Source organism: Petromyzon marinus, chromosome 17 (genome assembly GCF_048934315.1).
Source record: "Petromyzon marinus isolate PM22_M1 ecotype Great Lakes invasive population chromosome 17, UKy_Petmar_22M1.pri1.0, whole genome shotgun sequence".
Classification (NCBI taxonomy): Eukaryota; Metazoa; Chordata; class Hyperoartia; order Petromyzontiformes; family Petromyzontidae; genus Petromyzon; species Petromyzon marinus.
This window is the reverse complement of record NC_133683.1, coordinates 10,423,048-10,543,739: the sequence shown is the minus strand read 5'-3', so window position 1 is coordinate 10,543,739 and position 120,692 is coordinate 10,423,048. Positions and strand designations below refer to the sequence as shown.

The 120,692-nt window shown below is 48.6% G+C and overlaps 3 protein-coding genes across 4 annotated transcripts; 2 read left to right on the top strand and 1 right to left on the bottom strand.

Moving 5' to 3' along the window:
• Positions 1-25,920: 25,920 nt before the first annotated feature.
• On the top strand, positions 25,921-53,517 carry EI24 (EI24 autophagy associated transmembrane protein). 2 transcript variants are annotated; one of them, XM_032956197.2, is made up of 11 exons: positions 25,921-26,057; positions 28,485-28,570; positions 29,665-29,780; positions 33,287-33,347; positions 35,012-35,093; positions 35,890-36,017; positions 38,752-38,874; positions 39,486-39,597; positions 41,857-41,968; positions 43,909-43,983; positions 48,120-53,517. In XM_032956197.2, exons 2-11 carry the CDS (start codon positions 28,529-28,531, stop codon positions 48,223-48,225), a joined length of 957 nt encoding a protein of 318 aa, XP_032812088.1. In that variant the 5' UTR covers positions 25,921-26,057; positions 28,485-28,528; the 3' UTR covers positions 48,226-53,517. The 2 variants fall into 2 exon arrangements, with proteins under 2 accessions (XP_032812088.1, XP_032812087.1); XM_032956196.2 differs by having other exon boundaries at positions 25,934-26,073.
• A 5,395-nt stretch (positions 53,518-58,912) lies between these two features.
• LOC116943363 (uncharacterized) lies at positions 58,913-99,475 on the top strand. The gene is made up of 9 exons (XM_076067598.1): positions 58,913-59,020; positions 75,667-75,824; positions 83,922-84,220; positions 86,026-86,194; positions 90,446-90,765; positions 96,202-96,328; positions 97,485-97,699; positions 98,730-98,835; positions 99,070-99,475. The coding sequence occupies exons 2-9, from the start codon at positions 75,719-75,721 to the stop codon at positions 99,135-99,137; spliced, it is 1,410 nt and encodes a 469-aa protein (XP_075923713.1). The 5' UTR covers positions 58,913-59,020; positions 75,667-75,718; the 3' UTR covers positions 99,138-99,475.
• A 13,303-nt stretch (positions 99,476-112,778) lies between these two features.
• PIGH (phosphatidylinositol glycan anchor biosynthesis class H) lies at positions 112,779-119,379 on the bottom strand. Its single transcript, XM_032956201.2, has 4 exons — positions 118,886-119,379; positions 115,906-116,115; positions 115,328-115,411; positions 112,779-113,824 (listed from the first exon to the last, which is right to left on the bottom strand). The coding sequence occupies exons 1-4, from the start codon at positions 119,042-119,044 to the stop codon at positions 113,693-113,695; spliced, it is 585 nt and encodes a 194-aa protein (XP_032812092.1). The 5' UTR covers positions 119,045-119,379; the 3' UTR covers positions 112,779-113,692.
• Positions 119,380-120,692: the final 1,313 nt, after the last annotated feature.

Here is a 120,692-nt window from a genome sequence, read left to right as displayed (position 1 = left end):
ACTAACACATGGGATGGACTTATTTTTTACAATAATGTCTAAGAGTGTATTGTACTACATTGCTCTGTTTTTACTTTTTTACATTTTCTTGTTTCATTGTATGTAATGGCAGAGATTAAGGATTAATAAAGTACAACCATCACCACAATCATATAAACATAAATATATGCGTTGTTATATGAAGACAAGTCCAGATATTGTGGCCAAGGTTTAGCAAATTGTTGTTTTTATTTACATAGCATAGCAATTTTTCTAGCAATATATTGGGGGGGGACATTTTGAGCATACTTTAATATTGGGGGGGACATCCCCCCCCCCCCAAATATATAATTACGGCCTTGAATTAATATTCTTTGGGTCTTTCGGTAAAGCAACGTAGATAGGTTCAAATAAAATAACAAAGACATTTCGATCGCAACACAAGCAGTCGTCATCAGCTGACCAGCTGCCAATGCGTTACTGGTACAGCACGCCGGTGTGTTGGAGAGTAAACCCACAAATGTTTGTCAATTGTAAATGTTGTAGTGGGTTTACTCTCCAACACACCGGTGTGCTGTACTAGTAACGAATTGGCACGCTTTGTTTACGTGACAAACCTTACTCATGGACTGTGTCGGGTGGTGGCGGGTTTAACGACACAGTGATATTTACGCGATCTAACCCAATAAAACCTCTTGTGGACAGATATTGCGCGTGAAAGCCTCCTGCTAGACTACCACGACTACGGGTTAAATCTCTGTGATTTTGGGGGTAAACCGCAGAGCTCGGGCAAGTTTATTTGAAGGGGAGTCCCGGGATAATACATAGTGCTTCATGAACATGTGAACACTTACTCGTTGGTTCTTTCGGTGAAGTCACGTAGTAAGAAAATATAAATAAATAATAGAATACGACGTTTCGATTACAAGCAACAGGTGTGAATGAATGCAGAACCAGTGGCATCTACATCTACAGAACACGAAGCACCAGTGGCATCTACATCTGCAGAACACGAAGAACCAGTGGCATCTACATCTACAGAACATGAAGAACCAGTGGCATCTACATCTGCAGAACACGAAGAACCAGTGGCATCTACAGAACACGAAGAACCAGTGGCATCTACATCTACAGAACATGAAGAACCAGTGGCATCTACATCTGCAGAACACGAAGAACCAGTGGCATCTACATCTGCAGAACACGAAGAACCAGTGGCATCTACATCTGCAGAACGTGAAGAACCAGTGACATCTACAGAACACGAAGAACCAGTGGCATCTACATCTGCAGAACACGAAGAACCAGTGGCATCTACATCTGCAGAACACGAAGAACCAGTGGCATGTACATCTGCAGAACACGAAGAACCAATGGCATTTACATCTGCAGAACGTGAAGAACCAGTGGTATCTACATCTACAGAACGTGAAGAACCAGTTACATCTACAGAACGTGAAGAACCAGTGGCATCTACATCTGCAGAACACGAAGAACCAGTGGCATCTACATCTGCAGAACACGAAGAACCAGTGGCATCTAAATCTGCAGAACACGAAGAACCAGTGGCATCTACATCTGCAGAACACGAAGAACCAGAGGCATTTACATCTGCAGAACGTGAAGAACCAGTGGCATTTACATCTGCAGAACGTGAAGAACCAGTGGCATCTATATCTGCAGAACGCGAAGAACCAGTGGCATCTATATCTGCAGAACATGAAGAACCAGTGGTATCTACATCTACAGAACGTGAAGAACCAGCTGCATCTACATCTAGAGAACGTGAAGAACCAGTAGCATCTACATCTGCAGAATGTGAAGAAGCAGTGGCATCTTCATCTGCAGATCACGAAGAAGCAGTAGCATCTACATCTGCAGAACATGTAGACCTAGTGGCATCTACATCTGCAGAACGTGAAGAACCAGTGGCATCTGCAGAACACGAAGAACCAGTGGCATCTACATCTGCAGAACGTGAAGAACCAGTGGCATCTACATCTGCAGAATATTAAGAACCAGTGGCATCTTCATCTGCAGAACATGTAGACCCAGTGGCATCTTCATCTGCAGGACATGTAGACCCAGTGGCATCTTCATCTGCAGAACATGAAGAACCAGTGGCATCTATATCTGCAGAACGTGAAGAACCAGTGGCATCTACATCTGCAAAGCATTAAGAACCTGTGGCATCTACAGAACATGAAGAACCAGTGGCATCTTCATCTACAGAACGTGAAGAACCAGTGGCATCTTCATCTGCAAAACACGAAGAACCAATGGCATCTACATCTGCAGAACGTGAAGAACCAGTGACATCTACATCTGCAGAACATTAAGAACCAGTGGCATCTACATCTGCAGAACATGAAGAACCAGTGGCATCTTCATCTGCAAAACACGAAGAACCAATGGCATCTACATCTGCAGAACGTGAAGAACCAGTGACATCTACATCTGCAGAACGTGAAGAACCAGTGGCATCTACACCTGCAGAACATGAAAAAACAGTGGCATCTACATCTGCAAAACGTGAAGAACCAGTGGCATCTTCATCTGCAGAACGTGAAGAACCAGTGGCATCTACACCTGCAGAACATGAAAAAACAGTGGCATCTACATCTGCAAAACGTGAAGAACCAGTGGCATCTTCATCTGCAGAACGTGAAGAACCAGTGGCATCTACATCTGCAGAACATGAAGAACCAGTGACATCTATATCTGCAGAACATTAAGAACCAGTGGCATCTACATCTGCAGAACATGAAAAACCAGTGGCATCTTCATCTGCAGAACGTGAAGAACCAGTGGCATCTACACCTGCATAACATGAAGAACCAGTGGCATCTACATCTGCAGAACACGAAGAACCAGTGGCATCTACATCTGCAGAACACGAAGAACCAGTGGCATCTACATCTGCAGAACACGAAGAACCAGTGGCATCTACATCTGCAGAACACGAAGAACCAGAGGCATTTACATCTGCAGAACGTGAAGAACCAGTGGCATTTACATCTGCAGAACGTGAAGAACCAGTGGCATCTATATCTGCAGAACGCGAAGAACCAGTGGCATCTATATCTGCAGAACATGAAGAACCAGTGGTATCTACATCTACAGAACGTGAAGAACCAGTTGCATCTACATCTAGAGAACGTGAAGAACCAGTGGCATCTTCATCTGCAGATCACGAAGAAGCAGTAGCATCTACATCTGCAGAACGTGAAGAAGCAGTGGCATCTTCATCTGCAGATCACGAAGAAGCAGTAGCATCTACATCTGCAGAACATGTAGACCTAGTGGCATCTACATCTGCAGAACGTGAAGAACCAGTGGCATCTACATCTGCAGAACACGAAGAACCAGTGGCATCTACATCTGCAGAACGTGAAGAACCAGTGGCATCTACATCTGCAGAATATTAAGAACCAGTGGCATCTTCATCTGCAGAACATGTAGACCCAGTGGCATCTTCATCTGCAGGACATGTAGACCAAGTGGCATCTTCATCTGCAGAACATGAAGAACCAGTGGCATCTATATCTGCAGAACACGATGAACCAGTGGCATCTACATCTGCAGAACGTGAAGAACCAGTGGCATCTACACCTGCATAACATGAAGAACCAGTGGCATCTACATCTGCAGAACACGAAGAACCAGTGGCATCTACATCTGCAGAACACGAAGAACCAGTGGCATCTACATCTGCAGAACACGAAGAACCAGTGGCATCTACATCTGCAGAACACGAAGAACCAGAGGCATTTACATCTGCAGAACGTGAAGAACCAGTGGCATTTACATCTGCAGAACGTGAAGAACCAGTGGCATCTATATCTGCAGAACGCGAAGAACCAGTGGCATCTATATCTGCAGAACATGAAGAACCAGTGGTATCTACATCTACAGAACGTGAAGAACCAGTTGCATCTACATCTAGAGAACGTGAAGAACCAGTGGCATCTTCATCTGCAGATCACGAAGAAGCAGTAGCATCTACATCTGCAGAACGTGAAGAAGCAGTGGCATCTTCATCTGCAGATCACGAAGAAGCAGTAGCATCTACATCTGCAGAACATGTAGACCTAGTGGCATCTACATCTGCAGAACGTGAAGAACCAGTGGCATCTACATCTGCAGAACACGAAGAACCAGTGGCATCTACATCTGCAGAACGTGAAGAACCAGTGGCATCTACATCTGCAGAATATTAAGAACCAGTGGCATCTTCATCTGCAGAACATGTAGACCCAGTGGCATCTTCATCTGCAGGACATGTAGACCAAGTGGCATCTTCATCTGCAGAACATGAAGAACCAGTGGCATCTATATCTGCAGAACACGATGAACCAGTGGCATCTACATCTGCAGAACGTGAAGAACCAGTGGCATCTACATCTGCAAAGCATTAAGAACCAGTGGCATCTACATCTACAGAACATGAAGAACCAGTGGCATCTTCATCTGCAGAACGTGAAGAACCAGTGGCATCTACACCTGCAGAACACGATGAACCAGTGGCATCTACATCTGCAGAACACGAAGAACCAGTGGCATCTTCATCTGCAAATCACGAAGAACCAATGGCATCTACATCTGCAGAACGTGAAGAACCAGTGACATCTACATCTGCAGAACATTAAGAACCAGTGGCATCTACATCTGCAGAACATGAAGAACCAGTGGCATCTTCATCTGCAGAACGTGAAAAACCAGTGGCATCTACACCTGCAGAACATGAAAAAACAGTGGCATCTACATCTGCAAAACGTGAAGAACCAGTGGCATCTTCATCTGCAGAACGTGAAAAACCAGTGGCATCTACATCTGCAGAACATGAAGAACCAGTGACATCTACATCTGCAGAACATTAAGAACCAGTGGCATCTACATCTGCAGAACATGAAGAACCAGTGGCATCTTCATCTGCAGAACGTGAAGAACCAGTGGCATCTACACCTGCAGAACATGAAAAACCAGTGGCATCTACATCTGCAGAACATGAAGAACCAGTGGCATCTTCATCTGCAGAACGTGAAGAACCAATGGCATCTACACCTGCAGAACACGAAGAACCAGTGGCATCTACATCTGCAAAACGTGAAGAACCAGTGGCATCTTCATCTGCAGAACACGAAGAACCAGTGGCATCTACATCTGAAGCACGTGAAGAACCAGTGGCATATACATCTGAAGAACGTGAAGAACCAGTGGCATCTTCATCTGCAGAACGTGAAGAACCAATGGCATCTACACCTGCAGAACACGAAGAACCAGTGGCATCTACATCTGCAAAACGTGAAGAACCAGTGGCATCTTCATCTGCAGAACATGAAGAACCAGTGGCATCTACATCTGAAGAACGTGAAGAACCAGTGGCATCTTCATCTGCAGAACGTGAAAAACCAGTGGCATCTACACCTGCAGAACATGAAAAAACAGTGGCATCTACATCTGCAGGACATGAAGAACCAGTGGCATCTACATCTGCAGAAAGTAAAGAACCAGTGGTATCTACATCTGCAGAACATTAAGAACCAGTGGCATCTACATCTACAGAACATTAAGAACCAGTGGCATCTACATCTGCAGAACATGAAGAACCAGTGGCATCTTCATCTGCAGGACACGAAGAACCAGTAGCATCTACATCTGCAGAACGTGAAGAACCAGTGGCATCTTCATCTGCATATTACGAAGAAGCAGTAGCATCTGCATCTGCAGAACATGAAGAACCAGTGGCATCTACATCTGCAGAACGTGAAGAACCAGTGGCATCTACATCTGCAGAACGTGAAGAACCAGTGGCATCTACATCTGCAGAACATCAAGAACCAATGGCATCTTCATCTGCAGAACACAAAGAACCAGTGACATCTACATCTGCAGAACACGAAGAACCAGTGACATCTACAGAACATGAAGAACCAGTGACATCTACATCTGCAGAACATGAAGAACCAGTGGCATCTACATATGCAGAACGTGAAGAACCAGTGGCATCTACATCTGCAGAACGTGAAGAACCAGTGGCATCTACATCTGCAGAACGTGAAGAACCAGTGACATCTTCATCTGCAGAACACAAAGAACCAGTGGCATCTACATCTACAGAACACGAAGAACCAGTGACATCTACAGAACATGAAGAACCAGTGACATCTACATCTGCAGAACGTGAAGAACCAGTGGCATCTACATCTACAGAACACGAAGAACCAGTGACATCTACAGAACATGAAGAACCAGTGACATCTACATCTGCAGAACGTGAAGAACCAGTGGCATCTACATCTGCAGAACGTGAAGAACCAGTGGCATCTACATCTGCAGGAGATTGTACAACTTACTTGTAAAGCCCCGTGTGTAGTGTACACGCCGTACAACACGTGTGGAATCGACAGTAGTAAAGTTGGACTTACGAACAAATCGACTTATGACCAGGCCTCTGGAATCTAACTCGTCCGTAAGTAGAGGGAGTCCCTGTCCAATGGGCGGCAGCCGGACTCCCCGATCTAGAGCGGTCGCCGTTTAAATTCTAAGCAAAGGTGCAAGGTTTCTTTCGCTGTTTCCTCCGCCTCCTCCTCCCCAAGTCAAAACCTTTCGAGAAGTAGTGTCCAACTTCCTTACCAACGTCTTTCGTGGAAAATAGGACTCTGGCTTTCGATGGTCACACACCGGCAGCGGCAGCAGGGCTGCACCGCACCGCCGGGCATCTGTCGCTGGGCAGTGGCACGTGGGAGGTTGTGAACGGAACACAGAGCGAATGGGTTGAGCGACATAACTCAGTAATCATAATGATGACATTAATAACGCGCCAGATGCTGCAGAGAAGTCCACAAGTCGGAGGCGCGGAGCCAAGCTCAGCGCTGAGACCCAACACAGATAGAGAGATGCCTTTAGATGTGTCTTGAAGGTCAGAGGCCATTCCATGTTGTGGATGTGCAAGGGATAGAGAAAGAGTTCCACACCGAGGGGCGACAGCAGAGAACCGACGTGAGTCTGTAACGGTGCAGTGTATAGTGCAGTGTATAGTAGTGTAGTATATAGTGTAGTGTATAGTGTAGTGTAGTGTATAGTGCAGTGTATAGTAGTGTAGTATATAGTGTAGTGTATAGTGTAGTGTATAGTGCAGTGTATAGTAGTGTAGTGTATAGTGTAGTGTATAGTGTAGTGTATAGTGTGGTGTATAGTAGTGTATAGTGTAGTGTATAGTAGTGTATAGTGTAGTGTATAGTGTGGTGTATAGTAGTGTATAGTGCAGTGTATAGTAGTGCAGTGTATAGTGTAGTGTATAGTGTAGTGTATAGTGTATAGTTGTGTATAGTGCAGTGTATAGTAGTGTAGTGTATAGTGTAGTGTATAGTGTGGTGTATAGTAGTGTATAGTGCAGTGTATAGTAGTGGAGTATATAGTGTAGTGTATAGTAATGTAGTGTATAGTATAGTGTATAGTAGTGTATACGTAGTAGTGGAGTATATAGTGTAGTGTATAGCAATGTAGTGTATAGTGTAGTGTAGAGTGACGTGAGGCTGTAACAGTTCGACGCCTTTGGTATCCGAAGCAGATTTTGAATGACGCTGCTGGTGCCGCGTCGGATTCTACCATGAGCCTTCAGTGCAAGGCGAGAGAGTAGTGAGCCGAGGTGTGGTGGAGATCTGGTGGCTCAAGGCGCGATGTCGAAGGCAGGCGGGGTTTTGTCATTTGTCCCGCTATCGGGACAAATGAGTCGAGTTGTAGATGATGAACGCCAAGGCACGAGGCCTTGCAAAGAGAGGCGTGCACTGGGCGACGTTCCGGCAAACGCGCGGTGAGTTTCACCCGGGAGTTTCCAGTGTCCTTACCCCCCACATGAAGGAAGCCAGTCACTCGGCAATTGAAGTTGCCAAACATCCCAATTGAGAAGGTTCAACGTGCGGCTATTATTCATTTATCTTTCGTTTAAGGACACGCAGCGTGTGTCGACACGGCACGTGTTGGGTGACTTCATTGTTGTGTGCCCTTCTGCATCACTGACAAAGCAGCAGCAGACCTCATCGTAAAATCATTCTTCGAATTTACCGAGGTTCTCCGTGGTTGCCGGATTGGGCGATTTCGAAACGCAGACTATCCCCCCCCCCATCATGGGGCCTCCCTTGCCAGTATCAAAATACAAGAATAGGTTTTGACCCTTTCTGGCAGGAGAAAGTGTTACCCTTAACACGCCGGCTGTTTTATTGCCAGAAAGGGTCAAAACTATTCTTATCCCCCCCAACGCGCCGAATTGCTGTCCCAGAATGATGCATCCACCGGCGACCAACAACTTTAATCAACGCGCGCGCACACACACAAACATCACAGCGCGTTGTTTACGATTTTAACAAACAAAACAAAAGGACAAGATGGGAAAACATGAACTCGCAAAAAATAACAATAATAATAATTACAATAAAATCAATCGGTCTCGCACACACGCGCGTCACTCCAGACGTGGACGGACGGCACGGAGAGGAAGCTGACACGAAGCGGCGCGCGAGGCGCCTCCCGTGCACCCACCGTGGATGGCGTGTGCCAGAAGGCCCAGGACACAGCCGCGTCTTCCTGTCACGCCGCGCCAGTTGCACAAGGCGGCGTGCTGCTGGATGCTTCCAGATGCTTCCCACGCGCCTCTCGGTCTTTTGTCGGCCTGCGTACGCTTCTCACGCGTCATCGCGCGCTGTGCTTTACCCTACATTATATATGATTCATTATAACGCGATTATTACACAACACGGTGGTGCTTTTCAGGGACGCAACAACCATCGCATTATACAACAGACGGCACGTAGTGTCTGCTTCATATGCCACACTTCTTTCATAACCTCATATTCCATGAACGAGTTTGATGTCGCGTATTTTACTTCTGAAATTATAATTCTCTGTCACACATATACTAAAGGTCCCGTCTGTAATGGGCGCCATGGTGGCTAGGAGATGTTAATTCCCTCACCTGGTACACAGGAGGCCGTGGGTTCGATCTCGACCCTGATGCCTGCTGCTATATATGTGGAGTCTGTGTGTCTCTCTCCCCGTGGTCACGTGGATTTTTCTCCGGGTCCTCTGGTTTAGAGTATTTGGCTGCAATACATTTCCGCAAAATGATAAGCCGCTTCGTTGAGATATCATTTGTGGCCAGGTCGCTTCTGAAAAAGTGCTGCACAACTCAGGGGGCCTTACGCGACAACTGCCCAAGATCTGCAGTCCTTTTCGGATGAAATGCGACTTACAAATGTCAATTATTATTGTTGTATTAAGGTGTTATTGGCCAATCTCATGAGTGTTTATATGTGGGAGGACATCGGAGCACACGGAGAAAGACTACGCATGCGAGGGGGAAACACGCTATCCCATCCATAATAGAGGGGTTTTTTTGGGTTAGATCGCGTAAATATATAAATGTGTCGTTAAACCTGTCACCACCCGACACAGCCAATTAGTAAGGGTTGTCACGTAAACAAAACGTGCCTATTCATTACTAGTTCGGCACACCGGTGTGTTGGAGAGTAAACCCACAAACATTTACAATTCGAGTACAGACGTTTCGCCGGTAATCCCCTTACAGACGGAACAGGTGGAGTCCACATATTTGCCGTCTCCTGGCGAGTCAGGGTATGGCACTTCCTTGATAGGGAGTTTCACAACATCTGTGCGATCCACCAACCCCCCCCCCCACCTCCCCACTGCCTCCACAGCGCTGGATGACAGCCCTGTGTAACTACCACCGCCGCCGCTGCCGCCCGGCTAAATGTCAACATTGGCATGGACATGCCAACATGAAGAACCAGAGGCACAATTGGATCGTTCGGAGCTGCGCGCAATGTGATGCGTGCGTCCTCAGTTGATTTACCGACCCAGAGACCGCCTACCGCACGAGGTTCCTTTTACGCTGTCCACCCGAAACGAAACTGTAGAATGTTGGGAGGCAACAAAAGTAAAATTCAACAACCTCGAAATTCAAATGAGGTGCTGCCCCTTAGCAGGTGGCAGCAAATGGGTCCAAATTGCATCCCACCGGGGCACTCCACAGAAGCCGAGATTGAGTTTCTCTCCCTCCCCGCTATATTTCTCGGGCGAACTACTGCACGGCGCGCGGTTATCGCGTCTATTTTCTAAACGTCACGGCGGTAAGTGTGGGAGGCCGGATGAGCCGAATGAAATAGCTCGGGAGGTGGCGGGCGCCGTCCCTTTGTGACAAATGCCGCGGCAGAGACGGGGAGCCGCCGGCTGTGGGCGGGAGAGAACGAGCCACGGTTACCGCCGCCGCCACCACCACCACCATCATCATGCATCGATTGTTTGGACATTCACTCGACGAATAGACATTCTAGGGGCTACGCACACAGCGGGCTCGCTAGCCTAGACACCATCTCTAAATACTGCATGGGCAAGTGTCCCGTCCGCTAGATCGCCCGGCCTCAGCCAGCGTAGGCGCCTACTCCTTTTACCCTTTCTCCCCCTTCTCTCCCTTCTCCCCCTTCTCTCCCTTCATCTGCTTCTGTTTGCTCGGGCTGGGCTTGTGCGAATCCTTGTTCTCCTTAGCACGAGGCGTCGTCTTCTTCTTCTCCTCCTTCTCCTGCTCCCCCCACCGGCGACTTCTTATTATTCTTCTTGTTGGAGCTCGCCACCGCCGCCGCCGTGACATCGCCCTCCCCGGCGGACGCCTTGGCCGCCACTTTCTTTGCCGTTGTCCTCGGGCGTCTTGCGGCGGAGGAGCAGCAGCGGCGGCGAGTAGGAGCCGGGGAACGTCGAGCGGCTCGAGGAGAAGGAGGCGGCGGAGGTGCGTTCCGCCACGCTGCCGCCGCCGCCGCCACCTCCGAAGCGAGTCTCCTCACCCTCCAGGAGTTTTCTGTCCGGGACGAGAGGAGGAGGAGGAGGAGGTGGCGGCGGTGGTGGCACCGTTTTTGTTGGGTGGGGGGGGGGACACACGAGGCAACTGCGGCGCAGCCAGCGCGTTTTTGCCGATTGTTGCGGAGGTTCACGGTTTTGAGGCCCAGTGGCCGCCCTGGTTAATACTGGTTCAACACGCAGCACTGTCGTAGGGCTTTTTGCGATCCATATTTTCCATAATAGAGGGGGGGGGTTTTTCTGGGTTAGATCGCGTAAATATAAATGTGTCGTTAAACCCACCACCACCCGACACAGCCAATTAGTAAGGTTCGTCACGTCGACATGAACCTGTCAATTCTTGACGAGTCCAGCACACCCGGTTGTGTGTTGGAGAGAACAAAAAATAACCCACGACATTAAATTTTGATTTAAAGCTTTCGTGACTGCAGTAATTCATATTCTTAGTTCTTTCGGTAAAGTCACGTTTTTATTGTTTTATATATATTTTATTATTTTGTTGTTTCCCTTCAACGTGACTTTACCGAAAGAACTAAGAATATGAACCCACGACATTCACAATTTGACGTTTCGCCGGTAATTATAATACCGCGGGTTATATTCACCGCGGAGAGACTTACGTGCGCAGTGTACACCACGGGGGGCAGGCGGGGGGGGAGGGATGTTAAATATCCCCACGAGGTTTGTCAAAGGGAAGAAAAAGTGGAGGCGGCCACGTGGTTCAAATTAGCCACGTTTGAAAAATAATTGAATGGCAAAGATCACTCTCATTGGTTGGCTCAAAGCCACGTGGGCAGCACATTCGCCCCTCCCCCTACTGGCAGACGAGTGCTGCCCACCCAATTGGCAGGCCCCCTGCTGCGTGCACCTTTGTGACGCGTAGGGACAGCTGACAGCTGCCACCGGGGGGCGGAGGTCCCCTTGGTGAAGACTGCAGCAGCAGGGCACTGGAAAAGGTGGAGACGATGTGAAGCCAAAGAGCGCTTTGAGCTGTCGAGGCATTTAGGCGAGCGACAATCTCAAATCCCAACACGAGTCAATCTCTAAAACGTTTATGCAGAATCAGAATTATGCATTTATACTGCTGGAATCCGATGGGATTATTATGCTATTTTTTTTAAACGGATGATTTTTGTGTTTGGCCGTGCGGAACGAGGAGGAGGGACGCACCACCGACACTGAGATGTGCGCTTTCCAGAACGCGAGTTGACGCGGGGAGGGATGGCGGTGGTCGTGCACGGCCCGACTGGGGGAGCGCGCCAACAACAAAAAAACGCGACGCCACCTCGACGCCACCTTCGAAACGTCGAATGGATTCCGCAAGGGAGCGCGCAAACTGAGCGCGCGTTTGGGCACGGCGAACAAAGTGACGAGTGAGAGAGAGAGACGAGAGGGAGTGAGAAAGAGACGAGAGGGAGAGACAGAGACGAGTGAGAGACTTTGACTTTTGAAATCCTTTATTACCCAGCAGCAAATGCTCTGGGCGGTTTCGGTGTTCACACGGCGAGAGTCACCAATAAACAAAATCCAATAAACAAGGTCCGTGCGCTGCGCGTCATCGCGCGCAAGCCCACCGCCACCGATCACCACCAAGGCCCCGTCGACACGGGCGTACCCATCATTGCAAACCGCACGGCAAACGAAACTGATAAACGGAAGGAAAAAAACCCAGCCCGAGGTGCGCGCACGCACCGCTCTAGAACCTGCTTCACAACGAGGACCATGGAGACAGAGCCCCAGCGCCACAACACGACACACGCGCTGCACGGGGGGGGGTCCCCTGCCAGCTCGGGCGAGTGCGCACAAGTGAAACACACAAACCCGCTCCGGGGTTCCGCGCTCGAACATCGCGCGCGTGACCCACTCGCAAGATGGAGCGGGAGCAGAAACAGGCCGGTCCACGCGCGGTCAGCGCCACCAAGATCACAACAACAACGCGTCGCATGCCGCGTCAACCACGCGAAAACAAACCCAACAGGTCCACGTCATCCTGGCTAGCTACAAGAAGGTCATCTCTGTCCTTAATGTAGCTTGGCCCCTTCAGAAGTGTACGAGTCCAAAGCGCGAAACCGGCGCTGCGGAGACGCGAGTCCACCACCAGCAGCAGCAGCAGCAGCACACAGGTGAGTCCATCTCTATACCTGCGTACCCACACGTAGGCCCCCCGAGACCTGCCTGCCCCGACCACCAGGGCCGCGGCTCTAGGTGTCAGTCGGAGCGGCGGCCCCCGGGGGGAGGCGTAAAATCCCGGGATACTTCTTCTTCTTCAACTTCAGCGCGAGAGCTTTCAGCCTGTAACACTCCTGCTCAGTACAGCCGTAGTCGTCACGGCCACGGCAGATCTTCCGCACGACTGCCAGAAGACCCGGCGCGTCGGGGAAGGTGGCCTCGGCGTCTACCCCGCGCTTCCCAAAGTTGGCGCGTAGGAAACGAAGGATAGAGCTCGGATCGTAGTCCACCTCTCCCGGGGCTTTGCCGTCGTCCGCGTCGTCTTCGGAGTCGAAGGACGTCGGCGTCGACGCCCACGAGATCGTGTCCTCCCTCCCTTCCGTTCGCTCCTCGTCCACGTGAAACTCTCGCCCGCCCTCACGGGGCTTGGGGACCGCCGTCTCAGCCGACCCCACCCCCCCGAGCCGGGATCCCCGCCGGTTCGGGGGGGGGGGTCCCCGACCCCGCGGCCCCATCGGGTGCGCCGGACGCCGCCCGTCGCGTCCCGCGGCTCCGGCTCGCCGTCGCTCCCCGTCTCCACGTCCGCGTGGTCCTCCGGCTCGCTGCCACCACCGGCGACCGCCGTCCGCTTCGCGGTTGGGGGGGGGTCCCGACGCGTCCCGCCGCTGCCGCGGGGTCGCTCCTGGCCCTCCGCTTTCTCTGCCGGGGGGGGCGGACGGGCGGACGAACAACAACGTCTCGAACACGTCTCGCTCGTCCTCAGCCTCCCGCTCCTCGCAGTCTGCTGCCGGGACGGCGAGGTTTCCCTGCTGCCCCCGCTGCTGTTGCTGTGGTGGTTGTTGTTGCTGCAGCTGTTGCTGCTGCTGCAGCTCCTTGTGTGTCTCTCTCTCTCTGTGTCTCTCTGTGTGTCTCTCCCTGTGTCTCTCTCTGTGTCTCTCCCTGTGTCTCTCTGTGTGTCTCTCTGTGTCTCTCTCTATGTGTGTCTCTATCTGTGTCCCTTTCCCTGTGTGTCTCTCTCCCTGTGTGTCTCTCTGTGTGTCTCTCTCTCTGTGTCTCTTTCTCTGTGCGTCTCTCTCTGTGCGTCTCTCTCTCTGTGCGATTGTCTCTGTCTATCTATCTGTGTCCGTTCGTCTGTCTCCGCGACCCACGGCAGCCGCGCCCGACCTCGGCGTGCGACTGCGCGCGTGGTGGTGGCGGTGGCGATGATTTTGCCGATCCTGAGCGCGCGTCCGCGTGTCCGTGCGCGCGTGCGTGCGTGCGCTATGAGAATGGCACGTTCCGATTTGTGTTTTTGCCGCAGAGAAATGGCGTGCCGCGTGGAATGAGAATGGCACCAAGCGGCTCTGCCCGTCGAAGATTTACGGCCTGCAGGGGAGACGCCTCCGAGTAGCACGGTTGGCTACGTGCGGCGCGAAAGAAGTCCAGCGTACAGCATGCAGCACATACACGCGGAGTTGGTCCACGGATCACCTCCGTGTGGCAGATGTTGGCGTAGGGAGCCCACGGCAGTGCCTCGCGTGTATCCATCTGTGTGAGTGTCAGGGTCTCGATGCAAATATATGGCGGCTCTTCCGCGTGCATCTTTAGATCTCTGTGTGAGTCTCAGGGTTTCTATGTGAGTTTATGGTTCTGTGTGTCAATCTATAGATATATGCGAATCTATTGCTGTGTGAAGCTATACATCTATCGTGTGAGTCTGTGGGTGCCGGTGTGAATCTTAGATCTCTGCAAGTCCATGGGTCTGTATGCGAGTCTGTGGATCTCAGTCTGAATCTTAGACCTCTGCGAGTCTGTGGGTCTCGATGCGAGTCTGTGGGTCTCGGTGTGAATCTAAGTTATCTGTGTCAGTCTATGGGTTTATATGTGAGTCTATGGATGTCTGTGATTCTGTGGGTCTCATTGTGAATATTTAAATCTCTGTGTGATCATTAGACCTCCTTTGCCAGTACCAAAATATAATAATAGGGGTTTTCCCCTTTTTTCTGGCATTTTGTTGCCAGAAAAAAGGGGAAAACCCCTATTATTATCTCTGTGTGAGTCTATGAGTCTATATGTGAGTCTATATGGGTGTCTGTGAGTCTGTGGGTCTCAGTGTGAATATTAAAATCTCTGTGTGAGTTTATGGGTCTCTATGTGAGTCTATGGATGTCTGTGAGTCTGTGGGTCTCAGTGTGAATCTAAGATCTCTGTGTTAGTCTATGGGTCTATATGTGAGTCTATGGGTGTCTGTGAGTCTGTGGGTCTTAGTGTGAATCTTTAAATCTCTGTGTGAGTCTATGGGTCTATATGTGAGTCTATATGGGTGTCTGTCAGTCTGTGGGTCAGTGTGAATCTTTAAATCTCTGTGTGAGTCTATGAGTCTATATGTGAGTCTATGGGTGTCTGTGACTCTGTGGGTCTCAGTGTGAATATTTAAATAGCTGTGTGAGTCTATGGGTCTATATGTGAGTATATTGGTGTCTGTGAGTCTGTGGGTCTCAGTGTGAATGTTTAAATCTCTGTGTGAGTCTATGGGTCTATATGTGAGTATGTGGGTGTCTGTGAGTCTGTGGGTCTCAGTGTCAATATATAGATCTCCGTCTTCTTCCCCGTGTGGCTCGTGTTGATGTCGGGAGCAACCGCTGTAATTTTACATTGAAGAGCCAGGGATGATTGCGTCCGGGGTAGCGGAGTGGTGTATGGTGGCAGTGCTAATGCCTCCTCCTGCGTCTTTGTGAATCGGGCATCGGAGTTGTCGTACTATGATCCACGGTTCCGTTCTTGGCTGGTGACCACAATTCTCCGCACACTGCCCGGAGGCGATTTCACATTTCCAGTTGCGCATCGTGCGTTAATTTACAAACACAAACTCGTGTGTGGGGGTGGCGTGTCAAATGTGTCCAGACATAACGCGTTATCAAAGGGCCCCTGCTGTATATTCAAACGGAACATTGCTTGGCGATGCTGCTGCTTGCTGTTGGCACAAGCAAAAGCAATAAAAGAATCCAACATCTCCGTCACCGTGTGTGTGGGGGGGATGGGCCTTAAAAAGGAAATGTATATAATAGGCGACGTTTCGGGCAATGGCCCATCTTCATAGCACATACAGTGTACATCGAGAGGACAGAGTGAATACTCAGAGTTGGAGACTGCACTCTTTTATATTTCAGTCGGTTAAATAGGTTATTTAAATACTGTAAATGTTATCCATAAAATAGGTGTTTGTGTTAGATCACGTGAATGTAAATGTGTCGTTAAACCCGCCACCACCCGACACAGCCAATGAGTAAGGTTTGTCACGTAAACAGGACGTGTACATTAGTTACAAGTTCAGCACACCGGTGTGTTGGAGAGCAAATCCGGTGTGCTGTACTGTACTCGTAACGAATTGGCATCTTCTACTTTACAATCATTAACTGATAAGACCACCTCAGCTGTACTTAGCTCAGCTCACTTGGTATCTCTAATTAAGGACATATCACTATCTCCAGGTGATTTGCTCGTTCGTTTCGATGTGGTTTCTTTGTTTACCAAAGTTTATGTGCTTAACACCATTGAAATCATTGAAGATTTGGTCCAACAACGACTGAATGCTGATGTACCGGCCCTGGTGATACACTGCCTCACCAACACTTACTTCACCTGGAATGGAACATTGTACAAACAAGTTGAAGGCACCCCAATGGGTTCTCCCTTATCTCCAATTGTAGCCAATGTTTTCATGGAAAAACATTTTTTGAGACAGATGCCATCCAGGCATCCACTCTACGTTTGTCCTTGTGGAAGAGGTACGGAGATGACACGTTCGTCATCTGGCCACATGGCCGACCAGCCCTGACCCAATTCCTCAACCACATCAATTCCATACACTCAGCCATCAAATTCACCATGGAGGTGGAAAAGTATAGCAAGCTACCATTCTTGGATGTTTTAATCTAAAAGAGACCAGATGGCTCAATGGGACACTCGGTCTACAGGAAAGCTACCCATACTGATGCCTGCCTAAAACCTGACTCCCACCAGCATCCATCCAAGAAAAATTCCCTCATAAAAACTTTACACCATAGAGCTCGATGTATTTCCGACCATCATCACCTGACCAGTGAACTGGAACACGTACACCAAGCTATCAAGATGATATTCAGACTACACAATCTGTAAATCTATCACCCCAACCGTTGGGAAAGAACCATCTGAGGACCCAATCAAAACCATCACCTTGCCATACATAGGGATCACCAAAAATATTTCCCAAATCATGAGCAAACAACATTCAGGTTCGATTTAACACAGTACATAAAATTCGTGATCTGATCTGTGAAGGATGTGATCCCTGACATGCAATACTCCGGCGTCTACAAACTCAGCTGTGCCTGTGGCAGTCGTTACATTGGGGAAACTAAGCGACATGTCTCGCACCGTGTTCGTGAACATTAGGCAGATCTGAAACACGGTAGGACCAATACCTCGGCCGTGGCTGATCATTGTGTAGTGTGATGTACGGAGGCACACACACTAGAGTTGGAGGCAACACGTTTATTTACACTTCCCAAGAGGGAACTCTAACGTACATTGGTTCACTGTCTAGGTGATAACTACATGGCGAACTCTGTGAGTAGCGAGTTAACTATACTGGCGGGTCAGTCAGCCTCTACGCTGCCTGACCCACGATGCCAAGCGAAGACCGCGGGACCCAGAGATGACGAGACGCAGGACCCAGCGTTGATCCCACAGACGAGCCCCGATCCCTGGTGGGGCCTCCCCTTTATCTCCCCGGCCGCGGCCTCGCCCTGCCCTCGGCCACGCCTCCTTCTGTATCATGTCAGGAGATCTTGGCTCCCAGTCACGTGTCCCTCGAGCCTCATAGGGAGGTTCCAGGCGCCCAGCAGCACTCCTGTGATAGTAGCTGGCTCTAACACTATAGTGACAACATTACCATCACTACAATTGTTACTTTGGTTCTATTCGGTAAAGTCACGTAGGTAAAAAATAAAACAACAAAAATCACGACGTTTCGGCCACAACACAAGCGGCCTTCATCAGGTGAAGGGACCAACCTGTCCAGTGGACAGCATTGGAGTGAAGCAAGCCAAGCGCTGGTCGCCTCCTTTTAAGCTGTGAGGGGGTAAACGGCAAACGCCTTGAAAAGGAAATTAGCATAACACACACCACTAACAACGCTTGGAATTAGCACAAGATGACAATACACCACCCTGGAAGTTTGGAGTGCCACTACTAGAATAAATATACTGTACCATTGAAAATTAGTTTAATGTTTGGTTCGATTTAGAACATATTTCCAATGATAAACTATTAAAGCTTTCGTGACTGCATAAAATTACTCATTGGTCTTTTCGGTAAAGTCACGTATGTAGAAATACAATAAAATTATATTAAAACAAAAAACAATCACGACGTTTCGATCACAACGCAAGCGATCTTCATCAGGTGTCAAGAACAAATCACGAATTCAACAAACCTAAAAAAACATTATGTGAAGCACATCCAGTCAGGCAAACAACACAGACACTTCCTGGCGGACCACGAATTTCAGAAGAGTGTTAAATTTCGTGTTCAACCTTTGGATTGCACATACCAGCATATATAGAATTAAAAATACGAAGTACACGGTCAGTAGAAATATATATACAAGTCCACCAAGAGGTAAGGAGGGAGGAAAGACGGACAGGGAGGCAGATAGAGAGGGGGGGGGGGGCAGAGGGATGAACAGAAGCTTAAATAGGAAATACGGTTGGAGGGGGGGGAGAATTGTAAATGTTGTGGGTTTTACTCTCCAACACAGTGGTGTGCTGTGCTGGTGTAGTGTGTGTTGTAAATGTTGTGGGTTTTACTCTCCAACACAGTGGTGTGCTGTGCTGGTGTAGTGTGTGTTGTAAATGTTGTGGGTTTTACTCTCCAACACAGTGGTGTGCTGTGCTGGTGTAGTGTGTGTTGTAAATGTTGTGGGTTTTACTCTCCAACACAGTGGTGTGCTGTGCTGGTGTAGTGTGTGTTGTAAATGTTGTGGGTTTTACTCTCCAACACAGTGGTGTGCTGTGCTGGTGTAGTGTGTGTTGTAAATGTTGTGGGTTTTACTCTCCAACACAGTGGTGTGCTGTGCTGGTGTAGTGTGTGTTGTAAATGTTGTGGGTTTTACTCTCCAACACAGTGGTGTGCTGTGCTGGTGTAGTGTGTGTTGTAAATGTTGTGGGTTTTACTCTCCAACACAGTGGTGTGCTGTGCTGGTGTAGTGTGTGTTGTAAATGTTGTGGGTTTTACTCTCCAACACAGTGGTGTGCTGTACTGGTGTAGTGTGTGTTAACTTAGGCGCACACTTGTACTTGGAGGCAACACGTTTATTTAACACAACGGGTAACTCTAACAGGATAACAGCACAGGCTGGTGATCACCACGGCTAACTGAACTGACACTCGGGGATACGATTCTATAGTCGGGCCATGACACCTAACGGGCTGCCTGGTCCACGCGTGAAGACCGGAGACCGAGGACCGCTTATAACTCCCACGCCCCCCTTCCAGAACCCTCGGGGCGACTCTGGGTCCCCGTCACGTGATCCCCCCTCGTCCGGTCACGTGCCCTCCCGGGTTCACCTGGCTGCCACGTTCTAACGCGACCCCCTTCTCAGCGACACCCAGGGTCTGCCCTTACAGCACCCCCCCCCCCACGCACGCGGCACTGCCGCTACACCGCCACACCGGTAACGGATTGGCACGTTGTGTTCACGTGACACACCTTACTCATTGGCCGTGTCGGGTGGTGGCGGGTTTAAACGACGCATTCATATTCACGCGACCTAACCCCCACAAAAAAAAACTAAGAAAACCTCCTCTATAATTAATAGATTGACAATATTCTGAAGTCTTAATATACAGCAGTGGCCGTTTTATATCGCGTTATCTTTGGACACATTTTACACGGGGGCCGTCCATAAATGACGTCACGCACCGGGGGGGGGGGGGGGTCAGACATTTGTGACGATGTGTGACGATGGGGGGGGGGGGGGGGTTTGAGAAATGTGACGTCACATCAAAATGCGCAACTTTAAATAAAGACAACACGTTCTACTTAATTAAATAGACTTTTTAATACATGCGTGCAGCGGCACATTAAATACGCACTACAATGAGAATATCTTCTTTGGTTCTTTCGGTAAAGTCACGTAGAATGAGAATAAAATAATAAATTGATAGAATAAAATAACACAATAATATTCTCACGACGTTTCAGCCACAACACAAGCGGCCTTCATCAGGTGAAGGGACGAGACTGTCTGGAGGACAGCGCTGGAGTGAAAAAGCCACGCTCAGATCGCGACCTTTAAGCTGTGTGAGAAGAAACAAAGCGCCTTGACAAAGGAATTAGCATAGAATTTAGCATTGAAATGGCTGAGTGATTAGCTTGTGACTGGTTACAGAAATGGCTATGTTAAAGTTAAAGCATACACATCCGCAGAGGCACCCCTTGACAAAGGAATTAGCATAGAATTTAGCATTGAAATAGCTAAGTTAAAGTATACACATCCGCAGAGGCACCCCTTGACAAAGGAATTAGCATAGAATTTAGCATTGAAATAGCTGAGTGATTAGCTTGTAACTGGTCACAGAAATAGCTATGTTAAAGTCAGAGCATATACATTCACCGAGGCACCTAGTACAAATCAAACAGGAGAATTTAGCATTGAAATAACTAGGCGAATTTAGCATTGAAATAACTTTGTGACTGGTCACAGAAATGGCTATGTTGAAGTCAAGGCCTACACATCTGAGCTATTCACAGTAACTGGGTATACAATACAATATATATAATGAATACTATATAGTGAACCAATAAAAAAACTAAAATATAAATTACTTCAATGTTATCAATAAACTCGAAATATTCTGCAATCAGCTAAGCTACCAACAATAAGTCGTTATATATCACAATGCTATATGGCGAAAAAATGGGTGGATTCTTACCCTCAACTTTAGCAACACGGATAGCTACGGGCCCCGTTCAGACGGACGAGTTCATCCATGGTCGGAACAGAGGAGGGGGAGAGAGACAGCTGCGAGGCGCTGTTATACTCCATGTTGTAAACCATACCATTAACCGTGGTGTGAGAGGTATTAAGAGTCAATGCCAGCGAAAGAGCTGCGGTCTGAAGGCCATCGTTAAATACAATTAATTAAGAACGGAAATGGTTTAAAACATCTTTCCAATGGTTATTAAGCCAGAATCCATCTTCTCGGTTGAAATTGTCTCTGTGCTTGTATATGTGAATGGCCTCATGAACGAATTTCTCATGGTAGCCGGTTGGTTTGCAAAGAACCTCCGTCTTGGAGAAGTCAATGTCATGTGAGCCCACTGAATTATAACAGTGATCTGCCACGGCAGAGGAGTTCGTTCTACCGTGTTTCAAGTCTGCTTTATGTTCGCGGATGCGGTCCGAGATATGTTGTTTGGTTTCTCCAATGTACCTACTACCACAGAGGCACTTTAGTTTGTAAATGCCCGGGTACTGTATGTCTGGAACAGCATCTTTTACAGATGGAACTAGATCACGGATTTTATGTACTGTGTTGAATCGGACCTGGATCTTGTGTTTAATCAGGATTTTGGAGATCTTTTTAGTGACCCCTGCAATGTAGGGTAAGGTGATGGTTTTGAGTGGCTCCACAAGAGGATCCTTCTTCATGACTGGAGTGACAGAGTGGCTCATTGAACCATCATGTCTCCTTTTAATTAAGACATCCAAAAAGGGTAGTTTGCCATTTTTTTCGACCTCCATGGTAAATCTGATGGCTGGGTGTATGGAATTGATGTGGTCGCGGAATTGGTCTAGAGCAGGCTGGCCATGTGGCCAGATGACAAAGGTGTCATCCACGTACCTCTTCCATAAGGTCGGGCATAGAGTGGCAGTCTGGATGGCGTCAGTTTCAAATGTTTCCATGAATACGTTGGCTACAACCGGAGATAGGGGGGGGCCCATTGGGGTGCCCTCAGTTTGTTTGTAGAAATAACCAGGTGAAGTATGTGTTGGTTAAGCAATGTCTCACCAGGGGAGGTACATCAGTATGCAGTCCTTGATGAACCAGGTCTTCAATGATAGCAATGGTGTGAGGTACCGGGACTTTGGTGAACAAGGACACCACATCAAAACTGACAAGCAGGTCGTCTGGGGACAGGGAAATGCCTTTGATTGTCAATACCAGGTGAGTAGAATTTAGTACCGCAGAGGTGTTTTTTTCCAGTGAAAGGTCGCAGTATATCAGCAAGAAAACGTGCCAGTTTATAGGTGGGGGAGTTGATAGTAGAGACGATGGGACGAAGGGGTGTATTTTCTTTGTGTATCTTTGGAAGGCGATATAATCTTGGTGGTCTGGCAGCAGATGGTTTCAACGATAACTGTTTGGTCTCATCAATTAATGCTGTTGAATCAGAGATGATTTTGTTCGTTTTGGTAACCAGGCTGTTGGTGGGATCTCTTTTTATTTTTGTATAGCTGCCATCGTTGAGTAGTTCTTGAATTTTGTTGTTATATTCTGTTTTGTCCATGATGACAGTGGCATTGCCCTTGTCGGCTGAGAGGACGACAATATCATCTCTCTTTTTTAATTGAGATAATTCAAAACGTCCGTCTTTGCTGATGTTGCTGGGTGGCAACTTAGCGTTTTGAGGGTTGCAGCGATTTCGGATCTTGCTACGTCTGCAGAGATGTGACTCAAGCCCTTGAGTGCAACGTCGACATGGGCAATGATATCATTAACCGGTAAGTGTCTCGGTGTGACAGCAAAGTTTAGACCTTTAGCTAAAACGGATTTCAGACTATCAGAAATGGGACTGTTACTGCGATTAATTATGACTTTGTTGACGTCTATCTTTTCGGTGTGTGGATCCGATTTTTTGTTGGAGAGGTGATTGAATTTGGAAATCAAATTGTCCCTACATTTGGTCGACATAGTGGCAGTCGAAGAGGTAGTCATATTGTCTACATGTTCCCAATCCAATGTAGACATTGTTGCTGTCAATGTTAAGTGTGATTTGTAGAGTGTCTTGTCTAACTGATCCAGTTCGGTGCGTGTAAGTCTGATTTTTTCTGAGATAAGAGCGAAGCTAGTTCTAGCTAGAATTCGTTTTGCATTGAGAGAAGTTGCAACAGCAGAGGTTAGTGTAAATGCGGTTGGTATTACCTTAGAGTCGCGGCATCTCTTCAGAAAGGTGAGAGACTCGATTAGTTGAGCCTTCTTATCCCGGAGTTTGTTGAATGATCTTAAGGTTGTGTGGAATCCCTCTCCGTAGAGGCGGTTAAATTTCGATTTAAAACTTTAAATCGAAATACAATGAGAATAGTTTAAAGCGATTTGAAGCATGTTTTATATTTTTTTCGGGGGGGGGGGGGGGGAGCTTTGTGACGTCATATTTGAGGGGGGGGGTCAAAAATCGCATGACGTCATTTATGGACGACCCCTAAGACTCTGGCCGGCCACGTGGCTCGGCGTTATGAGCGGACGGCTCATGCTAGCAATCTTCCGAGTTAATATTCCTGCTCGGTGGGGGTTGACTCGGCCCATCATCCCATCCGGGGTCGATAAAGCGAGCACCACTAATCGTCAGTAGGCGTAGAATGTTGATCCTGCGGTTCCAAGCCACGTGTTTGCTGTGTACAGGGGGAGGTAGCAAGAGGCGTTCTCTTGGAAGACTCGCGCCCGTCACAGGAACGTGGAGTTTCGTATACCGCATCTGGATTTATTGCAACGTTTCAATCCGTGGTGAGGCTTTGGGAATCGTGAAAAATGTGTCGCTTTACAGGTGTGAATTTAATCCGTGGTGAGGCTTTGGGAACCATTTCAGGTCTTAATTGATTGTTCACGCTTACGGTGGCTTTCAGACAGCATACATTAATTTTTCGTGTCCCCCCTCCTCTTTTCCGAACATAGATGGACTCGTCCATCTAAACAAACTGTCAAATCGCTCTCCGTGGTGCTAACGTGAAAAAATAAATAAATACAAACCGCCACTTCTTTCAAATGTTCTTGCCGTTGGTTTTTTCACACCTGATGATGACTGTGTTACAGTCGAAACGAGAGAATTTTTTATATATATTTTATTATTTTATTGTTTCCCTTCAACGTGACTTTACCGAAAGAACCAAGAATATGCTTTGGGAATCGTGAAAAATTTGGCGATTTCCACATGTGAATTTAATCCGTGGTGAGGCTTTGGGAATCGTGAAAAATTTGGCGATTTCCACATGTGAATTTAATCCGTGGTGAGGCTTTGGGAATCGTGAAAAATTTGTCGATTTCCACTTGTGAATTTAATCCGTGGTGAGGCTTTGGGAATCGTGAAAAATGTGTCGATTTCCACATGTGAATGTGATACGGAAGCCGATGCGGTGGCAATGTCAACGAGTCGGTGCCACTTTGACGCGCTCCCTAAGCCCGCCCACGTCACTCGTGGGCTGAGACGGCAAAAATCGCCGCGGTCCCCAAGTGTGGAATCTGCAACGAGCCGCGAGAGAGACAACTCCAGTGGCGAGCGTGAGAGGGGACACGGGGAGAGCGTGAGAGAGAGATAAGGAGAGCGTGAGAGAGATAAGGAGAGCGTGAGAGAGATAAGGAGAGCGTGAGAGAGATCAGGAGAGCGTGAGAGAGATCAGGAGAGCGTGAGAGAGATCAGGAGAGCGTGAGAGAGAGCTAAGGAGAACGTGAGAGAGATGAGAGAGATAAGGAGAGCGTGAGAGAGATAAGGAGAGCGTGAGAGAGATGAGAGCGTGAGAGAGATAAGGAGAGCGTGAGAGAGATAAGGAGAGCGTGAGAGATATAAGGAGAGCGTGAGAGAGATCAGGAGAGCGTGAGAGAGAGCTAAGGAGGTGAGAGAGATAAGGAGAGCGTGAGAGAGATAAGGAGAGCGTGAGAGAGATGAGAGCGTGAGAGAGATAAGGAGAGCGTGAGAGAGCGTGAGAGAGCTAAGGAGAGCGTGAGAGAGATAAGGAGAGCGTGAGAGAGCTAAGGAGAGCGTGAGAGAGATGAGAGAGATAAGGAGAGCGTGAGAGAGATAAGGGAGAGAGCTAAGGAGAGCGTGAGAGAGATAAGGAGAGCGTGAGAGAGATAAGGAGAGTGTGGGAGAGTGATAGTGTGAATGAGAGAGTGTGAGTGAGTGTGTAAATGAGTGTGAATGAGAGAGTGTGAGTGTGTAAATGAGAGAGTGTGAGTGAGTGATAGTAAGAGTGAGTGAGTGATAGTGTGTAAATGACAGAGTGAGTGATAGTAAGAGTGTGAGTGTGTGATAGTAAGAGTGTGAGTGATAGTGATAGTAAGAGTGTGAGTGATAGTGATAGTAAGAGTGTGAGTGATAGTAAGAGTGATAGTAAGTGTGAGTGAGTGTGAGTGTGTAAATGAGAGTGAGTGATAGTAAGAGTGATAGTAAGAGTAAGTGAGTGTGTAAATGAGTGTGAGTGAGTGATAGTAAGAGTGTGAATGAGTGTGTGATAGTAAGAGTGAGTGTGAGTGTGTGATAGTAAGAGTGTGAGTGAGTGATAGTGTGAGTGATAGTGATAGTAAGAGTGAGTGATAGTGAGAGTGAGTGAGTGTGAGTGAGTGATAGTAAGAGTGAGTGTGAGTGATAGTGATAGTAAGAGTGATAGTAAGAGTGAGTGAGTGATAGTAAGAGTGTGAGTGAGTGTGTGATAGTAAGAGTGAGTGATAGTAAGAGTGTGAGTGTGTGATAGTAAGAGTGTGAGTGATAGTGATAGTAAGAGTGTGAGTGTGTGATAGTAAGAGTGTGAGTGTGTGATAGTAAGAGTGAGTGTGAGTGATAGTAAGAGTGTGAGTGTGTGATAGTAAGAGTGAGTGTGAGTGATAGTAAGAGTGTGAGTGAGTGATAGTAAGAGTGAGTGTGAGTGATAGTGATAGTAAGAGTAAGAGTGAGTGATAGTAAGAGTGTGAGTGATAGTAAGAGTGTGAGTGAGTGATAGTAAGAGTGAGTGAGCGCCTTCGTCCTGCTGCCGATGTCCGCGGTGCCGTGAGGACGACGCAGAAACTTCCTCCAACCTCGTGGTGAGGTCCTGGCCAGGTGAGGTGCCTCACACGGTGTGGTAGTGAGGTCCTGGTCAGGTGAGTACCCTCACACGGTGTGGTAGTGAGGTCCTGGTCAGGTGAGTACCCTCACACGGTGTGGTAGTGAGGTCCTGGTCAGGCGAGTACCCTCACACGGTGTGGTAGTGAGGTCCTGGTCAGGTGAGTACCCTCACACGGTGTGGTAGTGAGGTGCTGGTCAGCTGAGGACCTTCACACGGTGTGGTAGTGAGGTACTGGTCAGGTAAGTACCTTCACACGGTGTGGTAGTGAGGTCCTGGTCAGGTGAGGACCTTCACAGGGTGTGGTAGTGAGGTATTGGTCAGGTGAGTACCTTCACACGGTGTGGTAGTGAGGTACTGGTCAGGTGAGTACCCTCACACGGTGTGGTAGTGAGGTCCTGGTCAGGTGAGTACCCTCACACGGTTTGGTAGTGAGGGCCTGGTCAGGTGAGGTGCCTCACATGGTGTGGTAGTGAGGTCCTGGTCAGGTGAGTACCCTCACACGGTGTGGTAGTGAGGTCCTGGTCAGGCGAGTACCTTCACACGGTGTGGTAGTGAGGTACTGGTCAGGTGAGTACCTTAACACGGTGTGGTAGTGAGGTCCTGGTCAGGTGAGTACCCTCACACGGTGTGGTAGTGAGGTCCTGGTCAGGTGAGTACCCTCACACGGTGTGGTAGTGAGGTGCTGGTCAGCTGAGGACCTTCACACGGTGTGGTAGTGAGGTACTGGTCAGGTGAGTACCTTCACACGGTGTGGTAGTGAGGTCCTGGTCAGGTGAGGACCTTCACAGGGTGTGGTAGTGAGGTATTGGTCAGGTGAGTACCTTCACACGGTGTGGTAGTGAGGTACTGGTCAGGTGAGTACCCTCACACGGTGTGGTAGTGAGGTCCTGGTCAGGTGAGTACCCTCACACGGTGTGGTAGTGAGGTACTGGTCAGGTGAGTACCCTCACACGGTGTGGTAGTGAGGTCCTGGTCAGGTGAGGACCTTCACACGGTGTGGTAGTGAGGTCCTGGTCAGGTGAGTACCTTCACACGGTGTGGTAGTGAGGTACTGGTCAGGTGAGTACCCTCACACGGTGTGGTAGTGAGGTACTGGTCAGGTGAGTACCCTCACATGGTGTGGTAGTGAGGTACTGGTCAGCTGAGGACCCTCACAACAACAAAGGGAGATATTCAAGCCTGGACTTGAACAGGTTTCAGGCACTTTTTATTCGGATACACAGATGTCTATGTTTGTATGTACTGTACGTAGCCAACCGTGCTAATCGGAGGTACGTGGGAAAGACAGTAAACATCTTCCAACATGTTTAGCCCCAGCGTGTTGGGCCAGAAGAAGATGAGTCTACGTGAGAGACGTAATGGAAGTACGACGTACTGAAAAAAAAAACGTGCAGCTGTGTGAATCTCTAAAGTAAGCAGGATCCTTGGTGCATTTTGGAAACTTTGGTTCGCCACCCAATGCGAATCACCATGTCTCTATGCGTGCTCGAATAATGTGAGCAAATTCCTTGGCGTGTAAAGAAAGCACTTGACTCAAAATGTTTGTCGAATAACACGTTCTGTTCGTTTGTAGACGCACACAGGTCACTTGCTTTGATCATTTCAGTGGAAACACAGCCATTGCGTTCGACAAAAAGTCTGTCACCTCGATAATGACATTGAGGTTCTGTGGGAAAGAGCGAATTGAGTTTCCATTTTCACCGACAGTAGCCAGGTCACTCGGCCAATCCTGCCGATCATTGTCCAAGTTTTTACTATCCTTGTCGTTGGTGCTTAATGATACCTCGCTTGCCACAAATGAACCACAATACCTTCCTGATCTCGTCTGCTGCCCACAACACTGCAACAATGTAAGACAAACCTTGGAGCCCGATGGAAACCTGTTTTCCCATGCATGGTCTTCACCCATCCAAGTACCATCCAGACTCAACCCCGCTGAGTTTGTGAGATCTAATGAGATTAATCATAATAGAGGTTTTTTGTGGTTAGGGCGCGTAAATATAAATGTGTCATTAAACCCGCTACCACCCGGCACAACCAATTAATAAGGTTTGTCACGTAAACACAACGTGCCAATTCGCCATTCAAGCCATTTATATTAACGCGGACTAACCGAGAAACCTCTATTTTGGTTAATATTGGTTGGTGCATTCCGCCTCATTTTACCAGTTTCCAAAATGTCCTTTCGGTGCCGGTGCATTGCAGAGGTTTACGCAACAGAACAACTCACGCGAATTATGTCTCGTTTTTCAAATCCTGCGGCCACGCATTTCATTGCATGTAAATTATATCAGGTGCACGCGTTACATACGGCTCGTCAGTGGCGGTGAGCGCTGTCGTGGCCGAGTGCACTGCCCCCCGTCACTCTCTCTCTCCGTGTTCTCTGTGTGCGCGCACTCATCAGTTGCGGGCTGCCGTGCGATCCGCGGGTGCCGCTGCAGCGCTCCCATGGCCGACACGGCAAAGTGTGCCGTGCTCAACGTGCTGAAGGTGGGACGCGCAGCGCACCCTCCACGCGGTTGTCGTGGCCCCAGGGTTTGCGGGGTGACATTGATGATGATGAAGATGATGACGTGATACAATGCCGATGATAAATAAACCTGAGTCTGAAACAAGAAGAATAGGTTTTACCCCTTTCTGGCAATAAAACAGGTGGTAAGATATTCTTGGTTCTTTCGGTAAAGTCACGTAGAATGAGAATAAATTAATAAATTATTAAAATAAAATAACAATACAATTCTCACGACGTTTCGGCCACAACACAAATGGCCTTCAGGTGAAAGGAACAGACCTGTCAGGATGACAGAGCTTCAATGAACGTTAAGATTCCTAGCGTCTTTTAAGCTGGTTTAGAGAGGTGAGGCACCTTGACAAAGGGGTTTACATATAAAACAGGATAATTTAGCATTGAAATAGCTGAGTGATTAGCTTGTGACTGGTCACAGAAATGGCTATGTTAAAGTCAAAGCCTACACATCCACAGAGGCACCTAGTACAAATCAAACAGGAGAATTTAGCATTGAAATAGCTGAGTGGTTAGCTTGTGACTGGTCACAGAAATGGCTATGTTAAAGTCGTGACAATTTTATTTTATTAATTTATTATTTTATTCTCATTCTACGTGATTTTACCGAAAGAACCAAAGAAGATGAATCCTTGCAGTCACGAAAGCTTCAAATCTAGAATTCATCTTGCTCTATTTAAGACCGGAACCAAGTGGATTTCTTCACTGTTCTGGCAAATTGCCCGACGATGCTGTGGATTTACTCTCCAGTACACTAGTGGGCTGAAGCAGTAACTAATTGGCACGTTTTGTTTACGTGACAAACCTTAGTGGCTGTGTCGGGTGGTAGAGGGTTACGACACATGTATACTTCCGCGATGTAACCCAAAAACCTCTATTATTAATGTCTAGTGACGATGCGATTGAGATGCCCCACACCACAGCTTACCTGCTCTGGTTGTGATGCTCACGTGACGTGGTGGTTGAGACGCCACGCCTGATGATGTCACCTGACGAGGGCGGCGATGTCAACGTTGATAGTCGCACCCTCAAGTCCTCCGGTGTGGTGTCGCGTGAGCAGGGCGTGCGGGACTCCATCTGGGGCATGAGCGCTGTCCTGCGCCTGGACAAGCGCGTGGAGCGAGAGCGCGAGAAGCAGCGGGAGAGGAGACGCAAGGGCCCCGACTGGAAGGAGGAGTGAGCGATCCCGCATGCGCCACACTAAACTAAAACTTTTTATTTGAGCAGGTAAGGGCCCACTGAGCTGCGTGGCTCTCTTTCAGAAGCGACCCGGCTACAAATGATAGCTCAGCTAAGTGGCTTATCGCGTGGAAATGTATACTGGCCAAATGCTCTAAACGTGTGATGTTGATTCTAAATGTGAAGGGAAAATCCGGAGGACCCGGAGAATAATCCATGTGACCATGGGGAGAACACGCAAATTCCAAATATAGAGCAGGCGTCGGGGTCGGGATCCAACCCACGACCTCCTGTATACCAGGCGAGGTAGTTAACATCTCGCATCCATGGCGACCCAAACTAATTACGCATCACACTTTAACAATTAAATAACGATGGCATCATAGGTATATAATTAACGACGCGTCTCAGATATGCAATTACACAATACAGGTGCGCGCCTGTAATCCAGCACTGTGCCGATGAGGATTGGTGGATCACAAAAATTTGTGAAACTTCCTCCCTACCCCATGGGTGTTGATGTTGAAGACTCCAGGCTTGCCAGGCTATGGTGGCGGTACAGCGAATGGGTTAACCTACACGTGGATTCTATCTGTCCGGAGATCGAGCGTTACTCCTCCTGCACGTGTGGGTTTTCTCCGGGCACTCCGGATTACTCGCATGTGTATGAACACTCATTAAATGGAGTTGGCCAAACATCCCGATACAGGACCGCAGATCTTGGGCAAATCGTTGGCGCAGGTTGTGGCTGCCATCCCGCTTTTCACTGGTTCCTTGCCAATAATGGTAGAGCTCAAGTTGCAGTGGCGAGTGCAAAATAGTTGTTATGAGAAGTGCCTCTGATGTCCTGAACTGAGGTATGTACTTCATGTATGTATGTTTGTTGAACTTCTTTCACACCGTACGTAGCCAACCGTGTGAATCGGAGTTATAGGGGGAAGAACAACAAACTAACACACAAAAAGCAGTTCTCAAGAAATTAGTTTTTATCCTAGACTAGCTTTACTACCCGGCTTCGCCCGAGACTTGGATTCTTGTCTTGAATTAATACACGGCCTACGCGGAGGGTGGGGGGGGGGGATGTGTGACGTCAGCGGGCACACTGTGTGTGACGTCAGCGGGCACACTGTGTGTGACGTCAGCGGGCACACTGTGTGTGACGTCAGCAGACACTGTGACGTCAGCGGACACTGTGACGTCAGCGGACACACTGTGTGTGACGTCAGCGGGCACACTGTGTGACGTCAGCGGGCACACTGTGTGTGACGTCAGCGGGCACACTGTGTGACGTCAGCGGGCACACTATGTGTGACGTCAGCGGGCACACTGTGTGTGACGTCAGCAGACACTGACGTAAGCGGACACACTGTGTGACATCAGCGGACACACTCTGTGTGACGTCAGCGGACACACTGTGTGTGACGTCAGCGGGCACACTGTGTGACGTCAGCGGGCACACTGTGTGTGACGTCAGCGGGCACACTGTGTGACGTCAGCAGACACACTGTGTGTGACGTCAGCGGGCACACTGTGTCACGTCAGCGGGCACACTGTGACGTCAGCAGACACTGTGTGTGACGTCAGCGGGCACACTGTGTGTGACATCAGCGGGCACACTGCGTGTGACGTCAGCAGGCACACTGTGTGTGACGTCAGCGGGCACACTGTGTGTGACGTCAGCGGGCACACTGTGTGACGTCAGCGGGCACACTGTGTGTGACGTCAGCGGGCACACTGTGTGTGACGTCAGCAGACACACTGCGTGACATCAGCGGACACACTGTGTGTGACGTCAGCGGACACACTGTGTGTGACGTCAGCGGGCACACTGTGTGACGTCAGCGGGCACACTGTGTGTGACGTCAGCGGGCACACTGTGTGACGTCAGCAGACACACTGTGTGACGTCAGCAGACACACCGTGACGTCAGCGGGCACACTGTGTCACGTCAGCGGGCACACTGTGACGTCAGCAGACACACTGTGTGTGACGTCAGCAGGCACACTGTGTGTGACATCAGCGGGCACACTGTGTGTGACGTCAGCAGGCACACTGTGTGTGACATCAGCGGGCACACTGTGATGTCAGCAGACACACTGTGTGACGTCACCGGGCACACTGTGTGACGTCAGCAGACACACTGTGTGACGTCAGCAGACACTGTGTGTGACGTCAGTGGGCACACTGCGTGTGACGTCAGCAGACACTGACGTCAGCAGGCACACTGTGTGTGACATCAGCGGGCACACTGTGTGTGACGTCAGCAGGCACACTGTGTGACGTCAGCAGGCACACTGTGTGTGACGTCAGCGGGCACACTGCGTGACGTCAGCGGGCACACTGTGTGACGTCAGCAGACACTGTGACGTCAGCGTGTACACTGTGTGACGTCAGCGGGCACACTGTGTGTGACGTCAGCAGACACTGTGACGTTAGCAGGCACACTGTGACGTCAGTGGGCACACTGTGTGACGTCAGCAGGCACACTGTGTGACGTCAGCGGGCACACTGTGTGACGTCAGCGGGCACACTGTGTAACGCCAACAGGCACACTGTGTGACGTCAGCGGGCACACTGTGACGTCAGCAGACACACTGTGTGACGCTGCCGCATGCGGGTGACATCACAGATGTGACGTCACCGCTCACTTGCCGTGCTAAATATATATCCATTATTGCGCCCCACCCCCCCCCCCCCAAAAGACAAAAGTCTATTTTTATACTTTTTGCATTGTGTACAGTCTGGAAGCTACCCACATGCCAAATTTCAAATTTGTTGCATGTTGGGAAGTATGCTAAACATTTCGAACAGACACACATTCACAAATTTCCCTTTTATATATTTAATGATTTAAAAGTGCTTAGCTCCAGTGGCTTCCTATTATTGGAAGGAAGAGCGTCCCAGACGCCCACAGAAGCGCACCTGCAGGCGCGCGATGCAGTGACCCTCTTTGTTCGATGGCCAGCCTAAAGCAAAAGGTGCTCGAACAACCGAACTGGGTGGGTGGATGAGTGTCACGGGATTGTTGATCCCAGTCTAGAATATCGCGTAGAATATCCCGTACATTCCAGAGAGCAACGTGACACTAAATTGTGCGTGGAACAATAATAACAAGCCAAGTATCAACGGAATCCAGCTGGTCTCTGTCATCACCGGTGCAGCCTGATCTCTGGCGTTGCCTTCACAGCAATTTGCCCGTGGGATTTCCTCTCTCACTGTGATGTCACCATTGCCGAAGCTGAGGCCACGAGCAACTTCGTTCACTTTCATGAACTGTTGCGCAGAACAAAAAATCTAGCGTGGAACGCCAAGGACCCAATTCTCGTGTTGCTGTGAATGTTCATTTTCGTATAGTGGTTGTAAAACATCACCATTGTCCACTTAACCAACCCAATTGGTGTTTTTTTCAGCAAGGTATTGGTTAGGCCCTAAATGTTTATGTAGGTGCAGCGTCGCCTTCATACTAACACGCCCCCAATAACGTCCTTACTCTTTTTTTTTAGTGAGCCAAAGATCGTGATACGTATTCTGCAGTGCTGCGCATGGAACGGAGGCATCTTCTGGGTGAGTACTTGAATTTAACTCGCGCTGGGGGCAATCTCATTTGAGTTCCTTAAAAATATCTTTTTTTTTGCCTTTTTCTCCCCAATCTTCTCCCAACTGTGCACCATGGGCCACGGAATCCGTTCGCGACCGAGCGGTGCAACTGCTTCATGTTGGGCAAGGGCCCGCTGTAACGGAAATCGCAGTGCTACCTTTTGGATCCCTTCAAGTGATTTTTGGTCCACACAGCAGGGGGCAACGCTTTACCGTCTGATACTTTCACGCAGTGAAACGCTTGGCAACAGCATGATGATGAGGAGTTCTGTTGCGTCAACCTCCGCAATGCACGGGCACCTTAAGGGTATTTTGGAAACTTACATTTGCCGCAGGATACAAAATCAGCTCCTGACCAAATCAGGCGAAATGCACCCAATCTCGTTAAAGCTCACAAGCTAAGCGAATTTGAGTCTGGATCGTGCTTGGAAGGGTGAATTCCATGGACAAGCAGGTTTCCATAGGCCTCGAAGGTTTTTGTCTTCCATTGTTGCACTGCTGTGGGCAGCAGTTCGGCAAACAGCCATTGTTCTACTGTACTTCTAAACTCCCACGTCTGTGCTGCCCGCATTAGGTACGGTCAACTTTTTTCTTTGGAACTGCTTTTTGTGTTTAGTTTGTTGTCCTTCCCCTGTACCTCCGATTATCACGGTTGGCTACGTACGGTGCAACAGAAGTTCTACATACATGCAGAGTAACCTTCGTCGCATCACAGTCGAACAGATCATTCTCAGGGCTGGAATTTCGCCACTTTATTGTGTAACCAAATTGAATGCGATCTTTTTTTGTTGTTGTGCAGTAATCGGTGGCCAGGCTAAGAGCGATCGAATTAACTTCGCTTGAGAACCCAGTTTAATCAGAGGCAGCTACAAAGCCGTGATGCAAACCCAGGATCTCTGTGCTCTGCGCGGTTGACTACGTAGGGTGCGAAAGAAGTTCAACGTACGTACTCATACCGAACAGCCCAGCAGGTGGGGAGTTTCGCCGCACGTGATGATATCCGTGTGATCCACAAACCCCCGCCTCCGGGGTGCAGCCCAGCAACGCAGCACATCTTGTCCGAAAAATTATCCCCGTGGTTTTAGTATTTTTTGTTCTAATTGTTGACCGCAATTCAGAGGTCACTGGTTGGATCTCCGGGTATTCCCCCCCCCTTCCCCCCCCCCGACCCGACCCGACCCGGCCTCTGTCCGCCCAGCAGTATTAACGGCTAACATCACAGTCGGTCGATCGGTGTGGTGGGGGTAAAGTTTTGGGTTCTCCGACCTCTTCCAGGGTGTCTGGCCGACGTGGAAGAGTAGGCCAAAGTACCCTCGAGAGGATGCTCTCTGGAGCTGCCTCTAGCGGGGGCCCTACCGCCGGCAGTGGCGTGAGCCAGCGATTGCAGGGCTGCGCTTTTGCCGCTTACCTTTAACATGGCATCGGTGCTTCACGTAGTTTTGTCAACACAGATCGGCACGGTCGGCTACGTACGGTGCGAAAGAAGTTCAACATACATTCAGCAAGAATGACAGCCACCGTCGGCTATTTTAGGAACTTTGAAATTCCAGTATCGGGCAGGAGCTGTTAAATGATCCAAATTTATTAATTTGCTAAATGTTTGTTTTCTCTCTCTCTCTCTCTTTTTGCAGCTCTCAATCCAGCTGTTTTACAGCATTTTCATCCCCGCGCTGCAAGCGCTCACGGCGCTGGTGTTCTCGCGGTTCATTCAGGGTGAGCGCGCGCCGCCGCGTGAACGGCACTGCCGCGGTCGCTCCATCGCGAGCCCACAACGTTCCCCTGCCAACACTCTTGCCGGCGAGCTGCGCACCGCGTCACCCCGCGTCGGGGATCGGCCCCGGGAGGGTGGCGCGCGTGACGGAACCGCTTCTGAATATTACACCCCAACGAGCCTCTTGGCCACGTAGATTAAAAATACTAAATAGTTTACGTTCTTTTGTCAATCCACCGCTGGATGGAGGCTTTACATAAACCGTTAGGGTGGTGCGTGGGTGTCGTTGAACTGTACCTCACGTTTTGTCAGCGCGGGTTGGTAAAGGGTCGGCGTCGATGTCGCTCGGCACGGATGTCGGCCGTGGCCGACAGTCAAACTCAGGTTGCCGGACATCTGTGATGAACGGCTTCGTAGCTCATCGGGTTTCCCCGGGATAAAATAAAGTTCCGATGCAGTGCAGCGCTGCAGCCACTGCACCGCTGCTCCATTTCCGCGCGCACGAGATTCCACCCCCTTGCTCGGAGCGTTCACCACGTGGACGATCCGCGTCGTGGAGCCGTCGCAGCTTGGCCGGCCACGTCACGTAAACCGACGAACCCGCACCATCGTTGGCGAATCGGCCGAGGCCATCGGCCCGCTGACGCTGCAGAAATGCGGTTCAATCGCGGGGCGGCCGAAGCCCCGCGATTTCAACGTTCGTGGGGTGACGCTGTGGCTGCGCCGGCGAGCGCGGTCGGGATGAACGAACTGAGACGCGGGGACGGCGCCGTGCGTCTGCCGCGGTGCGCGAGGCAGGAGGGGCGGAGAGCCTGCACCTCGGGGTGTGGCGCTGGCTCGAATTCATCCTCTCCTCCATCTTCGGAGCGCTCTGGGTCCTGCCGCTGTTCCTGCTCAGCAAGATCGTCAACGCCATCTGGTTCCAGGCGGGTGCCGCACCCCGAGACACCGCGCCGGCGCCAGGGGGGGGGGGGAGGGAGCGGGCGAGGGAAGAGTGTTCTGCTCTCTCTCATTGAGAGAGAGAGAGAGCGAGCACATGCGTTGGCTCGCTCGCTCGCTCGCTCTCTCTCTCTCATTGAAAGAGAGAGAGAGAGCGAGCACATGCGTTGGCTCGCTCTCTCTCTCTCATTGAGATAGAGAGAGAGAGCGAGCGAGCACATGCGTTGGCTCGCTCGCTCTCTCAATGAGAGAGAGAGAGAGCGAGCGAGCACATGCGTTGGCTCGCTCGCTCTCTCAATGAGAGAGAGAGAGAGCGAGCGAGCACATGCGTTGGCTCGCTCGCTCTCTCTCAATGAGAGAGAGAGCGAGCGAGCACATGCGTTGGCTCGCTCTCTCTCTCAATGAGAGAGAGAGCGAGCGAGCACATGCGTTGGCTCGCTCGCTCGCTCGCTCTCTCTCATTGAAAGAGAGAGCGAGCGAGCACATGCGTTGGCTCGCTCTCTCTCATTGAAAGAGAGAGAGAGAGAGAGAGCGAGCGAGCACATGCGTTGGCTCGCTCTCAATGAGAGAGAGAGAGCGAGCGAGCACATGCGTTGGCTCGCTCTCTCTCTCTCAATGAGAGAGAGAGCGAGCGAGCACATGCGTTGGCTCGCTCGCTCGCTCGCTCGCTCGCTCTCTCTCATTGAAAGAGAGAGAGCGAGCGAGCACATGCGTTGGCTCGCTCGCTCTCTCAATGAGAGAGAGAGCGAGCACATGCGTTGGCTCGCTCGCTCGCTCGCTCTCTCTCATTGAAAGAGAGAGAGAGAGCGAGCACATGCGTTGGCTCGCTCTCTCTCTCTCATTGAGATAGAGAGAGAGAGCGAGCGAGCACATGCGTTGGCTCGCGCTCGCTCTCAATGAGAGAGAGAGCGAGCGAGCACATGCGTTGGCTCGCTCTCTCTCTCTCTCAATGAGAGAGAGAGCGAGCGAGCACATGCGTTGGCTCGCTCGCTCGCTCGCTCGCTCTCTCTCATTGAAAGAGAGAGCGAGCGAGCACATGCGTTGGCTCGCTCTCTCTCATTGAAAGAGAGAGAGCGAGCGAGCACATGCGTTGGCTCGCTCGCTCTCTCAATGAGAGAGAGAGAGAGAGCGAGCGAGCACATGCGTTGGCTCGCTCTCAATGAGAGAGAGAGAGCGAGCGAGCACATGCGTTGGCTCGCTCTCTCTCTCTCAATGAGAGAGAGAGCGAGCGAGCACATGCGTTGGCTCGCTCGCTCGCTCGCTCGCTCTCTCTCATTGAAAGAGAGAGAGCGAGCGAGCACATGCGTTGGCTCGCTCGCTCTCTCAATGAGAGAGAGAGCGAGCGAGCACATGCGTTGGCTCGCTCGCTCGCTCGCTCTCTCTCTCTTTGAAAGAGAGAGCGAGCGAGCACATGCGTTGGCTCGCTCTCTCTCATTGAAAGAGAGAGAGCGAGCGACCACATGCGTTGGCTCGCTCGCTCTCTCAATGAGAGAGAGAGAGCGAGCGAGCACATGCGTTGGCTCGCTCTCAATGAGAGAGAGCGAGCGAGCACATGCGTTGGCTCGCTCTCTCTCTCAATGAGAGAGAGAGAGCGAGCGAGCACATGCGTTGGCTCGCGCTCTCTCTCAATGAGAGAGAGAGCGAGCGAGCACATGCGTTGGCTCGCTCTCTCTCTCTCAATGAGAGAGAGAGCGAGCGAGCACATGCGTTGGCTCGCTCGCTCGCTCGCTCGCTCTCTCTCATTGAAAGAGAGAGCGAGCGAGCACATGCGTTGGCTCGCTCTCTCTCATTGAAAGAGAGAGAGCGAGCGAGCACATGCGTTGGCTCGCTCGCTCTCTCAATGAGAGAGAGAGAGAGAGCGAGCGAGCACATGCGTTGGCTCGCTCTCAATGAGAGAGAGAGAGCGAGCGAGCACATGCGTTGGCTCGCTCTCTCTCTCTCAATGAGAGAGAGAGCGAGCGAGCACATGCGTTGGCTCGCTCGCTCGCTCGCTCTCTCTCTCTTTGAAAGAGAGAGCGAGCGAGCACATGCGTTGGCTCGCTCTCTCTCATTGAAAGAGAGAGAGCGAGCGACCACATGCGTTGGCTCGCTCGCTCTCTCAATGAGAGAGAGAGAGCGAGCGAGCACATGCGTTGGCTCGCTCTCAATGTGAGAGAGAGAGCGAGCGAGCACATGCGTTGGCTCGCTCTCTCTCTCAATGAGAGAGAGAGAGCGAGCGAGCACATGCGTTGGCTCGCTCTCTCTCAATGAGAGAGAGAGCGAGCGAGCACATGCGTTGGCTCGCTCTCTCTCTCTCAATGAGAGAGAGAGCGAGCGAGCACATGCGTTGGTTCGCTCGCTCGCTCTCTCTCTCTCATTGAAAGAGAGAGAGAGCGAGCACATGCGTTGGCTCGCTCTCTCTCATTGAAAGAGAGAGAGAGCGAGCGAGCACATGCGTTGGCTCGCTCTCTCTCATTGAAAGAGAGAGAGAGCGAGCGAGTGAGCACATGCTTTGGCTCGCTCGCTCTCATTGAGAGAGAGCGAGCGAGCGAGCGAGCACATGCGTTGGCTCGCTCTCTCTCATTGAAAGAGAGAGAGAGCGAGCGAGTGAGCACATGCTTTGGCTCGCTCGCTCTCATTGAGAGAGAGCGAGCGAGCGAGCACATGCGTTGGCTCGCTCGCTCGCCGTTAAACGACGCTGCCGCTGCCCCCCCCCCACCCCGGCGCTGTTTGTCTGCGCAGGACATCGCCGACCTGGCCCACTTGGGCTCGAGGGGAGGAAAGTCTCACTCCTTCCCTAGCCTCAGCAAGTTCGTCGCCGATCTGCTGTTCAGCTTGTTGCTGCAGGCACTCTTCCTCATACAGGTGAACTAGACCGTGACTAATGGCCTCACGCTGACAAACGCGTTTACCCTGAATCTCTGGTATTTACACTGAACTGTGGGCTTTTACCCTGAATGTTGCACACTTACACTGATTTGGAATTCACACTTAACCTTTGGCATTTTGCCCTGGATGTTGGGCAGCAACCCTGAGCCATGTAGCTCTTCAGAAGAAACCTGGCCGCAGATGATTGCTCAACAAAGTGGCTTGTCACGTGGTAATTTATAGCAGCCAAACACTCTCAATGCGTGATGTTGATTCTCAACGTGGCGGGCGAAGATTCTCAGCGTGGCGGGCGAAACATCCCAAGCTGTTGCAGGCAGCTGCCTCGTTTATCTCTGCACACTACGGACCATTTGTGATCGCACGCTTGCACTCCTGCGTTCATTTCACGGCCAACACCAGTGACGATTATAATCTGAACCTGTCTTGGGCCTCCCCTATGTCGACTCACCCACCCACCCCCATGTGTACCGTGCCAGCCTTCGTAGGTGCTCGCTAACGGCACTTGCCCCAAAAGTCTATTGAGGCTATACGGGGGATCTTGTCTTGTCTTTGCCTTGTGTGTGTGCGTGCGTGCGTGCCTTGCGCAGGGCCTCTGTGTAAGCTGGATTCCCATCCCAGGCGTGGGACAGATCGTGGGGACTGTGCACATGTCTCTGCTCTACTCACTCTACTGCTTCGAGTACAAGTGGTTTAACATGGGTACGCGCCGCGTCCGTCGTGTGTCAGCCGTCCGCCGTGTGGCTGTCCCGTAGCAAGTCATCTCCAGAGCGGGGCTCTCCGCCTGGCGGCCTGCGGGCCACGTCCGGCCCGTGAAGGCTAAACTAAAACAAGTGCGTGGAGCGAGAGCGCCAGAGGAGATGCAAGGCTCCCAACTGGAAGGAGGAGTGAGCGATCCCACACGCGCCATGCTAAACTAAACTGAAACTGCTGCTAAAAACCAGTGGTGGTGCTCTGTAGAAACTGACCCATGTGCCATAGGAATGTGGAGTTTCCACAACTGGTTCAGTGGCTGCAAACTATTCAACTAAACAATGTGTTTATGTCACCAGGTAAGGCCCGCTGAGCTATGTAGCTCTTTTTCAGAAGCGACCTGGCAATCACAAATGATAGCTCAACGAATTTGCTTATCATGGACATTTACACCCAGCCAAAAGCTCTTAAGTGCACGTTGATCTTAAATGTGGAGGGAAAACCCGAAGGACCCGGAGAAAAATCCACATGACCACGGGGTGAGAGACCTGCGAACTCCAAATATACAGGCGTCGTCAGGGTTGGGATCAAACCCACGACCTGCATACCAGGCGAGGTAGTTAACATCTCGTCACAACAGCTCTTGGAGTGGCCTACTGGGCCATGGCCTGCAGAGAAGTGAATCTCGTCGAGAGAGAGAGCTATAGATTAGTGAGGTGAACACTGAATAAGAGACGTGTGTTATGAGAAAGGGCCATTGCCCCGATACGTCTGGCAATTATATGTTTTTAAAAGGCAGGGTTGTTGACGATTGTGTTGAGTTTTAGGAATCAAAATATTTATACTGGAGGAATCCAATGAGCTATAAAGCTCTTTTTCACAGATGTCCGGTAGGGTCACAGGGTAAGAACGTTAGAATAATAAACAATACAAATACGTGACAGTAGTGCAGAGTTCAAGAAAGGTAAACAAATCACCCAAACGCATATAAATATTAATAAAACTAAACCATCCAAATCCTACCAGGCAAAGCCCACTGAGGTACTAACTTATTTTTCAGACGCGACCTGGCCGCAAGTGATAGCTCAACAAAGTGATCCGTAATTTGGACATTTACAGCACTAAAATAATCTAAATTAGTGGCTTCGTGATGTAAGCCGGTATCAACCCCCTGAGCCACCCAGCCACCTCCAGTGATTCTCAGCCGGGGGTACGCGGACCCCTGGGGGTACGTGAGGTGGTTTATAAATGTGTGAAATTAATCATACACGAGAGTCATTGCTGAATAATCAAGTATGAATCTGCCAAAATAAAATAACTACGATCAAATTTTAATTCGTATAATGACATAGAACTATATAACACATTGCTGCGGAGGGAGCTGGTAGGAACGTTGGGTTGCTCGGTCAATGGCCAGGGTCAACGGCGGCACCACGTGGTGTATTCCGCAAATATGCCCGACTGTGAGGGCGGGCACAAGCCGGCGTGAGTACGTTAAACGTTGAGTTTTATAAGGGCACCACGGGGTGTCCAGCCCCTCCCCACCCACCCCCACCCCTCCCACCCCCCACCCAGCCCCACCCTTCCCACCCAGCCCCTCTCCACCCAGCCCCACCCCTTCTCCCCCCACCTAGCCCCTCCCTCCCCACCCTCCCCTCCCCACCCAGCCCCTCCCTCCCCACCCAGCCCCTCCCTCCCCACCCAGCCCCTCCCCACCCTCCCCTCTCCACCCAGCCCCTCTCCACCCTCCCCTCCCCACCCAGCCCCACCCCTCCCATTTTTGGATGCACGACGGACGGACGGACAATAATCCCCTGTGGGTTGGTGGTGTAACTGGGAGGTTCCTACCAGTAGAAGACCTTTCTAAAGTCATTGATCGTCAACAATGTGGTTTCCAGGAGTAACCAGCTAGCTAGCCTGAACAAATTACGTCACACGTGCACAGAGTCCGTCTAATTCGTTTTTTTTTCGTTTGCAGTTACCTTAGCAAGTTAGGATTCCTCACAAAATGGATTGGTTAAACATTGATGTTCATTATTCATATATTTATGTCCCAGAACAATGTTGGGTCAGGCAAGGGGGTTTACTCGGTTGAAACAATTCAGCAGTGGCCAACAAAGGTTGAGAACCACTGGCTTAGATGGTCAGTGTAATAGACCACGGGTCTGGTCTCATTATTGCCAGAGTGCAGTGTTGCGTAACCACGCTCCTCCCCTCCGTCCCCGTTCTGGTGCCGCGCGCGTCCGTCCCCTCTGGCTCCGTCGCCAGGAGTGGGCGTGCACCAGCGAGTGGCGCTGGTGGAGGGGAATTGGCCCTACCACCTCGGCTTCGGCCTCCCTCTCGCCGTCCTCACCTCCCTGCCGCAGTCCTACCTCATCAGGTACGAGTTCCCACGCTGCCTCCTCGGCAAAGCCTCGGCTAAATGAGACCGCTTCTCTAAACTCAAACTAAACTTTTTTTTTATTTTAACAAGGTAAGGCCCACAGAGCGGTGTAGTTTTTTTGTTCAGAAGCGACCTGGCCATCACAAGCGATAGCTCAGCGAAGTGGCTCATCACGTCCGTTGCAATAAACCAGGTAACACGGATTACTTTCTCAACCTATAAATGAAGGCAGCTGCCACATTGGTGCAAGGGTGGGCAGCACGTCGGGACTTGCAATGCAAAAATCCCGGTGGGGCACTCAAAACAAAGCGTCAAGTTCATAAACTCTCCACCTCTGTGCAGCCACCAGTGTAAACTATAAACTATTTATTTTACCAGGTTTAGGCCCACTGAGCTATAGAGCTATGTTTCAGAAGCGACCTGGCCATCAAAAATAATGTAATTTTGTATTGGTTTTCTGCTGTTTTGTACTACTTCCAGTACGAATAAAGATTAACTTAAAGATTCTTCAACTTCGTTTCACTCGACATAAGCTGGCCATGAGTCTTTTGATCTCTGCAATTGTACAATCTGTCACGCCTATGGCCTGATTATATAACCGCGGTACCATCCCCTTTCTCCAAACTAATTGGCATGTTTTGTTGTACGTGACAAACCTTACTGGCTGCTTTGTGTGGTGGCGGGTTTGACAACACATTTACGCGATCTAACCCAAAAAACACTTATGGATACTATCGGTGGCAAAAGCCTGATGCTGCTATTATCATGGTTTTTTTAATACCACTCTCGCCGCTGCACGCGTTGTTGGTGGACGCGCTGTGAGAAGGGGGGCTGACGAGGATAGTCGCGGAGAGACAGGGAGGTGGGGAATGGAGGGGAGGCTCCCCAGCGAAGGCAACTCGGCAACGAGAGAAGCCGGGTTACCACCTCGGATCGCACAAAACAACTGGGACATATCTTCGGATGAACAATAACTCGCAGTACAGTAGAACGCCTGTTAACAACCACCCCTGTTAACGACAAAATCGCTTAACGACGGGCCTCCATAGAGCCCAATGTGTAGTGTATAGTGTCGTGTTTAGTAGTGTAGTGTAGTGCCTCCATAGAGCTCAATGTGTTCACTTACCGACCATTTCCCTGTTAACGACGGGCTGTTGTAGGTGCAGTAGATATGAATAAATGCATTGATTAACCATGTTTATTTGAATATTATGTGTTTATAATGTTGGTAGTATCTTTTATGTATTAATATCCATTAGAATATTAGAAAGTACTTTTTTGGGGGGTGAAGAGTAATTTTTGATGCTATTGGAACGAATTGAGCCTTTAACGTGTATTTCCTAGACTCGCTTAACGACCAAATCACTTGACGACCAGTTTCGTGGAACCAATTACCGTCGTTAAGAGGGGTTATACTGTCCTGGAAGAATGGAAATCTACATGGGGGAACGATCTTGTCTTGAGTTGAGGACAATTATGCAACTGAATTTTTACGTCCCGGAGAAAAACGTAGAGTTTTCGCGGGACGGCAGCTGCCACGGCCAGAGATCCTGAGAAAAACCAGGACGAGGTGGCAACCATAGGCAGATGGGAAGTCGGGAGTCGTCAGCTCGGACTTGGGAGAGCGCGAGTGAGACTTGCGGATGACCACGGAAAGCGAATTCATACACGGCCCGCATCAGCGGCGAGTGAGATCTCACCCAGTTCTGGTCATCCCCTAGGTCGACTCGGCCTGAAAACGATTACCCGGGCGCGGGTGTGTTTACATCAGCACCGGAGAGACAAAGGTGGCCCGGACATTATTCCTGGTCACATCACCTCCACGCGCACCGTGCCGGCCTTAATGTATGCACGCTTAGAGCACTTGCTCCTCCAACACTGTGTGAAAGGGTGCGTGGTGGTGGGGGGGGTCTCTTTGTCTTTGTGCGTGCGTGCAGTGGGTGTGTGTTTTCAATCCTCTTCCCACTCTTCATCATCAGCGGCAATGAAGCGAAGCCACCGCAGCAGCCCTTGTGAGTATGCGCAGCCCCTCGCACGCACGCACGCACGCACGTATTTAAACGTGCGCACGCGCCACCCCCATTTCCATGGTGTGCCCACCACCTTCACCAACCCGAAGTTATCAGAGCGGTGAAGTACGGTCGATGAGCCCCCCCGCGCAACTTGTTACAGCGTGCGGAGGCCCTTGCATTCAGCAGGTGGATTGACAAGAAAAGGGCTGTGTACGTTCATCAGTACTGGCGGAGCTGCAACGATTCGCTGCCCAGGCAGGTGGTGGCCTGCGTCCCATTCATGGTCGCGATTTGAGTAAAGAGTCGATTGTTATTTGTTTACGTTGCGCGTGAACGCAGCGGTCGATAGGAGCTGCGTGGGTCTAGTTCGTCCGTGGCACTCGACACACGGGAATCTCCTCCGTTGCGGCTTAAGACTAGAGGAGATGTTGACAATTCTGGCAGTTGCCTGACGATGCTGGTTGTAACCACCAGCGAAACGTCCGTTACCAAGTTGTTGAATGCCTGTCCAGATCGCTGTCCGACACAACGGTGTGCTATAAAAAACGGACGCCATTGTTCACGTGACAGCTTTATTTATTCGGCTGTGTCGGGCGGTGGAGGGGTGTACGACACAACTTTGGCAGTTTACTTGCGCGGCAATGTGACCCAAAAATCGATTATGAATTAAGGATTCATATGAATCGATGATTCGTGACGATACGAACTAGTCTTAAGGAGATGCGTGCCGGGGTGAGGTTTGGTGGCAACTGAGCACAGACTTGGCGCTGCCCTTATCTGTGGAAACAAGCCGCTGAGTGGATATATAGCTGAGGAATGCGCAGAAATATGACTTATTGCTGCGTATATAAAGTTGGCATTAACCGTTGACGAAACAATGTTTGCAGTCTTGGCAGGCAATGTTCGTCATAGAACCTGCGTTTGTATGGATGTATTTTGAACTTCTTCCGCACTGCCACGTAGCCAACCGTGCTCCATCGGAGGAGAGCTGGAGTTTGCAGCAGCGTTGATTGCTTGACGATTGTAGAACTTGGAAACAGAAGACGAATTCGTTGACGTGCAACTCAAGTCACCTCCGATGAGCACGCTTGGAGAGAGAGAGAGAGGATCGGCGGTGACGCAGGCCAGCTGTGTGGCGTGTTCGCCGCTTTGCTGCGGAGATTCACGGTTCGGATCGATCAGCTGCCCTGTGGTTACGCCTGCGGTTTGTAATAACCGTAAAAATAACACGTGCGGTCTGCTTTCATGTATGTTCTATGTATGTTGAACTTCTTTCGCACAGGGTTGTAGACAATCCGTGCTCATCGGAGGTGCAGTGTTGAGTCTGTGGGCAGTGTTGAGTCTTTGGGCAGTGTTAGTCTATGGAGAGTGTGTACAGTGAAACCTTGGATTGCGAGTAACCTGGTCTGCGAGTGTTTTGCAAGACGAGCAACATTTTTGAGTAAATAATAATTTGATAAACGAGCGATGTCTTGCAATACGAGCAGTACGTACAGTATACGCTTTGTCTGCCGAGCGTCACGTGATCACGACTGAGCCAATGGTTCTTCTCTCTCGCTGCGGGATTGTGGGTAATCATACGTACGTACGTACAGTATACGCTTTGTCTGCCGAGCGTCACGTGATCACGACTGAGCCAATGGTTCTTCTCTCTCGCTGCGGGATTGTGGGTAATCATCTTCCATGCTTGGTCTCAGTCGGCGTGCCTCACTCGTATAGTCAACATCCGTGCGAGCGTATACTGTTTGCTACAGTACTATAGTGTTGTGACCACGTGTATACTGTTTACTATAGTACTATAGTGCTGTGACCACGTGTATACTGTTTACTAAAGTACTATAGTGTTGTGACCACGTGTGTACTGTTTACTACAGTACTAGTGTTGTGACCACGTGTATACTATTTACTACAGTACTATAGTGTTGTGACCACGTGTGTACTGTTTACTACAGTACTATAGTGTTGTGACCACGTGTATACTGTTAACTATAGTACTATAGTGTTGTGACCACGTGTATACTGTTTACTAAAGTACTATAGTGTTGTGACCACGTGTATACTGTTTACTACAGTACTAGTGTTGTGACCACGTGTATACTGTTTACTACAGTACTATAGTGTTGTGACTACGTGTGTGTGTCCAAGTGTAGTGACTGTTTTTTTAGTAACTGTACTGCAAGTGAAAGTCGTCCTACACAATAACCCTCCTGCTCCTCTCTCTCGTCTCCCTCACACGATTACATTTAATTAACAAATTTGATTACTTTATATATTAAATTTAAATAATAAAAATATAAAAAGTTATTTTGTATTAATCATTTTATATGAATCCAATATTTTTAGGTTGTGAAACGAATCATCTGAGCTTCCATTATTTCTTATGGGGAAATTCTGCTTTGATATACGAGTGCTTTGGATTACGAGCACATTTCCCGAACGAATTACGCTCGCAATCCAAGGTTTCACTGTATGTTGATATGTTGAACTTCTTTAGCACCGTACGTAGCCAAGCGTGCCCGTCGGGGGTGCTCCACAGTGGACGTTCAAAGATACTCTTTGGTTCTATTCGGTGAAGTCACCACGTAGGTAAAAAATAAAACAACAAAAATCACGACGTTTCGGCCACAAACACAAGCGGCCTTCACCAGGTGAAGGGACCAGGCTGTCTCGAGGACAGCGCTGGAGTGGAACACAGCCACGCTCAGACCGCGACCTTTAAGCCTCGCACACAGCTTAAAGGTCGCGGTCTGAGCGTGGCTGTGTTTCACTCCAGCGCTGTCCTCGAGACAGCCTGGTCCCTTCACCTGGTGAAGCCCGCTTGTGTTTGTGGCCGAAACGTCGTGATTTTTGTTGTTTTATTTTTTTGCCTACGTGACTTTACCGAATAGAACCAAAGAGTATGGATCCTTGCAGTCACGAAAGCTTCAAATCTAGAATTGACGTTCAAAGATCCCGGTGACGCCATTCACCGGAGCTGGCTGTCGCGGTCCAGCGTTGGAAAACTTTACGACCGCAGACTTCTCGGTTGAATTCGTGCACAAGCGGTCACTGACCGCCGACTTCGAAAAACTTGGCCAGGACCCTGTTGAAAATCAGTCGTGAGACTCGGTGAGGCTTTAACGGGTGAACGAGTGCAACAACAACACTGTGTAACACCATTTTTGTTCCTGGGTACTGAGTGTTATTTTTGTATTGCTTATGTTTAAAAAGTATAGAAAATGGCTGCTATTGTTATTCCCCACTAACTTTGCTTTTGCGACCAGGATTTTACGTGAACGTAAGACACAAACGCACACCACGTTTTCTCATTGAAAATAGGTACTTTTCAAAATACCACTGCCGTGGTCACAAAATACAAGTTTGTGGGGAATAATAATAGCCATTCTCTGTACTTTTGAGGCATAAGCAATTAGGAAATAACACTTACCACCTAGGAACAAAAAATATATATAATAATTTTAAAAAATAATACATCAAACTCCACACTTCAATAGCAGCAACTTTCTCTCTAACGGGGGGGGGGGGTGGAATGACAGTAATGATGATGGGGGAGTGGGGTTCTGATCCTACCCAATCCAGCAGGTTAACGCTCGTCAATTAATTATCATAGCCAGGTGGGTAGTGGCTATGCACGTGGCAGCCTGCAATCCAGCGCTATGGAGGCAGCAGCAGGGGTTGGTGGATCACACAAACCCGTGGGCATCTGGGAGGCGCCATACTCCTGACTCGCCAGGAGATGGCGGCCCGCAAATGGATTCATCGCCATCCATTTCCATTTGTACGGGGATTGAGCGTTGCACCGTCGCACAGCGTGGGGTTTCTCCGGGTGCTCCGGTTTCGTCCCACTCGTTAATTGGCTGAAGACATCTTAACAAAAAAACAACGCAGGACCCTCTTCAAAAAGAGTCTTAATGACCCACTGTGGTTTTACTTGCACAAAATAAGTAATTATAATCATCGATGCCAGTCGTAAATTGTGTAATCACCGCATAATCTGCACGCAGTGAGAATAACAACATTGGTGAAATGCATCACTCGATGTTGCCTTCTGTATGCGTGTGTGTCTTTGTGCGTGTGTGTGTCTTTGTGCGCGTGTGTGTCTTTGTGCGTGTGTGTGTGTGTGCGTGCTTTGGCAGTGAGTTCCCATTAAGGCTGTTCTCCATGGCCGTCTCGCTCAGCAACCAGTTGTTCCACACGACGTTACATCCCCGCAACCAGCCGGCGCAGCAGGGAGCACGCTAGAGGCATCGCGCTGAACGCATCGCACTGAAGGCATCGCACGCAACGCCATGCAGCCTGGGCTGGGGGCGTCTGCAGACACGTCGACACACAGGGTTACGCACAGAGCAGGATATGTACAAATACATATAGACACACACACAGGGTTACGCACAGAGCAGGATATGTACAAATACATATAGACACACAGGGTTACACACAGACCAGGATATGTACAAATGCATATGGACACACACAGGGTTACACACAGACCAGGTTATGTACAAATACATATAGACACACACAGGGTTATGCACAGACCAGGATATGTACAAATACATATGGACACACAGGGTTACACACAGACCAGGATATGTACAAATACATATAGACACACACAGGGTTACACACAGACCAGGATATGTACAAATACATATGGACACACACACAGGGTTACACACAGACCAGGATATGTACGAATACATATAGACACACACAGGGTTACGCACAGACCAGGATATGTACAAATACATATGGACACACATACAGGGTTACGCACAGAGCAGGATATGTACAAATACATATAGACACACACAGGGTTACGCACAGACCAGGTTATGTACAAATACATATGGACACACACAGGGTTACGCACAGAGCAGGATATGTACAGATACATATGGACACACACAGGGTTACACATGGGTTGGGAGACACACACCAGCACACACAAGCTGGTATGCGTACGCATACGCACAGGCTGATATATGTACCAGTACACACAAGTTGGTATTTGTACAGCACGCAGGCTGGGTATACGTACAGACTCCAGAAAAGTAACGATTCGTACTCGGCAATTCAATGAGCTGTCATTCATTATTCTGGGTCATGAGTCGATTCAAGAATCAGAGCTTGCTCGCCTGGTTCATGTTGTCTCGTATGTCGCGTCCCGTTTGTTCCCTTCGGATGAAGCGACGTTCGCATGTGATTTATTTAAATTCACAGAAAGTGTAAATAATCGATCCTTTAGGCACACCTCTTTCATGCGTGTGTTGCGAGCGTAATTAGGCACTTCACGAGGCATCGATTAAAATTGATTTCGTGCACACAGCGTATGTACGTTGAACTTCTTTCGCACCGCACGTAGCCAAGCGTGCTAATTGGCGGTGCGGGGGAAGGACAACAAACTAAACACAGAAAGCACTTGTAAAGAATTTAGTTTTCAATTCAGCTACACACAGTTCATCATGCGTGTAGGAATGCGTACGTTTTGCTGTATGCAAATGACATGCAAATTATACTCTGTCGTGGAGCCACATGAAGCTACAAATGAGACGATACGGTAAAAACAAAACTAACAAACATTGTCATCCTTGACTTGAACCGTCGCCCCACGTGGTGGTAACTTTGGAAATTGCAGTACCGGAATAGGGTCAGTGGTCAAATGCCCCAAGTGTAAGATCCAATTTTAATCGACAAATTATTACCCGTGTGATAAACACGCGTACACACGTACATACATATATACACACGTACATACATATATACACACGCGTACACACGTACATATATACACACGTAGACATGCACACAGCCCGGTAGGGTTGTGCTGCCCCCTTCTAGGTTGCTCTGCCCCATCTTCAGCGCACACTGCCACAGGTAAACATAGGAACAAACCAATATCCCGCACGTCCGTGAAGCACAGTGCATGGGGATTCAAGCTAGCTCCTAGCTGGATTAGAGGCAGGTCCTCGCCAGCCCAGTTTTAGCCCGGTTTAGCTCAACGCCAGTCATCAGTGCAGCGCCAAGTGTGAAGCGAAGACGCAACCCAAAAGATGAGCAGCTATTGCCTCGTGAGTGCGTACCTCAGGCTCCGAGTCCCTGGCTGCCCGACGCGACTTTTAAGCTTTCTGAACGAGAACGAAATCGCTTACAAATCGCGTGCTGATGCTCTGTCGTGGCACTCTGGTGATGTCACATTGCGTTACAACAACTGGGGGTGGGGGAAGTGAAATCGTAGTGGCATCACTCGTGTCTGTGTTGTACTGCCGAGTAGTAATGTTTTCCTTCCCCCACCCCCATGTATATGTTGCTTCAAACAAGTGTCCAGACAGCCCGAGAGAGCGCAGCCTGAGCTGCGAGATGAGACACGCTTTACTATGAGGGTATTTCACACTGATGGTTTATGCAGGATCGGCGAGATTGGTTGCTTGATGCCTCCCAGAGGCAGTGGCCGTGGACTCGGCTGGAAACCCAAGCATCGTGCCCAGGCGAAGTCTGCCCTGCCGCCGTGCAGAGCTGCCCACAGTGGAACAAGGGTCGGGCTACGACGGCTCCAGGCTGAGGCTGGAATTCCCTCTTGTTACGCCGAGAAGCCCGTTCAGCGTAGCGTTCAGCGCCGTGTGTGTTTTGGGTTGGGTCTGGCCTACGGCATTGCAACTTGTCGTAAAGTACAAATCTTACGTTGGTTTTTTATGCGGTTTTAATCTTCGCATTTCTGGGACGTGTAAACGGTGTGCCATTTAAAAATCTGACGAGCTTTTTTTTACGGGGCCCCGGTAATTGTTAACGCTCGACTCGGAATCGGAAATCACGAGTTCAGTTCCCAGCCGAGGGTCGATCTTCATCCGCTAGGGTCGATAAACTTTGTATCACTTTGTGGGAAGTCAGCAGCGATTGGCCTCATGCAGGGGTCGGCAACCAGCGTCTCCGTAGCCGCACGCAGCGGCTCTGGAAAGGACTGCTTCGTGGCTCCCGACATTATAATTGGGAGAAAAAAAACCTGTATTATGGATTTAAAAAAAAAAACCCTGCTAATTATTTTCCATAGACGGCGATTGTCTAAAAGTGATTTGTAATGCGGCATTACGAATCATTGCACGTGTGCTGTTCTCAAAATAGCGATAACATATATATGGTTTGACGATATTCATTAAGCACCGTTGAGTAGTCCACGTGCATTGCGGCTCTCGAAATATGTAGGTTTCTATCGAGTTCGAAGAAAATTAGCTGGTCTTGTTATTTTTGGTTGCCAACCCCTGGCCGAAGGGAGAAACGGACCCGCCATGGGAACGTGGATACCCACTTTAAAGGAAGTAGGGACACACAAAAAACACCGACGCAGTTGCCAGGTTGTGCCGCGTGTTGTTCAACACGATGTTCGACGTTTCCGATCCGCGTGTCGGGAGCTTGCTCAGCGACTCGCTTTAACTCCTGAAACGTCTAACAGAAGGTACATTGGAGGGCTCTGCAGCACAACCATGAACACCTACACAGTGGCATAACCCAATAACCCAACGGCTCTTGCAGGTATACTTACCTAGGCTGTGTGTCCGGGCTGTCTAACATGATAATGAAGCTTTCGTAAGTAGCTGAAGACTTTAAAATCATGATCTGGCGTTCTACCATAGTGCAGCAGTGACACAGCCTTGTTGTTGAGTTCACCAGAGGCACGGCGGCGATTCATTGAGCCTCACCTGAAGCGGCCGTGTGGCCTTCAAACTTGGATGTAGATCTTTGCGTTGCGCTATTTTACTCAGCCGTGCGCGCAAGCATGAGGTTGGGGGGGATGTGAGTGGCGTCACAAGTGACTCGTGTCGGACAGCCGCCGGGGACACACAGCCCAAGTGACATCACGCGGGTGCCATCATGGTGCGCCTCTCCCAGGCTGTCCCATGCAAGCTTCAGACCTGCGTGAGGCAGCCTGGGACACGCAGCCCTGGTGTGGAACTACAGGAGTTGTTTTTCTTCCGCGCGTATGTTTAAAATACTTGAGGGACGGTTCGGTTATGTCAACGCATGTCCACGTGTATCAGGGTGGGGAACCCTTGACCTGTGGGCCAGATACGGCTCCATGCCCCTACGGCCCACGGCCACTTTAGGCCTCCCGCTTAGAAACGGCTTGCAAGCAACGCGTTTCACTGCAAGCGTCCTGGCTGCACTTATCAGGTATTGGAAGGGGACTCTGTTCAACTGAGCGCTCAGACACTCGAGCTTCTTGGAAGAACAGAAGTCGCTAAAGTGTGTGCATTCATGTGTGGCCCCTTAAGAGTGCACCTGGCCTGGCACAGGCTCCGTGGCGACGTCACGGTCAATTAGTGGCGGATGGCGGCTGGCGGCTATCGGTGCTGGCCCACAGAAAGGTATTTGAAACTTCCGTCCGCCGGCCCTCGGTAAGGAAAAGGTTTCCCACCCTGGTTCATATTCTAGATTGTGGTGGCCAAAGGTGGGTCTGGCCCTGGACTGGCCTGGCAGCTCCTGGACAAAGCGACGAGACTGACGCTGCTAAGCCGTCCATGCGGGCAGGCATCCCGGCATGGAAGGCCGGTGATGATGCCCTTACATTGCACGAAGCCAATCGAGAACGCGACACATTGCCCATCGCGCGCTGTGGACGCCACGCTTGAATTGCATTCGCAAGGATTCCCCAACTCAAATCTCCGTCATCGCTTTAGGGTTAGTAAATGAGTACCGCCTTGTGAGAAACCGGTGGTGGTGTAATGTAGAAACTGACCCATGCGCCATAGGAATGTGGAGTTTCCACCACTGGCTCAGGGCCGCAAACTTTTTTTATTTTACCAGGCAAGGTCCACTGAGTTATGTAGCTCTTTTTCAGAAGCAACCTGGCCACAAATGATAGTTGAACGAAGTGGCTTATCACGTGGAAATTTATAGCAGCCAAATACTCTAAAACGCGTGTTTCTAAATGTGGAGAGAAAAGCGGAAGACCCGGAGAAAAATCCACGTGACTACAAAGAAGACACGCAAACTCCAAATATACAGCAGCAGTAGCAGCAGGCGTCAGGGCTGGGATCAAACCAACAACGTCCTGTATACCAGGCGAGGTAGTTAACATCTAGCCACCGTGATAATGATGAGAGACACCACAAACTCCAAATATACAGCAGCAGCAGGCGTCAGGGCTGGGATCGACCCCACAACGTCTTGTATACCAGGCGAGGTAGTCAAAATCTCCGTGATGATGAGAGACACCACAAACTCCAAATAAACAGCAGCAACAGGCGTCAGGGCTGGGATCGACCCCACAACGCCCTGTATACCAGGCGAGGTAGTAAACATCTCAACACCGCGGCGCCAGAGATGAGGTGGGAGAAAACGTTTACATCTTTAATTTGCCACAAGAAAAACACATCATCCCTGGAGGTGCACATTGAGGTAGTCACGTCTTTATTATGGGCGCAGGCGCACAATTGTCTGCGGAAGTGGAAACTTTCACGCCATGGCGAGCCCGGAATACTGTTGTAACGTGCACTAATGTTGATTGTTATTACATCTAAGTAAAGAATTTCAAATGAACGTAAACGTGTGCTTCAGTTGCCTGGTGGCGTGTATTTGCACAGTGTACGGAACAAGCGATTTTACCCTGCGTCTGTGTGAACGAGCGGTGGTGGAGCGGTCAGCGTTCCGCCGCGCTACGAACACCGCGACCCGGGTTCCATTCCCGCTCACGGCCAACACCGGTGACGATTATCTCAACAGGTCCTGGGCCTCCCCTAGGTCGACTCAGCCTCAAATGAGTACCTGATGCGACGTGTAAAACATCGCCACTGGCGAGACAAAGGCGGTCGGGCGTGGTTGCTGGCCACCCACCCCCTCGTGTGCCGTGCCGGCCTTCATAGGTGGTGCTCGCTAACAGCACTTGCCCCCTACAGTCTGTTCAGGCTACACGGGAGGGTTTTACCTTTGGTACGGCATAGAATGCAAAGTGGCACGGTTAGGATTTCTTTTGGTATTGCCTGTGGCTCCACCACCAACAATCCTCGACTTTCTCTTGGCTGTTCCCTTCGTCGTCTTCACAGTGGAAGCGTCTCCTTAAAATGGTGATGGCCCTTTAAGGCAAACACGCCATGAGCAGCCGGTGCCAACAATTTCCCGAGCTATGCGATCCTCTCCGTGCATATTCATGTGTTATCAGACAATTCGTAAATGCTCGCATGCGGGAGGAAAGCGAAACGGCCAGAGAGGCGAGAAATACAACAGGTGTGAGAGAGAGAGCAACAGTCTACGCCATCGAGATGGTATCAAACACCGCGTTCTGCTGGCGAGCCAGGGTATCAGAGCCCCGATGCCCACGGTTGAATTTCGCAACATTTCTGTGATCCACCAACCCTGAGCTCCAACAGTGCGATGTCACGGGCACGCGTGCATCGCCGCCAATTCCTGGCCAAAAAAAACCATCAACTCATGCGCCAGGAGGGGATGGCGTTCGTCTTGACTCCACTGTGTGTGAACATCGTCACAACTATGACAAAATAAAAAATAAGTTTTACCATTTCCGGCAATAAAACAGGTGTTAAGATGTTCAAACACCAAATACATACCGTTTGGAAGGAATCAAGTCTGCATTACCACACATACTTGTGGCAAAACATACAAAACATGCTCTGAATGTACGCGTAGTCTTTGAAAACGGATTGGCCTACACCAGACAGCCTTGTTGATGGCCTAGTCTCACCACCAGTGTTAGGGCCAGAGAACACCAAAATGCGAACAGTACAAAGACAATGTACTATCGGGTTGAGCAGCTGCAATGATACTGGCAAACGAAAATGTTTCCCATTTTATATTCACACAACTGTCTGGACCACAGAGGGCAGGTTTTGCAGGATTTAAAGGATCCCCCTTCCTTAACAAAGGGACAACTGCATTGGTTCTCACAACTAACGGGGTACATCTCCCTCCTGTGTGCCGGGAGATTTGCAGAAGTCCAAATTGTGGTTTCAGTCTTTCACAGACGCCATATTCTGTGTCCGTGTGCGACTGCAGAGGTGTAGGGAATGCCAACGGGACCTACATCTCTGCTTTATCGACCTGGTCAAGGCCTGTGATGCCAGCAGTAGGCCAGGGCTACGGTGGGGTTGCTTCTTCGTACTTTGTGCGTGCCCTTTGGGGTCATAAGCAAGGGCCTTCACGATGGTGGGCAGGCCCGGGGTGAGGATGCCCCAACTTGCGGTTCGGGGGCCCATTCCCTGTTCGCCCTGGAGGTGCGAGAGCCACCTCATTTGGCCCCTACGGCTAATTGAACAAAATTCGGCCACGATACACGGTAGCTTCGAGAAGCATTCCGTCCATGGCCGTACAGGAGGAACGTCCATCCACAGCGGCTGAGATAACAACAACATCGGGTCGATGCCCAGGGTGAGGTGTGAATGGTGGCCTCCCACACAATTTGGTAATCCCATACCTGTCAACCCCTTGTCAGCGCCCGACCTTATTACAGACCAATTCACACCTCATTGGTCACCCCGTACCATCAACAAATCTCAACTTTCATCCCACAAAGTCCCATGGCAAGACAGAAACACAAATAGACAACGATTACTTTTTTATTGCCCGTGTAGTTGGTTGAACTTTACAGGAACAACGTTTATCTTTCTTAAACCACTTATTTATTTTCATTGTTGAACACGTCCTCCACACTCCACCGTATCCCGGACACCGCGGCTCGCTCGCCGTGCCTCGCCCGTCTCGCTCACCACCTTGGTTCACAGTGTCACGTCGCTTGCTCCACACACACACACGTCTTCAACTCCTCTATCACTACGCTCTCTCCACTGCTGGCTGTCCTCCTCAGCTCCTCCGCTATACAGCGTCGTCGCACGCAGCGAAACCCAATCTCACTTCTCTGTCTCCGCACGCCTCGTCTCCAGCTCCTCTATCACTAGGCTCTCTCCACTGCTAACTGATCCGTCGTCTCCAGCTCCTCTATCACTAGGCTCTCTCCACTGCTAACTGCTTCGTCTCCAGCTCCTCTATCACTATGCTCACTCCACTGCTAACTGCTCCGTCGTCTCCAGCTCCTCTATTACTATGCTCTCTCCACTGCTAACTGATCCGTCGTCTCCAGCTCCTCTATTACTACGCTCTCTCCACTGCTAACTGATCCGTCTTCTTCACTATCACTATGCTCACTCCACTGCTAACTGATCCGTCTCCAGCTCCTCTATCACTAGGCTCTCTCCACTGCTAAATGATCCGTCGTCTCCAGCTCCTCTATCACTATGCTCTCTCCACTGCTAACTGATCCGTCTCCAGCTCCTCTATCACTACGCTCTATCCACTGCTAACTGATCCGTCTCCAGCTCCTCTATCACTACGCTCTTTCCACTGCTAACTGCTTCGTCTTCTTCAGCTCCTGTATCACTATGCTCACTCCACTGCTAACTGCTTCGGCTTCGCTATCACTATGCTCACTCCACTGCTAACTTCTTCAGCTTCGCTATCACTATGCTCACTCCACTGCTAACTGATCCGTCTTCTTCGTCTTCGCTATCACCATGCTCCAACTCTCTTCTAAACTCTGTTTCCGAACTCCACGTCTTCACCGCACAACTCCAATCCCTCTCTCTCTCTGTCTCCCCCCAATTTATCCCCAATCTCATTATCGCTAATTAATTTGTCCGCGTGTCTCCGCACGCCTCGCGTCTTCAACCACCTGCCCTTTTGCCAGACACCTCGGCGCCTCCTCGGCCCCAGCAACAGCACCAACCAATCACAGCCCTTCTGGCTTCATTGTCCCGACCGTAACGTCATCACCCCAGCCCCTTCACCTGGCTGACCTCACACGACCCCACTGTTAAAGCCGCCGCCTCCTCAGGCTGACCACAGGTAAACCCCGCACTGTCCGTGTGTGTGTCTGTGTGGTCAATACACTTGCGCAGTTCCCCCAGCACACATTCATACTCCGCTACACCTGCATTGAAACGGCTGTGCGCCGTATGGACCTGAGAACTCAATGTCCATGTACAAGAATTCTGTGGGGGTGGGGAGTCAGACCGTGTGGCTTGACAGCGGTGTGGTGAACCTCAGTTTCAGGTGCTGCTGGTAACTCCTCGTGCTCGCTGGTCTCTCTCTCTCTCTCGCTCGCTCTCTCCATCACTTGTGATCGGGTTGTTAAAACTCCGGCAAAAGTGCCCAGTCACCGGCTGTTTGCTGGAGCCATCGAATCGTCGAGAAGGTTCGGAGGGGGCGGAGGGGGAACGAGGACCGAGGTTGATGGGGGAGGAGGATGGGGGAGAAGGTTGGGGGAGGAGAAGGATGGGGGAGGATGGGGGAGGAGGATGGGGGAGGAGGTTGGGGGAGGAGAATGATGGGGGAGGAGGAGGTTGATGGGGGAGGATGGGGGAGGAGGTTGGGGGAGGAGGATGGGGGAGGAGGTTGGGGGAGGAGGTTGATGGGGGAGGAGGATGGGGGAGGAGGTTGGGGGAGGAGGTTGGGGGAGGAGGAGGATGGGGGAGGAGGATGGGGGAGGAGGTTGGGGGAGGAGGATGGGGGAGGAGGATGGGGGAGGAGGTTGGGGGAGGAGGAGGATGGGGGAGGAGGTTGGGGGAGGATGGGGGAGGAGGATGGGGGAGGAGGTTGGGGGAGGATGGGGGAGGTGGTTGGGGGAGGAGAAGGATGGGGGAGGAGGATGGGGGAGGAGGAGGATGGGGGAGGAGGATGGGGGAGGAGGTTGGGGGAGGAGGATGGGGGAGGAGGTTGGGGGAGGAGGAGGATGGGGGAGGAGGATGGGGGAGGAGGAGGATGGGGGAGGAGGATGGGGGAGGAGAAGGATGGGGGAGGAGGATGGGGGAGGAGGATGGGGGAGGAGGATGGGGGAGGTGGTTGGGGGAGGAGAAGGATGGGGGAGGAGGATGGGGGAGGAGGAGGATGGGGGAGGAGGATGGGGGAGGAGGTTGGGGGAGGAGGATGGGGGAGGTGGTTGGGGGAGGAGGAGGATGGGGGAGGAGGTTGGGGGAGGATGGGGGAGGTGGTTGGGGGAGGAGAAGGATGGGGGAGGAGGATGGGGGAGGAGGAGGATGGGGGAGGAGGATGGGGGAGGAGGTTGGGGGAGGAGGATGGGGGAGGAGGTTGGGGGAGGAGGAGGATGGAGGAGGAGGATGGGGGAGGAGGATGGGGGAGGAGGTTGATGGGGGAGGAGGTTGGGGGAGGATGGGGGAGGTGGTTGGGGGAGGAGAAGGATGGGGGAGGAGGATGGGGGAGGAGGTTGGGGGAGGAGGAGGATGGGGAGGAGGTTGGGGGAGGAGGAGGATGGGGGAGGAGGTTGATGGGGGAGGAGGTTGATGGGGAAGGAGGTTGATGGGGGAGGAGAAGGATGAGGATGGAGGAGGATGGGGGAGGAGGAGGTTGATGGGGGAGGATGGGGGAGGAGGATGCTGGGTTGCTCGCCACGTGACTCGTGTCGTCATCGCTGCACTCGTGTTCGGACCTCGCCACTGCCGTTGGCCTCGTGAGGGTTCGACCGAGGTCGAGCGAAGTTTTAATCTCACCGGCGGTAGATTTGTCGTCTTATTGTTTTATATTTCACCAGGAGTGGGGGTTTCTTTTAGTTCGCTTCCCCCTCTCTCGTCCACCCCCCCCCCCCCCGAGTGCTTTTAGCCGCCACGAGGTCGACCCCCCCCGCAGCGCAGACTCCCCAGGTGAGAGACATCGCCTCACCACGTGCCCTGGCGACGTTTCTGTGGTGGGCCGTGGTGGTGGTCGTGGTGGTGGTGGCTGCTGCTGAGAGTGAAGCCGGTCACGGTTGCTGGGGAATTTCCACGTTCGCATGGCAGGGCCACTCGACAGTACCTCTACCAAACGTACACATTGATCAATGGGGGGGGGGGGGGGGTACCCCCCCGGGGGGGTACCCCCCCCCCCCCCCGTGTCGCCACGTAACACACTGTTAGCGAGCAGCAGCAGCTACGAAGGCTACGGGCACTGTGGCACACGAGGGGGGTGACGGGCGGCCAGCAACCAAACGCCCGGCCGTCTTTGTCTTCCCTCAGTGGCGACGTTTTGCTACACACCGCACCAGGTTAGGGGGAGGCCCGGGATGGGTTCAGATCATCGTCGCCGGTGTCGGTGGCCGTGAGCTGGAATCGAACTTGGGTGGTCGGGTTCGTAGCGTAGCGCTAACCGCTGCACCACCGCTCCATCATCACCGCCATTACCATCACCACCGCCATCACCGCCATCGTCACCACCACCATCGCCATTTCCACCATCATCGTCACCGCCATTGTCACCATCACCGTCACCTTCATCATCACCGCTATCATCATCACCACCATCATCGTCACCACCACCATCATCACCGCGATTGTCACCACCACTACCATCACCACCACCATCATCACCGCGATTGTCACCACCACTACCATCACCACTACCATCATCACTACCATCATCACCGCCATCGTCACCACCGCCATTACCACCATCATCGTCACCGCCATTATCACCGTCACCACCTTCACCATCGTCACCATCATCACCACCGCCATCATCATCACCGCCATTGTCACCACCACTACCATCATCATCACCATCATCACCACCATCTTCATCGTCACCACCATCGTCACCACCATCATCACCACCACCATCATCATCACCACTACCATCATCATCACCACCATCACCACCATCATCACCGTCACCACCATCTTCATCGTCACCACCATCTTCATCGTCACCACCACCATCATCGTCACCACCACCATCATCACCACCACCATCATCATCACCACCATCATCATCACCACCACCATCATCACCACCATCACCACCATCATCACCACCACCACCATCACCACCATCATCATCACCATCACCACCACCATCATCGCCATCACCACCATCATCACCACCGCCATCACCACCGCCATCATCACCATGTTTGTAAAAAGGAGAGAAGCTTGCGCGCCCCACGTGATGTCGAGGACTTTATATTCGTGGTTGTTTTAGTTTTTATTCTCCAGCCCAACTATTAAACAAGGAGATATTTATACTCTCTGCTTCTGTCGGTCAAGTCACGTAGCTATAAAACAAAACGTCGTGATTTTAATGTATTTTCTACCTCCGTGACTTGAGCGACAGAACCAAAGATTATCTATCCCTGCAGTCACGCAAACTTCAACTCTACATCGGAGCTATTTAAGTTTCTCTATAAACAGCTGCCTGAGGACACCAAGCGAAGGGTGAGACACGCAACGAGAACAACAAGACCCGACGTTTCGTGTTGTTATTCTCGGCGAGGTCTGTGTTTTGTACCAGGTACGTGGTGGTTGTTGAGGGGTGTTTTTGGTTCAGGAATTGAACCCATCCAAGGCGGCTGTGGAGTGTCGACCGCGAAGCTTCAAGCGGCCGTTCAGTTGGCCTGGACGTCCTGGCCCCCGGCCACGTGAATGTGGAATGTCCAGGGCCGCTCGGGGGTGAGGGGGGTGGGGGTGTAGCAGGTGAAGGTTGGAGCCCCCTGGAGCCCCCTGGGGCCCCCTGGATCACTTCGGGGAGTCTAGTGGCGAGCAGCAGCCTCAGAACACTCCACGTGGTCTTCACAGCGGGGATGTAGAGAACGGGCGACGTTTCGGGTCAGTGACCCTTCATAGGCGAGAGAGAGACTTTACCGAAAGAACCAAAGAAGATGAATCATTGCAGTCACGAAAGCTTTAAATCGAAATTTAAACTTTAAATTGTTTACACTGCAGGGGGCGGCGTCTTCACCAATGTACATTGTGTTGTCGCTGTTGAGTAATCGACAAAATAATCGATAAAAATGTATTCCTAAATAAACTCGTTCACTAACATAGGAGATGATGCGATGTTCCAGAAACGTCTTAAAGTTTATGTTTCATAAAATTAATGTAGTGCAGTAAACGCATACATTTTTAAAACTTTTGGTTCTCAGTAGCTTCTCAAAAAGGTAACTTCAATCTTACCAATATAACACTTCAATGTGTCTATATAGCACTTCAAAATGTATATTTAACACGTGAATGTGTATTTAACGCGTGCATGTGTCTATTTAACGCGTGAATGTGTCTATTTAACACTTTAAATGTGTCTATTTAACACTTTAAATGTGTCTATTTAACATTTTAAATGTGTCTATTTAACACTTTAAATGTGTCTATTTAACACTTTAAATGTGTCTTTTTAACACTTTAAATGTGTCTATGTAACACTTTCAATGTGTCTATGTAACACTTTAAATGATGTCTATTTAACACTTTAAATGTGTCTATTTAACACTTTAAATGTGTCTATTTAACACTTTAAATGATGTCTATTTCACACTATAAATGTGTCTATTTAACACTTTAAATGTGTCTATTTAACACTTTAAATGTGTCTATTTAACACTTTAAATGTGTCTATTTAACACTTTAAATGTGTCTTTAACACTTTAAATGATGTCTATTTCACACTATAAATGTGTCTATGTAACACTTTCAATGTGTCTATGTAACACTTTAAATGTGTCTATTTAACACTTTAAATGTGTCTATTTAACACTTTAAATGATGTCTATTTCACACTATAAATGTGTCTATTTAACACTTTAAATGTGTCTTGAACACTTTAAATGTGTCTATTTAACACTTTAAATGTCTATTTAACACTTTAAATGTGTCTTTAACACTTTAAATGATGTCTATTTCACACTATAAATGTGTCTATTTAACACTTTAAATGTGTCTATTTAACACTTTAAATGTGTCTTGAACACTTTAAATGTGTCTATTTAACACTTTAAATGTGTCTATTTAACACTTTAAATGTGTCTATTTAACACTTTAAATGTGTCTATTTAACACTTTAAATGTGTCTATTTAACACTTTAAATGTGTCTATTTAACACTTTAAATGTGTGTATTTAACACTTTAAATGTGTCTATTTAACACTTTAAATGTCTATTTAACACTTCAAATGTCTATTTAACACTATAAATGTGTCTATTTAACACTTAAAATGTGTCTATTTAACACTTACAATGTGTCTATTTAACACTTACAATGTGTCTATTTAACACTTAAAATGTGTCTATTTAACACTTTAAATGTCTATTTAACACTTCAAATGTCTATTTAACACTTAAAATGTGTCTATTTAACACTTAAAATGTGTCTATTTAACACTTAAAATGTGTCTATTTAACACTTAAAATGTGTCTATGTAACACTTAAAATGTGTCTATGTAACACTTAAAATGTGTCTATTTAACACTTAAAATGTGTCTATTTAACACTTAAAATGTCTATTTAACACTTTAAATGTGTATATTTAACACTTTAAATGTGTCTATTTAACACTTTAAATGTCTATTTAACACTATAAATGTGTCTATGTAACACTTTAAATGTGTCTATGTAACACTTTAAATGTGTCTATGTAACACTTTAAATGTGTCTATGTAACACTTTAAATGTGTCTATTTAACACTTTAAATGTGTCTATTTAACACTTTAAATGTGTCTAACACTTTAAATGTCTATTTAACACTTTAAATGTGTCTTTAACACTTTAAATGTGTCTATTTAACACTTTAAATTGTGTCTATTTAACACTTTAAATGTGTCTAACACTTTAAATTTGTATATTTAACACTTTAAATGTGTCTGTGACACTTTAAATGTGTCTGTGACACTTTAAATGTGTCCATTTAACACTTTAAATGTGTCTATGTAACACTTTAAATGTGTCTATGTAACACTTTTAATGTGTCTATTTAACACTTAAAATGTGTCTATTTAACACTTAAAATGTGTCTATTTAACACTTAAAATGTGTCTATTTAACACTTAAAATGCGTCTATTTAACACTTTAAATGTCTATTTAACACTTTAAATGTGTCTATTTAACACTTTAAATGTGTCTTTAACACTTTAAATGATGTCTATTTCACACTATAAATGTGTCTATTTAACACTTTAAATGTGTCTATTTAACACTTTAAATGTGTCTATTTAACACTTTAAATGTGTCTATTTAACACTTTAAATGTGTCTATTTAACACTTTAAATGTGTCTATAACACTTTAAATGTGTCTATTTAACACTTTAAATGTGTGTATTTAACACTTTAAATGTGCCTATTTAACACTTTAAATGTCTATTTAACACTTCAAATGTCTATTTAACACTATAAATGTGTCTATTTAACACTTAAAATGTGTCTATTTAACACTTACAATGTGTCTATTTAACACTTAAAATGTGTCTATTTAACACTTTAAATGTCTATTTAACACTTCAAATGTCTATTTAACACTATAAATGTCTATTTAACACTTAAAATGTGTCTATTTAACACTTAAAATGTGTCTATTTAACACTTAAAATGTGTCTATTTAACACTTAAAATGTGTCTATGTAACACTTAAAATGTGTCTATTTAACACTTTAAATGTGTCTATTTAACACTTTAAATGTGTCTTTAACACTTTAAATGTGTCTATAACACTTTAAATGTGTCTATTTAACACTTTAAATGTGTCTATTTAACACTTTAAATGTGTCTATGTAACACTTTTAATGTGTCTATTTAACACTTAAAATGTGTCTATTTAACACTTAAAATGTGTCTATTTAACACTTAAAATGTGTCTATTTAACACTTAAAATGCGTCTATTTAACACTTAAAATGTCTATTTAACACTTTAAATGTGTCTATTTAACACTTTAAATGTGTCTTTAACACTTTAAATGATGTCTATTTCACACTATAAATGTGTCTATTTAACACTTTAAATGTGTCTATTTAACACTTTAAATGTGTCTATTTAACACTTTAAATGTGTCTATTTAACACTTTAAATGTGTCTATTTAACACTTTAAATGTGTCTATAACACTTTAAATGTGTCTATTTAACACTTTAAATGTGTGTATTTAACACTTTAAATGTGCCTATTTAACACTTTAAATGTCTATTTAACACTTCAAATGTCTATTTAACACTATAAATGTGTCTATTTAACACTTAAAATGTGTCTATTTAACACTTACAATGTGTCTATTTAACACTTAAAATGTGTCTATTTAACACTTTAAATGTCTATTTAACACTTCAAATGTCTATTTAACACTATAAATGTCTATTTAACACTTAAAATGTGTCTATTTAACACTTAAAATGTGTCTATTTAACACTTAAAATGTGTCTATTTAACACTTAAAATGTGTCTATGTAACACTTAAAATGTGTCTATTTAACACTTTAAATGTGTCTATTTAACACTTTAAATGTGTCTTTAACACTTTAAATGTGTCTATAACACTTTAAATGTGTCTATTTAACACTTTAAATGTGTCTATTTAACACTTTAAATGTGTCTATTTAACACTTTAAATGTGTGTATTTAACACTTTAAATGTGCCTATTTAACACTTTAAATGTCTATTTAACACTTCAAATGTCTATTTAACACTATAAATGTGTCTATTTAACACTTAAAATGTGTCTATTTAACACTTACAATGTGTCTATTTAACACTTAAAATGTGTCTATTTAACACTTAAAATGTGTCTATTTAACACTTTAAATGTCTATTTAACACTTCAAATGTCTATTTAACACTATAAATGTCTATTTAACACTTAAAATGTGTCTATTTAACACTTAAAATGTGTCTATTTAACACTTTAAATGTGTCTATGTAACACTTTAAATGTGTCTATGTAACACTTTAAATGTGTCTATTTAACACTTTAAATGTGTCTATTTAACACTTTAAATGTGTCTAACACTTTAAATGTGTCTATTTAACACTTTAAATGTGTCTTTAACACTTTAAATGTGTCTATTTAACACTTTAAATTGTGTCTATTTAACACTTTAAATGTGTCTGTGTAACACTTTAAATGTGTATATTTAACACTTTAAATGTGTCTGTGACACTTTAAATGTGTCTGTGACACTTTAAATGTGTCCATTTAACACTTTAAATGTGTCTATGTAACACTTTAAATGTGTCTATGTAACACTTTTAATGTGTCTATTTAACACTTAAAATGTGTCTATTTAACACTTAAAATGTGTCTATTTAACACTTAAAATGTGTCTATTTAACACTTAAAATGCGTCTATTTAACACTTTAAATGTGTCTATTTAACACTTTAAATGTGTCTATTTAACACTTTAAATGTGTCTATTTAACACTTTAAATGTGTCTATTTAACACTTTAAATGTGTCTATGTAACACTTTAAATGTGTCTATGTAACACTTTAAATGTGTCTATGTAACACTTTAAATGTGTCAATTGGATACCTTTTGTGCCAATATCCAAAATGATGAAAAATAATAATACAGTGGGCTTTGAGCCCTTTCAGGCAATACAGCATTAGGTTTTAAGACGTTCAAACACCAAATAGGCATCAAGTCTGCAATAACCACACGCACACGTGGGAAAACATGCGAAGAAACACGCTCTGATTATAATATCTGCAATGTCAAACTATTTTGCCTACAGCAGAGACATTATCCTTCTCCATGGCCCTGTTTCAGTATGAATGTTCCACCAGAGAACGCCACAAGCTGACCAGCACAAAGAGAGCTCGTGTCGGGCAGTGATATCTATGCAATATCCAAGATGATGAAAATAGTACCCCATAAATAGAACTGCTTGACGCGAGACACTTTGATTGTATTGTTCGCCTAATGGAGTTCTCTGGTCTAAGGGCCTTGAAGAAGGCTGTTGTCTCTGGTGTAGGCCAAACAGTTTAAATGACTGCCATATATACAATCACTGTGTAACACAATGTTTGTTCCTGGGTACTAAGATTTATTTTTTGTATTGCTTACGCCTCAAAAGTACAGGGAATGGCTCTTACTCCACACTAACTTTGCTTTTGTGACCAGGACTCTGTGTGAAGGAAAGACACAAACGCACACCACGTTTTCTCATTGAAAATGTTTTAATTTCAAAATATCACTGTCCTGGTCACAAAAGACAAGTTTGTGGGGAATAATAATAGCCATTCTCTGTACTTTTGAGGCATAAGCAATTAGGAAATAACACTTACTACCCAGGAACAAAAACATTTTGTTAGTGTTGTCGGAGCATTACTCTTTGGTTCTTTCGGTAAAGTCACGTAGAAAGAAATTAAATTAAATAATAGGGTACGACGTTTCGATTGCAACACAAGCAACCGCCATCAGGTAGAACTACATTTGAGAGAGAGACAAAACACATAGACACGGAGACACACAGACAAACAAGCAGAGAGAGTCACAGAGAGAGACACAGACAGACACAAGCAGAGAGAGAGAGACAGAGAGACACAAAACATAGACACACAGACCCAATGCCTCTGTGTTGAGGCCTTAAATAGAGAGAGAGGGGGGGGCAGAGAGAGAGGTGAGTCTGCTGGAGCAGAGAAATTAGCGTGTCAATGAGAGAGCTGTGTGGAAATCCACCCCGAAGCGGCCGGGGGAGAGAACAAGCGAATGGACCAATGAGAGCCTGGTACATTTTAGAGAAATAGGCAGCTTGAGAAAACTAAACACATTTTTGGAAATGTAATGCAATGCAACAGAGGGTCGGCTAACACACGGTTAACGCATAGCCCGCTTGATTACGCTCTCCAAAGATTGCTAAATTAGACGTTAAGTGTAAAATTTGACGAACAATCTTTAGAGAAGGTAATCAACCAGGCTGTTTGTTAACCGTCTGTTAGCCGACTCTCTGTGTTGCATTGCATTACATTTCCAAAAATTTGTTTAGTTTTCTCAAAGTGCCTATTTCTCTAAAATTACCAGGCTCTCATACAGTGAGGGGAAAAAAGTATTTGATCCCCTGCTGATTTTGTACGTTTGCCCACTGACAAAGAAATGATCAGTCTATAATTTTAATGGTAGGTTTATTTGAACAGTGAGAGACAGACTAACAACAAAAAAATCCAGAAAAACGCACGTCAAAAATGTTATGAATTGATTTGCATTTTAATGAGGGAAATAAGTATTTGACCCCTCTGCAAAACATGACTTAGTACTTGGTGGCAAAACCCTTGTTCGCAATCACAGAGGTCAGACGTTTCTTGTAGTTGGCCACCAGGTTTGCACACATCTCAGGAGGGATTTTGTCTCACTCTTTGCAGATCTTCTCCAAGTCATTAAGGTTTCGAGGCTGACGTTTGGCAACTCGAACCTTCAGCTCCCTCCACAGATTTTATATGGGATTAAGGTCTGGAGACTGGCTAGGCCACTCCAGGAACTTAATGTGCTTCTTCTTGAGCCACCCCTTTGTTGCCTTGGCCGTGTGTTTTGGGTCATTGTCATGCTGGAATACCAATCCACGACCCATTTTCAATGCCCTTGCTGAAGGAAGGAGGTTCTCACCCAAGATTTGACGGTACATGGCCCCGTCCATCGTCCCTTTGATGCGGGGAAGTTGTCCTGTCCCCCTAGCAAAAAAACACCCCCAAAGCATAATGTTTCCACCTCCATGTTTGACAGTGGGGATGGTGTTCTTGGGGTCATAGGCAGCATTTCTCCTCCTCCAAACACGGCGAGTTGAGTTGATGTCAAATAGCTCCATTTTGGTCACATCTGACCACAACACTTTCACCCAGTTATCGTCTGAATCATTCAGATGTTAATTGGCAAACTTCAGACGGGCATGTATATGTGCTTTCTTGAGCAGGGGGACCTTGCGGGCGCTGCAGGATTTCAGTCCTTCACGGCGTAGTGTTATCAATTGTTTTCTTGATGACTATGGTCCCAGCTGCCTTGAGATCATTGACAAGATCCTCCCGTGTAGTTCTGGGCTGATTCCTCACTGTTCTCATGATCATTGCAACTCCACGAGGTGAGATCTTGCATGGAGCCCCAGGCCGAGGGAGATTGACAGTTCTTTTGTGTTTCTTCCATTTGCGAATAATTGCACCAACTGTTGTCACCTTCTCACCAAGCTGCTTGGCAATGGTCTTGTAGCCCATTCCAGCCTTGTGTAGGTCTACAATCTTGTCCCTGACATCCTTGGAGAGCTCTTTGGTCTTGGCCATGGTGGAGAGTTTGGAATCTGATTGATTGATTGCTTCTGTGGACAGGTGTCTTTTATACAGGTAACAAGCTGAGATTAGGAGCACTCCCTTTAAGAGTGTGCTCCTAATCTCAGCTCGTTACCTGTATAAAAGACACCTGGGAGCCAGAAATCTTTCTGATTGAGAGGGGGTCAAATACTTATTTCCCTCATTAAAATGCAAATCAATTTATAAAATTTTTGACGTGTGTTTTTCTGGATTTTTGTTGTTATTCTGTCTCTCACTGTTCAAATACACCTACCATTAAAATTATAGACTGATTTCTTTGTCAGTGGGCAAACGTACAAAATCAGCAGAGGATCAAATACTTTTTTCCCTCGCTGTAGGTTCATTCGCTCTTTCCCTCCCCCGGCCGCTTCGAGGTAGATTTCCACACAGCTCTCTCGTTGACATCCTAATTTCTCTGCTCCAGCAGACCCACCTTTCTCTCTGCCCCCCCCTCTCTATTTAAGGCCTCAACACAGAGGCATTGGGTCTCTGTCTCTATGTTGTCTCTCTCAGCTTGTGTCTGTCTGTGTGTCTCCGTGCCTGTGTTTTGTCTCTCAAATTTAGTTCTACCTGATGACGGTTGCTTGTGTTGCAATAGAAACGTTGTACTCTATTTAATTAGTTTTCCTTCTACGTGACTATGCCGAAAGAACCAAAGAGTAATTCCGAGCATGCTTTACCACATGTATGTGTGGTTATTGCAGACTTGATGTCTTCCAAAATGTATTTATTTGGTGTTTGAACAAATTAACACCTGTTTTATTGCCAGAAAGGTCAATCCTATTCTTATTTTTCATTATCTTCAATGTTTTAAGTGCAGTCTGTCTATGGCCTATGTGTGTGTGTGTGCTCTGAATGCCCTGACGAAGGGAGGTTCCCCAAATTGTCACCTTAAATGTTTCCTTTGAAGGTCGCAGTGTTATTGTCGAATGTTGTTGAGTTTTTCTTATTGGAGAAAGGCTCAATGCATCCCTGTCAACCTTTTCTCAGTGCCCTACCTTATCACAGACCAATTCACACCTTATTGGTCACCCCGTGCCCTTACAATTCTCAACGTTCATCCGACAAAGTCCCATCACAAGGGAGAAACACAAACAAATGGACAACATTGATTTTTTTGATGTATTGAAACGGCTGTACCGTATGGACCTGAACTCAATTTCCCTGTACAAGAATGTAAACCGTGTGGCTTGTTGACACGGTATGCGTATGTAGCCAACCGTGCTAATTGGAGGTGCTGGGAAGGACAACATGGATCTGTTGTGTGGAGGAACAGGTATATGAAGGATGTCTACTTATTTGTTCAATTTATAAGTGAGGCTCAGGAAATGAGTCGCTAAGTAAGCCGGTGGGAAAGCACATTTACGTAATTTCAACAAAACTTTTTATACTAGCCTTTTGCCCGTCCTTGGACGGAAGCTGTAATATTTACAAAAAAATTGAGCAGATATTGTATCTTGTGTAACTTTATTGGCAGTGAATCTTGCACAAATATACGTCATCAAACACTTCACTGCATTTCACTGCAGCACTGTATTAATGGCAGTGAATCTGGCACAAAACGAAGTCAAAACACTAATACAGTTCACTGTAGCACTTTATTAATGGCAGTGATTCTTGCACAAAACTACGTCATAAAACGCCTCACTTCATGTGACTGTAGCACTGTATATAACTGACCTTCAATTTGTTCAAATTTACTGCTCTGATACTTTATTCTCTTCTGCTTTCAGTCGCTGGGGTTGAAATAAATTGGAAATCGATACAATATCTGGAAAATCACGAGAAATGTATTTTACCATAATGTAGAAGCATTAATTAGACTTACCTTTTGCCTCAAGTGCTGAAGAAATAAATAAAGACACCAAATTTTCTTTGTTGCTGGGTAGATTTATTTATTACTAGCAGGAGGTACCCGGCATTGCCCGGGTCTTAGAAATATTTCAAAACTACTCTTAAAAATCTAACAGCAGTGCGTACTGACTGTGGTGGTACCTGCTATGATTACAGCAGTGCATACCCGACTGGTGGTACCGGCTATGATTACAGCAGTGCATACTGACTGGTGGTACCTGCTATGATTACAGCAGTACATACTGACTGGTGGTACCTGCTATGATTACAGCAGTGTATACTGTGGTGGTACCTGCTTTCACTACAGTAGTACATGCTGTCTCTATAGCACAAAGTACTCACCTGACAGAGTGGCGTGGTGAGGCCTAGTCCCGTGCAGAGCCTCCGGCCTCGCCTAGATTGTCCAGCCGGCCGAGGTGGCACCTTGGCAGGCTGGGGCTGGGCTGCTTCCCCTGAGCCCCACCCGCAGCCACGATTTCCCAGGCTGCTCTGCAGTAATATGTACGGCCTATAGTGGTAGCACCTAGCGACTGTATATATTAGTAACTGCACACATCGGGCTGGGGGGGGACATCACACAGTGAAGAATTTAGGTCAGCGTTTAGTTTATTTTTATAGCATTTTTAACGCGAAAGCAAATGTCCCCCCCACTCCCACCGAAGGCGTGCGACTTGGCATGGGCCGCCCCCCCCCCCACCAAAGGCGCGTGAGTTGGTATGGTCTTGCGCGCGTCATAAATAAATAAAATGGAAGCACACACAAATCGCACTAAATCGCTAATTGAACTAATTTGAAGTTGACGGATGTGAAAAAGGATTAGCGCTTGCTCACCGCGGGGCTTACGGCGTGGTACCTAACGGAGAGCCAAGCGCACGACCACACACAAACCCACACGCAATTTTTGACTTTTTTTTTATATAGATGGATATTCACGTTCAATAAAGAAACGTGAAACTTAAAGCGAATTTGCGAAAAACATTTTATTTCCGCTCGACCTTCTGCGTGAGTGTAAAAATCCACCTGCTCATGAATATTAATGAAGGGGGGGCGGCATGTGGAGTGATGTCACGCGCGTTACGCACAGACATTCTTGGCTTGTAGTAATTGCCAGGTAAGGCCCCACTGAGCTGTATAGCTTTTTTTTTTCAGAAGCGGCCTGCCCCATCACAAACGAAAGCTCAACGAAGCAGCTTATCATCACGTGGAAATGTATAGCAGCAGCAGCCAAATACTTAAAAAGCGTGACTTGGATTATAAATGTGGAGGAGGAGAACCAGAGGACCCGGAGAGAAAAAAAAACACGGGGAGAGAGAGAGAGACATGCAAACTTAAAATGTATAGTTTAACACGTAGGTTTTCCCGACCGATATCCATAAGAGTTTTTTTTGGGTTAGATCGTGTAAATATATAAATGTGTCGTTAAAACCCACCACCACCCGACACGGCCAACTAGTAAGGATTGTGTCGGGTGGTGGCGGGTTTTAACGGCACATTTCGATATTTACACGATCTAACCCAAAACAACCTCTGGGTTAAAATATACAGCATGGGTCGGGATCGAACCCCCATGTGTTTACCTTGAGAGGCGAGCCAATGTGTTGGTTTCAGGCGTACTTTTGGCGTCCTCTGGTCTAACACCATTTAGAGACGAGGCTCAAAAGAAAGCTGTCTCTGGTGTGGACCAATCATTTTCAAGGACAATGCATATATTATCAGAGTACGTTTTTTGTTTGCATTCTGACCACAAGTATTGTGGTTAATGCAGACATGATTCCTTGTAAAAAGTTTCAATTTGGTGTTTTAACATCTTAACGCAGCTGTTTTGTTGCCAGTAAAAAGGGGAAAACCTATTCTCATATTTTTGTACCAGCAAAGGAGGTCCCATGGTACATTGTTAATATCAGCACGGGGTGCACCAATCGGTTCAGGTGGGGGACCCTCAATTTTTGATTTGGCTCTTCGCACGGTTGCACCTCGAGGCTGTTATCTCTCGCGGCCTCCTCTTGCCCTAATGGCATTGTGGTTACGCTCACGGTCTCGAACATTTAACGCTGTAGGGGTGCGTCGAGCTCCGTCTTTGCAAAATGCAGCCAATGTACCGCAGCTCTGCTTGTTTACGTGGTTTACACTGCGAAGATGATGACAAAGAGCATAGAAACAGACGCGCGATGGCAAATTAGCGGAAGCCAACACGTTACCGCTGTGATTAATTTAAAGTAAAACGTGGAACGTAAATGAAAGCATTTTCATTAAAAAAATGTAAACCGCGCGCGTTGTAACGTGAGTAGTTCTACGCTGTTGTCGTAAACAGATCTCATGGTGGCTGTCAAGGGTGGGGGGCCCAACTCGTAACTTTGGCCACCCAGGAAGGGACCGAGGCACCCCCTGCCCAACCCCCATGCTACGTTAACGCTACTGAGCAGTGCCAATGATCCACAGGGAACGATTGGAGAACTTCACAAAGATGAAAGGAGGCTGTTATTTTCATTATTTTCCCCTCACCTGCCACCTAAAGTTCACGGCTGCAGCACCGTGTGAATCTACTCGCTTTCCCAATCATCAAGTACGCTACTCGCCGGTTATCACTGTTCGTGAATTGTTCATAAACGCAAACCTAAAAGCGTGTTGTTTGATGGTACGAAAAGAGGAAACGCTGTGGACTTCATTTCCGCAGCTGGACTCGCTTCAGTGCTTTGTTTACCCCCTCTCCCATGACAATGCTTAATTTCTAAACGTTCGTGAGGTTATAACCCCCGCAAAGTCGGAGCATTTGGAAGAGCGTCATGATGCAACAAACCAAGGGGATGCAACAAACCAAGGGGATGCACACCGAGCAAAGGGGAAGCAGTTAGGAGACGTAGTGCACATTAGTGTATCGCGTTCCAGAGGAACGGACTGAATAACCTTCTGCACTTTTCCCGTACGATACTTGTTCGGAAAAGTGCAGAAGGTAATTCAGTCTGTTCCCCTGGAACGGGGCAGTAGAAGTTGCGATCCTGAAGAACATCGTGTTATAGAAAAATGGCGTTATAATCTATAAAGTAGGGTGAAGGACGGTCCTCGATAACACGTGAAATGCATACGCAGGCCGAACAAGAAGCGGACGGAGAGAGTGTTTTTCACCAGCTTGGACTGCATACGTGTGATAAAGAGCTTCATGGCTCATCTGATTGTCCCAGATTAAATATAAAATTTCTACGTCGATGGTGGCTCAACGCCACGTGGAAGACTCCTCAACGTGGGTGGAGGAATCAATGAGCAAAGTTTACGGGAACAGTAACTACACGAGCACACGGAAGTCAGCAGCTGTCTCCAAGCATAGACTGGACACCACTGTAGGATTTACTGTCTCGTTCTCCTATAACGCGGTGGTGGTTGCGTTCCGTGAAGAACACGCCGTTGTGGAAAAATCGCGTTATAGTAAATAAATGATGAATAATATAGGGGGGTAAAGCACAGTCCGCGATAACACGTGAGATGCGTACGCAGGCCGAACAAAGACTGAGGCGCGCGGGTATCATCTAGAAGCATCTCGTAGCATCCCAATGCCTTGTGGTGATGCTCCGCCGAGGCAGCCGTACGACCGCTTATTCCTACTCGCAAGCGACATAGTTCTGTTCACCCGATCGCGTTACATCCCAATTCGCATCGGCGTAATATAACAGCAACGTGTTCCCCAAGTACATTAATAGCGTCATGAATCGAATTCGCGTCATGAAAACACGCGGCGTTATATAAGAGAACAGACTGTCTCTAGGAATACTGTTTTGTACCTGATTAACCCTGTAATGTTAGAGCTACACTTGAAAAACTGTAGGCTATAAAGTTGACAATTCTTGACTTGGACTGCCACTAAAGCAACATTTAAAAACAAGACTAAACCACGTATGAATAAATATAATCGTCTTGGTCTTGCGGTTGCTCAGGACACCCATGATCATAACAAGCAGTGTCGGCGATCTGCAGGGAATGATTGGAGAATTTCACAAAGATGGAAGGAGGCCGTTGTTAATCTTCGTTATTTTTTGTTCCCGCCAGCTTTAAGTTCACGGCTGAGGCTGTAATTTCGTAAGTTGTCATCACCTGGAGCAGGAGTCGGCAACCTGCGGTTACGGAGCAGCACGCTGCTGACTACGGACTGCGTCATGACACAATGTACGAGCAGTGTGTACTCGCGTGCAATCCGGCTCTTGAGACGTTGAATTTTGTACCGAATTCGCCAAAAAAAAAAGCCCATCTTGTTATTTTCGTTGCCGACCCCTGACCGAGATAGACGAAGACTACGACTTTTAAAAAAAATATATAAAATTCTGACGGCGCGTAGAGTTGTCTCAGCCTGGCTCTCACGGCCTCCATGCCCTCCACAGGGTGCACTTCAAGCCTCCTGCCTTCATCATTCGCTCGCTCATTCTCTCTCACGCCGCTCTCTCAGCTCTCCACCTTCCCCCCACGAGCGCTCTCTCCTTCTTGTCCTCATGCCCTCTCTACGCCGCTACGCGGCCGTCGCCACACCGATAGATTGTTTTTCTTTTAAACAGTTTTCATACGTTGGCTTTCACGACCGATATGATTCACAATCAGTTTATTTTGGATTCACATGTAGGTGTGATTCCAATGTTGCTAATAAACCAATGAACTTGTTACATTTGCCCATGTTACAACTTAATTTGTTGGCTCTCTTGGGTGGTGGAGGCTTCTAGTTATAAGTTGACATTTCGACGTGATCTTACCCACAATTAATTCATGAAGAATATATTTTTTTAAGTTATTTGGTTGCTTAACTAGCTTAAAATCCCCCACACCTCTGGGCGGTGTCACTGGCTAAGTGGTGTGGTAAAGTTGTTGCAGTAATTGAGGAGATTTGCTGTCACCTTAAAAACAGAGGAGGTGGTGTATAGATGGCGAGAAGTCGTGCAACGGGCCAAGAACTTGCTATCGGTAGCCTAATTGCCAAATGGCTACCGACTGAAATTGCCAATGTTTAAATCGTGAATGTAGATCCTGTGCTGTGTTTATATGGGTTAGGGTTAGGTTGGTGTCCCGACTGAACATACAGGAGAAAATGAAAATGTTTCATAACATGAATGCTGTACTGTTTATGCAAATAACATACATACACTTAGTACAATATTACAATAAAACAATGCAGCACGATAGAATACAAAACATCAATAAATTATACTGCAGATTTGTAAGTTGTATTAATAGGAGTGTGATGATGATGGTGTGATGATGATGATGATGGGGGTGCTATGATGATGGTGAGCAGACCCCCCCATCACCGCTAACAAAAGCATCAGTCACTGTTTAAGCTGAACTCATCACCGTTTTCTGCACTGTACTCTTGCTCTCACTCCACCCACTTGACGTTGAGACCTCAATGATCAAAATAAAAAAAAATGCCGCTGCTGCGCTGCACAGGTAACGCCCGCACACCCCCCCCCCCCTACAAGATGCGTTGTTGTCAAATGGCGAAAAGTTGACGGGGGAAACAAAGCACAAAGGTTGAACTGGTGTACAAATATAAAATTGCGAATAATCGCATTTCATGAAGTCAAAACCACGAATGTAGAGGTTTCCCTGTACACTTTAGGCTTACGTTTCAGGCAATGACCCTTCTTCAGAGTAGAGCAAATGCTCAATATGCAGTGTGGAGTGTCGAAACCGCTAACATTTTCAGAAAGTATACATGTGGACAGTTATCAGATGTTGACAATGAGTGGCATTTAAGCCCTACAAATATTAATAAACTGTTGTTGATGTGCGCTCTCTGTCCCCTGGATGTCGTAGGCCTCCCTGTACCCCAATCTGCTGCCCCAGCACCGCCATAGCCAAACCAGCAATGCTCGGCATGGCCTGTGACGAGGAGGCCCTGCTGGACCTCATGTTGCGCACAGGGTACAACATGATCCAGGAGAACGGGCAGAGGAAGTTCGGACCACCGCCCGGTATCCAACATGCACAGAGACTCGCGCACATGGGCACACTTGCAGTCACAGCCGCTATGCACACACAAAAATACACGCGCACATCTGGTACACACTTGGGTACGAATAAAGATCCACCTATGAAGGCTGGTACGGCACACAAGGGGGTGGGTGGCCAGGACCACACCCTGCTGCTTTTGTCTCCCGAGAGGCGATGTTTACACATAGTACCAGGTACTCATTTGAGGCTGAGTCGACCTAGAAAAAAACCAGGACTGGATCACATATTCAGTACTGAAGTTGGCAATGATTGGGAATAGATAACCATGACCACATACAGTGAGGGAAAAAAGTATTTGATCCCCTGCTGATTTTGTACCTTTGCCCACTGAGAAAGAAATGATCAGTCTATAATTTTAATGGTAGAGAGACAGAATAACAAAAAAAATCCAGAAAAACGCATGTCAAAAATTTTATAAATTGATTTGCATTTTTTCGATTTAAAGCTTTCGTGACTGCAAGGATTCATCTTCTTTGGTTCTTTCGGTAAAGTCACGTAGAATGAGAATAAAACAATAAAATAATCAAATAAAATAATAAAATTATCACGACATTTCGGCCACAACACAAGCAGCCTTCAAGTGAAAGAACAAAACTGTCGGGACGACAGCTTCAATTAACGCTGCTAAGATTCGCAGCGTCTTTTTAAGCTCGGTGAGAGGCGCGGCGAGCCTTGACAAAGGAGTTTACATATCAGAGCAGGAGAATTTAGCATTGAAATAGTCGAGGGATTAGCTTGTGACAAAAATAGCTGTGTTTAAGTCAAAGTTTACATATCCACAGAAGCATTTAGTATATGGACGCTAAAGGTCTCCAATTACCAACTATTATAAAGTAAACCATAGCGTCTTTTAAGTTCGGTGAGAAGCTTGAAGAGCCTTGACAAAGGAGTTTACATATCAGAGCAGGAGAATTTAGCATTGAATAGCCGAGGGATTAGCTTGTGACAGAAATAGCTGTGTTAAAGTCAAAGTTTACATATCAACAGAGGCATTTAGTATATGGGCGCTAAAGTACTCCAACTAACCAACTATCATTAAGTAAACCGATGTGAAAAAACTAAGTCTATATCACATCAATATAATAAATGTACTTAATATATTCTTCAATAAGCTGAGCTATTAATCATACAGCAACTGGGTATACATTACACTATATCATGATTACCATATAGTAAACCAATAAAAAACTAAAATATAAGCTCAATGTTTTCAATAAACTCTATACTCTCCAATCAGCTGAGCAGCTAACAATAAGTCGTTATATATCACAATGTTAAATGGAGAAAAATGGTGGTTTTTCCCATCCCCTTAACATCAGCACCAAGGACAGCGACATTCAGGCGGACGAGTCAATCCCTGCTCGGAAGGGAGGAGGAGGGAGGGAGAAACAGCCACAATGCCAGCGAAAGAGCTGCGGTCTGACGGTCACCGTAAAATACAATTAATTAAGAACCGAAATGGTTTAAAACATTTTTCCAATGGGGTTACTAAGCCAGAATCCATCTTCTCGGTTGAAATTGTCTCTGTGCTTGTATATGTGAATGGCCTCATGAACGAATCTCTCATGGTAGCCGGTTGGCTTGCAAAGAACCTCCGTCTTGGAGAAGTCAATGTCATGTGAGCCCACTGAATTATAACAGTGATCTGCCACGGCAGAGGAGTTCGTTCTACCGTGTTTCAAGTCTGCTTTATGTTCGCGGATGCGGTCCAAGATATGTCGTTTGGTTTCCCCAATGTAGTTGCTACCACAGAGGCAACTTAGTTTGTAAACGCCCGGGTACTGTATGTCTGGAACAGCATCTTTTACAGATGGAACCAGATCACGGATTTTATGTACTGTGTTGAATCGGACCGGGATCTTGTGTTTATTCAGGATTTTGGAGATCTTTTTAGTAACCCCTGCAATGTAGGGTAAGGTGATGGTTTTGAGTGGCCCTTCAAGAGGATCCTTCTTCATGACTGGAGTGATGGCTTTGCGGATTGTGTAGTTGGAGTAACCATTAGCCCTGAGAGCCTGGTGTACGTGTTTGAGTTCACTGGCAATGTGTTCCTGGTCGGAAATGCATTGGGCTCTATGGTATAGAGTCTTGATGAGGGAGTTCTTCTGGGATGGATGGTGGTGGGAATCCGGTTTCAAGTAAGCATCTGTATGGGTAGCTTTTCTGTAGACAGAATGGCTAATTGAACCATCAGGACTCCTTTTAATTAAGACATCCAAAAAGGGTAGCTTGCCATCTTCTTCAACATCCATGGTAAATCTGATGGATGGGTGTATGGAATTGATGTGGTCGAGAAATTGGTCTAGCGCAGGCTGGCCATGTGGCCAGATGACAAAAGTGTCATCCACGTACCTCTTCCATAACGTTGGGCGTAAAGTGGCAATCTGGATGGCGTCAGTCTCAAATTTCTCCATTAAAATCGGTTTACTTCATGATAGTTGGTTAGTTGGAGTCCTTTAGCATCCATATACTAAATGCCTCTGTTGATATGTAAACTTTGACTTTAACACAGCTATTTCTGTCACAAGCTAATCCCTCGGCTATTCAATGCTAAATTCTCCTGCTCTGATATGTAAACTCCTTTGTCAAGGCTCGCCGCGCCTCTCACCGAGCTTAAAAAGACGCTGCTAATCTTAGCAGCGTTAATTGAAGCTCTGTCGTCCGGACAGTTCTGTTCTTTCACCTGAAGGCTGCTTGTGTTGTGGCAGAAACGTCGTGAGAATTTTATTGTGTTTTTTATTTTATTATTTTATTGTTTTATTCTTATTCTACGTGACTTTACCAAAAGTCACAAAGAAGATTTGCATTTTGATGAGGGAAATAAGTATTTGACCCCTCTGCAAAACATGACTTAGTACTTGGTGGCAAAACCCTTGTTGGCAATCATAGAGGTCAGACGTTTCTTGTAGTTGGCCACCAGGTTTGCACACATCTCAGGAGGGATTTTGTCCCACTCCTCTTTGCAGATCTTTCCACATTTTCTATGGGATTAAGGTCTGGAGGCTGGCTAGGCCACTCCAGGACCTTAATGTGCTTCTTCTTGAGCCACGCCTTTGTTGCCTTGGCCGTGTATTTTTGGTCATTGTCATGCTGGATTACCCATCCACGACCCATTTTCAATGCCCTGGCTGAGGGAAGGAGGTTTTCACCCATGATTTGACGGTACATGGCCCCATCCGTCGTCCCTTTGATGCGGTGAAGTTGTCCTGTCCCTTTCGCAGAAAAACACCCCCAAAGCATAATGTTTCCACGTCCATGTTTGATGGTGGGGATTTTGTTCTTGGGGTCATAGGCAGCATTCCTCCTCCTCCAAACACGGTGAGTTGAGATGATGCCAAAGAGCTCCATTTTGGTCTCATCTGACCACAACACTTTCACCCAGTTGTCCTCTGAATCATTCAGATGTTCATTGGCAAACTTTAGACGGGAATGTATATGTGCTTTCTTGAGCAGGGGGACCTTGCGGGCGCTGCAGGATTTCAGTCATTCACGGCGTAGTGTGTTACCAATTGTTTTCTTGGTGACTATGGTTCCAGCTGCCTTGAGATCATTGACAAGATCTTCCCGTGTAGTTCTGGACTGATTCCTCACCGTTCTCATGATCATTGCAACTCCACGACGTGAGATCTTGCATGGAGCCCCAGGCCGAGGGAGATTGACAGTTCTTTTGTGTTTCTTCCATTTTGCGAATAATCGCACCAACTGTTGTCACCTTCTCACCAAGCTGCTTGGCAATGGTCTTGTAGCCCATTCCAGCCTTGTGTAGGTCTACAATCTTGTCCCTGACATCCTTGGAGAGCTCTTTGGTCTTGGCCATGGTGGAGAGTTTGGAATCTGATTGATTGATTGCTTCTGTGGACAGGTGTATTTTATACAGGTAACAAGCTGAGATTAGGAGCACTCCTTTTAAGCGTGTGCTCCTAATCTCAGCTCGTTGCCTGTGTTGAGGTGCAACTGAGGACACTGACAGTTCTTTAGTAGGGGCTCATGCCAAGGTTTATTAAGGGCTACTGCCGGTAAATTATTAAAAGCTTACGCCTAACAGGTGACAACCCTAATATCTCCCCAGGGGAAAGGGTTGTTGTTTATATAGGCCTTTTTCCAAAATTGATAATAATAAAATTTGCCGATATATTTATTTTTAAATAGTAACCGGAATAAATAAATAAACAGCCGCTACCTCATCCCAGAAGCCAGCAGCTGGAGGTCGTAAAAAGGCCAATAAAAATATATAATAAATTCCGGGGCCCTCCCCTCAAGCACCAGGCTGCCAGGAGATTAACAATAAAGCTATAAACCCCAAAAAAATCGAAAGAGGGAAAGGGGAAGGGAAATTACTCATGGAGCCCGAGGGGGAATTCCAGGCTTCAGGGACCCCCCCCCCCCTCCGTCAGCCTGCGGACAGTGTGACGCCACACACACGAGAGATTTAAACATATTACCCTTCTTTGCTATTAATACGACGATCAAAGTTCAGAACTTAGTAGATAGGTCGACATCTTGTATGTATGCGGACAGGGAGCAAAAGAATGCAACCCTTGGAATATCGGAGGTAACGTCTAATGATGAACTGTTAAATCACAAATCTTGGGGACAGAAACAAATAATAATGATGATGCAGTGTTACATCAAGGGTTATCGAGAAGGAATGCGGCGGAATGGGTCGGACTTACACAGCCAAGATAGACTGTGTTCCATAGGAAGGAGCCTCCCGGCCGTCTTTGTCTTCCCGCAGCGCGGGAGAGCCAAAATGTAACACCAGAGCGAAGGAAATGACTCTTTATCGCGGGGGCCATCTGTGCACATGGATGCGCTGAACTTGATGATACACACACGGGCTACACCCGCCCCCCCCCCACAACGCAGAGGCGAGCATCTGTTTTTTTCCTCTCGCAAGAGACGCGCAGAGGGGGTGGAGATTTTTTCGGATCAAACGGCAGCACGACACACACAATAGCTCTCGACAGTTCAACAAGACGGCAGCTCGGCGAGCGCCAGAAGAGGGCGGCGAGCGGCAGGCTCCAAGGGGCCCCGCGATCAACCGAAGATGGCGAAGCTCGCCGAGTGGCGATGTATCAACGAGCGCGAGTTCAGAGCTGGAAGACGAAGTATCGCTCAAAGACTTTTATTTCTACATCGGGTGCCAGCTCCCAGCTGCAGCGCAACCAGCGCCACCAAGCAAGAGTGCCAGCTGCCAGCACCAAGCGTTGCGCCGACTTGGCTCATCCAGCTGCGGAAAGAGCCTGACCAGCCGCCCGTGAGCAAAAGAGTCGGCGGACCAGCGAAGAGCGCGTTCGAGCATCTCCGCAGAGAGAGCGCGTGCGGCGCAGTCCTCCAACAGCGGAAAGAGCCTGTATCTGCCTGCACGAGCAGCCAAGCCGACGCCCCGAGCAAGAGAACGAAGCAGTTTGTATAATCCTCCCCCACACTCACACCCTCACGACGCATCACCCGGCGTCTGCTTCATGAAGACACACAACACGCATATCGGGACAATCAAGAAGAGTGACATTCCAAGGTAGTGCATTAAATATCAACGGATCGTGAAGAACATTGCTGCCCATTGAGTTATGTGGATACGGTCACTTAGAAGTATCTCAGTCATTCGTTTTTTGTTCTCTTTTTAATGGCATAATCTTGCCGATTAATCCATTGACGTATACTTTTGCCTTTGGGGAATGATAATTGTTTTGACTGCCTTTTCCTATTAATATCGTCGCATAATTTTAAGGACCTCTTATTCCTATTTTGCCATATATGTTCGTGGTACCCAGAGGAAGTAATCAATTGTTCCGTTACCCAATTAACAACGTGATTATTGAGGGTTGAAGAGATGGATCAATGAAATGAACATCGCCTGTAGTACTATGACAATTTAAAGTATAATAATTCATATTATAGTGTTAAGGTTTTGTTTAGAATAGCGTGCATGCATGTTTTAACTACTCTCCCTATCACCAATTGAGCTCTCGTTACGCGGGGAATTAATCATGTATGCAGTTGCCAAAGTGAAACAACGCAATCATTGATGGTTACTGTGTTGGTACTGTGATAATTCCAAGCCTGAGAGTTTGCATATTATTAAGTTAAGGTTTCGTTTAGAATAAAATTGCTTAACACAGAAGTGTTTGCGTGTTTCTTTCCTGAGTTCATGCGTAATAATCTTATTTATGAGAACTGTATTCTGCGTTGAGATCTGAATTTGGAGACCTGACATAAACACACTAATACCCTCAGTAAATGTTAAAGCGAGAATAATTGTATTGACGAGCGTTAATACAAAGTTAAACAACGAAGCGAGTTACTCTGGCATGCTTGCATTACACCTGCATAACTTAATACGATTAATTGTATGATCCCGATTGATAATCCGACCCTCGTCAGCGAGGCGGGGCCTAATTATCATAATGGCTTGCATAAGCATAATCACACCCACTCACAAAATAATACGATTATCTCTCAAATTAGCATAATTTATGTGCTTAATTACGTTAACCTAATTTCGGATTATTACGCAAATTCCAAATTTCATTTAATAATTATTATCTTCATCAAAATTTTCACAACCAACATATACAATAGGGTACTGGGAGGTCCCTAGCTCCACCCAGGCTATACGTGATCTCCCCCCCCCAGCACCGACCGAGGGATCATCCAACTCGGTCGGCCGGGTGAAGTATCACTCTAGCCTGGCGCTAATTCCCCCTACCCTCGACCCCGACTCCCTAACTCTCCCCGTTCCTGGCCCTTTGCGACGACCCTCTCTACGTCACGGGTTCCCCCTTATATATCCCCTGTAACCTCTGACGTCATCCCTTTTCACCCCCCTGAGTGACATGACGTCCTCCACTACTCTACACCTGTATTAAAGACACCTGGGAGCCAGAAATCTTTCTGATTGAGAGGGGGTCAAATACTTATTTCCCTCATTAAAATGCAAATCAATTTATAACATTTTTGACATGCGTTTTTCTGGATTTTCTTGTTATTCTGTCTCTCACTGTTCAAAGAAACCTACCATTAAAATTATAGACTGATCATTTCTTTGTCAGTGGGCTAACGTACAAAATCAGCAGGAGATAAAATATTTTTTTCCCTCGCTGTACACACACACACACACATGTAATATAGCTCTCAGAGACACCGTCTTGTTCTGTTATGTATATTTATCGTGAATAAAGCCCACCGACTCGCTGATAACTTAACGAGTAACCGCGAGTGACTATATACACTTGGGTAACTTCCGTGACTCTACGCTATGCTCCCTATGTAGCTGGCCGGCTACACAGGAGTGGACGCGTCGTAGTCACGGAGACAATATAACTCTAGCCTTCCAAGACTACAAGGTGCCCAATCCAAGTTGATGAAGATGACCCGCTCCAAAATGACGACAGTTCCTCGGTTCCCCCACAAGAGCAGCAACCCAGAGCCCCGTTCCATGCCGGCTTTTATCTTCCTCACGACCCGGCCACTCCCCCTTTCCCCCCCCCCCAACACACTCTCACTGCACCTGGCCCTGTCTGTCTCAATTACTATTTACGACCACTTAGGTCCCGTGCACAGCGACCCTGTCGGACCACTTAGGTTCCCATAGCACCCTTACGTGACCCTGCCTGTTCCCGGCACGTTAATTAGTAACCATGGTCACGGGGAGCCGTACTGTCCTTACACATGCACAAAACAAAGACCCTCATTGCCTTTAACACATCTTTGGTGCAAGGGTTGTTTGCGAGCACATAGGAAGGCTGCAACAGCACACGAGGGGGTGGCCACTGCCACGCCCGACCGCCATTGTCTCCCCGGTGGTGATGTATACACACCACACTCGGTACTCATTTGAGGCCGAGTCAACAAAGGGGAAGGCCCAGGACCAGATATTCGCTCCCCCGTTATTTGTTGTTAGCAAGAATGGAACTCGGTTCGCCGGGTGCGCAGTGCAGCGGGCTAATAGTGACACCACCGCTCTCCAAACAGCACAAACACACAGACGTTTCAATCTGTCGGCTACTTGAAATTACTGAATCGTCACCACCCCTCCCCACCATCCCCAACCTCAGACTGGCAGGGGCCCCCGCCCGCCCGTGGCTGCGAGGTGTTTCTGGGGAAGATCCCGCGCGACCTCTACGAGGACGAGCTGGTGCCCGTGCTGGAGACGGTGGGGAAGCTCTACCTGCTCCGCCTCATGATGGAGTTCAGCGGAGAGAACCGCGGCTATGCGTTCGCCACCTACACGACGCGCACCCACGCCGAGGACGCCATCAAGAAGCTCAACAACTTCGAGATCCGGCCCGGATGCGCCATAGGAGTCTGCATCAGCGTGGACAATTGCCGCCTCTACATTGGGGGGCTGCCAAAGGTACGGCGTGGCCGGGAGAGCTAATCTCTCCCACAGCACTCCTATAATAATTATAACCTACAATATAAAACAAGTTTAGTGACACTATTGTCGCGCCGGGTACTGGAGGGACACGTGGCCGGGGGCCGAGAGCCCCGACAGGGATCGGGGTTCGTTGTGGGGATCAGCCTGGGATCCCGCGTCTCTTCGTCCTCGCTTTTTGCTCCTCGTTCGTCAGAAGTTGTAGCTTGAGATCGTGGGTCAGACGGCGTGTGTGCTGGTTGGCCGTTCGCTACAGTAACCCGCACATAGTGAACAGTATCGCCACACCGAGCTATAGAACCCGAAGTGGTTAGAGCTGTGTAAATAAACGTGTTGCCTCCACCTATGGTGTGTGTGACTCGGTGCTATGTACACTACGCTGGTAACGAATTGGCTACGTTCTGTTTACGTGACAAACCTTACTAATTGGCTGTCGGGTGGTGGTGAGTTTTAACGACATATAGTTCCGCGATCTGACCCCCCAAAAAATCCTATATCTTACCCATAAACGTAATTTTTCGTCTCTCTGTCTTGTCTGCGCACGCCTATCCTTGTGACGCTTTTAATTGACAAACTGTTGGGTTTATTTTGATTTAAAGCTTTCGTGACTGCAGTGATTCATATTCTTGGTTTTTTTCAGTAAAGTCACGTTGAAGGGAAACAAAATAATAAAATATATATAAAACGTGACTTTTCCAAAAGAAGCAAGAATGTTGGATTTATGTTTTAACAATGTACACCGATACAACAAACTAACCCCCCGGACGAAAAGTGGCTTTGTTTTTGCCCTTGGTATAATGTAAACTAAGATAATCACACTTTGTAACAATGTACACTGATTGCAATGATAACTTTGAACGCCAAAGCACGCATCTGCGCATACCGGAACGCTGATAAAATGAGCACCAATTTGTGGAAATCCAGCATTGTTTTTTCCTCCAGCAGGGATGGGGGAGCCCACGGCCCAGAGGCTGGACATGGCCCACGGCTCAGTCCCACGGCCTACTGCTTGGAAATGGGTCGCTAACAATATTTATATCTGTCACTGCAAGCATCTTGGTGGCACTAATCGGGCACGAAAGAGGGCTTTTTTTTTATCTTAGCAATAATTTTTGGGCAATACTGTCTTTCAAGTATTTCTCACACAGTGCGTACAGTCCATGCGTGATTAATATTTCATGTCAACTAATGTGTGGTTGCCTACTGTCGGTTTTTCAAAATCCTATTTGGCCTTTGGTAAGAAAAAGGTTCCCCACCCTTGACCTCGAGGGAAACTGGCACCCGGCATGGGAACGTGGAGTGTGAACATCAGAGCTGGGACACCTTTGGTGAAATGCACCGCCTCATTGCTCGGATAAGCGGCGAGCCGGGCACTCACTTTGACTGTTGATTACTCACGTGCATGTAAACTCCCTTTGGGAGTCCACTGCTGGATGAGGGCCTCGCCACGCTGAGCGGATAGTGGGGGTTGTTTGACCATACTTCACAATGGTGGTGTGTGCGAGTTTAAGGCGAGGAGCGTTGATCCGGGAGTCTCTTAGCACAGTGCAACATTGGATTTCTCTGCTGGGTTCACCACCACGTAGTACAGTTCCACAGCTGCCTATGGCAGCCTGGCACGCATGCTGGTCGCCCATCCAAGCGCTACCCAGCCTCCACCCTGCTTAGCTTCCAAGATCCGACGAGTTCAGGCGCATTCCGTGTGATTAGGTCGCAGGCCGCCCTCGACCGCGGGACGGTGAACGAGTGCTGGTGCCTCAGCATCGCGTCTCCTCCCCGTGCAGGACAAGACGCAAGAGGAGGTGATGTTGGCGATGAGTTGCGCCACGATGGGCGTTGTGGACGTCAAGATGAGCGTCTGTCCCACCGACAAAACCCGCAACCGAGGCTACGCGTTCGTCGAGTACGAGAGCCATCGCGCGGCCGCTATGGCCCGGAGGAAGCTCGTTCCAGGTCCGGTGGGGGTCACTCCTCTGCGTGGGTTTGTGTGGGGAGTGGCAGTGTAGTGGTTAGCACGCTGCGCTACGAACATGGCAACCCGGGTTCGTTTCCCGTTCACAGTCAACAGTAGTGACGATTATCTGAACCGGTGCGGTGTGTAAACATCGCCACTGGGGAGACAAAGACGGTCGGGCGTGGTGCTGGCCACCCACCCCCTTGTGTGCCGTGCCGACCTTCATAGGTGCTACTCGCTAACAGCGCTTGCCCCAACAGTCTGTTAAGGCTCTATGGGGGATCTTTGTTTTGCCCGCGCGCGCAGGTGCACAAATGTTGTTTTTTCCGCGCCAGTGTGTTTGCATGGGTGTGTTGCGCGCATATCATAGCTCGGTGGATATGGTGTCCAAGCTGACGGCGGTGTATGACAAAGGTGGGTAAATTCATTTCTGGCATTTCTGGAAAAGGTAATTTTCCCGCCGTTGACTAATCAGGAAGGGCACCAAGCCTATAGGCACGGTCTAGATGCGGCCAGATTCACACTTACAGATTTACCGTGGGAGATGGCCACTTCCTGTACGGCGCAATCCCATTCGGATCGGCACCGGCTCCGGTGGCTTTGTGGTGATCATGGTATTGATGGCCCAAGAGTCGGTATCTTCACAGCAGATGGGAGTCATGGCCCTGCCGCTCACGACTTGTGTGCGCGCTCGTGATGACTTAGGTTATAAGCCATAGTATGCGTATAAATGTACTGACACCTCACCACCACGCTTACAAGCCCCCTTGATTATTTTGTTCAGAAGAAGAGCCAATGCCTGTTGTCTAGCATTTTCCTGCCCCGAGTAGAGGCCTGTCCACTCTTCACCGGATCTCCTGAATATCAGAGATCCAGGCAGTACCGGTCCAGCTCCTGGCAGAGAAGTGGCAGCCTCTCCTTCATAGTGACCGTTCGAACATTCCACATGGCCCCTCACACTGGCTTTTTGCTGTTTCTGGAGGAGCCCTAAGGATGCGGGTTCAGTCTCCTGGCTCTGCCAAATGGTGTTTGGCCAAAAGACGTCGGAGACGCTTGTCCCCCCGTAATTAAATTGAAGGTGGAAGGGTCACCAGCCCTCGCACCCGTCCAGAGACCCGTTCGTTGCTGTGGCGGCTCCGAGTGCCAAGAGGGGAACAGCCCTAATGGAATTACAGCCACCGCAGCATTACTGAACCGCAACCATCGAAGTGGGGGTTTTGCCGTTTGCGCCCCCACCGAAGATGAACATCAGTGGAGGGATGCATGCAAGGCCGATGAGTAAGATGCCTTTTATGACTTCCTGTTTAGAGGTGGTAACTAAAGTGGCCCCTCGGGATAGTCATCCTGTTGGGTGACTTTATTGCCCGAGTGGGTCATGACACAGGCACCTGGGCTGGAATTATTTGGAAGGCATGGGCAGATCAGCTTCAAAATAAAGGCTTCTAGACTTCCGTGCAGCCCATATGGTCTTGTAATCACCAACACGCCAGCGGCGCATCCACTCAACATCATGGATACATGCCTGGTCCAAGCAAGACCATTTGCTGGACTATTTCGTGACGGAACAGCAGATGCGGGTCCATGTCCTTGACAACAGGACCTACCGTGGAGCTGATCTGCCCACTGACCATCTTGTCCATCTGTAAGATGCGCTTGCCTTTCTTCCACTGCAGTTGTGTGTGCCACCTAGGACCACATTGAAACCCACCGTGGCCTGATCTTAGCTAGCTGATGAAAATTGCAAGTGAGTGTCATCATCAGGAGATGGGCGAGGTTCATGACTGTGGCTCATGCAGCTGCAATGGCTGCATTGTGTACGTGGTCCAGACCTCCCCAGAGACCCTGGCTGACAGAGGACATTTTCCGGTTAGCTGAGAAAAGGCGACAAGCCCATTCCCACTTCTACAGCATCCCACGTCGAAGAATGAGGAGACTTACTGCAGCCTTTACTCAGAAGTTCGGAGAGCAGTGCAGCACTGCGAGGATGAGTGGTGGGTGGCAGGTTGCTGAGGAGATATAATCTTTCTCGGTAGCTCGTGATCACAAATTACTATTTAAATCCATCAACAACGTAACTTGCAGCGCCGCACCTATCACCATCCTTGGGGGGGAAAGAATGGTTATCCCACAGCCCAGATAACATCATGAGGCAACGTGGGGATGACCCCCAGATATTGGAAGTAGCCACCCCTGTGAGTGGTTGGCTGAGTTGCCATCTGTTGAGGAAGTACTGAAGGCAATTCAGAGTCTGAGACCAGGAATAGCACCGGGCAGAGATGATCTCCCAAGCGAAATGCTGAGGGAGGGTGGCGTTTGTGCAGAGTGCCCTACAGGACATCATAACAACAGTCTGGACCACTAGAAGAGTTGCCCAGGGACCGCACAGACTGCAACAACTACAGGGGAATCACACTCCTCCGTGTGCTGGAAAAGGTCCTGGCAATGATTATTCAAGATCGCCTTGCCAGGCACACTGAGGAGCCCCAATGTGGTTTCAGGAAAGGACGGTCATCCACAGACGCCATATTCTCTGCCTGTCTGCTACATTAGAGGTACAGGGAATTCCAACAGGACCTACATCTTTGCTTTATGACCTGGTAAAGGCCTATGAGATCAATAGCCCAGGCCTATAGGTTATTTTTGGTGCTTTTGGATTCCCTGACTCTCTGCTCACAATCACTAAATGCCTTAATGATGGTATGCAGGACCGGGTAAAGCTATGTGGCCGGGAGTCAAAGCCATTCCCTGTTCACCTTGGTGTGCGACAAGGATGTCCTCTGGCTACTACATTATTTAACATTTTTTTTGACCATGGAGTTTGAGAAGTTTTCCATGGCTATACCGGAGGAATTTCCATCTGGTACAGATACCAATAGGTGGCTGATCGATGCCAGTGTGTGTATGCTGATGATCTGGTGATTGCTGCTCACTCAGAGAAGGAGTTTGAGGCTCTGATGCTGAACCTGGAACATGCTACCAAGAGACTGGAGCTTACCATCAGCCCCATCCAAACTAAGTACTTGCCTGGGTATTTGGTGTGATCAAACACTCCACCCCTTCAACTCCTCATTGGTAATGGGGCAATTGTGGAGAGAGTGGAGAGGTTTCCATACCTGGGTAGGGTGCTTATGACCAGCTCTGGTTTTACAGCAGAGGTCTCACTTGGAATCAGTCGGGCAGCATTATCTTTTCATCAGCTGCATAATGCTGTGTGGAAGCTACCTCGTCTGTCGCTCCACATGACTCTTCAGGTCTTCTCGGCTACAGTCATGCTCTCCCTTCTCTATGCTTGCGAAAGGTTGACTACCTCTGGCCTGGCTGAGATCCATCCTGGGTTTAACAGGCTGGATTGTGTGAGCTCACAATTCCTTAAGTCCTGGTCACAGTCCCATCGGTGAGCTCTTCCGGCAGGCAAGGTTCGATCGGCTGAGGCATGTAGCCCGCATGTACAGCGACCACGTGCATAAACAGCTTTTGTTTGGATGACTAGAGGGGGCTAAATGTGCATAGTTTGGGCATGAGAAGAGATGGACTGATGTGGTACAGAAATATATGGAGCTGAGTGCACTTGCCGATGACTGGTTCCAGTGGTGTCAAGATCGGCTCCTGTGGAGGAGACTCGTGAAGGATGCCGCTACTGGACAGTTGGAGGAAGTCGCTCTCCAACAACAGCGAAGGGCAGAGGAGCGACACCTACAAAAATGAGCGGAGCATCGGGCGGCTAAAATACAGCAAGTTGACAGGGGGCAAAGGTTGTGCCTATCTGCCAGTCATCTCAGTCAGTCAACTCATGGCATTTAGGTCTTTCCCGTGACGTGCCAGTGTGCCTTCGACACTTCACGTGGCCTAAGAGAGCAAATGGCCTCGCACAAGCACCATGGTGACATCACCACCACTGACAGTTGTTACTCAGGCTTACCCTGAATTCTGGCTTCCAGAGGTTTCCTGTATTCTAGTGCTGCTGGATGAAGGCCTGCCCCTGCTGTGCAGGCTGAGGGTTATTTGACCACACCACATCACGCTGGTTCAGTGCAGGTCGGTACGTGACAAGAGGTCAATTAAAGGGATCTCAGAAATAGTTCTGCGGTGGTATCTCATTACGGGTGCCGCTCCGTAGCACAGGGCGGGGCGCTCTGCTCCACGGGAGTTCCCAATGGATTCTGGTGACGCGGCACCGGTAAGCACAATCACAACACGGTAGCACGTCTCCGTTGTGCGCAATCCCCCGTTGTGCGTGATCCGCTCCATAGAAACTTTCGAGCTGTGGGGCCATACCATAAAGGTGGACTGGGCCGACCCCAAGCGGGACACGGCGGTGGTGGCGGCAACGGAAAAGGAGGCGTCGACGCCGGGCTCGCGCCGGGGCCGCGTGCCGCCGCCGCCGCGTCGCCTGCCCGACGGGGCCCCCGACGTGGCGCCGGGAGGCGCCGTGGTGGAGGCGACGGCGCCGGAGCCGCTGCAGCCGGAGCGCGCGGGCGCCGGCGATGCCGCGCTGCTGCACTTCGGCTTGCGGGGGGACGCGGCCGCGGCCCTGCGTACGCTGCGCGGGGCCGCCCTGCTCGGGGCGCAGGTGAGGGCGGCCGCCGCGGAGCCGCGAGGCAGCGGTTCTGCGCGCGGTCGGCGGCGACTGGCCCGAGACGATATTTTTTTTTAGAAAACAGCACAAGCGGGTGAGTGAAAGTAACAGCAGTTAAATCTTTAAGTGGTTCATCACGTCCTTGCAATGATTGCTCAATTTGAATTCATCTTCCCGATTAAAGTTTTGTCTGCGTTTGTACATCTGGATGGCTTCATGAACACATTTGATGGTAGCCCGAGGATTTGCACAGAACCTTGGTCTCGTGCTGTTTTCTCAAAAATACGCGTTTACTAATTCCAGACTAAACTTGATTTGAAGTTTTCGTGACTGCGGGAATTTCTCTTTGGTTCTTTCGGTAAAGTCACGTGACTTTGCCGAAAGAACCAGAGGGTAATTCAAGACGAGATTTAAATCTGACGTGCTAGTTCCTCCAGCCCCCACCCGTCCCCTGCACACCACAAACCCTCCCACCTCTCCCCCGTGAACTCCTGCAGCCACGACTCTACAAATCCCCCCCTCCCCCCTCCCGTATATATAAAGCCAGAACAGCAGATCATTATTTCTCATCTGATGACAGACGCTTGTTTTTTCTACCCACGTGACTTTACCGAAAGAACCAGAGAGTATGGATTCCTGCAATCACGAAGACTTCAAATCAAGATTGAAAATAACCTTAACAAACATTTATTGTAAATTTAACGTAACTTTTACAAACATGAAGTTAAAAATTCGTGCGTCACATTTCCTCTTCTCAGACGTAGCGAAAGGCTAAATCTTTTTTTATTTGTAGAATATTTACAAAGAAGTGCAGAGCACCGAGGAAGAGACACCGTTGCGTGCATTCTCGCTACAGCTGCAGACTGTAGGGCTATACTCTACATACGGCACTACAGCAAAGCAGCGCTTTGCCCTTGACATGCGCAGACTCGTCGCTAATCGACACGGAGTCGGTCGCGTTCGCTCGGCGGTCGTAGATACGCGTTTTGGTGGTTACTGCGGGGGTCTTACTGACGATAAGAGAGGCCGTAAAAGCAGGGGGGGGGGGAGGTCACAAGTCGAGCCATCGTATGTTGGGGGTCACCTGCACGAGCTCGATGCTCTGACCTCTGACCTGGTCACCTCCTCTGCGAGTATTACCGATGGAAATTTCCTGGTGCCACAAGCACAATTGTACTGTAAATGGTGAGAACATTTTAATTACCACACAAAGTGCCACCTCTTTCCGGTTGGAAATCATTCTTCGTACGACACGGTTCATAGCAGGACACTTTTTTTACAACGCGGTCACAGGGTCAGAAGCAGCGTTGATTTTGTTCACGAAATTAGTGATGGAAATATTTGCCGATTACCTGTTATTTATGTTAGTCACATAACCGAGTGATGATGACATCGAGCGACCACCGATCAGCGTTCGGTGCACAGTTGCGACGAGGTGAGGTCACCGCTCTGAAGGGGCACACCAAGGTGATCTGGTCTCGTTACGAGGCACTGCGGTGCACTGAGGAAGACAGAAAGACGGTAATTGGCTGGGTACGAACGGAATCGGGTGAATCGGTGGCTGACCTGATAATACTGGGGGAGGGGAAATGGTGGCGCCTGTCACACCAACGTTTAATAACTAAGAGCGGACCAATGTTTGACTCCTTCAACAATAATAACAATGCAAATTATATACAAAGTTGCTGAGCACGGCCTCAAAGACCCGAAACATCGGGCAGCCAGCAACAAGCAGCCCTATCGGAGTTGTAATAGTTGAGCAACAGCTGCCACGGTTAATCGCAAACTAGAGGTGGACAAACGATTTGTACCGAGGGCCGGATTGAATGAAGAGCCACAGAACGCAAACATTTATTGAGTTAGTGTGTTCAGAAGATGTGTACTAATCTACATTACGCACTCTACACATGCTGCCATTATAACATGTAAACTACCTGCAACAGAGATGTGATGAGAGGCTAGACATAGAGATGTAGTGAGAGTAGACGAGAGAGAGATATCGTGCGATGAGAGAGATAGCAAATAGATGGGGATGTATTGAGATGAGAGAAGACAGCCAAGGGCGCAATGCAAGTGATGTGAGAAGAGCGACTGAGAGGAGGATGTGGTGTGAGACAAGACGAGAGAGATGTAGACGTGAGGTAGGAGATGTCACTGAGAGCCAAGAAACGTAGAGAACACCGACGCATCCTCTGTTGCTTACCCACACCACACCAACACCGCTTTGACCGCACGAGGCCCCTGAGCCAGCGGCCTCATCACCGAGCGACGCTCGGAAACTCGAACCATCGGCTCTGGCTGCCCGTGGGACCGGTGCCGCTCGTGCTGCAGGTACTGAGACGCTGGGTGTGTGTGTGCTGAGACTCTGGGTGTGTGGGTACTGAGACACTGGGGGTGTGTGTGCTGAGACTCTGGGTGTGTGGGTGCTGAGACTCTGGGTGTGTGTGTGCTGAGACTCTGGGTGTGTGGGTGCTGAGACACTGGGGGTGTGTGGGTACTGAGACACTGGGGGTGTGGGTGCTGAGACACTGGGGGTGTTGGTGCCGAGACGCTGGGTGTGTGGGTGCTGAAACTCTGGGTGTGTTGGTGCTGAGACGCTGGGTGTGTGGGTGCTGAGACTCTGGGTGTGTGGGTACTGAGACACTGGGTGTGTGGGTGCTGAGACGCTGGGTGTGTGGGTGCCGAGACGCTGGTATTGTATATGCCGGGTATGGAAATTTGAAAATAATAAAAATTAAATGAAATTTAAAAAAATAAGTAATTATCTGAAATTATGTCAATTTATGGAAATATGCGCATAGATTATGCTCGTTCGAGAGATAATCGTATTAAATTTATGCGCATGTGTGCGATTATGCCAATGAGGGCAGTTATGATAATTAGGCTTAGCTTCGTTGCCCAGGGTCGTATCATCAATCGGGATAAGACAATCGTATGAAGTTATGCAGGTGTGCTGTAAGTACGCCGGATTAAACTCAGCTTCGTTGTCTAGGTTCGCATTATCGATCGGTATAATACAAATTATTCTCGCTTTAACATTTACTGATTATGTATTAGTGTGTTACGTCAGGTCTCCAAATTCAAATCTCACCGCAGGATACAGTTCTTATAATTAAGATTATTACGCATGAACTCAGGAAAGAAACACTCAAACACTTCTGTGTTAAGCAATTTCAATTTCTAAACAAAACCTTAACACTCTAATATGCAAATTCTTATGCTTGAAATTGTCAACACAGTACTCCAGGAGATGTTCCCCTCATTGATCCATACATTTAACCCTCATTGATCACGTTTGTTAACTGGGTACCAGAACAATTGATTACTTCCTCAGAGTAACACGAGCATATATAGCGATAGGAACCAAAAGTCCTTAAAAATTCATGCAACGATATTCATACGAAGGCAATGAAGAAACATGTCCTGAAGGCAAAGTATACGGTAATTAATTCATGAGCAAGATAACGTAATTGCAATATGTCTTGGAACAAGGGTGTGTGGCAGTACGCCTGCTTCAACAAATACTCATCGATTGACTAAGGCTTCATGGATTCATACATTTAACCCTCAATGATCACGTTTGCCAATTGGGTAACAGAACAAATGATTACTTCAGAGTAACACGAGCATATACGACAAATCAGAATAAAAGTCCTTAAATGCATGCGACGATATTCATACGAAAGGCAATAAAAGCAATTATACCCCAAAGGCAAAAGTATATGTCAATAGAATCATCGGCAAGATTATATAATTAAATAAATGTCTTGGAATAGGGGTGTGCGAGGGAGTGCGTGTCCTCCTACGGGAGATTCTTATCTTTGGCTAAGTTTTCATTCATTCGTGGACAAGATTATATGATAAAGAAACAGGTTTACACGATATTCTCTCTGTGAGCGTGTAGAATCGTGACGAAGGTTTCAAAAGTTTAGTTTATATCGATGAAGTAAAATCACATAAAACAAAATAAGAAAAATATTGTATTTATAAACGATGTATTTTTATCACTCGATGAGCTGCGATGCCTTCACGGCCAGCTGATGGTTCATGCACTTTTATAATTAGTCTTAATATTGTATGGGTGCGGTGGATTGTCTCTTTGGTAAATTCTTGTGCGAGCAGTCGCCGGGAGCGTCGTGGGTTTGTGAGGGTGGGGGAGGGTATATGAACGACAGCTGGTTCCCACTCTCTAGCTCGGCGTGTCTGACGCCGGCCGACGGTTCTCTCCCCCGCCGGATGATGAGTTGCGTCAACACGATGCTCGTCCTGAGATGCTTGGTCGCTCGTCCGCTGGCAGCTGACACCCTTGGTGGTGCTGGTGCCGCTGCCGCGTGCTCTCTCCTGCTCCGGCTCTCTGGCGGTGAATGATGCTTTCGTTCGTTGATAGCAGGCTTGGTCGACGTTTGGCGCTTTCCGCCCTTTCTCGGGGTTGATTGCTTAACGCTGAGAATAATTTTCAGCGATACTCTGTCGGTCCATGCCGAACTCAGCACAGAGCATCACCTCGCCCCTCTTCTCTGCGATGCACCACACGCGTTGTCGATCTCGAGGCCATGCCCCGGAGCTGGCTTGCTGTCCTCTTCTGAGCTGCTGCGTGTCTTCTTGTCGAGCTGATGGTCGCCGTCTACTGCCGCTGGTAGCTGGGATGTCGAGCTGAAGTGTCGAGCTACCCTGTGTGTGTCGTGTTGCTGTTTATATCCAAAGACGGTTGGGAGGCTCCTTCCCTATGGGATACAGCTTATCTTGGTTGTGTAAGTTTGACCTCTTTCGCCTCATCCCTTCTCGATAACCCTCGGTTTGATACTGCATAAATATTATTTGGTTTATGTTTCCTAAGATTTGTGATTTAACCTTGTCATCACCACCTATTTTTTTTTAGGGTTTATTAATTTCGTCCCCCCATCTGTATCTGGGGATCGGTGCTGTTATGCCAGAGCAATTCTTTGATGTCCTGAGTTTTAGAGGTATAACTAAGCTTCGGTTAAGCTTCTTGGCTGCTGGAATTCATTTATTTGGTTTTTGTAAAGTCACGTAAACGGCAAGATGTAGTGTAATTTAAGGTGAACAACGTTAGTATCAATATTATGTATGTGAGAAGCTGGGGGTGTGTGGATGCTGAGACGCTGGGGGTGTGGGTGCTGAGACACTTGGGGTGTGTGGGTACTGAGACACTGGGTGTGTGGATGCTGAGACGCTGGGTGTGTGCTGGGTGTGTGGGTGCTGAGACTGGGTGTGTGGGTACTGAGACTCTGGGTGTGTGGGTGCCGAGACTCTGGGTGTGTGGGTGCTGAGACGCTGGGGGTGTGTGGGTGCTGAGACTCTGGGTGTGTGGGTGCCGAGACTCTGGGTGTGTGGGTGCTGAGACTCTGGGTGTGTGGGTGCTGAGACTCTGGGTGTGTGGGTGCTGAGACTCTGGGGGTGTGCGTGCAGGGAGGACAACGAGGTGCGGGTGCTGGCCGAGTCTCCCCAAGGCCGGGACTCCCTGCCAGCAGCAGCAGCAGCGGCCGCCGACCGGCCAGCCTCCCTGGCCCCGCTGCGCAGGAAGACGGTGCACACGGTACGGGCTCACGGTCGTGCGGGACGACGATTCGCGAGGCTCTCCCCTTTTCCACTGGCGTGTCCGAGCTGAGGCAGTGCGGGGCCCTCACGGTACCGGTGGTTTTCAACCGACCATTTGCTGTGCAGGGTCGGATCCGAACCCCGAGACTCTGGGCTGACGACGCATCCGAGTCTGACTCGGCGGGGGCTCGGCAGGGCAAGGGCTCTGCCAGTGACGCGTTCATCGCGTGCGGCGTTAGCGGCACCGCCCGGCTCTCTGCGGTGGAAAAAAACAACCTGGCGCCTCGTGAGCCGCTTCAGGATGACTCGGTGGAAGTTCCATATTTGTGTTGGCCGTGGAGAGTGTGACGGCCGCTGTCACTATCCCACAAAGCAACGGTCATTTAATTGACCCCCGAAGGATGCTGGGCTGGGTTGAGTTGGGGCCTGTGAAGGTGCAGGCAACAGGGACTGTGCACTCTGTGCCGTCAAACCGGCTTGCACCGGCTCGTCGATGTGAGCCCACATAGGCAGCACTTGCTGCAAAAGTCTACAACACTGGGGACATTTGTCTTTCTATATAAGCTCTAGAGGTGTAAATCTGTTGGTAAGAATGAGTATTAGCTCTCCTACTTCCTCAACGAGATTTTCGACGTGCACTGTCTGTTGCGTGAAATGTATCTGCCCTCTCTTTGGCAATGTTGAAGTTTTGTTCTCTTCCACCAGCCTGTGATCACTTCCTGTGTTGAATTTGCGAAGACCTCTGAGGTTTGTCCATGGGAATGAAGTAATTTTAATTTCTGTCTCCATTTGAGAGCATCCATGTCCATTGTCTCGACTCATTGTTACAGAGGTGGTCATTATCTTCCTGTCCCTGCTGGCTGCAAACTCTTCATGGACACAGTCTTGTTTGCCGCTGTGATGCAAACATTTACCCGTCGTCCTCTCATCTCCGATCGTCGAGGCCGGTTAATTCCTTCACACGTTAGGTCTGCCCGTAATATCGTCGTCGTCGTCGTCGTCACTTGTGTCGTCGGGGCGTACGTCTGAATCACTTTGACACCCGGTAAAGTCGTCACGATGGCCGTCGCCGCGAGTCGCGTCCCGACGGCCCTCGTGAACCCGCCGCGCGCCCTGCCCCGTCCACCCCCCCCCCACCCCGCCTCGTGTCCCAGGCCTGTTCGAGGGCTGGGGGGCTCGCACGAAGCTGTGTTGGGTGCCGCGCCACTTGCAGCCCGTGCCCATCGCTTTCGAGGTGCTGCCGGAGGCGGCCGTGCTGTCGTGGGAGGTGCGACTGCGGGCGCTGTGCCGGCGCGCCGGCCTCGGCGACGCGACCTTTGAGCTGCACGCCCATTCGGAGTGCGGGATACCCGTGGGCCTCCTCTATAAGGTGCTCGCCGTCGTCGCCGCTTCGTTTCCCGCCGCACGTCCCGTTGCCCCGTGGCAGTCTGACCGGAGCGGACCCCCCCCCGGTGGCGGCTGTCCCTGTGCGGCGCGAAGAGTAAGCGGAACCGACCAGCTGGGGGCGATGTTGCCAAATAAGTAATTTGAGAGCGACGTTATAAAATGTTGACCGTGACGCCGGCAAGCGTCGCCCACTCTTTGAAGTCCGCCGTGAGTCAGACGGCGCTTGTTTTACGGTCAAGCACGCCCGGTCGCAAGTCAAACCCCTCCGTCGCGCTCACGCACCCATCCACCCGTGCCGACTCGCCGCACGTGTGCGCCCGGTGCGGTCACATTCACAAGCCAGCGCAGCAGCGCCGTCTGGGTGTGAGCTTTAGTACATGAATGGTCAGGATGTAAAAATGCACCGATTCGTTTGTTCAAATCGTTAAAAGGCATGTTCGGGCTGTGCGCTGGTGTTGTATCTGTGGGTCAGCATCGGGGCCAGTGTAGTGGCAGTGTTTAAAAGTGCACTTTGAAGCTGGGGTCTTTACTCCAAAGTTGTGTCTTGCCAATGAGGAGTGCTTCACTCTTGGCTACAGCTTAAGGGAGTTATAACCAACGAGCAGACGAGACCACGTCGATTCAGAATGTCACAGCAGCAGTCTCGAGAGCTGAGGGAACGCTGCTGGATGAGATGGAGGCAATGACGAAACTGGTGATGTACGCGCCAGGATGAGTTGTCGGTGAGGGAGGAGTTCGGTGGGCAGAGGATTGAGGGTGGAAGTCTTTTTTTGGGGTGGAGATAATTGTAGTGATATCGTTGATGGTGATGCGCTGAGGGACGTGAAGGTGGTGGGGAGACAGGGCAGGCTATAGGAGGCTGAGACGCCAGCTTGCCATTCCTGGTGTCTGTGCTCTTCCAGAGGTACGGGAGACAGGTTGCCGACACTTGGCAAGTGCCGGTAGCGCGCGACTCCGCTCGCGAAGCGAGTTCCCTGACGCGCGTCTCTCTCACCACCGCCTCCACGGTGCAGGTTTCCATTTCCGGGATTGGAGAAGGCGGCTTCTTCCCCGAACTTCTGAGCACCAGCGAGGTGGGAGCGCGGGAGGTGGCGAGTCGGCACGTCTACAACATCCTCAGTAAGAGCTCCACGCCCGCCACACGCTCCCCCGTGCTGCCCGTCCAGCTCTCCTTTGTCTCGTCTTCACCGTTTCATTTGTTCCCGAGCCTCGGCAGCGCCCCCCCGTCGGGCGATCGAAAACGTCCGTGGTGCCGAGCGGTGCTCCGGAGCCGCCTCCCACCTCACCTGTTGCCTCCCACCTCACCTGTTGCCTCCCACCTCACCTGTTGCCACCCCCGTGTGCGTCGTGCAGGCAAGGTGATGCTGCCTTCCAGCTGCCTCCTCCAGGGCTCATCAGCGTACCCGCCTCGTTTTCCATGACCCCGCAGTGGCTCACCCCACGTACAGCTGACTTCACGTTGCTCCTCACTGCACCACGCACCGCTCCCGCGATTTTTTTTCCCACAATTCACATTTTTGAAAGCACTCGATGGCAAAACTAGCAGATAGTTTAATGCACGTTGTCATTTCTACTAATATTACTGTTTTAAAAGTTTTACGCACTCACGTCTCACGTTTGCATTTTAAGGAGCGTTTGAAAATATAAACACTTTAAAAAATGGTTTACAGTACATTAGTACTTTGCAAATTTTTCACATCGTGTTCTGATTTGCTGTAATTGTTTTAAAAACGTATTGGAAATAAAAGTCCCAAAAGTCGACCTGTTTATGTGTGCGGTAACAGTTGTAGTCTGGCGTCCTTCACACTTTGGTAACAACCTCATCCTAGTCCATACACACTACTATTCATTTGCTGGCCATCTGGCTTCCTAGCTGCCGCACGAGCTGGCGCAGCGGTGTCATCACTGTGCACGTCTGCACGATGAACGGCACCCGCATCCCGTAGTGGCGTTGAGCTCATATCCCACCCACCCATCGTTACGTATGAAAAAAAATATACACACATACAAACCAAGACAAACGCCATTATCGCTGACCACACTTGGCCATCTCTTCCGGTGAATTGTGTAGTGACAAAGTCGACGATGCCCGACCTCCAAATTCCCCACTCTGTCAACGTATCGTCGCCACCATCTGGTTGCGTCTTCCCCTCGTTGCACGTTTGTCGCTGCCCTCAAGGAATAACCCACGGGATTCTACCCTGCGTGGAGAGTGCAGGGGGCCAGGCGGTTGACCGTGTCGAGCTGCGAATGGCCCTCAAGGAATAACCCACGGGATTCTACCCTGCGTGGAGAGTGCAGGGGGCCAGGCGGTTGACCGTGCCGAGCTGCGAATGGCCCTCAAGGAATAACCCACGGGATTCTACCCTGCGTGGAGAGTGCAGGGGGCCAGGCGGTTGACCGTGTCGAGCTGCGAATGGCCCTCAAGGAATAACCCACGGGATTCTACCCTGCGTAGAGAGTGCAGGGGGCCAGGCGGTTGACCGTGTCGAGCTGCGAATGGTGCAGAACGCAGAGGGACGTTTTGCCGAGGCGCATGGGACGCCGATTAGCCAGCAAAACTCCGCTTGTTTCCGAGTAAGGTCCCAATGCAATTCACCGCCGCTTCTAAACTAAACTGCAGTCTTATCTTGCAGGTAAGGCCCACTGAACGATGTAGCTATTTTTTTTAAAGCGACCCTGGCCACAAATGATAGCTCAGCGAAGTGGCTTATGTGGAACTTTATAACGGCTCAATACTCTTAAACGCACGTTTCTAAACGTGGAGGGAAAAACCCGGAAGACCTGGAGAAACGTCCACGCGACCACGGGTAGAACACGCAAACTTCAAATGTGTCGGGGTCGGCATCGAACCCACAAGCTTGTACACCAGGGTTGGAAGTGAACGTCTCGCCACCGTGGCGGCCCCTGCGGTGGACTTCAGCCCTGCGCCGCTTGGGCTCCTCCTGAGCAATGCGAAGCGTGCCCTGGGCAGGATTCTGTCACCGATTGGGGCTGCGCGTCTCTCCCAGCCGGGGTTCTCCCCCAACATCACAAACCAAAAGGCACGTGTGTGTGCGCGTGTTTTTTTTAGTGCTGCCCCCCAAAACTGGAGCCCTGCCTCTGGGGGTGCCGTTACCAAGGGGTCTGCGTGGAGTTCCACCGCCGTTGCCAAGACCTTTCTCATCGAGCCTTCCGATTACCTCAATCTGCCCCGTTCTTTCCCACTCCTGTCTGATCTTTTTGCAGCAGTATGCAGATGTCCAAAATGCACCAATTGGCATGTCCGACTCGACGGTCTAATCACTGTGAACCACTCCTACTACCCCCCCCCCTTTGACTACCATGTTGATCTATCAGAGAGTCAATCTGATACCCAGGGTTCTTCACTCATTTTCAAGAGGGGGGCCACTTTCGCCGATAAGACATCATCAATGTGAGGGCCGCCACACCGTCTGCAAGGGGTGGCGTTTTCACATTTTTTCTATTGTCAGGGGCCACACGTCAGGGGCCGTCAGTGGCCTGTGGGTCTTTCAATGAAGAACACCGCCTTAACTACCGACTTGCATTCTGCAAGGAGCTGTTTTGCCTCCTACATTGCTCATTTGCTTTATTAATGACTTGTTATCTTTCGCTCAAAATACAGCACCCTTCATGCATCGTACTCATAGCATCACAAGCCGAACGTAATGGACGTTAAGCCGTTGAGCGGACAGATACTTCACCATCACCACTGACTTAAAAAAAATCTTTATTAGGGTGATAACAGTTGGTCACATTCAACTAAAATACTGCCAAATTCCCAGTTGCTCCCACCATACTTAACGATGGTATTATTATTCTTGGGTCTATCGGTAAAGTCACGTAGATAGGTTAAAAGAAAATATTTGTTTTATTTTCTTTTAACCTATCTAGGTTCACCTATCTAGGTTCGCCTATCTAGGTTCAAAGAAAATAAAACAAATATTTTCTTTTAACCTATCTACGTGACTTTAGCGAAAGACCCAAGAATATGAATTCCTGCAGTCACGAAAGCTTTAAATCTCTGGTATTATTAACCATAGTAAAACCATTAATCTGCTTTGCAAAATCTCACCTGAGCTGTGACGGAAAGACCGTGTCACTCATCTGGATAAGGAGGCACCAGGAGAGGCTTGGTTTTGTATTTTCAATACCAAAGCTGTCATCTTTAACCTTGAATAATAACCAATAATGTAATGGGTTCAACTGAGTCGCAGACATCAGCTTGGAGGCAACACATTCATTCAACTCCAACACACGGGCTAACTTCCCCTTAACAGAATAACAACCTGTGGTGGTGACCACCAGGCTAACTACACTAGTTACCACGTGACTGGTGTAGTTAGCCAGGTGGTGACCACCAGGCTAGCTACACTAGTTACCACGTGACTGGTGTAGTTAGCCTGGTGGTGACCACCAGGCTAGCTACACTAGTTACCACGTGACTGGTGTAGTTAACCTGGTGGTGACCACCAGGTTAACTACACTAGTTACCACGTGACTGGTGTAGTTAGTCAGGTGGTGACCATCAGGCTAGCTACACTAGTTACCACGTGACTGGTGTAGTTAGCCTGGTGGTGACCACCAGGCTAGCTGCACTAGTTACCAAGTGTGAAGGCTACTAGCTGCACTAGTTACCAAGTGTGAAGGACGCCATAGATCCAGGCGGTACCGGTCCAGCTCCCGACAGAGGAGTGGCAGCCTCTCCTCTGCAGTGAGCGTTCGAACATTCCACGTGGCCACCCGTAGTGGCTTTTCGTTGTTTCTGGAGTAGCCCCGAGGGTAGGTATTCAATCTCCTGGCTCCGCCAATTGGGGTTTGGCCAGGAGACGTCATAGACGCCTGGCCCCCCGGGGCCTCCGGCACAAGCTTATTAGTTACATATTTCAGTTTAATTCGTGGTTTCGTGGTAATTAATTGAAGGTGGAGGGGTTACCAGCCCCTCGCACCCGTCCAGAGCCCCCGTTTAGCCCCTGTGGTGGACATATATGCCATGAGGGGAGGAGCCAATCAAAATTGGATCTCCCCCCACAGCACTGTCCATGACAGAGTTGCCCGTCTGGCACCGCGAGGAGGTAGGGGGTTGTTTTGAAAATAATAAAAGTTAATTTTGGAAAAATGCGTAATTATCCGAAATTATGTTAATTGCTGTAATTATGCGCACAAATTTTGCTAATTGGATAGGTAACCGTATTAATTTATGCGAGTGGGTGTGATTATGCTAATGCGAGCCGTTATGATAATTAGGCCCCGCCTCGCTGACGAGGGTCGTATCATCAATCGGGATCATTTAATTAATCGTATGAAGTTAAGCAGGTGTAATGGCAAGCATGCCAGAGTAACTCGCTTCGTTGTTTAACGTTGTATTAACGCTCGGCAATACAATTGTTCTCGCTTTAACATTTACTGAGGGTATTAGTGTGTTTATGTCAGGTCTCCAAATTCAGATCTCAATGCAGAATACAGTTCTCATAAATAAGATTATTACGCATGAAATTCCGGAGAGAAACACGCAACCACTTCTGCGTTAATCAATTTATTTCCTAACTAAACCTTAACTCTAGAAGATGCAGCTCTCGACTTGGGATTGTCAATACAGTACCAACACAGTAACCATCAACGATTGCGTTGTTTCACTTTGGCAGCGGCACATGTGATTAACTCCACCACGTAACGCGAGCCCAATTGGTGATAGAGAGAGTCGTTAAAATATGCATGCACGCTATTCTAAGCAAAAACCTTAACATTCTAATATGCAAATTCTTATACTTGAAATTGCCCACACATTACTGCACTCATTCGTTGATCCATATGCAACATTATGCAATAAAAAAAACGAACGACTCAAATACTTCTAAGTTACCGTATCCACATAACTCAATGGGCAGCAATGTTCTTCACGATCCGTTGATATTTAATGCACCACCTTGGAATGTCAATCTTCTTGATTGTCCCGATATGCGTGTTGTGTGTCTTCGTGAAGCAGATGCCGGGTGATGCGTCGCGAGGGTGAGAGTGTGGGGGAGGGTGATACGAACTGCTTTGTTCTCTTGCTCAGGGCATCGGGTTGGCTGCTCGTGTTGGCAGATACAGTCTCTCTCCACTGCTGTAGTAGCTGCCGCACGCGCTCTCTCTGTGGAGATGCGAACGATCACGCTCGCCGCTGGTTCGCCGACTCTTTTGCTCACGGGCGGCTGGTCAGGCTCTATCCGCTGCTGGATGAGCCAAGTCGCATGCGCTCTCGCTGGCAGCTGGCACTCAATGTCGAATAAAAGTCTTTTAGCGATACTTCTTCTTCTTTCGGCTCTGAACTCGCACTCGGTGGCACCTCGCTACCCTGCGAGTCTCGCCATCCTTAGTCGATCGCGGGGCTCCTTGGAGCCAGCCGCTCGCCGCCCTCTTCTGTAGCCCCTGAGCTGACTGACTTGTTGAACTGGTCTGTCGAGATGCTGGTTGAGCTGTTACATTCGAAAAAAAGTCTCCGCTCTGCGCAGTGGGGCGTAGCCTGTGTGTGTGTGTGCGTCCGTGTGTGTGTCATCCCATCAAGACATCTGCGTCCCTCCATTGATCACCGTCCCCTCCCCAAGGTATCCCTTCATCCGTGGGGTACAGATGGCTCCCTCTTTGCAACAACAAGCAATTCCCTCGCTCTGGTGTTAAATTCCTGTTATCCCGCGCTGCGGGAAGACAAAGGCGGCCGGGAGGCTCTCTTCCTCTCTCTGGCCTCGCAAGCCTGACCCGTCTGCCTCACCTCCTCTGGACAACCTCCGATTCAACACTGCACAAACATTTCCTTTGATTTATGTTCCCAAGATTTGTGATTCAACCAGTTCATCATTAGACGTTTCCTCCGATATTCCAAAGGGTTTATTCCTTTGCTCACACAGTCCGCACACTGGGATACGTGCCTTCCACTCTCGAGGTCAGAGATATGCGTTTGTCCTCACTTCCTTGACTGCGCGAATTCACATTCCTTGGCCTTGTAAGGTTATGCAACGGCGAGATGTGATGTAATATTAAGGTGCACAACGTCCGTGTTAATACTATGTATGCGAAGCAACACCCCGTCATGTGGATTGCAGCCTGGCCCCAGTAAATGTGTGGAACTCCCTATGATGTTGACTCATTGCTGCCAAGCTCTACATTTTTAACGTTACCCCAAGAGCAATGAAGGGGGGAAATTGTTTGAATCTGTGTGCAGGCGTCCTGTGTCTGCGGCTGACGGAATGGGGGGGGGGCGAACTTTCGGCTTGGAATTTCCCCTCCCCTCTTGGTGACCCCGACCCAGTGTTACATCAATGAGGTTTGTTCATCTGGCGATTTCGCAGATAACCGCGAACCTTCCTTTGCCCCGGAGTGCATTATTTGTTTATTTTTTTAATTGGCCTTTTTACGATCTCCAGCTATTGTTTGCTGTTAGTCGTCTGGGTTTGTGTGTTTTCATTTATCATTTCGGTTACTATTAAAAAAAATATATATCGGCAAATATTATTATTGATATTAATTGTGGAAAAAGGGCCGTATACAACACCACCAGGCTAACTACACTCGTTACTACACTATTTACTACACTAGTTACTACGTAGCTAGTGTAGTTAACCTGGTGGTGACCACCAGGTTAACTACACTCGTTACTACGTAACTGCTACTACGGACCGGAACCAACAGCTTGGGTCCGGGTCCACTCGTTGGAGACTCGTTGAACGGAGAACGTTGACGAAGGTTTTTTCCAGGATGAACAACAACCCCGGTCCGTCTCGGGACCCGGCTTAGATTCTCTGCGGCGTGGGGGCATCTGCCTGCGGTGGGTGATTGAGCCACATGACTTCAGCTCTCTTATTGCCAAGTCAGCGGCCAACTGTGGGTCCCCTGGGAAAGGAGTGAATTAAAATTTGAAGGGCAAATCAGGGCAGTTATTAATTATTAATATGAATTACACAGGAAAGGCTCTCTGTGTCTCTCTTGTGTCTCGTGTGTGTGTTGAACTTCTATCGCACTGTACGTAGCCAACCGTGCTAATCGAAGGTGCGGGCAAATGACAAAAATTGGAGGTGCGTGGGAAGGGAAAATGACTCATTCCAGCAGGGTCCTTGCCATGTCCTTTGTATGTATGCATGTTGAACTTCTTTCGGACCGTATGTAGGCACTGCAGTAAGTGGCGATGATTGATTTTGCTCCGTATAACCCCACTTCGATAATTATTTGTGAATATTTTTTCTTCATATTTGGAGCGAATACGGCTGACAGTGATATTTCGTTACAACTAATATAATGCTCATACCGTGCGTGAACCTGGGTTCAACTCCCATTCAAGGTGCACGCGAGTGGCATCTGAACCTGTTCTGGGCTTCTCCAGAGTCGGCTTGGCCTTAAACGAGCACCTGCTGTAGTGGGTAACACACGACGACCAGCTGGAAGCCAAATGCAACCACGCTGCGCCTCTCGGGCGCAGCGCCGGCCTTAATAGGCGCTCTCTAACAGCACTTGCCTCTGCAATATACATGGCTGAATAGGAGGATCGTTCCTTAAGAGTCTCAATGTGCACCATACGTGCATTGCCTTGCTTTCAGGACCTAATGGGGGGGGAGGGAAAGCATCGCGAGTTGGCATGGATTGCAGATCAATGCAGACGCCAGCCAGCTTGGCTGGACTGCTGGTGCAGGCTTGTGCATCGCCCCGGAATCAGAATCAGAAAGGGTTTTATTCGCCATGTAAGTTCACACCGACACGGAATTTACTTTGGCAGGATGGTGCATACATTCAACATATAGGAATCTAAAATCTTAAATAAGTTTTAAACAAGTCTTACTATAATAAGGGTTAAAAGTCTAACACTAAGGGGCTGAAGTATATAAAATTAAATAAATATCGAATATAAAATAGCTTTAAGATATAATTTAAAAATACAAATAGGGAAACATAGTTAATATCAGCAACGTGTCGTTATGTAGATCAAATGTTAAAAACAGTGTTAGCCCTTGGCCTTGTTTAACAGGCCAGCAGCAGATGGGAAGAAACTGTTTTTATGGCGTGAGGTTTTGGTCCTGATGGACCGAAGCCTTCTGCCGGAGGGGAGTAGCTGAAACAGAGAGTGTCCAGGGTGGGAGAAATCGGCCATAATCTTCCTCGCTCGCCTCATAGACCTTGTCGTGTGCAGGTCCTCGAGGGTCGGTAGATTGCAGGCAATTACCTTCTCAGCAGTGTGGATGATACGCTGCAGTCTGCTCTTGTCCTTGGCAGTGGCAGCAGCGTACCAGACGGTTATGGAGGAGGTGAGGATGGATTCAATGATCGCTGTATAGAATTGCACCATCATTGTCTTTGGCAGGTTGAATTTCTTCAGCTGCCGTAGAAAGTACATCCTCTGTTGAGCTTTCTTGGTGAGGGAGCTGATGTTCAATTCCCACTTGAGGTCCCGGGAGAGAATAGTGCCCAGGAAGCGGAAGGACTCTACATTTTTTACTGGGGAGTCTAACAGGGTGATGGGGGTGAGTGGTGCTGTATTCTTCCTGAAGTCCACAACCATCTCAACTGTCTTTAGAGCATTTAGCTCTAAGTTGTTCTGGCTACACCAGGTCACCAGATTGTCAGCTTCCCACCTATAGTCAGACTCATCCCCACCAGAGATCAGCCCAATGAGGGTGGTGTCATCCGCAAACTTCAATAGTTTGACGGACAGATGATTGGAGGTGCAGCTGTTGGTATACAGGGAGAAGAGCAAAGGGGAAAGGACGCAGCCCTGAGGAGTTCCGGTGCTGATGGACCTGGAGCCAGAGACTTGTGTTCCCAGCTTAACGCACTGCTTCCTGTCAGACAGGAAGTCTGTGATCCATTTACAGGTGGTGTATGGCACGTTCAGCTGGAAGAGCTTGTCCTGAAGCAGGGCAGGGATGATGGTGTTGAAGGCAGAGCTGAAGTCCACAAACAGGATCCTGGCGTAGGATGCTGGGGCGTCCAGATGCTGTAGGGTGAAGTGGAGGGCCATGTTAACTGCATCGTCCACAGACCTGTTGGCTCTGTAGGCAAACTGAAGGGGGTCCAGGAGAGGGTCTGTGATGGCTTTGAGGTGTGCCAGGACCAGGCGCTCAAAAGACTTCATTACCACAGATGTAAGGGCGACCGGTCTGTAATCATTTAGTCCTGTTGGCCTTAGCTTTTTGGGCACAGGGATGATGGTGGAGGACTTGAGACAGGCTGGTACATGGCATGTCTCCAGGGAGGTGTTAAAGATGTTGGTGAACACCGGAGACAGCTGGTCAGCGCAGTGCCTGAGGGTGGCTGGAGAGACAGAGTCCGGCCCGGCTGCTTTGCGTGGATTCTGCCTCTTGAAAAGTCTATTAACTTCTTCCTCCTGAAAGGAGATAGTCGTCTCTGTGGTATTGGTGGGGGATGGGGCCTCTTGGGTTGGAAGGGGTGGTTCAGGACAGTCCAATTGTCTTTCAAATCTACAGTAGAACTCGTTCAGGTCGTTGGCTAGGCGGGAGTCGTTAGTGGTGTGGGGGGCTCTGGGTTTGTAGTTGGTGATCTGCCTGAGCCCTCTCCAGACAGAAGCAGCGTCGTTTGTAGAGAACTGGTGTTTTAGTCTCTCTGAGTACAGTCGTTTAGCCTCTCTCACCGCTTTGCTAAACCTGTTCTTCGACTCCTTGAATCTGTCTCTATCTCCACTCCTAAACGCTTCCTCCTTCTCCAACCTCAACCTTCTGAGCTTTGCTGAGAACCAGGGCTTATTGTTGTTAAAGTTCACCCTGGTACGTGTTGGGATACAGCAGTCCTCACAGAAGCTGATGTAGGACGTCACAGCCTCTGTGAGTTCATCCAGACTATTGGTAGCAGTCGTGAACATATCCCAGTCAGTACAGTCTAAGCACGCCCGCAAATCTTCCACAGCCTCACTGGTCCACTGTTTAGATGTCCTCACAGCAGGTTTACAGAGTTTTAGTTTCTGCCTGTATGCAGGAATCAGGTGGACCATGGCATGGTCAGAGTGTCCTAGTGCTGCTCGGGGAACGGCATGGTAGGCTCTACTGACTGTAGTGTAGCAGTGATCCAGAGTGTTCCCTTCTCTGGTTGGGCATTTAATGAATTGTATGTATTTGGGGAGTTCGTGGCTGAGATTACCTTTGTTAAAGTCGCCAAGTACGATAACCAACGAATCTGGATTTGCTCGCTCCACACTCAGAATCTGATCGGCGAGCATGCGTTGGGCTTCTTTAACCTGAGGACAAGGCGGCAAATAAACTCCGACCAAAATGAGCGACGCGAACTCGCGAGGCGAGTAAAACGGTTTACAGGTTATAAAAATTGATTCAAGGAGTGGAGAACAATGTTGCAGAATCACTGTGACATCTACACACCAGCCACTGTTAATGTAAAAACAAATACCACCGCCTTTCGTCTTGCCGGAGAGTGCTATGTCACGATCCGATCTTACAAGATGGAATCCTGCTAGTTGTAGCGAAGTGTCCGGAATCAAATCACACAGCCATGTTTCCGTGAAGCACAATGCAGAAGCTGAAAGAAAGTCTTTGTTTTTTACCATCAGTAGCTGAAGTTCATCCATTTTGTTGTACAGTGAACGTACGTTGGAGAGGAAAAAGCTCGGAAGCACTGTTCGGATCCCGCGTCTGCGTAGCCGTACTAGAGCCCCCGACCGTTTACCCCTTGGGCGGCGTTTCGTTGCTTGAGCAAAGCCTAGCGCGGCATTGACTAGAATGCCTACTAATTCTGCCGCTGGAAGCAGAAAAGTAGGAATTAAATCCACAGGAGTTGTTTCCCTGATATTTAAAAGTTCGTCTCTTGTTAGAGAACTCCGAAAATCTTGGCAAAACACTGAATTGACAGACAAAACAAGACAAAACAGGGCGCACCGACCGGCTGAGGCTACCATCATCAGCGCCATCTTCGCACCAGCACGGGTGTGCTGAACAGCAGGACTCTCTCACCAGCACTGGTGTGTTGAACAGTAGGCCCCTCTCACCAGCATGGGAGTGGTGAACAGCAGGCCCCTCTCACCAACACGGGTGTGATGAACAGTAGGCCTCTCTCACCAGCATGGGAGTGAACAGCAGGCCCCTCTCACCAACACGGGGGTGATGAACAGCACGCCCCTCACACCAGCACGGGTGTGATGAATAGTAGGCCTCTCTCACCAGCACGGGTGTGATGAACAGCAGGCCCCTCTCACCAGCACGGGTGTGTTGAACAGCAGGCCCCTCTCACCAGCACGGGTGTGTTGAACAGCAGGCCCCTCTCACCAGCACGGGTGTGTTGAACAGCAGGCCCCTCTCACCAGCACGGGTGTGCTGAACAGTAGGCCCCTCTCACCAGCACGGGTCTGTTGAACAGCAGGCCCCTCTCACCAGCACGGGTGTGCTGAACAGTAGGCCCCTCAACACGGGTGTGCTGAACAGCAGGCCTCTCTCACCAACACGGGTGTGCTGAACAGTAGGCCCCTCAACAGCAGGCCCCTCTCACCAGCACGGGTGTGCTGAACAGCAGGCCCCTCAACACGGGTGTGCTGAACAGCAGGCCTCTCTCACCAGCACCGGTGTGCTGAACAGCAGGCCCCTCTCACCAACACGGATGTGATGAACAGCAGGCCCCTCTCACCAGCACGGGTGTGCTGAACAGCAGGCCCCTCAACACGTGTGAGCTGAACAGCAGGCCTCTCTCACCAGCACGGGTGTGCTGAACAGCAGGCCCCTCTCACCAGCACGGGTGTGCTGAAAAGCAGGCCCCTCTCACCAGCACGGGTGTGTTGAACAGCAGGCCTCTCTCACCAGCAAGGGTGTGCTGAACAGCAGGCCCCTCAACACGGGTGTACTGAACAGCAGGCCTCTCTCACCAGCACGGGTGTGATGAACAGCAGGCCCCAAAACAGCAGGCCTCTCTCACCAGCACGGGTGTGATGAACAGCAGGCCTCTCTCACCAGCACGAGTGTGTTGAACAGCAAGCCCCTCTCAAGACAAAACAAGACAAAACTGGACAAAACAGGGCACACCAACCGGCCGAGGCTGCCATCATCGGCGCCATCTTGATTGATCCGACATTGTGCTTGCGGGGAGAGACGGATCTACCATTGCCACCTTCCCAACTGGGGCGTTGCAGAGGCGAGATGTTAACTGCCTCGTCCGGTATGCAGGAGGTCGTGGGTTAAATCCCGGCACTGACGCCTGCTGCTGTACATTTGGAGTTTGCGTGTGTCTATTTGGCTGCTATACAATTCCCCGCGATAAGCCACTTTGTTGAGATATCATTTGTGGCCAGGTCGCTTCTGAAAAAGAGTCACACTGTTTTAGTGGGCCTTAGCTGTTAAAACAAAATAAAACTGGCACACAAACCCACACTTGGGACTCCGCTGGCAAAATGCTGAATTCCATGGCCTTGGCATCAACGCTTGGTAATGCGATTTGGAAAATTCGGTTCGTGCAGTGCGAGTTCACCTTGTTGTCAAATCATATGACGACCGTCGACGTGATATATAACTGCGGGAAACATTGGCGACGCTCGGCTTTCTGTTGTTGTACCTAATCCAAAAACAAAATGTAAACAAAGTTATTTAGCTTTTAAATGGTAAACCTGGGCCGCGCATTCCAGGCCCCCGGGACCACGTCTGAAACTACGTTAACGATGACTTGCAGTTACGATCAATCGCAGCACCACAGCAGTAGCGCTGCTGCATCGTCATTCCTTGCTTTACAGATTCAATGCACGAGTAGCGATATCGATCGTGTCACGTGTGTCATGTTGTATGTTGAACTTATTTTTTTCCCGTACGTGGCCAACCGTGCTTATCGGAGGTGCGGGAATGGTGCGTTTGACCATCGAACGCAGCCCCAGGTGCGCAAGTGTAAGTAGGTAGCAGTGGTTGTTTTTTTGGTTTGCGACTTTCATAGCATTTTCAAGGATGTAAACTTTGGTGCACCCATATACGTTGTCCTTAAGTTGGTGATGCAGTGGTGCAAATACACAATTTACAGCAAAAACCTCACGTTCATCAATAACACTGTGGCCTGTAAACAGGCAAACCCCTCTTAACGACGGTAATTGGTTCCACGAAACCAGTCGTAAATGGATTTGGTTGTTAAACGAGTATAGGAAATGCACGTTAAAGGCTTAATTCATTCTGATTGCATCGGAAGTTACCTTTTTTCACCCAAAAAAACCTACTTTGTAATATTTAAACAATGGATATTAATACATAAAGCTATCGACATTATAAACACTATCTAAAGAAACATGGTTAATCAATGTGTAGTGAGTCCAACTGAGTCGCAGACGTTGTTCCTTTTAGAGGCAACACATTTATTTGTAACACCGTGACACAAAGGGGTAACTACCCCTTCGCCAGATACAGCCTAGGGTGGTGACCACCCAGCTAATTACACTATACATGGGAGTTACTGCTACGAAGGGTCGGGCCCTCACTCGGGTCCGTGACCATGTGTATGCCTCCTAGGACGTAGAGCTTCCAGCTCGAGATGTAGCGTGCTTCAGCTGGTGGACGTGGAGCCTCAGCTTGTAGAATGCTGCGACCCCGGTCCCTCTCAGGGACCCGCCTTATATCCCCCCACGGGTCGCGGCCGCTCCGCCCTTGGCCCCGCCCGCCTTCTGGAGCCTTCCAGCTCCCCATCGATCCCTCTCGAGAGCTCTCCCCGGACACGTGATCACCCCCTCGTCCCCCCACATGGGGGCCTCTGTGGACACTCCAGATCACGTGTCTGCAGGGTCAACCAGAGTGCCATGGCCCGGGGCAACCCTGTCCCCGGGCTGACACTCTCCCGCTCCCCCTCGTGGGAGCCCGCACTGCACGCTATACGTGGTGCCCTCACTATCCCAGCGCTCACCAAGCCCCGCTAGGGCTGGTACTACACCCGCCGACATTTTGGGCAATGGCCCTTTTTTCATATCACGCAAATCAAAAATACGACTCTGTACAAAAGTCAACAAGTAACTTCCCTTGCTATCGATTCATCAATAGATAACATTTACGCGACAATTTTCTTTTACAAGTACTTATCTGCTTGAGCCAACAATTAAAAAATCACGCCAATCGGTAATGTATACGGAGAGAACTGTGGTTCATAAAACGATGATTTTATTATTAAGGAAATAATGTCAAAGTTTTTACTCGCATGCTATCGTCTGGCCTAGGATCCCACTCAGTACACTGCAGTGTCAACAACACACTGGAAAAAGTTCCCGCTTTAAATATCTCTGTGAAAAATACGCCTTGCAGAATTCACACGAGGCACAAATGAAAGCAACTTCATAAAACAGAATCCCCGTTTCGAGGTATGCAACGCGGCGATTGCCTCACCCCCGCGCAACGTGATGCAGGCGTTGCGATTCCGTCGTGATTTGCATCCATGATCGGGCGACTGCTGTGACCATCGTGCCTCTCACGGCTGCAGGGTGGTTACGCGCACAAAACTGAAAACAATTTGACGCTTGGCACAACGCGATGCGACCTGACCTTCGTGCGAGTAGGAACTGAGGATTCGTCACGTGCCTAATTAGCTGCATGAGCTAATTAGGCACGTGACACCGGGTGACAGGAGGAGCGACATGGATCTGGGAACAATGTGAATCCGAGGCATCTTGCTTGTTTAATGGTGCTGGTGAAGAGAACGTCTCTGGAAAGGGAAGAGGATGGCTGATGGGCAAATGGGAGAACACTAAAGGGGACGACCACCGTGGAGATGGAGCAATCGGATCCATTGTGGCATCGCAGGACCATGAGTAATGGTGAAGGCATGGGAGGGGGGGAGCCTTCATCCGGAAGTGAACATAGAACATGGCTGATGATGGCGATAGTCTATGATGTAGTCGTCAAAATATACATTTGGCTGCATTTAAGTAACCTGGCCATGTTGTGCCTGGAGAAATGAGATGTGTGTGTAAATACAGCACGTGGGACAAGCCAGCTTCTGCTGCTGGCGGTGCGGTGAACATAGTTCTTGAACGTGCTTTGCGTCAGTCTCTGATCCCAGCGCCGCCGCCAACACCACCGCCGCTGAACACCGCGCTGTCAGACGCCGACATCCGCAGCACTTCCTGGCAGGTCCGATAGACTTCCACGAGGCAGTCGAGTCGTGGTTTAAACTTCTGCGTGGAACAGGAACACAGGTGACGTCAGCACAAGAGAAATCGTTGGCGACGCAGTCGGGTTAGCACTCGGCTCCTTTTGGGGCCTCTGAACGTTTGGTAGAAATTCCACGTTCCTACTGCAGGGTCCAGTCTCTACAGCGGACAACCACTGAGTGGTTCTAGATTTGAAGCTGTTCTAAATCGAACCAAACATTAAACTAATTTTCAATGGTACAGTATATTTATTCAAGTAGTGGCATTCCAAACTCCCAAGGTGGTGTAATATAATTTTATGCCAATTCCAAGCTTTCACAGTAGTACATTTTATGCTAATTTCCTTTGTCAAGGCGTTTTCTGTTTACCCCCTCACAGCTTAAAGGAGGCGACCTGCGCTTGGCTTTCTTCACTCCAACGCTGTCCTCTGGACAGTCCGGTCCCTTCACCTGCTGAAGGCCACTTGTGTTGTGGCCGAAACGTCGTGATTTTTTGTTTTATTTTTTACCTACGTGACTTTACCGAATAGAACCAAAGAGTAACAACCACTGAGTGGTTCTAACTGTGGCATGCTGCGGTTGCCCTGCCGCTGGGCAGCTCACCGATTGTCTTTTCAGGTTGTGCCACGTGTCGATGGGTTTAATGTCCGACATTTCGCTCCACGTGCCGGGGACAACATCGATGGAAATGACGGTGGCTGATGGACGAGACTCGCGATGGAATGGCAGCCCAAGGGAGAAACACCCCCCGAGAGGATGACTCCTGCCGAGACGTAGCGGTCCGATCCCTTGTGGCGATCACACCGAACAACTGCATTGACTCTTTACCAATCCCGAAGGAAAGATGGCCTGAGTTGACCCCCAAATGGACTGTGTTGACCCCCAAATGGACCTCCTGATTGTGAGACGACTGCACTAAACATTGAGCATGTTAGCTCTCTGGCTCACCAGTTCGCCCACAAGTGCAAGTTCACTCAACCCTCACCACCCCCCCCCCCCACAATAGGGATGCCCCTGTAGCCTGACAAATGTTTTGGTTCATGTCCCATTCAAAACTACGGCCGCTAAAGAGGTCCACCCAGGACCATTGCATCCATCTGGACGAGTGTCCTCGGCCGAGAATGTCTGCGGCGCTGTAGGTTCCTTGCCGGCGTCTCGGCGAAGGTACTGCACCCACGCTGCACCGTCACTGGGGACGTCCGATGATACGGTGACACCACGAAAGGGATGGACGGAGACCGCGCCACCCGTTAACTCTTGACCTGTTACAACTTCGACAGTGCTGTTTGTTGCTGGCCGCTTGGTGTTTTACACCTTTGGGCCTGTGCTCAGCAACTATGTTAAAATATATATAAACAATATATATCTCGGCTTGACAGAACTTGGTGGACCCTAGGACAGATTTGGCCCGCGGGGTTACCAGTTGAAGAACCCAAAGAGGGCGCTGTGAATGTTGAACACCGCAGCTTTGGACGGTTCACCGGCACGCTGCCGGACGGTGCTCATGTGCGGTGGGCTGTAGTCTCACCGCAAACACGGGGATGATGCCGGAGATCCTCTCAGGGGAAGCGGGATCCTTCAGCAGGATACTCATGTGGTACAGCACTTGCTGCTACAAAACAAAACGGCAAATTCAACTGGTTACCAATTTAAAGCCAGAGCGTACAACAGAGCATAGACAGGGATGTACGTTCCGTGACAGCCTTGTAAAGGAAGCGTGCATAAACTGGCACGTGCCGATGTTAGTAATAAAGTAATATCCTTTGTTGATCCAGGAAAGCCTCACCAAGTCTCGAGACAATTCCGCAGCAGGGACAATGCGTGCTCTGTTTAGCAAGAGATTTGCCGAGTCATCTTTTTGTATTTAAAAAATTCAGACCGCAACGCCGACATGCAATTACCTACTCTTTCTTCGGACTAAGTCATGGGATCTTTAACATCCGCTCTAAAGCCGATGGCTTGTGACATTTTACAGTAAACATGCACCGCAGTATTAACCGGGGTGGCTTTGCCGGACGTGCCAACCTCTGCAACAAAGCGGCTGACGCACCACCACTGGGGCACTACGCGTGCGCGTGCGGGCACCACGTGATGCCCGCAACTGACCGCATGGATGACCTCGTTGATGACGATGTCCTTGACGCGCGCCATCTCAATGAAGGTGGCTTGCTGGCGCCCTGATGCATAGTGGCGCGTGAGCTGCACGCCCGTGGCGGCGATGAGGAGCACGCACTCGTGCTCCACCTTCACCACGTGCAGGTAGGCCATCAGCGACACCATAAACACCAGGATGAAGACGGTGAGCACCGCGGTGCTCTGAAAGAAAATAAATACACCGTCGAATGACAACATAAGCTCACACACACACCACGGCGTAGTGTGTGCACGCACAACCCTTTGAGACTGGTGACGGAATGCCAGCCGAAAGAGGGAAACGCCATGGCCACAGCAGAAGTGGAGCGATTAAATCGGTTCACGTGCAGATGGATCGTGCCTTCGTCCAGCAGTGGATAGCTCGTGGTTAACAATTTTGAATGTCGTAATTGAGGCTCTGCAGGGTAATGAACATTTGTGTTGTAGTCACCATTACCGTGAAACCTTGGATTGCGAGTAACTTGGTCTGCTAGTGTTTTGCAAGACGAGCAAATTTTTGAAAATATTCATTTTATAAACGAGCGAAGGTCTTGCAATACGAGTAGCACGTGTAGTACGCTTTGTCTGCCGAGCGTCACGTGATCACAACTGATACACGAGTGCTTTGATATACGAGTGCTTTGGATTACAAACACGTTTCCGGAACGAATTATGCTCGCAATCCACGGTTTTACTGTATAAATATTGCTCTGTAATCAAGGTTACTGGGTGCATCAGAGGCTGAGCTGGCACCACTGACATCCTGGGTTCCAATTTGTGTTTCAGCTGACCATCATTAAACTGTTTCTCAAGTGTAGCGAGTTAATGGGTCTCAGGCCGGTCATCAATGACGACACAAAGCATCACATTAAATTTAGTTCTGCTCTTAATTCGACTTAATTCCACCTCTGAGGCTGTTATGCGGTTCAACGTTTCGCAGTAAACCCTGCAATGCGCTATTGTCTGCAGCGGGGACACGTTTGCCATGTGCGGGATGAGTTGGGAAAGTTTAACACGTAGGCTTTCGTGACCAATATCATCCATCATAGAGGTTTTTGGGTTAGATCGTGTACATAAATGTGTCGTTTAAACCTGCCACCACCCGACACAGCCAACTAGTAAGGGTTCGTCACTAGTACAGCACACCGGTGTGTTGGAGAGCCAAGCCACAACATTTACAAACTGAGTACGACGTTTCGCCAGTAATTACAACTAGCTTCATCAGGCGACAGCCAGATTTGTGGAGAAGTCCACCGGTTTCGTTCCTTATATAGAGGCGTAGATGTGGTGACCACCCTTCTGCGCTCTTGCACAATGATGGGGGGGGGGCGGGATTACTGAGGCAACGCACATGATGCATGTGCATATTATGCGAGCCCTTTGAACTTGTCCTTCTTGTCTATTGTGTTGATTAAAATAGCCCTACCAAGGGTAATCCCTATTGATGTACGCTGCCCTTTGTAGGCATGCACTTAAATAATAATGTATTGTTTGATGATTCGCTTCCACGCAGCACTAAGGCGGTAGCTATCCGAACGGTTTAAGTTATTTTGATTTCTTTCAATTTCGATAGATTCTCTCTAATGAGTCTTGGCCAGTAGGAGCTAGTTTTTGCACAAATCAATGGAGTGTCCTTGTTGGCACGTCTGCTACTGCTGACAGTTGTATTTGGGAGAATTTAATATTTCTCTGATGTTTTTTTGAGTCTCGTGCTGATCATTCGTCCTGTCTGCCCAACATAACATTTACCACACGTGCGGTTAATCCTGTGCACACCTTGTGTTGATAGCTTCACATCTGTTTGTGACAGATATTAAAATCTGTATTTTATGTCCTCATGGGGCATCACAACAGTCGATCGGTCCTTATCAGCAGCAAGAATTTGGATATCTTTATTTCCTCTCAATTCTCTAAAGGCTTTTATGTTGGGCAAACAGGACGAATGATCAGCACGAGACTAAAAGAACATCAGATAAATATTCAATTATCCCAAATGCAACTGTCAGCAGTAGCAGAACACGCGTGCCAACACGGACACTCAATTGATTTAGATGTTGAAGTTTCGTGCAAAACTAAACTACTACCGGCCAAGACTAATTAAACAACCTATCGAAATAAATCAAAATTACTTTAACCTTTCGAATAGCTACCGTCTTAGTACTGCATGGAAGCGAATAATCAAATAATACGTTAATTAAATGTATTATTTAAATAACGTATTATTTGTAGCGGGAGAACTACAAAGCAGAAAGACCGCAGCCAGCAGCCGACACCACCTACGACTGCCCAAGCTTTGTGCTCCTCTGTATATCAAGACGTTCCGGCAAATTAATGATTCAGCCTTCCCCCCCCTCCCGTGCGTGCAGCGCCCCCTAAACCACCTCCGTCTGCTCGAGGCACCCACAGCAGCAGCAGCAGCCACGCGGCTGCAACAATCCGCCGCTTCTAGATTTGAAGCTTTCGTGACTGCAAGGATCCATACTCTGGTTCTATTCGGTAAAGTCACGTAGGTAAAAAAAATAAAACAACAAAAATCACGACGTTTCGACCACAACACAAGTGGCCTTCATCAGGTGAAGGGGCCAACCTGTCCAGAGGACAGCGTTGGAGTGGAAAAAAAAAGGTCAAGCGCAGGTCGCCTCCTTTAAGCTGTGGGTGGGTAAACAGAAAAGACGCGCTTGGCAAAGGAATTAGCATACAATGTAAAGCTGTGCAAGCTCGCAAATAGCATCAAAAATACATTAGCACCACCGTGAGAGTTTGGGATGCCACTAATTGAATGAATCCGCCGCTAACCAACCAAACAACAATTGCCCAAGCTCTGCGCTCCTCTATATATACTCATCGGCCAATTAATAATTCAGCGTCCCGCACCCCCAGCCCACCCTCCCGTGTGTGGAGGCGTCGTGCCCCGTGCCCCCCGCCCGAAGCACCGACGACCCGGCCGAGGCACCTGCAGCAGGAGGTGCGTGGCGTAGGCCGCGACCCACAGGCCGCACGTGGCGGCCAGGAGCGCGCCCAGCGTCACGCGGGGCCCGCTCAGCGTCAGCTCGCGGCTCAGCGGGCCCGGCCGCGCGGCGCTCAGCCAAGGCGGTGGCGAGCCGCTCTCCATGGCGCGCTCTCGTGTTGGTTGTTGTTGTAGTAGTAGTCGTGTTTGTTGTTGTTGTTATTGTGTTTGTTGTTGTTGTGAGAGCGAGGGGTGAGGGATGGGCGACTCTCTTCTGTTCCCTCTTTCCCGCGGTGAAGGTGGTGGTTGTGTTGTTGTTGTGTGAGCGAGGGGTAAGTGTGTGAGTGAGTGTCGGGGTGGGTCCTCCTCTCTCGTGTGGTGACAGCGAGGAGGGGTGAGCGAGTGGTGAGGAATGGTGAGCGAGTGGTGAGTGTCACGCTGCTGAGCGACACCGCGTCCCTCAGGGTCCGTGTCAATTTGACGCGGATCTTGTCGGGGGGGGCGGGGTTTGTTGGCCCCGGCAAGAAACCATGAAGGGACCGCGGTCATTTGACGCAAGGGGATCCCTGTACAGTTACTGTACTGTACAGCATGTACAGTGGGCGAGTTGGTGCTGCTGCTGCTGCTTTGGCAGTGGTGCAGAAACTAAAAACAACGCTCAACGCTGCGGCATTATATATATAAAAAATGAATTGGCGACGTTTCGGCCAGTGGCCCTTCACTACACATCCATAGAGAGGGGCCAAGATGGAAAATAATAATTAGCGTCGAAGACTGCAAATATTCGCACGTGTCTTCACGTACAAAAAAACAAATGTACGTGTGTTGTAGTCCATCGGCTTCCTGTTGGCTTTCCAGGCCATTTGTAATATGTCTGGAAAGCCAACAGGTTATTATCATTTGATTTAAAGCTTTCGTGGCTGCAGGGATTCATATTTTTGGTTCTTTCAGTAAAGTCACGTTGAAGGGATGATGATTGCTTGTGTTGCAGTCAAAACGTAATTTTGTTTTATATTTTTATTATTTTATTGTTTCCCTTATACGTGGTGACTTTACCGAAAGAACCAAGAATATTTCAATTTCAGTTTATTTCTTTTGGTATAGCCCTGTGAGCCATTCGGCTCTTGAATCGGGTGCAACCACAACAAACAAAAAAACTAAAACACGAACAAGAAAAACATCTTAAAGTGACTGTGTTGACTGTGCAAACAGAAAATCCATGAAAAAAACAGCAAAATATTCCTGAAAAAGCACCGTACACCAACGCTGTGTGCAAAAAATCCCAGTGGGATGCAAGTCAACAACAACCACAAGATAACTTAGATTAAGGCCATCAGTCTAACTCCGTACTACAACAAAACAAACGTGTCCAAACAAAAAAACGTTTTTGAAATCACCAAAAAATTAAGCCATAATTGCAACGTAACAGCGATCACAGGGACTGTGACCGAATTTTTAACAATAAACTACATAAATAACATGTAACACCAAATCCTAGAGCCATAGCTGGCTGCATGAGTTACTCCACAACAACAGGAGCATCAGTCGGAGTATCAAATTTTTTAATGCACCTTTAAGATCAGCACGCTAAATCAAAATACAGATAATACTTTGCAGCGTCAAATAAAAAGCGAAACATTTTATTTTATTTTACGCCAATGAATAGCAGTGGCAGCTAGGGGTGTACAACTCCTCTCGAGCAGTTTTGAGAGAATATCTCATTGGTAGCGATTCAAGTTGCAGTTTATTGGCAATAGCATTCCAGACCCTGGGGGCATCAATAGCAAAGGCCCTTCCTCCAGTTTTTTTTTAT

Bases quoted from the DNA above. Each gene is read 5' to 3' on its own strand.
- PIGH (XM_032956201.2), bottom strand. From the start codon at position 119,044: ATGGAGAGCGGCTCGCCACCGCCTTGGCTGAGCGCCGCGCGGCCGGGC. The intron at 116,116-118,885 runs GTGCCTCGGCCG...ATTTTCTTTCAG, and splicing joins CCACGCACCTCCTGCTGCAG to AGCACCGCGGTGCTCACCGT. The intron at 113,825-115,327 runs GTGAGACTACAG...TGTTCCACGCAG, and splicing joins GCATCATCCCCGTGTTTGCG to AAGTTTAAACCACGACTCGA.
- LOC116943363 (XM_076067598.1), top strand. From the start codon at position 75,719: ATGCTCGGCATGGCCTGTGACGAGGAGGCCCTGCTGGACCTCATGTTG. The intron at 84,221-86,025 runs GTACGGCGTGGC...CTCCCCGTGCAG, and splicing joins ACATTGGGGGGCTGCCAAAG to GACAAGACGCAAGAGGAGGT. The intron at 90,766-96,201 runs GTGAGGGCGGCC...GTGTGCGTGCAG, and splicing joins CCGCCCTGCTCGGGGCGCAG to GGAGGACAACGAGGTGCGGG.
- EI24 (XM_032956197.2), top strand. From the start codon at position 28,529: ATGGCCGACACGGCAAAGTGTGCCGTGCTCAACGTGCTGAAG. The intron at 38,875-39,485 runs GTGAACTAGACC...TGCCTTGCGCAG, and splicing joins AGGCACTCTTCCTCATACAG to GGCCTCTGTGTAAGCTGGAT. The intron at 41,969-43,908 runs GTACGAGTTCCC...GCGTGCGTGCAG, and splicing joins CCGCAGTCCTACCTCATCAG to TGGGTGTGTGTTTTCAATCC.